The following is a 125000-nucleotide window of genomic DNA, read 5'->3' as shown; positions in this document are numbered from 1 at the left end:
GCACGTGTGTGCGCGCGTGCCTGTTGTTGAACTCTTTTCTCCGGGTGAGGCTGCACTAATAACTTTGAGGCGGTAGGCCGTCTAGAGTTTCAATGGACAGGTATCAGTCAAATGGGAGAAATCACAATTTGCGTCATGTCATCATGGCATAAAAATAGACATTATGACATAATAACATTCATTAGTCAATGGGAATTTAACGTTTGTGTAGAGGACGTTTGTCCACATACACCAAAAGCTGGACAACAGAGGGCCCTCGTTAAACAATCAAGTTAAAACAAGTTTAAAAACAGGCTAACATTACATAACACAATACTGTCCCGCGTTGCCAGTATAGTGGGGAATTCTGCACCAAACTTGGGCGCAGAGTTCCCACCTATACATGGCAACAGGAGTTGGTTGGGCTTGACGTGCCGGGGCAGCTTGTACACAACCTCCATCCTGATGTCTGGTCTCATGTGGTGTGAGTCTGTAATCCATTGCCTGGAAGACTATAGGATGGAGGGAGAGGACTAACAAACCAACTCCACCTAACCTAACCCCCCCAAGGGAAGACTATAGGATGGAGGGAGAGGACTAACAAACCAACTCCACCTAACATAACCCCCCCAAGGGCCAGCAATGACCTGAGGGTTGAGCGCAGGGCCAGCTACCCTGCTGCAACATAAAAAAACATTTTGCTACAGAAATCTAAAGCCCACCACACACCGGCTGCGTCCACCGCGCAGCACCGTGCGGCGGACACGGCCGCCTCCATTTTTTTCAATGAACCTATCGCACACCGGCTCCGTCCGCCGCGTCGCGCCGCGTCGCCTGGCGCGCCGATAGAACACAGTTCTATTTTCCAGGCGGCGCCGCGCGGCAGACGGTCGCAGACGGTGTGTGATGGGCTTTAGCCAACGAACCAAATGCTGGGAGGGGATTATAGATGTTGGGTCAAGGAAACTGACTTTATGACAACATAACACAACAGTGCAGTTGGTTTTCAACCAGTGGTCCTTGAGGGTGGTCCCCAGCTAAATGATGGAGAGTTGCTAACCAAATGGACCCTCATAGATCTTTAACCCATTCTGGGCGGGAACCCCTTTTGGTGTCTTACCCCCTCAGGCCGGGACCCATATTTGGGTTCTGTACAGTATGTACAGTATTCAAAAATGTATTTTTTTTGATGCTGCTATATAAATATTTGAAGTTTTTCAGAAACCTTAGGTCAAGCTTTAGAAGGCGTTTTTAGAATCGGCCTTGGGCCTAAATGGGTTAACTATTGAGAGTGTACTCTTCTTATTATTCTTCTTATTACATTTTAGTCCACTTGCCAGAATGTGAACCCAGGCATGTTGAGTACACCAACGTTTTACGTTAGAAATGTTGAGTATGGGTCCCCAGCATGGGCTGAAAGCAGCCATTTTTAGCCCAATGAGTGTGTGGCAGGGGAGAAATGTAGACATAGGACTGTGTATAGACTATACACAGTCCTATGTCTACATTTTTCAAAAAATAAATAATAGTAAAAAGTCTACTTGCCAGCCCATAGAGCCCATACATCTATAGGATCATATTAAGTAAGCTAACCACCTGTACATCTAACAGTAGAATATCTGTATACACTATACAGATATTCTATCAAATTGTATTGATAAAGCACCCTTTGAAACAATGTCAAACGGTGCTGTACAATGTCCATATACTGTAAATCACTATAGCATGACTGAAGTAGCTTAAATGTGCTTAAATTAATATTTAGAAAATGTTTCAGAGATGATGGATGGTGATGATGGAAGGGGAACCTTGTGAAAGCTTTCATGGGCTCAAAGATAATTAACCCATTCTGACCTGAGATCAGATTCTAAAAATGTCTTCTACATCAGTGGTTCCCAAAGTGGGGTCCGGGGACCCCCAGGGGTACCTGAGGGAGTTCCGGGGGGGACCCATCTATTTTGTTCATGTTCATAAAGTGCTAAAGTGTTTAAAGCAGTGGTTCCCAAACTTTTTCATGTCAAGGACCCCCAAATTGACACTACTTAGCCCGTGGACCCCCATTTGAAAAGATATGCCAGGGACCCCCATAAGAGAAGACGTACACATTTAGACGTCTACACTTAGACGTACACATTTAGACGTCTACATTTAGACGTCTACATTTAGACGTCTGTATACATTTAGACGTCTACATTTAGACGTCTACATTTAGACGTCTACATTTAGACGGCTGTATACATTTAGACGGCTGTATACATTTAGACGTCTGTATACATTTAGACGCCTACATTTAGACGTCTACATTTAGACGTCTACATTTAGACGCCTACATTTAGACGTCTACATTTAGACGTCTGTATATGTGATACAGGGGTACCTGGAAAAATATCTACCCCAAAAGGGGTACCTGGTCCAAAAAAGTTTGGGAACACCTGTTCTACATCCTGACAGTTTTCCATTCTGACCTGAGATCAGATTTTATAAAAATGTCTTCTACATCCTGACAGCTTTCATTCTGACCTGAGATCAGATTCTAAAAATGTCTTCTATGTCAGTCGCTCTTCGATTTTTCAAAAATAGCAGACCTACAAGCTCGTAGCGCGCCAGCTAAAGCACGACATGATGCTATAACACCAAAAGGGGTTCCCGCCTAAAATGGGTTAACATGGGTTAAGAAAATGACCTCTCATTCATGCTAGATAAACAATCAAGTTAAAACAAGTAAAAAAAAAAAAAAGGCTTGACCTTGAAACGATAGTGGTTTTCAACCGGTGGCCTGAGGACCACCGGTGGCCTGAGGACCACCGGTGGTCCTTGATCACGTTCCAGGTGGTCCCCTGCAGTATAATGACGGAGAGTTGGTAACCAAAAATAGATCTTTATGTGTAAAATGAGTTGGGTTGACTTTTCTGTATGTATGTGTTTCTGTATGTATGTGTTTGTGTGTGTGTGTGTGTGTGTGTGTGTGTGTGTGTGTGTGTGTGTGTGTGTGTGTGTGTGTGTGTATATATATATATATATATATATATATATATATATATAGGCCATTATGATGGTGCTATATTATTAGGTGTTAGGTTTGGCATATTATTTTGGAACACTTGGTGGCGGGCTTTAGATTTGACAGCACAGGGTGTGTATTTTAGAGAGGGTCACTCAGGTGCACTAATCAGATCTGATAGGACACAATAATAATAATAATAATAAAACTTTATTTGTATAGCACCTTTCATTCACAAGGAGGGGATGGTGGGATCTGAGCAGCAGCAGCAGCAGGACAGAGACAGACACACTTCTACGATAACATCACTGGTATGTTCCTTCATTTCAACTGCTCAACAAACTTGTTCAACAAATACACCAAAGACTGGACATCCATCTGTTATGTTTCTGTTAGTACTCTGCGTATATTCAATTCAATTTTATTATAGTGTCAAATCACAACAAGTTTACAACCAACCGACACTTTACAACCAACAAAGATCCACCCAGAGCAGCAATATTGCGACAATGGTAACGAAAAACTCCCCTTTAGGAAGGAACGTCAGGCAGAACCCGACTCTAGGGTGGGCGGCCATCTGCCTCGACCGTGTCGGGGGGGTAGAGGGAGAGAGAGAGAGAGATAGACAGAGAGAGAAAAAGACAGAGAATAGGCAGGTGGGCTCCGTGGAGGGGTCTGGTCCACATCTGGTCCAGGTCGAGCTCTGTGAGGCCGGGTCCAGGTCACACTTCTGGTGGGCTCCATGAAGAGGCCTGATCCACGGTCACACTCGGCAGTCAGTTGGGGGTTAATATTAGAGGTCCACAGAACTGCGACGGGGAGGACGAAAAGAGACTCCGGGGAGAGATTCCCCGGATGCTGGATTAGTGGCAGGCCTTACTGGAGCCTATATAGTGTATATTACAAGTACTGCTGGGAGACAAACCCACACAACAATGTACGACCATGGTATCCAGCTAGACCCGGAGACAAGTCTGGCCATAGGCTTTGTCGTAGAGAAAGGTTTTCAACCTAGTCTTGAATGTGCAGAGCGTGTCAGCCCCACGGACCGAAGCCGGGAGAAGGTTCCACAGCTGCGGTGCCTGGGACCTAAACGCCCTGCCTCCTATTGTAACTTTTGATATTTTTGGAACATTAAGCATGTTTGCATACTGTAGACGCACTGCTGTTCTATTCGGTTTGTAGGGATCAATGAGATCCTTGAGATATTGTGGTGCCTGACCATTGAGAGCTTTGTAAGTGAGAAGAAGAACTTTGAACTCTATTCTGTATTTGACCGGGAGCCAGTGTAGGGAGGCCAGTGAAGGAGTGATATGGTCTCTTCTTCTGGAACCTGTCAACACACACGCCGCAGCATTTTGAACTAACTGTAGGCTTTTCAGAGACTTGCCTGGGCAGCCTGATAATAGCGAGTTGCAGTAGTCCAGCCTTGAGGTAACAAAGGCGTGGACAAGTTTTTCTGCGTCATTTTTGGACAGGATGTGCCTGACCTTTGCAATATTTCGCAGGTGAAAAAAGGCATTCTTTGAGATTTGTTTGATCACTCCCAGCACCTGTGAAGTAACCGTTACTTCACATATATTGTAACGGCAATCTTTCACCTTCCAATTGCACGTTACTGTAACGTGCAATTGGAAGGTGGAAGATTGCCGTTACAATATATAATGTGTGTGTGTGTGACTGTGTGTGTGTGTGTGTGTGTAGGGCGGGTCATACTTTTTTTTCTAAATAATGAAGATTGGGTGTCTTTTGTGTGTTTTTCGATGGATAATTCAAATATGGCATTGTTCTATATATATATATATATAGATGTGTGTGTGTGTGTGTGTGTGTGTGTGTGTGTGTGTGTGTTGGCGACCCACAAATGTGTTCCGACCCAGTGTTTTGTGGAACCAGTGACCATATAAGGCTTATTTCTCCCTGACGCATATGCCATAATGTTTGATTCATCATGGTTTAGATTTAGATCATGCCATGTCAGTGATGTCACCGCGTCTGTCTCATCCTGTCACGATATCAAAGAGTCGAAGCCTGCAATCACCGAGTCCGTTCGACTGTGAATGGCTGAATTATTGATGGGTGGGCCGCTCGCTTTCTGCTGACCCACCCATCCGACTGTCCCTCGTGAAGCCCCCTCACCCTCCCTCCCCCCCCTAAGATCTGCTATCTTTGAATAGTATGGCTAAAGTGGTCCCACAGATGCCTTTCCTGGTTTTAATAGGGTTAACCCATTTTAGGCGTGAACCCCGTTTTGGTGTTTTAAACATTATGTTGGAATTTAGGCGCTATTGAAAAATAGCAGATCTACAAGCTCATAGCTTGTAGATCTGCTATTTTTTTTTTTTAATCATGGAAATGTGGCACTAATCTTTGAATTATATATTTCAGAGCGAACGTTTTTAACTAAAATATTGGCTTCTGGGAGGGGGGGTAGTCCCTGGAACTACATATTTTGAGATGGGGGTCCGTGGCCCAATAGAGATAATTCTTAGGGGTCCTTGACATGAAAAAGGTTGAGCACCACTGACATATAGAAACATGGGTTTTTCAGAAAAAGGTTAGGATTTTAGAAGACATTTTCTGAATCGACTTCAGGCCTAGACGGGTTAAAGCATCAGTTATGGTTGAAAGCACACACTGTACTATGCAATATTAGCAGCCATGCAGTGATCCATTAGCAGTATACAGTAGGATTCATTCCCTGAAGAAGCTATAGGCCTCATGGCCCAAACGTCTTTGGATATCGGTGTGTACCGTGCGGCCACTTTCTGGTTCTTTCAAGATTTATATCCATTAGCAATAGCATTAGTAAACCTTGAATGAAAGCGGAACGAACTGTATGTGCTGTTAAATACTGTACATTATTGGAGCATACGTAGTGCAGTGAATCAAGACATTTTCAACATGATAAAACGAGGCAGACTATGCAATGTGCACCAGTTTAGAGGGAGGTTTGGGGGTTCGATACACGGCCCAGTGGTACCAGGGGGTCCTAGATGGACTCAGTTGGTTGAGCTCTCGCCTTCAGACCACAAGGGTATACGGACAACTCAGCCCATGAGTCTTATTGTGCATATTGTTCTTTTTTGCGTATTGTCTTCTTTCTGCTTACCAGCTATATTCTTTTGTTTAGTACTGGCCGTAAGTGATGTGTTTGTTTTGGTTTTCGTTTTGTCTATGTTTTATTTTTTTATCGGGGGGAATATTTGAGTTGCCTTTTTTGTCTGTCGTCGATCTGTCCTCTGCAGTGTTGCCTTGCCAATGTTTAAAATGAAAAAGCAAAATAGAAATGTATAAATCAGGAAATCTAACATTTATAGACTTATTTCCAAAGTCATATTATAGGTGGGTGCTCGGCTCCAACGTGGCCTTTAACCCATTCTGACCTGAGATCAGATTCATACGAGGTTTCCACATGGACACACACTGGTCTGATTAACCCATTCTGACCTGAGATCAGATTCATACGAGGTTTCCACTGGACACACACTGGTCTGATTAACCCCATTCTGACCTGAGATCAGATTCTAAAAATGTCAGTCGTTCTTCGATTTTTCAAAAATAGCAGACCTACAAGCTCGTAGCGCGCCACTCGGTGGCGCGCTATGAGCTTGTAGATCTGCTATTTTTCAATAGCTAAAGCATAACATGATGCTATAACACCAAAATGGGTTCCCGTTCAGAATGGGTTAAAATGTCTGAAGGAGCTTTGGCCAAGGAGACCAGGAGGAGATCTAGTATTCTCCATCTCTACCTTCATTCCGTCAGAATCAAGGCCATCTGTTTAACCCATTCTGAACGGGAACCCATTTTGGTGTTAGCATCTTTCTATGCTTTAGTTATTGAAAAATAGCAGATCTACAAGCTCGTAGCGCGCCACCGAGTGGCGCGCTACGAGCTTGTAGGTCTGCTATTTTTGAAAAATCGAAGAACGACTTGACATTTTTTAGAATCTGATCTCAGGTCAGAACGGGTTAAACAATAATGCAATTACCAACATTTAAACAGCTAAAGTCATTAGCCAGTGTTTACCATAAGCAACATTTTGTACACAAGATAACGGCGCTCATTTGCATATGCTAATGCCTGGTAATTAGCTATGCTCCGCCGGGTAATCAGTCCCAGTTTTTGCCAGATTAAAAACAGCAAAAATAATGAATTAATTCAATCAATCATGTAAAAGGCTAATATATGCGACGACGCAAATGGCATTGGGGGGCAATTTTAACCGATTCTGACCTGAGATCAGATTAAAAAAAAACAGCATTAACCCAAAATGGGTTAATGTCAGAGATGAGCAGCAGTGGATACTCCAAGGCATGAGAGGGGAGGACTCAGGTACGAACTTATCACAAACACTTTGGTTTTGATGCGTCTAGGGATGGAGGCCGAGTGACGCACGCGTACAAAGACAGAATTATTTGATATTTATTGTTATTTCTCATGTCACATTTATATGAATTGATTGCATATATAGGGCCTAAATTATGTTTTTGTGTGCTATCCCTTTTAGAATTTAGACCAAGGGCTATATCTTATCCATTTATCCCTAAACTAATTTGCCATTTTTTTACTATTTAAAAAAAAAAAAAAACCTTTTAAAGTAGTTTCAAAAAGCCGATCTACAAGCTCACAATCGGGGGGACACTGGGGAGGCACTGGAGGGGACACTGGGGAGGCACTGGAGGGGACACTGGGGAGGCACTGGAGGGGACACTGGGGAGGCACTGGAGGAGACACTGGGGAGGCACTGGGGGACAATGAGGAGGCACTGGGGGGACAATGAGGAGGCACTGGGGGACAATGAGGAGGCACTGGGGAGGCACTGGAGGAGACACTGGGGGACAATGAGGAGGCACTGGGGAGGCACTGGAGGAGACACTGGGGGACAATGAGGAGGCACTGGGGAGGCACTGGAGGAGACACTGGGGGACAATGAGGAGGCACTGGGGGACAATGAGGAGGCACTGGGGGGACACTGGGGGACAATGAGGAGGCACTGGGGGGACACTGGGGGACAATGAGGAGGCACTGGGGGGACACTGGGGGACAATGAGGAGGCACTGGGGGGACACTGGGGGACAATGAGGAGGCACTGGGGGGACAATGAGGAGGCACTGGGGGGACACTGGGTCTGTAAATGACAACAAAACTAAAACGAAGGCACTGGTGTTGGCACCCTTGATTTACCGGAACGGGGTTCAACTCCCTGCAGTGCTCAATGTGTTGTATTTACCGGAAAAATTGTGTTGCGGAGGATGAGAAACATTAGCATTTATCCTCGTTTCTCATCATTTTGGACCGTGGGCTATAGCCCATATCGTACGGCATACTATAGCGCGCCGTTTTTCATCATTTTTGAGGATATGAAAAAAATGACGAAATGACAAAAACGATGGGTTATAGCCCATGCTTTTTGAAATTTGGAAAAAAAAAGTTAGCCTCGTTTCTCATCATTTTGGACCGTGGGCTATAGCCCATATCGTACGGCATACTATGGCACGCCGTTTTTCCTCATTTTTGAGGATTAAAAAAAAAAAAAAAACGATGGGTTATAGCCCATGTTAAAAAAATAAATAAAAAAAAAGTTAGCCTCGTTTCTCATCATTTTGGACCATGGGCTATAGCCCATATCGTACGGCATACTATAGCGCACCGTTTTTCATCAGTTTTGAGGATTTGAAAAAAATGACGAAATGACAAAAACGATGGGTTATAGCCCATGTTTTTTTTAATTTTGAAAAAAAAGTTATCCTCGTTTCTCATCATTTTGGAACATGGGCTATAGCCCATATCGTACGGCATACTATAGCGCGCCGTTTTTCATCATTTTTGAGGATTTGAAAAAAATGACGAAATGACAAAAACGATGGGTTATAGCCCATGTTTTTTTAAATTTTGAAAAAAAAGTTATCCTCGTTTCTCATCATTTTGGAACATGGGCTATAGCCCATATCGTACGGCATACTATAGCGCGCCGTTTTTCATCATTTTTGAGGATTTGAAAAAAATGACGAAATGACAAAAACGATGGGTTATAGCCCATGTTTTTTGAAATTTGGAAAAAAAAAATAGCCTCGTTTCTCATCATTTTGGACCGTGGGCTATAGCCCATATCGTACGGTATACTATGGCACGCCGTTTTTCCTCATTTTTGAGGATTAAAAAAAAACAAAAAACGATGGGTTATATCCCATGTTAAAAAAAAAAAAAAAAAAAAGTTAGCCTCGTTTCTCATCATTTTGGACCATGGGCTATAGCCCATATCGTACGGCATACTATAGCGCACCGTTTTTCATCAGTTTTGAGGATTTGAAAAAAATGACGAAATGACAAAAACGATGGGTTATAGCCCATGTTTTTTTAAATTTTGAAAAAAAAGTTATCCTCGTTTCTCATCATTTTGGAACATGGGCTATAGCCCATATCGTACGGCATACTATAGCGCGCCGTTTTTCATCATTTTTGAGGATTTGAAAAAAATGACAAAATGACAAAAACGATGGGTTATAGCCCATGTTTTTTGAAATTTGGAAAAAAAAAGTTAGCCTCGTTTCTCATCATTTTGGACCGTGGGCTATAGCCCATATCGTACGGCATACTATAGCGCGCCGTTTTTCATCATTTTTGAGGTTTTGAAAAAAATGACGAAATGACAAAAACGATGGGTTATAGCCCATGTTTTTTTAAATTTTGAAAAAAAAGTTATCCTCGTTTCTCATCATTTTGGAACATGGGCTATAGCCCATATCGTACGGCATACTATAGCGCGCCGTTTTTCATCATTTTTGAGGATTTGAAAAAAATGACGAAATGACAAAAACGATGGGTTATAGCCCATGTTTTTTTTTATTTTGAAAAAAAAGTTATCCTCGTTTCTCATCATTTTGGAACATGGGCTATAGCCCATATCGTACGGCATACTATAGCGCGCCGTTTTTCATCATTTTTGAGGATTTGAAAAAAATGACGAAATGACAAAAACGATGGGTTATAGCCCATGTTTTTTGAAATTTGGAAAAAAAAAGTTAGCCTCGTTTCTCATCATTTTGGACCGTGGGCTATAGCCCATATCGTACGGCATACTATAGCGCGCCGTTTTTCATCATTTTTGAGGATATGAAAAAAATGACGAAATGACAAAAACGATGGGTTATAGCCCATGTTTTTTGAAATTTGGAAAAAAAAAGTTAGCCTCGTTTCTCATCATTTTGGACCGTGGGCTATAGCCCATATCGTACGGCATACTATGGCACGCCGTTTTTCCTCATTTTTGAGGATTAAAAAAAAAAAAAAAACGATGGGTTATAGCCCATGTTAAAAAAATAAATAAATAAAAAGTTAGCCTCGTTTCTCATCATTTTGGACCATGGGCTATAGCCCATATCGTACGGCATACTATAGCGCACCGTTTTTCATCAGTTTTGAGGATTTGAAAAAAATGACGAAATAACAAAAACGATGGGTTATAGCCCATGTTTTTTTTAATTTTGAAAAAAAAGTTATCCTCGTTTCTCATCATTTTGGAACATGGGCTATAGCCCATATCGTACGGCATACTATAGCGCGCCGTTTTTCATCATTTTTGAGGATTTGAAAAAAATGACGAAATGACAAAAACGATGGGTTATAGCCCATGTTTTTTTAAATTTTGAAAAAAAAGTTATCCTCGTTTCTCATCATTTTGGAACATGGGCTATAGCCCATATCGTACGGCATACTATAGCGCGCCGTTTTTCATCATTTTTGAGGATTTGAAAAAAATGACGAAATGACAAAAACGATGGGTTATAGCCCATGTTTTTTGAAATTTGGAAAAAAAAAGTTAGCCTCGTTTCTCATCATTTTGGACCGTGGGCTATAGCCCATATCGTACGGCATACTATGGCACGCCGTTTTTCCTCATTTTTGAGGATTAAAAAAAAAAAAAAAACGATGGGTTATAGCCCATGTTAAAAAAAAAATAAAATAAAAGTTAGCCTCGTTTCTCATCATTTTGGAACATGGGCTATAGCCCATATCGTACGGCATACTATAGCGCGCCGTTTTTCATCATTTTTGAGGATTTGAAAAAAATGACGAAATGACAAAAACGATGGGTTATAGCCCATGTTTTTTGAAATTTGGAAAAAAAAAGTTAGCCTCGTTTCTCATCATTTTGGACCGTGGGCTATAGCCCATATCGTACGGCATACTATGGCACGCCGTTTTTCCTCATTTTTGAGGATTAAAAAAAAAAAAAAAACGATGGGTTATAGCCCATGTTAAAAAAATAAAAAAAAAAAAAGTTAGCCTCGTTTCTCATCATTTTGGACCATGGGCTATAGCCCATATCGTACGGCATACTATAGCGCACCGTTTTTCATCAGTTTTGAGGATTTGAAAAAAATGACGAAATGACAAAAACGATGGGTTATAGCCCATGTTTTTTTTAATTTTGAAAAAAAAGTTATCCTCGTTTCTCATCATTTTGGAACATGGGCTATAGCCCATATCGTACGGCATACTATAGCGCGCCGTTTTTCATCATTTTTGAGGATTTGAAAAAAATGACGAAATGACAAAAACGATGGGTTATAGCCCATGTTTTTTTAAATTTTGAAAAAAAAGTTATCCTCGTTTCTCATCATTTTGGAACATGGGCTATAGCCCATATCGTACGGCATACTATAGCGCGCCGTTTTTCATCATTTTTGAGGATTTGAAAAAAATGACGAAATGACAAAAACGATGGGTTATAGCCCATGTTTTTTGAAATTTGGAAAAAAAAAGTTAGCCTCGTTTCTCATCATTTTGGACCGTGGGCTATAGCCCATATCGTACGGCATACTATGGCACGCCGTTTTTCCTCATTTTTGAGGATTAAAAAAAAAAAAAAAACGATGGGTTATAGCCCATGTTAAAAAAAAAAAAAAAAAAAAGTTAGCCTCGTTTCTCATCATTTTGGACCATGGGCTATAGCCCATATCGTACGGCATACTATAGCGCACGCCGTTTTTCCTCATTTTTGAGGATTAAAAAAAAACAAAAAACGATGGGTTATAGCCCATGTTTTTTTAAATTAAAAAAAAAAAAAGTTATCCTCGTTTCTCATCATTTTGGACCATGGGCTATAGCCCATATCGTACAGCATACTATAGCGCGCCGTTTTTCATCATTTTTGAGGATTTGAAAAAAATGACAAAATGACAAAAACGATGGGTTATAGCCCATGTTTTTTTAAATTTTGAAAAAAAAGTTATCCTCGTTTCTCAGCATTTTGGAACATGGGCTATAGCCCATATCGTACGGCATACTATAGCGCGCCGTTTTTCATCATTTTTGAGGATTTGAAAAAAATGACGAAATGACAAAAACGATGGGTTATAGCCCATGTTTTTTGAAATTTGGAAAAAAAAAGTTAGCCTCGTTTCTCATCATTTTGGACCGTGGGCTATAGCCCATATCGTACGGCATACTATGGCACGCCGTTTTTCCTCATTTTTGAGGATTAAAAAAAAAAAAAAAACGATGGGTTATAGCCCATGTTAAAAAAAAATAAAAATAAAAGTTAGCCTCGTTTCTCATCATTTTGGACCATGGGCTATAGCCCATATCGTACGGCATACTATAGCGCACGCCGTTTTTCCTCATTTTTGAGGATTAAAAAAAAACAAAAAACGATGGGTTATAGCCCATGTTTTTTTAAATTAAAAAAAAAAAAAGTTATCCTCGTTTCTCATCATTTTGGACCATGGGCTATAGCCCATATCGTACAGCATACTATAGCGCGCCGTTTTTCATCATTTTTGAGGATTTGAAAAAAATGACAAAATGACAAAAACGATGGGTTATAGCCCATGTTTTTTTAAATTTTGAAAAAAAAGTTATCCTCGTTTCTCAGCATTTTGGAACATGGGCTATAGCCCATATCGTACGGCATACTATAGCGCGCCGTTTTTCATCATTTTTGAGGATTTGAAAAAAATGACGAAATGACAAAAACGATAGGTTATAGCCCATGTTTTTTGAAATTTGGAAAAAAAAAGTTAGCCTCGTTTCTCATCATTTTGGACCGTGGGCTATAGCCCATATCGTACGGCATACTATGGCACGCCGTTTTTCCTCATTTTTGAGGATTAAAAAAAAACAAAAAACGATGGGTTATAGCCCATGTTAAAAATAAAATAAAAAAAAAAGTTAGCCTCGTTTCTCATCATTTTGGACCATGGGCTATAGCCCATATCGTACGGCATACTATAGCGCACCGTTTTTCATCAGTTTTGAGGATTTTAAAAAAATGACGAAATGACAAAAACGATGGGTTATAGCCCATGTTTTTTTAAATTTGGAAAAAAAAAGTTATCCTCGTTTCTCATCATTTTGGACCATGGGCTATAGCCCATATCGTACGGCATACTATAGCGCGCCGTTTTTCATCATTTTTGAGGATTTGAAAAAAATGACGAAATGACAAAAACGATGGGTTATAGCCCATGTTTTTTGAAATTTGGGAAAAAAAAGTTAGCCTCGTTTCTCATCATTTTGGACCGTGGGCTATAGCCCATATCGTACGGCATACTATGGCACGCCGTTTTTCCTCATTTTTGAGGATATGAAAAAAATGACGAAATGACAAAAACGATGGGTTATAGCCCATGTTTTTTGAAATTTGGAAAAAAAAAGTTAGCCTCGTTTCTCATCATTTTGGACCGTGGGCTATAGCCCATATCGTACGGCATACTATGGCACGCCGTTTTTCCTCATTTTTGAGGATTAAAAAAAAACAAAAAACGATGGGTTATAGCCCATGTTTTTTTAAATAAAAAAAAAAAAAGTTAGCCTTGTTTCTCATCATTTTGGACCATGGGCTATAGCCCATATCGTACGGCATACTATAGCGCGCCGTTTTTCATCATTTTTGAGGATTTGAAAAAAATGACGAAATGACAAAAACGATGGGTTATAGCCCATGTTTTTTGAAATTTGGAAAAAAAAAGTTAGCCTCGTTTCTCATCATTTTGGACCGTGGGCTATAGCCCATATCGTACGGCATACTATGGCACGCCGTTTTTCCTCATTTTTGAGGATTAAAAAAAAACAAAAAACGATGGGTTATAGCCCATGTTAAAAAAAAAAAAAAAAAAAGTTAGCCTCGTTTCTCATCATTTTGGACCATGGGCTATAGCCCATATCGTACGGCATACTATAGCGCACGCCGTTTTTCCTCATTTTTGAGGATTAAAAAAAAAAAAAAAACGATGGGTTATAGCCCATGTTTTTTTAAATTAAAAAAAAAAAAGTTAGCCTCGTTTCTCATCATTTTGGACCATGGGCTAAGCCCATATCGTACAGCATACTATAGCGCGCCGTTTTTCATCATTTTTGAGGATTTGAAAAAAATGACAAAATGACAAAAACAATGGGTTATAGCCCATGTTTTTTTTAATTTTGAAAAAAAAGTTATCCTCGTTTCTCATCATTTTGGAACATGGGCTATAGCCCATATCGTACGGCATACTATAGCGCGCCGTTTTTCATCATTTTTGAGGATTTGAAAAAAATGACGAAATGACAAAAACGATAGGTTATAGCCCATGTTTTTTGAAATTTGGAAAAAAAAAGTTAGCCTCGTTTCTCATCATTTTGGACCGTGGGCTATAGCCCATATCGTACGGCATACTATATAGCGCGCCGTTTTTCATCATTTTTGAGGATATGAAAAAAATGACGAAATGACAAAAACGATGGGTTATAGCCCATATTTTTTGAAATTTGGAAAAAAAAAGTTAGCCTCGTTTCTCATCATTTTGGACCGTGGGCTATAGCCCATATCGTACGGCATACTATGGCACGCCGTTTTTCCTCATTTTTGAGGATTAAAAAAAAAAAAAAACGATGGGTTATAGCCCATGTTTTTTGAAAAAAAAAAAAAAAAAAGTTATCCTCGTTTCTCATCATTTTGGACCATGGGCTCCTGGTTATTTTCGGAGGTTTTCTTTTTCTTCTTTTCCCCATGTTGAAAGTGATCTATGAAAAATGATCTCCATGTAACCATGGGGATGCGTGGTATGAGAGAGAGACGGTGGCGCGGCTTCCATGACAACTTCAAGGCAAACTCAAACTTAATTGGAAATATTGTCCAGGTAACAATAATCCCATTCTTTCTGGCACAAACGTTAAACGCAGTTTGTCACTCTGTTTGACAGTTTTCCCTGGACCCTTATTAGATCGAGAGCATACAATGAAACCAAATGGACCTGTGAGGGGCTGAGGGCCCATTTGGTTTCATATACGCTTTCAAGAATTACATTATTGCTATTGTTAAACATCTGCATTTACAAGAAGTCTCCACACTCTCCACAGAAGTCTCCCACTGTACCTTCGCCAGGCAGCCTCTGTAGACCTTCTTAAAGCACAGCTCAAGAAAAGACCCACTTCTACACTCTTGCTTTTACATTTTTTGTTGTTCATGTCCTCACTGTATTGCATTACCATTACTGCTATTATTTTTAATGTTTTATTCCTTGCTTTTCTTTTATTTCTTTCTCCATTAATGCTCTGTACAGCATTTCATGTCATACTTTACTTTACATGTCATAAATACTTTGAATAGGAGAGACGGAGTTTAATTGCCAGTCAAAGCAAAGACTGGATGATCATGGCACGTCTTCGCAGGACATGCTTGTGTGAGGGTGGAAATGTAGATGTTTTGGTTTTGTTTTGTGATTTGCTGTGTTTTATAATTTTACATGCTGTAGAGTGAGATTATTGCAGAGATTTTGTATAACTTTATTTTTCCACTGACTGGCTAAGTGGCTAGTATACACTATAAGGCCAAATTCCAATACCCCAAATCTCGGCCACTCCCTCACTCACACTCCAGCATGGCGGTGTTACAGTGAAATTGGTGACCTGCCCAGATATGTGACCATTTTATGGACTTCACACAACTTACATGGAGGTCTTTATATACGTGGCCTAAAGCTAAATACCGCTAAATTGAACCTATGCTACCATGGACCATGGGCTATAGCCCATATCGTACGGCATACTATAGCATAGAAATGTAAAATTTACATTTCAACGGAAGGACCTGTAAATGACAACACAAAAACTAAGGCACTGGTGTCGTACTTCTGGTTTACCGGAACGGGGTGCAACTCCCTGCAGTGCCCTCAATTTGTTGTATTTACATGGTTCATTGGTCTCAGAGGTCATCGCTATAGTCTTCATCATTGAGTGTTGCGGAGGATTTCAGCAATTTCCGCAATTTCCATTTCCGCAATTCCGGAAATTGCGGAAAGCGTAATTGCGGAAATTGCGGAAAGCGTAATTGCGGAAAGCGTAATTGCGGAAAACACCTGAAATTGCGGAAATTGCGGAAATCGTAATTGCGGAAAACACGTGAAATTGCGGAAATTGCGGAAATCGTAATTGCGGAAAACACGTGAAATTGCGGAAATCACGTGAAATTGCGGAAATCGTAATTGCGGAAAACACGTGGAATTGCGGAAATCGTAATTGCGGAAATCGTAATTGCGGAAAACACGTGAAATTGCGTTTGCGTATGCACACCTGGACCTGTAAATTAACAACACAAAAACTAAGGCACTGGTGTCGGACTTCTGGTTTACCGGAACGGGGTTCAACTCCCTGCAGTGCCCTGCTCAATGTGTTGTATTTACCGGAAAGGATGGGAAACATTAGCAATTTGCGAGTGTTAGAAAAAAAAGGATGGGTTATAGCCCATGTTTTTTCATAGCTATCTGCCTGCCTGTCCAATTCTCCATGAGTAGCTGTCTGTCTGCCTGTCTATGAGTAGCTGTCTGACTGCCTGCCTGTCCAATTCTCCATGAGTAGCTGTCTGTCTGTCTGTCTGCCTGTCTATGAGTAGCTGTCTGCCTGCCTGCCAGCCAGCAAGTTGGTTAACAGAAAATAAATTGTTATGGCTGAGTAAAATAAAATACAATATCCATTTCCACCATTTCCACCATTTCCGCAATTACCATTTCCACAATTTCCGCAATTTCCGCAATTTCCGGATAACTTTTTTTTTCAAAATTTCAAAAATTGCGGAAATTGCGGAATTTTGAATTTTGAAAAAAAAAGTTATCCGGAAATTGCGGAAATTGCGGAAAATGAAAAAAACATGGGCTATAAGCCATCCTTTTTTTTCTAACACTCCGCAATTTGCTAATGTTTCCCATCCTTTCCGGTAAATACAACACATTGAGCAGGGCACTGCAGGGAGTTGAACCCCGTTCCGGTAAACCAGAAGTCCGACACCAGTGCCTTAGTTTTTGTGTTGTTCATTTACAGGTCCAGGTGTGCATATACATGTGCGCCTGTGCGTGTGTAGGTGCACGCTTCAATATAACCCATTTCATTTTTTCAATATTGTCCAATTCTCCATGAGTAGCTGTCTGTCTGTCTGCCTGTCTATGAGTAGCTGTCTGCCTGCCTGCCAGCCAGCAAGTTGGTTAACAGAAAATAAATTGTTATGGCTGAGTAAAATAAAATACAATATCCATTTCCACCATTTCCGCAATTACCATTTCCACAATTTCCGCAATTTCCGCAATTTCCGGATAACTTTTTTTTTCAAAATTTCAAAAATTGCGGAAATTGCGGAATTTTGAATTTTGAAAAAAAAAGTTATCCGGAAATTGCGGAAATTGCGGAAAATGAAAAAAACATGGGCTATAAGCCATCCTTTTTTTTCTAACACTCCGCAATTTGCTAATGTTTCCCATCCTTTCCGGTAAATACAACACATTGAGCAGGGCACTGCAGGGAGTTGAACCCCGTTCCGGTAAACCAGAAGTCCGACACCAGTGCCTTAGTTTTTGTGTTGTTCATTTACAGGTCCAGGTGTGCATATACATGTGCGCCTGTGCGTGTGTAGGTGCACGCTTCAATATAACCCATCGTTTTTTTCATTTTTTCAATATTGTCCAATTCTCCATGAGTAGCTGTCTGTCTGTCTGCCTGTCTATGAGTAGCTGTCTGCCTGCCTGCCAGCCAGCAAGTTGGTTAACAGAAAATAAATTGTTATGGCTGAGTAAAATAAAATACAATATCCATTTCCACCATTTCCACCATTTCCGCAATTACCATTTCCACAATTTCCGCAATTTCCGCAATTTCCGGATAACTTTTTTTTTCAAAATTTCAAAAATTGCGGAAATTGCGGAATTTTGAATTTTGAAAATAAAAGTTATCCGGAAATTGCGGAAATTGCGGAAAATGAAAAAAACATGGGATATAACCCATCCTTTTTTTTCTAACACTCCGCAATTTGCTAATGTTTCCCATCCTTTCCGGTAAATACAACACATTGAGCAGGGCACTGCAGGGAGTTGAACCCCGTTCCGGTAAACCAGAAGTCCGACACCAGTGCCTTAGTTTTTGTGTTGTTCATTTACAGGTCCAGGTGTGCATATACATGTGCGCCTGTGCGTGTGTAGGTGCACGCTTCAATATAACCCATTTCATTTTTTCAATATTGTCCAATTCTCCATGAGTAGCTGTCTGTCTGTCTGCCTGTCTATGAGTAGCTGTCTGCCTGCCTGCCAGCCAGCAAGTTGGTTAACAGAAAATAAATTGTTATGGCTGAGTAAAATAAAATACAATATCCATTTCCACCATTTCCACCATTTCCGCAATTACCATTTCCACAATTTCCGCAATTTCCGCAATTTCCGGATAACTTTTTTTTTCAAAATTTCAAAAATTGCGGAAATTGCGGAATTTTGAAAAAAAAAGTTATCCGGAAATTGCGGAAATTGCGGAAAATGAAAAAAACATGGGCTATAAGCCATCCTTTTTTTTCTAACACTCCGCAATTTGCTAATGTTTCCCATCCTTTCCGGTAAATACAACACATTGAGCAGGGCACTGCAGGGAGTTGAACCCCGTTCCGGTAAACCAGAAGTCCGACACCAGTGCCTTAGTTTTTGTGTTGTTCATTTACAGGTCCAGGTGTGCATACGCATGTGCACGCTTCAATATAACCCATCGTTTTTTTAATTTTTTCAATATTGTCAAATCCTCAAAAATGATGAAAAACGGCGTGCTATAGTATGCCGTACGGTAGGGGCTATAGCCCATGTTCAAAAATGATGAAAAATGAGGATAACATTTTTTTCAAAAATTCAAAAAACGATGGGCTATAACCCATGTTTTTTGAAATTTTGAATTTGCTTCAAATCCTCAAAAATGATGAAAAACGGCGTGCTATAGTATGCCGTACGGTAGGGGCTATAGCCCATGTTCAAAAATGATGAAAAATGAGGATAACATTTTTTTCAAAAATTCAAAAAACGATGGGCTATAACCCATGTTTTTTGAAATTTTGAATTTTCTTCAAATCCTCAAAAATTATGAAAAACGGCGTGCTATAGTATGCCGTACGGTAGGGGCTATAGCCCATGTTCAAAAATGATGAAAAAGGAGGATAACATTTTTTTCAAAAATTCAAAAAACGATGGGCTATAACCCATGTTTTTTGAAATTTTGAATTTTCTTCAAATCCTCAAAAATGATGAAAAACGGCGTGCTATAGTATGCCGTACGGTAGGGGCTATAGCCCATGTTCAAAAATGATGAAAAATGATGAAAAATGAGGATAACATTTTTTTCAAAAATTCAAAAAACGATAGGCTATAACCCATGTTTTTTGAAATTTTGAATTTCCTTCAAATCCTCAAAAATGATGAAAAACGGCGTGCTATAGTATGCCGTACGGTAGGGGCTATAGCCCATGTTCAAAAATGATGAAAAATGAGGATAACATTTTTTTCAAAAATTCAAAAAACGATGGGCTATAACCCATGTTTTTTGAAATTTTGAATTTGCTTCAAATCCTCAAAAATGATGAAAAACGGCGTGCTATAGTATGCCGTACGGTAGGGGCTATAGCCCATGTTCAAAAATGATGAAAAATGAGGATAAATCTTTTTTCAAAAATTCAAAAAACGATGGGCTATAACCCATGTTTTTTGAAATTTTGAATTTTCTTCAAATCCTCAAAAATTATGAAAAACGGCGTGCTATAGTATGCCGTACGGTAGGGGCTATAGCCCATGTTCAAAAATGATGAAAAAGGAGGATAACATTTTTTTCAAAAATTCAAAAAACGATGGGCTATAACCCATGTTTTTTGAAATTTTGAATTTTCTTCAAATCCTCAAAAATGATGAAAAACGGCGTGCTATAGTATGCCGTACGGTAGGGGCTATAGCCCATGTTCAAAAATGATGAAAAATGAGGATAACATTTTTTTCAAAAATTCAAAAAACGATGGGCTATAACCCATGTTTTTTGAAATTTTGAATTTTCTTCAAATCCTCAAAAATGATGAAAAACGGCGTGCTATAGTATGCCGTACGGTAGGGGCTATAGCCCATGTTCAAAAATGATGAAAAAGGAGGATAACATTTTTTTTTTAAATTCAAAAAACGATGGGCTATAACCCATGTTTTTTGAAATTTTGAATTTTCTTCAAATCCTCAAAAATGATGAAAAACGGCGTGCTATAGTATGCCGTACGGTAGGGGCTATAGCCCATGTTCAAAAATGATGAAAAATGAGGATAACATTTTTTTCAAAAATTCAAAAAACAATGGGCTATAACCCATGTTTTTTGAAATTTTGAATTTTCTTCAAATCCTCAAAAATGATGAAAAACGGCGTACTATAGTATGCCGTACGGTAGGGGCTATAGCCCATGTTCAAAAATGATGAAAAATGAGGATAACATTTTTTTCAAAAATTCAAAAAACGATGGGCTATAACCCATGTTTTTTGAAATTTTGAATTTTCTTCAAATCCTCAAAAATGATGAAAAACGGCGTGCTATAGTATGCCGTACGGTAGGGGCTATAGCCCATGTTCAAAAATGAAAAATGAGGATAACATTTTTTTCAAAAATTCAAAAAACGATGGGCTATAACCCATGTTTTTTGAAATTTTGAATTTTCTTCAAATCCTCAAAAATGATGAAAAACGGCGTGCTATAGTATGCCGTACGGTAGGGGCTATAGCCCATGTTCAAAAATGATGAAAAATGAGGATAACATTTTTTTCAAAAATTCAAAAAACGATAGGCTATAACCCATGTTTTTTGAAATTTTGAATTTCCTTCAAATCCTCAAAAATGATGAAAAACGGCGTGCTATAGTATGCCGTACGGTAGGGGCTATAGCCCATGTTCAAAAATGATGAAAAATGAGGATAACATTTTTTTCAAAAATTCAAAAAACAATGGGCTATAACCCATGTTTTTTGAAATTTTGAATTTTCTTCAAATCCTCAAAAATGATGAAAAACGGCGTGCTATAGTATGCCGTACGGTAGGGGCTATAGCCCATGTTCAAAAATGATGAAAAATGAGGATAAATCTTTTTTCAAAAATTCAAAAAACGATGGGCTATAACCCATGTTTTTTGAAATTTTGAATTTTCTTCAAATCCTCAAAAATTATGAAAAACGGCGTGCTATAGTATGCCGTACGGTAGGGGCTATAGCCCATGTTCAAAAATGATGAAAAAGGAGGATAACATTTTTTTCAAAAATTCAAAAAACGATGGGCTATAACCCATGTTTTTTGAAATTTTGAATTTTCTTCAAATCCTCAAAAATGATGAAAAACGGCGTGCTATAGTATGCCGTACGGTAGGGGCTATAGCCCATGTTCAAAAATGATGAAAAATGAGGATAACATTTTTTTCAAAAATTCAAAAAACGATGGGCTATAACCCATGTTTTTTGAAATTTTGAATTTTCTTCAAATCCTCAAAAATGATGAAAAACGGCGTGCTATAGTATGCCGTACGGTAGGGGCTATAGCCCATGTTCAAAAAGGAGGATAACATTTTTTTTTTAAATTCAAAAAACGATGGGCTATAACCCATGTTTTTTGAAATTTTGAATTTTCTTCAAATCCTCAAAAATGATGAAAAACGGCGTGCTATAGTATGCCGTACGGTAGGGGCTATAGCCCATGTTCAAAAATGATGAAAAATGAGGATAACATTTTTTTCAAAAATTCAAAAAACAATGGGCTATAACCCATGTTTTTTGAAATTTTGAATTTTCTTCAAATCCTCAAAAATGATGAAAAACGGCGTACTATAGTATGCCGTACGGTAGGGGCTATAGCCCATGTTCAAAAATGATGAAAAATGAGGATAACATTTTTTTCAAAAATTCAAAAAACGATGGGCTATAACCCATGTTTTTTGAAATTTTGAATTTTCTTCAAATCCTCAAAAATGATGAAAAACGGCGTGCTATAGTATGCCGTACGGTAGGCGCTATAGCCCATGTTCAAAAATGATGAAAAATGAGGATAAATCTTTTTTCAAAAATTCAAAAAACGATGGGCTATAACCCATGTTTTTTGAAATTTTGAATTTTCTTCAAATCCTCAAAAATGATGAAAAACGGCGTGCTATAGTATGCCGTACGGTAGGGGCTATAGCCCATGTTCAAAAATGATGAAAAATGAGGATAATTTTTTTTTCAAAAATTCAAAAAACGATGGGCTATAACCCATGTTTTTTGAAATTTTGAATTTTCTTCAAATCCTCAAAAATGATGAAAAACGGCGTGCTATAGTATGCCGTACGGTAGGGGCTATAGCCCATGTTCAAAAATGATGAAAAAGGAGGATAACATTTTTTTCAAAAATTCAAAAAACGATGGGCTATAACCCATGTTTTTTGAAATTTTGAATTTTCTTCAAATCCTCAAAAATTCAAAAAACGATGGGCTATAACCCATGTTTCTCATCATTTTGGACCATGGGGCGTGCTATACGATATGGGCTAGAGCCCATGCAGAGGAGCAAACTTTTCTGTTTAAATGTGTAATTATATTTTTGCGCAAGGCTTGTATGTCTGTTTGTGGGCGGTAATAATATGACATAACTCAGGATAACAGACCTGTGCCGTGGGAGGAGGTTGCCGCCTTGAAGAAGTACCTTAGTGTTACCCATAGCAACAGATGAATTGACAGAATGGCTATTTTTATGTAAATCTGAAACGGGTTGAAACGGGTGCGGTGTGACTGGCACTGACTGAACACCATGACAACGGAGCCTTGTTGCTATGGAATGAAAATTAAAAAGGGGCATCACGTCTTCTGGAATTTCAAAAACACACTCTTTAAGTATTAAAAGTTTTGAAAAACAGTTTTAGCAGACTTTTGACAAAACAATTTAGAAATAAATCATGGCAACCCATGACACATCAGCGCTGGGTTTAGGCAACTAGGCCATGGCAGGGATCTGACTTTTCTATACACGTTGAACCATTGTTGCCATACCTGCTTTACTGCTTATTATAAGCATCATTTGGGCCCGTAAAGTTGCTTGTACATATTGGTAGTTGCGACTCATGGGTTTCTGGGCTTTATTTCTAAAGTGCAGTTGCTTATTTGGGCTTGTTTCCTATCAGTTTTTCTAGAATTGTGTAGAAAATATACAAAATTATGTTAAAAAGTTGTCAAACTGTCCCGTACATGCAAATTAGTGCATCCATTTTATGGAAACATCTATTCACTATAAATCAGCGAATATTGCAAAACAATCAGTAACTCAGGTTCTAGACCTGGTAGCTTATTTCTCTCACACATCTTATGAATTATGGGCAGGTACCTAGCAGTTTCAATCTTTTAAATATATAACTTGAGTTCCCTTATTAACGAATTACCATGAAATCACTTGTTTTCAACCTTTTTAGCTTAAACATTTTTTAATGCAAACCGTTCGGCCACCGCTGCCCCAATATACAAGATACCGTTGTGCAGGGATGAAGAAATTGGTACAAGTCGAGGGCTGGACTGTGTTTCAACACACGGGCCATTTTTGGGGAGAGGGGTATAGCTGAAAGTTGACCCACAAGTGATATACTTTCACTGCTGATCAATAGTGAAGAGGAGACGCATGCTTGCGCTTGCGGGCCCTCGATACGTGACAATGCACTCGCAGTGCATTGTGGGACTTGCAGTATTATGGTGGTCCGTGCAATATACCAGAGGGCCAGTTCTAATACTAATTAAATATCATCCCGCGGGCCAAAGATAATTCATTCACGGGCCTGATTTGCCCCCCGGGCCTTGAGTTTGACATATTTGTGTATTCACGATTATAAATCTTTAACACATGAACTAAGCCGGCATGTAAAAACAATTAAACCAAAATAAAATGTGTACTCAAAAAACAAACCCCGTTGCGGGCCTGTGTCTTCACTCTTGTGATCAAAGGGCAACTTACAGTTCAGGAGAGTGGTGGTGGTGGTGTTGTTAACTTGTTGTGAGAGCACTGTGTCTTCGATGCACGTGCGGCCTACACACGCAGGTAGACTGTGAACAATGAGGGGCAGCAGGTCCCACGTCGCCAGAGGAAGGTTAGAGCGTTGCCCGGTAGCTCAACCCGCTATCTGGGATGTCTTCAGGAAGGTTTTTAGTAGCTTTAGGAGCTGACTGCTTTAGCTAAACAAGGCTACCTCCTCCTCCTCCCACTAGCATGATACACTGTCCATCAACCAGTCCCAACACTTGTGACTCAAACCAACAGATTACTTTTTCCACTAATCTGGTCATTTTATCAAACAACGTGTGTTACATTAATCATTTCTCTTCACAAACATTTATCCTCTCTTCACTCTCTCTCTCTCTCTCCACTCCTAATTACTCAATGCCCCACACATGTGCCCAATCCCCCCCCCCCACACACACACACACACACACACACACACAGAGTACAGAGAAACTATCCAGATACTCTGTGGAAGCAGTTTGAAAACATGAGCATTAACGTCAATGTGCACACGCACGCACTCTCGCGCACACACACACACACACACACACACACACACACACACACACACACACACACACACACACACACACACACACACACACACACACACACACACACACACCTTCAAGTATAAGTAAAATAAAACCCTTTACAATAACAGGGACGTTCTTCACAGCCCGCGGGCGGCCCCTCCCCCCTGCCTTGGGACTGGCGAGGCCGCGCACCAGCTCAGAGCACTGGCACAGCATATGGCACGGGTGGAACGTGTGTGTGTGTGTGTGAGAGAGAGAGAGGGGGGGGGGTAATGATGGTACTCCGGGTCAAGGGAACAGTGTGTGTGTGTGTGTGTGTGTGTGTGTGTGTGTGTGTGTGTGTGTGTGTGCGCGTGCGTGCCTGAGTGTGCGTGCACACACACACACACTCACACACACACACACTCTGTTGCCAGTAACATGAAAGCTGGAGGGGTGAAGGAGGGGGGAGCACATGTCCATGCGTGTTCACCAGCATGTCGTGTGTGTGTGTGTGTGTGTGTGTGTGTGTGTGTGTGTGTGTGTGTGCCAGCATACATGTGTGCAGTCTGGCTTGGGGCTTGGCATGACATGGCATGGAATGGCACGGAAGTGAACCACTGAGAGGGCTTCAGGGCAGAGAAGAGGCATTGAGGTTAACCCCCCCCCTCCCTCCCTCCCCCCTGTGTGTGTGTGTGTGTGTGTGTGTGTGTGTGTGTGTGTGTGTGTGTGTGTGGATGGGGCACATGTGTGGGACATTGAGTAATTAGGAGTGGAGAGAGAGAGAGTGAAGAGAGGAGAACTGTTTGTGAAGAGAAATGATTAATGTAACACACGTTGTTTGATAGAATGACCCGATTAGTGAAAAAAGTAATCTGTTGGTTTGAGTCACAAGTGTTGGGACTGGTTGATGGACAGTGTATCATGACAGTGGGAGGAGGAGGAGGAGGTAGCCTTGTTTAGCTAAAGCAGTCAGCTCCTAAAGCTACTAAAAACCTTCCCGAAGACGTTCTCCTGAAGCAATAAGACATCCCAGATAGCGGGTTGAGCTACCGGACTAAAACAGAAAGTTGGGGGGTCAAGTAATAAATAAAAAAGTGAGGGGCGCTCTCATCGTACATCATCACATTCCGTGCTCAGCCAATCAAATCACCACAAATGGGCTTGGGCACATGTGGGTTTAAATTAGATTCTACCGACCCAGGCCCAAGTCAGCCGGAACCTGCTCATTTCTGTGTGGCTGACATTGCAGAATTTCGTGGAAAAACGATGGCACAGAAACTGCCCAAAACTGCTAAAAATGGTGGCATTTTCATGGAAACAAATTATAGCCCTATAATATTCATGATATAGTAATCATTGCTATAGAGCAGGGGTAGGCAACCTTTGGCACCGGTGCCAACATTGGCACTAAGGAGGGTGATCACTGGCACACTGGCATAAGTGTGAGAGAGAGAGAGGACTTTTGGTTTAAAATAAACTATTTAAACTTAAGTCAAATAAGTCCCTCACATTTGTATGTACCGTAAATTACATCCTGCACATACTGTAATTATACATTCATTAAAACTCTGAACTCTGACTGGGGAGGGAGTCTGGGAGATACGTGGGTCATTGCTCTGAGACTAATGATCATTATAACAATGTGAAAGAAAATATTAAAAAATAAGGATATTTCCGTGGACAATCAAAATGTGTTGGAAATGTTGATGTGGTGTCATTCAAATTAATGTTGACATGGCACACTGACAGACAATAAAAACATGGCACTTAATTCCAAAAAGGTTGCAGACCCCTGCTATAGAGCACCGTTTCCCAAACTGTGGGTCGGGATCCATTTGTGGGTCACGGAAAAAATTGTATTAAAAAAATAAAAATCCCAAAAAAGCTTTTTTTTTGTTTCATGAATTAAAAAAAACAAATGTTATTATTATTATTATTTTTTAGTTATTTCATGAAGAAATAAAAATAAAAATCTAAGAAACTCCATAAATTAGAAAACAAATTTATATATACTGTTTAAGAAGTATAGGGAAATTAGCCGATCTACAAGCTCACAACGCGGCACGAAGCGTCGCGTTGTGAGCTAGTATAGATCTGCTATTTTCACTGGTTTGGGTCCCGTTTGGGCGAATGTCTCATTTTTCTCTTTTGGGTCACTTTTGGGATGAAGCGTTTGGGAACCACTCTGCTATAGTGTGTGTGTTCAGTATAGAAGGGCTCTCACTGGGATACCAATTGAATCCAATCAGGAGAAAGAAGTCATACAAGGATATACAGTACATATACAGTAATAAACAAGTAAAACCGGGAAGTGATGAAACAAAGACATTAGCCGACACAATTGGAACTGGAACACCAGAATGCATTAAAGATGGAGTGCCACAATCTTTGTATTTTTCCAGTTTTCCATGTGTCTATGAGGTGACAGTACTTCATTAGACACCCTGGAGTCTACTGTATGTGTCTATGAGGTGACAGTACTTCATTAGACACCCTGGAGTCTACTGTATGTGTCTATGAGGTGACAGTACTTCATTAGACACCCTGGAGTCTACTGTATGTGTCTATGAGGTGACAGTACTTCATTAGACACCCTGGAGTCTACTGTATGTGTCTATGAGGTGACAGTACTTCATTAGACACCCTGGAGTCTACTGTATGTGTCTATGAGGTGACAGTACTTCATTAGACACCCTGGAGTCTACTGTATGTGTCTATGAGGTGACAGTACTTCATTAGACACCCTGGAGTCTACTGTATGTGTCTATGAGGTGACAGTACTTCATTAGACACCCTGGAGTCTACTGTATGTGTCTATGAGGTGACAGTACTTCATTAGACACCCTGGAGTTGTTTTTATGTGCAATGGTGTATTAACTTTGTATTTAGGGTTTCTTCCTGGAGGCTGAACCCTTGACAGTCAAACGGGCCAATGAAGTAAACAGTAATGTAGTGACATCACACTATCAGCCCCTCCCCTAACGCCTCCCCCTTTATCATACAACTACAGCTGTGGGTGTGGCTTCAGTTCAGGTGGATCACCACCCATCACCACCACCCACCAGGCAAACCAGGCATACTTAATGAACTGGTGGGCGTGTCCACGTAAAAGCATGATTTTAACAAATACTGTTACACTTTTTGGAAAAAGTTCTTCCCCCTTATATTGTAATAATACCTGATGATCAAATGGTGGCACTCCATCTTTAAGGCACATAGTACGTCGTCGTGAGCATTATTTGGTCCGGAGTCTCGGCCCTCACGGAAGCTCATGAAATATTTACTATATTCACTAATATTTACCTACTGTAGCGTATTAATATACATATATAATATTTACCTACTGCAGCGTATTAATATACATATATAATATTTACCTACTGCAGCGTATTAATATACATATATAATATTCACCTATTGCAGCGTCACACCAAAGCATCAAAGGTAGAAGATCTGCAAGCGATGCATTTTGAGCTTCTTCTTGTGGATCTGCTACTTTTTCAGCTGTTTTTCACTTTGAATCCTGAAAAGTAACAGTTTTATGGACATAATGATGAGGTTTCCACCCCCGACAGAGACGATATTAACTTCCCAAAATAGTATTATGATCTAATCATATCATTCACAAGACTTTTACAGGCTACGACTTCAATATCGGATGCAATATCATTGTCATCATGACGGATGGACCAATAGCAGAGATGAAAAACGGCTAATTCCTTTGCCACGCACACACGCACGCACGCACGCACAGTATACTCCCATTAGTGAGCAGTGCCTTCTTGTATGTGTGCAAGCTTGCAATGGTGTTGAAACACACACACACACACACACACACACACACACACAGTCAGCAGAGGTTGAAAAGGCATCTTAAATCGGCACCCACTACATTAACGCTGGTAGTTACAGCGGAGTAGTTTAACGTCATGCCCAGGACACACAAACAAACAAACACACACACACACACACCCCTTAGGCTCACCGAGGTCATGGACCTCGTGTTTGTTGTTGTTGTGCATGCCCGCACGAAATGCTAATTCGTGCAAATGAGAAGTGGACCCGTGGGCAGAGTGTGTGCCGAATTCAACCTTTTGTGCTGGGCGGAGGGCACACAGGACCCCCCCCCTAGAGGGCAAGTGACAGGACCCCCTGCTGTTGTCTGTTGCTTACTGCTCAAGAATGTGTGACATTTTGACACGTTCCATTGTTGGAATGTACACAGTATGAGAACACATTCTTCTGTCCTGGTTAAGAAAGAAAGAAAGGAAAGGTACTATGTTTACCCTGCAGGGTAACTGAACTAAGGAAAGGAAAGGTACTATGTTTACCCAGGGTAACTGGACTAAGGAAAGGAAAGGTACTATGTTTACCCAGGGTAACTGGACTAAGGAAAGGAAAGGTACTATGTTTACCCTGCAGGGTAACTGAACTAAGCTCAAGAACTTGTTTACAGCCAGGCCCTGCTCATAGAACATTTCATGGTAGGGTTCAATGCCTTGCTCAAGGGCACTTCAGCGGTGGTTAGAATGTATATATGAGAGAGCACATTCTTCTGTCCTGGATAGAATGACTCCGTTGGTCAAGGACAAAATACAGTATGAAGAGATGCCAGTTGAAAACGTTCATTATACAATATACTGAAAATCTTTGTGGATAACATTTCATGTCAAGAATCCTCAAACGCATTGTAAATGTATTTAGCCGTGGAGAACTACTGTATATACCATCCATCCAGCCATCTTCAACCACTTATCCGTAGTCGGGTCCCGGGGGCAACAGCTCCACCAGAGTGCTCCAGACTTCCCTCTCCTCCAGAGCAACATTGGGGGGATTCCGAGACGTTCCAAGGCCAGTGAGTCGATGTGTTTCCTCCAGATGCGCCTCGGTCTCCTCCCAGTGGGACGTGGTCCTTGGTCCGCCCGGGGTCTCCTCCCAGTGGGACGTGGTCCTTGGTCCGCCCGGGGTCTCCTCCCAGTGGGACGTGGTCCTTGGTCCGCCCGGGGTCTCCTCCCAGTGGGACGTGGTCCTTGGTCTGCCCCGGGGTCTACTCCCTGCAGTGGGACGTGGTCCTTGGTCTGCCCCGGGGTCTCCTCCCAGTGGGACGTGATCCTTGGTCTGGATTGGGGGGTTATATCAACTACCAGTGATTCCCAAGCACACGCAGAGAACACATCTTTGCATACTATACAGCAATGTGACAAATAGGACTATAACTTTAACTGAACTTTAATTTGTGTAAAAAAAATAGCCAATGTTCAAGCTCACAATGTGCCGTGTGCTATGAGCTTTGTGGGGACATATTGGGCTGGTTGTTCCATATGGATACAGGGCAGCAGGAAGAAAGAATAAACAACAACAGGTAACGTTCTAATAACATTCAGAAGTGTCTCCGTTACCGGAGGCAGAGTAAAGTCCAAGGGTTTGGAAACTGGAGCGACGAGTCCCGAGCGAGCAGGTGTTTTATTGACAGGTCTGTTAGCACGCGCACACACACACACACAACACACACACACACACAACACACAAACACAACACACACATGCCCGCAAATCACGTTGCAGGGTATACTGCAGCAGTTGCACAATATTGTATTATAGTTCACAAACCTGTTTATTTTGGTTTTGGTGAATTATTGAGTTGGTTGCTTTCATTTTCTCCTCCCAACAAACAACACCTCAGTTGGAGAAAACACGCTGTAGGCTCATAAAGAAAAAGGAGAAAAATCCTCTCCTTTTTTTTTGTTTTTTTTATCTTTTGGAAAAACAGTCAATTAATTCTTTCTCAGTTTTGTCGACACTTGGGGGAATAAATAAGCTAGTGTTGTGTTTCTCTCTCAACCACTTAAACACTTCAGTATACACACTCTGAATACTAAGTTGGCTGAGGGTCCACCAAGAGTGTTGACTTCTTGGGACACCTCCCTTTTTTTCCCTCTCTACACCAAATCTCTTCAGCAGAAATAGCTTATCTACGATCTTACAATTTTACAATTTAGGCATTTAGCTGCAGACGCTCTTGATTCCAGAGCGACTTACATTAAGCAAAAACAAAAGCATGGCATACATAAATAACATCACATATATAAAAAGTAGTTATCATGAATCGTGTATAAATTAAGAACGTAACAGTGGAGTATCTATGTCAACTATACATACTATACTATATTATATAATATACAATATACATGTGTACTATAAAGTGCTATGACTTCATATAAAATGCAATTCTAGTGCCGTCTACGTAACGAGCTATAAGTCTGTCTAAAATACTATCCAAGTCTACAGTATGTCGGCACTCTGCAGTCGGTTTTGTGAGCATTTGTATATTAGGTCTTTTATCTGAGAGACTTTACTAGATGCATTACATTCACCCAGTCACACAGACCACACACCACAGGAAACCATGACTTTACCAATGAAATGCATTACATTCACCCAGTCACAGAGACCAAACACCACAGGAAACCATGAAACCATTACTATACCAATGAAATGCATTACATTCACCCAGTCACACAGAACACTCACCAGAGGAAACCATGGAACCAGCGGGTTCATTGTCTTGCTCAAGGACACTTTGACAGTAGAAGCGCCGTAGCCAGGCAACTATTCCACAGTCTCTGAATATATGAGAGAGGGAGAGAGAGAGAGAAAGAGAGAAAGACAGAAAAGCTGCAGACAAGACAATTTAAGGTTCTGATCGTGAAGGACAAAATGCATCTTCCTCAGTTGCTCAATCTTCCAATCACACTTACAGCTCGGTGTCACATGGCCTCCTCAGCCGCGGGTAATGGACTCGTAGAATCTGGTCTCAGGTCCGAATGGGTCGACGAAGAACCACCGAGTGGCGCGCTACGAGCTTGTAGATCTGCTATTCTTTGAAAAATCGAAGACCGACTGACATAGAAACATAGCTTTTTCAGAAAAACTCTCAGGATGTAGAAGAACATTTTTTTAGAATCTGATGTCAGGTCAAAATTGGTCTAATAATAAAAAAAAAACGGCAACATAACTTCCGATTTGCTTATTTTAATTCAGATTTAATACAATGACAAGGTCCATTATAATAAGGAAACAAATTGAAACAACCGTTTTTCTGCTGTGGCACACACAGAGAGAGAGAGAGAGAGAGAGAGAGAGAGAGAGAGACTATAGACTGCCTAGAACGAGATCAGAACCATTATTAATAAGAATGTAAACATTACAGAAAGAAGAAGAGAGAGATGAATAAACATAATTTTATCTGTCCCCGTTAATAAAGAAGTGATACAGTAGAGTAATAAAAACATACAGAACACTCCCTAAACAGAGAAACATTATCATCATCACACAGATATACATCCAAGACAAAAATAAATGCATCCATTTGTCTGTTTGTCTGTCTGTTTGTTTTCTGCCTTTTCAACTCCTGTGTGTTTGTTTAAAATAAACTCCATTTACACGTTTTAAACATATCCTCACATTTACATGTCATGTCATCATTCAATAGGGAAGCAGGTGTTATAGCAAAAAAAATAAAAAAATAAACCTCCCTCCCCCCCCTCCTCCCCTCCCAAGAAAAAAAAGAGAAAAAATAAAATAAAATAAAGAAGAAAATCCCTTTGAAGTACAAAGGCAAGCAGGGGATTGGCTGTGGGGTGGGGGTGGTATCAATCAGATAGCAAAAACCGAGCATGATGATTGGTTGATAGATCTATCAGTCAGACGGCTGTGGTCCAATGATTAGATACAACATGGCAATTAATTAACAACAGATTGGCAATAATATTAGTGCAGGTTTTTTTTCATGATTAATATATAAGAACTGGCAGTGGGGCCTGTAGGTAGGAGGAGAATAATGAATAAAACACATACCATGATTTTTTGGGGGGACGAGTCACTGTTCTTTATAAAGCATGGTTATCGCATGCTCCAGGAGTCAGTAAGAGGTCAGGGGTCAGAGGTCAGGGGTCAGGGGAGGAAGGGGTTGAAATGTCGAATGAAAAGATAAAGAGAGTGTCTCGATCTGTCAATGCTTTCGTTGTCGTTATTATAGCCCAGCGTTCGTTCGTTCGTTCATTCGGTCGTTCTTCTTTCGTCTTCCGTCTCTCGTGTTTCCGCGTTGGTCTTTGGAATGGCGTTGGTCGGTCGGGTGGGTGTGTGGGGTGGGTGGGGGTGTGTGGCCCGCGGCCCCCCCCTCCCCCCTCCACACACACTTTTTAGCGGCTGTAGCCAAACTCGTCGGCGTCGTCTGCGCGGAAGTCGCCGTAGCGCCAGATGTTCAGCTGAACAAAAACAACAAACAAAATAGGTTGAGAAGACAATAGAGCCCAACAGGACAATATAGAGTCCAACAGGACAATATAGAGTCCAACAGGACTTTCTCTATGTTTCTTTAGGTCACATTCTCACCAGAGAGCTTTGCTGCGATTAAAAAGAATCCTGCTGCGCATTTTCAGAAAGTGCACTTCGTTTGGCAGGTGTGAAGGCTCATTCGAATCCTAATGCGTATGAAAGAACCGCATTTTACTCCGCCCTAAAAACGGGGGTTTCGCTTCGCTTCCAACCGCACTCGACTACGATTCGGTGCAGGTGTGATGAATGCAATCCGCAGTAAATAAAGGAAATGAAGCTATACAATGTGGCGGGTGAGGAGCTGAACACCGTTGGAGACGGAGAAGGCATATTTTACGCAGCGCAAAGATGTCCCGTTACCGTGGATAACGTTAATCCAACAGACAGACTGGAAGTGAGACGTTAAAGTGGAGCACAGAGCCATTAGGATGGGGGGGTGGGGGGGCAAAGCGCCGTTAGGATGGGGGGGTTGGAGGGGCGGGGGGCAAAAACACATCCCAACGACGCCTCTAAATGGGACTTGAATAACCTCTAAAGCACATTACGTGTTCAATGGTCGAGAGAGAGAGAGAGAGAGAGAGATAATAAAGCACCATCATCACTTTTTAATGAGCGGCTTTATGTTTAGACTCAGATAGGCCCCCCAAGACCCCCCCACACCCCCCTGTTCCATTAAGACCCTAATTCTGGGGACACACACCTCATAAAGCAGGACACGCATTCTCCATGGTTCCCCCATGTCGCAAAGGGTGTGTGTGTGTGTGTGTGTGTGACGTATGTGTGTGTGTGTGTGTGTGTGTGTGTATATTACTATACCTGTGAGGGTCAAGCGTCCCCACAAGTGTAGTAAAATTTGACAAATTGCGACGACTGACTTCCTGCTTCCACACAGAATGGCGCCTGATTCAATACTTTTAGCATTTTGGGCTTCAAGGGTAAAGGTTGAAAATGGCAAAACTTTTTTTTTTTTATGCCATTCATAAAATCATCCCCATCCTGAAGCCCTTATCCCACACCAAAGGGTCACCATGGTAACTCCTTGGGGTCCAAACGGTTGCAAGGAGTCGACGCTAAAACCGTCTCAACCCTTTGGTGTGGTCAACAAGACATATCACACCACTAACCTCGCCTCACCAGGCTTTCCACCACCTCGGAGGAAAGCCTGGTCTCTGTTTCAAAAGTCCGGATGATATGGTTACGTCATGTTGTAGTCATTGTTTTGTAGTCGACAGGCAGGAACAACAGGCGGCAACTTCCTTTTCCCTTTCACAATAAAAGCTCTCGTAGCCTGTAGCTTTTATTGAGAAAAAAGGAAGGAACCTTCCTTTTCCCTCAATAAAGTTGCCGCCTGTTGTTCCTGCCTGTCGACTACAAAACAATACTACAACATGACGTAACGATATCATCCTGATGACTACACAACAATACTACAACATGACGTAACGATATCATCCTGATGACTACAAAACAATACTACAACATGACGTAACGATATCATCCTGATGACTACAAAACAATACTACAACATGACGTAGCGATATCATCCTGATGACTACAAAACAATACTACAACATGACGTAACGATATCATCCTGATGACTACAAAACAATACTACAACATGACGTAACGATATCATCCTGATGACTACAAAACAATACTACAACATGACGCAACGATATCATCCTGATGACTACAAAACAATACTACAACATGACGTAACGATATCATCCTGATGACTACAAAACAATACTACAACATGACGTAACGATATCATCCTGATGACTACAAAACAATACTACAACATGACGTAACGATATCATCCTGATGACTACAAAACATTGACTACAACATGACGTAACTATATCATCCTGATGACTACAAAACAATACTACAACATGACGTAACGATATCATCCTGATGACTACAAAACAATACTACAACATGACGTAACGATATCATCCTGATGACTACAAAACATTGACTACAACATGACGTAACGATATCATCCTGATGACTACAAAACAATACTACAACATGACGTAACGATATCATCCTGATGACTACAAAACAATGACTACAACATGACGTAACAATATCATCCTGATGACTATACAAAACAATACTACAACATGACGTAACGATATCATCCTGATGACTACAAAACAATGACTACAACATGACGTAACGATATCATCCTGATGACTACAAAACAATGCTACAACATGACGTAACGATATCATCCTGATGACTACAAAACAATACTACAACATGACGTAACGATATCATCCTGATGACTACAAAACAATTCTACAACATGACGTAACGATATCATCCTGATGACTACAAAACAATACTACAACATGACGTAACGATATCATCCTGATGACTATAAAACAATACTACAACATGACGTAACGATATCATCCTGATGACTACAAAACAATACTACAACATGACGTAACGATATCATCCTGATGACCACAAAACAATACTACAACATGACGTAACTATATCATCCTGATGACTACAAAACAATACTACAACATGACGTAACGATATCATCCTGATGACTACAAAACAATACTACAACATGACGTAACGATATCATCCTGATGACTACAAAACAATACTACAACATGACGTAACGATATCATCCTGATGACTACAAAACAATACTACAACATGACGTAACGATATCATCCTGATGACTATAAAACAATACTACAACATGACGTAACGATATCATCCTGATGACTATAAAACAATGCTACAACATGACGTAACGATATCATCCTGATGACTACAAAACAATACTACAACATGACGTAACGATATCATCCTGATGACTACAAAACAATACTACAACATGACGTAACTATATCATCCTGATGACTACAAAACAATTCTACAACATGACGTAACGATATCATCCTGATGACTACAAAACAATACTACAACATGACGTAACCATATCATCCTGATGACTACAAAACAATGACTACAACATGACGTAACGATATCATCCTGATGACTACAAAACAATGACTACAACATGACGTAACGATATCATCCTGATGACTACAAAACAATGACTACAACATGACGTAACGATATCATCCGCTCCCGACAGGATCATATACCCTAAATGAAATGGTGCCCAGGCTACCACACCGCAGGGACAACACTAAAACAGTCTCGACCCTTTGGTGTGGTTTGGGATTTAAACGGCGACGTCTTCACAAGTATAGCAATGCACACACAAGTGTGTGTGTGTGTGTGTGTGTGTGTGTGGTTTGGAGGAGTGTTGTTCAGTGCGGAATTGGCTCTTGTTTAAGTGTGATTGCAATACATGTGTGTGTGTGTGTGTGTGTGCGTGTGCGTGTGCGTGTGCGTGTGCGTGCGTGCGTGCGTGCGTGTGTGTGTGTGTGTGTGTGTGTGTGTACGGTATTAGAGTCTCATCAGCCTGTGCGCTCAGCCGTTAACGCCGTGATTCACAGCTAATTAGCGGGCGTGCTAATTAGCGTTGCTTAGATGTCGTGGATGAGCGGCGCTGCAGAGGACTCTTCTCGCTTTGTCGCGTTTCTTGGCCGACCGTTCTCGGGGAAAGCGGCGGGTGCACTTTTCAGAAGGGCTCATTAAAAGCCCCCGCGATTGGCTGGTTCTCAGTGCGCCCTGTGAAGCTATTGGACGGTTTCTGTCAGTGGCTCGCTGCCTGTGAAGCCATTGGCTGATTCGCAGGGCGCCCTGTGAAGCCATTGGACGGTTTTCAGGGAGCCCTGTGAAGCCATTGGACGGTTCAGGGCGATGCAAGTTGGAAATGCATGCACGCACCCCTCACCAGCCTTAATCCGGTCTTCTTAACGAATGCCATGTCTAACCGATGCTACTGTCTGTCTAACCAATGCTACTGTATGGCTACTGTATGTCTAACCAATGTTACTGTATGTCTAACCAATGTTACTGTCTGTCTAACCAATGCTACTGTATTGTCTAACCAAAGGGTGCCTCCCCCTAGAGGCCAGAACAGTGAACTCACCCTGGCACTCTTGGCAGACTCCTGGCCGTTCAGATACTCCGTCACCTGCAGGGGAAGAGTTAAGAGATCATTAGCACTTTGTCACCGTTTGTGGGAAAAAAAAGCCTTATTTGTCCATTTTGACCTTTCAGGGCATGAGAAAATAAACATCACCCCCCCCCCCCCCCCGTCCCCTTAAACACAATGCAGTAGTTACCGTGTAGTCACATGATGCTCTCGCTAACACTTTTCATTGGTTCAAAATGTATATAAATCCACACAGACACTCTTAACCACTTTCACATTGGCGAGTCATCCATCATGGATGTTGGCGTACAGCGTAATATAAGACATGAGTCAATAGCACAGGCATACTCTTCACATACTAGAGCATGTCTGAAATAAGTGTCAGAGCTGAATGTAAATATGAAATAAATGTAGCTAGGTGTAATGTTAGAGACCACAGAAGTGAACCTTTCAAGCCTGTTTCTCTGCAAGACATTACTCTATAAGCCATTATCTCCAAAACCGGTGGGTCAAACTGAACAACCAATGTCAATTTGAAGCTGTGATTCCCTGCTTTCACATGACATGAAAAATCTGCTTAAATTTCGGCTGGATGAATGGATGGATGGACGGACGAACGGAGCAGTACAGAGAAACTATCCAGATACTCTGTGGAAGCAGTTTGAAAACATGAGCATTATCGTCAATATGCACACACACACACAAAGTAATGAGCCAGATGTGAGAAATGTGGGTGTTTAATTGCTTAGTGTACACGCAGATTCATTTGATAGCTACACACAGTGCCAGAAAAATAATAACTGCAGCTGGATTATTGTTACAATTGTGCTGTGAGCATGTGTGTGGAGAGTGTGTGTGTGTGTGTGTGTGTGTGTGTGTGTGTGTGTGTGGAGAGTGTGTGTGTGTGTGTGTGTGTGTGTGTGTGTGTGTGTGTGTGTGGTTAAACGCAGCGTTGACAAGTGCTCAATAGCTGCTATCCTGTGTTCCTGAGTGCTCCTTTCAGCGTGTGCTCCTATTGGCTCCCGTGGCGTTATGGAGCATGAGTGAATGACTCCTATTGGCTCCCGTGGTGTTGGAGCATGAGTGAATGCCTCCTATTGGCTCCCGTGGCGTTGGAGCATGAGTGAATGCGTCCTATTGGCTCCCGTGGCGTGTGGAGCATGAGTGAATGCCTCATTCACGACGCCCACAAAAGGAGGCTCAGAATGTGTGACTGTGTTCCAGCGGATGGTTTTGTTAGGAACCAGCAGACGGTGAAGGGAAGGTTTTGTGTCATTTTTATGTATTTTGTAAGGGATGGTTTTGTGCCTTTCATTCCTATTGAAAGGCACAATTCTATTGAATGGATGGGAAGACTGTGCGAATGATGACATATTAAAAACAGAAGAGATACTGGTATGGTATACTAGGTATGGTGAGGACGGATGCTCTTTTTTCAGCAATGCCACGCACGCACGCACGCACGCACACGTTTCTATAAAGGCCTGGTTATGCGCAACAAGGCTCTTGCGAATAAAATCCTGAATGGAAAAAAGACCTCAAAAAAGTCTTAGTTTTTCCTGCAAAAACACTTGCGCTGGAAGAGGGTGGATTTTGGTCTATATCGACCAAATGGAGTATGGAAACCCTTGCGGGAAAAGGTTTTTAAATGGAAAGAATTGATCTCGCATTATATATCATTATATTATATGGCTTTTGAACAGTTGTAAATGAAAAGAAATAAATATATGGGGAGGCAGGCAGTGGAGTCATCGGTGGATGGGTGGCTTTGGGTAGTAAGGAGTGATGTGGAAACATAAGGTCCCAATTCACTAAGCGATAAATAATCGTCTAGTGTTCAAAGCGTTCAAAGATCCAATCTGAATTCTGAATCCTCCCGAGGGGGGGGGGGGGGGGGGGGGGGGGGGTGGTGCTCGGATAATTTTGATATTTATCTGGATTTCTACTGTACAAATCAGACACACACACACACACACACACACACACACACACAATCTCTGCCAGTAACATGAAAGCTGGAGGGGTGAAGGAGGGGGGAGAGAGAGGCTGTTTCACCCACACAAAAATGCAGGTTAACAAATCCTGGAACATGCCAATCACACACACACACACATGCACACGCACACACACGCATGCACACACACACACACACACGCACACACACACACATACACACACACACAGACACACACACACACACACACACACACACAGTGTATGTGTGTGCGTGCCGTGCATGCTTGCACTACGACTTCAGTGGCAGGTGGTGTAGCTCTGCTGTTTTGGCATTAATATGTATGTCTTCATGACTGTGTGTCGTGTGTGCTGTGTGTGTGTGTGTGTGTGTGTGTGTGTGTGTGTGTGTGTGTGTGTGTGTGTGTGTGTGTGTGTGTGTGTGTGTGTCGGTGTGTGTGTGTGTGTGTGTCTGTGTTTCTGTGTGTGTGTGTGTCTGTGTTTCTGTGTGTGTGTGTGTGTGTGTGTGTTTCTGTGTGTGTGTGTGTGTGTGTGTGGTGTGTGTGGTGTGTGTGGTGTGTGTGGTGTGTGTGTGTGTGTGTGTGGGCAACATGCTGTGCCCAGGTGGTGTCCCTCCTGGCTCCAAGTGCAGAGTGAAAGTGGTGGATGTGAGAGAGAGAGAGAGACCAGACAGACAGACAGACAGACAGACAGACAGACAGACAGCGTGTTGAGGGTCTGGTGCGTAGGACGGTGCTCTCCTCTCTTATTTGAATATCGCATCCAAGAGAGAGAAGCGAGCGATGCCACGAAAAAAAACAAGAATCTGAGCGCGGAACACGGTGCGACGGAGACATAGAGAGTAACAAACAGCCCCTCCCCCTCGCCCCCCCCCACCCCCCCCCCCCCACCTCTTGTTACCCGCACTGCCAAGATTGGATGTCAGCCTCCGTAAGGGGCCATTAACCCGTTCAGGCCTCATGACGTCGAAATTAAAAAGAAATGTCTTCTATATAAATCATGACAATTTTCTGAACGATTTGAGGCACATTTTCATGATTTCTTTCCAAAAAAAACAGCAGACCTACAAGCTCGTAGCGCGCCACTCGGTGGCGCGCTATGAGCTTGTAGATCTGCTGTTTTTCCAATAGCTAAATTATAACATAATTGTTTAAAAAAACACCAAAAGGAGGTTCCCGGCCGAAATGGGTTAGAGTCGATGGGGAACAACGACTCTCACGCTCCGCAACAAGGCCTTCGTCATTAACGGCAATGAGGATTACACGCACACACACACACACACACACACACACACACACACACACACACACACACACAGTCACACACAGTCACACACACACACACACACACACACCTCTAGATGCTAACTGCCTTCCTCGACCGCCCTGCCCCATTCATCTGTGCTCATCTCGCTGTCTGCCTGCCGACACTCCCATCTTTCACTGTCCCTTTCCCCTCCTATCTCGTTTGCTGCTGCCTTGTTGTATAAGAAACCAAAAACAACTAAAACAAAGTCGAACCACGCCGTGTGAATCCCTGTGTGGTCCCCCCGTCGGTTCTACTGGGTTTCTGTGGTCTCCCCGTCGGTTCTACTGGGTTTCTGTGGTCTCCCCGTCGGTTCTACTGGGTTTCTGGCATTTATTATTATTCTGGGTTGAAGACCCCCTTGGTTTGATTCATAGATTGAAATATTTATTAACAGTTTGCAGAATTACAGTACATTTCAAGCACAAACTCAATACAAAGACTGTGTTAACTGTGAGTGGAGGACTACCCAATTAAGCATTACACTTGTTTACAACAGGGTCCACCTTGTTCAATTCATCAAAACATTTAGAGACGTACAAATAGACACTTCTATATAGTTAAAGGAGGTAAAAAGGGAAAAGAAACATATACAGTGAGGGGTAAAAGGGGGGGCAGTGGGGGGATTCAGATTTTACAGGGGGCCAGTTTCTAATTGCAGCCTTCCGTATAGGTGCCCTTTGAAAGCGGTTTTGAAGGAGTCAAGGGATTCGCATGTCTTAATGACTGTTGGTAGGGCGTTCCACATTTTGGTGGCATAGGAGCAACAATAATTTAGTCCCTTGTCCACTGTGTTGTGGCATATTTTATTATTCCGGGTTGAATAACCCGGAATAATAATAAAACCGGTATTTCTTTTGGGTCAAAATGTTGTCCCCAGAATAGGAACACATCCGACCCTGACGGGAGGATAAACACGTCAGCTTTGCTCGTTTCTCTAAAAAAAAAAATGACAAGTTTGACAACCCTGGCCTCCCACACGACACCCATCCGTAAAACTTACTTAAATCCATAGCGACATTTTGCACGGGTGTTTTGGATCTCACATGCTTTTGCATAGTAGTAGTTAGAGGGGGTTATGGATTCCCCCGGCAGGGGAGCAAGACAAGTCTACCCACCACTTGTCAAAGGGTTGATGAAGACTTGTCACAGAAGCAAAGCACAGCAGAGTGTGTGTGTGTGTGTGTGTGTGTGTGTGTGTGTGTGTGTGTGTGTGTGAGAGAGAGAGAGAGAGAGAGAGAGAGAGATAAACTCAATGTTTGCGTGAAGGTTGAAGGAACAGACTTGAATGGAATTTCTCATGGATAGAAAAAAGCAAAGACAAGTAAGTGCCTGTTGACACCTCAAACTGTGGCTCTGGACTTCTGACGGAAGCCTTTCTTTAATACAGTCACAGAAAAAAGGCTATTAAAAAAAATGATGGGTTCACATCGCTCACAGCCTCCTCTCTCTGGAGTGGCTTTCAACTGGAATGAAGACATTTGGAATTCCATTCCAAAAAGCTGCTAAATCTGAGACTAAAACAACCCACGAAAGTCTCAATTTAACGCTACAACAAAGCTACTGCTCTCCCCAAATCTGTCTGTCTGACAGGCTGTCTGCCCCTCACTGAATACTGTCTGTCTGACAGGCTGTCTGCCCCTCACTGGATACTGTCTGTCTGACAGGCCATCTGCCCAAATACTGTCTGTCTGACAGGCCATCTGCCCCAGATACTGTCTGTCTGACAGGCCGTCTGCCCCACATACTGGCTGTCTGACAGGCTGTCTGCCCTCACTGAATACTGTCTGTCTGACAGGCTGTCTGCCCCTCACTGGATACTGTCTGTCTGACAGGCCATCTGCCCCAAATACTGTCTGTCTGACAGGCCATCTGCCCCAGATACTGTCTGTCTGACAGGCTGTCTGCCCCTCACTGGATACTGTCTGTCTGACAGGCTGTCTGCCTGTCTGTCTGTAAGGCCGTCTGCCTGTCTGTCTGACAGACTGTCTGCCCGTCTGTCTGACAGGCTGTCTGCCTGTCTGTCTGTAAGGCCGTATGCCTGTCTGTCTGACAGACTGTCTGCCCCACACTGAATACTGTCGCCATTATATTTCATTGTGTCTACTAACTAAATCCTCCATTAGAGATCGTATTAATGCAAACGAGATTCAACATACTCAGCCCTCCACACGTTCTAAATGTGCCCCCGGAATATTGCACTGAGCAAATGGACTGTTCAATAAGCACCTTCAATAACAACGATGATAATAAATGGTCTTTATCGTCTCCACGTCGTATATTTCCTTTGTCACGGACACTTAAACGAGCTGTCCGACCGTCCTCCAATCACCTGGTGGAGCCAGTGACTGTCTGAGTGTGTGTGTGTGTGTGTGTGTGTGTGTGTGTGTGTGTGTGTGCGTGCGCTCTGTGTGTGTGTATGCATGTGTTTCTGCGCGCGTGCGTGCGTGCGTGAGCAGTCAATAACAGAAGCAGAAAATATCCATCAGAATGCTCCAACTCTTTAACCCATTCTGAACGGGAACCCGTTTTGGGTGTTAGCATCATGTTATGCTTTAGCTATTGAAAAATAGCAGATCTACAAGTTCATAGCGCGCCACCGAGTGGCGCGCTACGAGCTTGTAGGTCTGCTATTTTTTTTTTAATCGAAGAACGACTGACATTTTTAGAATCTGATCTCAGGTCAGAATGGGTTAATCAGACCAGTGTGTGTCCAGTGGGAAACCTCGTATATGAATCTGATCTCAGGTCAGAATGGGTTATATGAGGTATTGAACCATCAGCGGAAGGCAGTCATGCTTTCATAGAGCCGGGAAGCACAAAGGGAGTGTGTGGGTTTGTGTGTGTGTGTGTGTGTGTGTGTGCGTGCGTGTGCGTGCGTGAGCGTGTGTGTGTGTGTGTGTGTGGGGGGGGGGGGGGTGGTGGGGGGGGGGCTGTGATGGGTCATGACAGACAGGCGAGGAGGAAGAGGGTAGACAGTAAAGGAAGGTGGTAAGATGTCACCCAGTCGACTGATCTTCCAGAACACGCTCAAGGCCATGAAACCGTTGGCGCTGCAGTGAATAACTTTATCAGAAGGCCTCGCTCTCACACATCTTGTGTTATACTGTACTTGTGAGGACTACTGTACTGTACATGTCGCCACACAAGTACAGTATAGCATTGTCACAAGTTTTTTTGTGATTTGAAATACAATATTTCAGATTTAGGCTTGATGTATACTTGGGTCTCCACATGACATGAATACATTCCCATTAGCTTGCGTCTGTCTGTGAGCTACTGTATACGATGCGATGAAAGTCTCAATGAACTCCACTTCCCATGAGGCCTCACGCCGCCGAGAAAACTGTCAAAAAAGTGTGACAGAATGAACCCTGTGCCGCATACACCCCCCCGCACACCCCCCCCCCCACGAGGCCCACAGCCTCAAACCAACCAGCAAGCAGCAAGCAGCGCCAATAACAGTACGCCGGCAGCAACAAACTACATCTCCCAGGAGGCACCTCACCTGTACACTCTGTAGCACAATTACACGGTGATAAATGGAGCTATACGCCTCCCCGGAGGCTTCATCAGTGTGTGAGCCGCGCTCCGCTCCCCGCTCAACTTCAACCAACCAGGAGCTCTCAGTCTCACAACAACACACGGCAACGAAGAACGGCACCACTGGAACCAATAAGCTAATTGGCTCTTTGATCAGGAAAAAGGGGTAACACAACGAACTGCACGTCCCGTCTCCCGTCTCCCATGGGCCACATCATCATCGTCTTGAGAGAAAGCGCTCATATTTATCCCATTCTGACCTGAGATCAGATTCATACGAGGTTTCCACTGGACACACACACTGGTCTGATGAACCCATTCTGACCTGAGATCAGATTCTAAAAATGTCAGTCGCTCTTCGATTTTTCAAAAATAGCAGACCTACAAGCTCGTAGCGCGCCACTCGGTGGCGCGCTATGAGCTTGTAGATCTGCTATTTTTCAATAGCGAAAGCATAACATGATGCTAACACCGAAATGGGTTCCCGTTCAGAATGGGTTATAGACGGTTGTGTTCAAGAAGCTATCATGTTGCTAGGAGATGAGCTAAGGCTTATCTACAGAACAAAGTGAGCGTGCACAGGCCTGCTCGTTTAAACCATTTCGAACCGAGACCAGATTCTAACAAATATCTTCTAAAAATCATGTTTCTATATCAGCGTTTCTCAAACTATTTCATGTCAAGGACCCCCAGGATTATCTGTATTTGGCTGCGGACCCCCCATCTGAAAATATGTTGTTCCAGGGACCCCCCCAGTAGCAAAGATTTGAGTTAAAAACTTGCTCTGTAACAATATATATTCAAAGGTTTCAGGCACATTTTCACGATTTTTCAAAAATAGTAAACCTATAAGTTCATAGCACGGCACTCTGTGCCGCGCTATGAGCTTGTAGATCTGCTATTTTTCAACAGCTAAAGTACAAAATAACGCTTAAAACACCAAAAGGGGTTCCGCGACCAAAATGGGTTAAAAGAAGATATGTGGTGTGAAGAGGGAAGACAGGAGGGGACCGAGTACCGAGCCATGGGGGACCTCAGTCAGTCAACAACGTTGATATGGTTTATTTAACCCATTCTGACCTGAGATCAGATTCTAAAAATGTCTTCTACATCCTGACAGTTTTCTGGAAAAGCTATGTTTCTATGTCAGTCGTTCTTCGATTTTTCAATAGCAGACCTACAAGCTCATAGCGCGCCACTCGGTGGCACGCTATGAGCTTGTAGATCTGCTATTTTTAAATAGCTAAAGCATAACGTAATGCTAACACCAAAAAGGGGTTCTCGCCCAAAATGGGTGAAGAGGTTAATAATCTTGTACTGTTCATTAGCCTGTACACTGTATAGTACAATATTGTCTGGGTAGCTCAGTCGGTTAAATAAAAATGTGAGAACTTCTTCCGTCACTGCTGAGTTGAGTATTTGTATTTTGGGATAATTGACAGTGACAAAACCACTACACTGCATTTCAAAGACAAGAGCTCTACAATATAATATATGAATAATATGATATATAATAGAGGAGTACAGTTACAATAAATGAGATTTGGAAATATCCAGGAAAGTAAGAAATACCACCACACTGATATACTCAACTAATTAAATGACAGATAATCAAATGATGTACTTGTTAGAAGTACAGTGCTCAAATGTTACTCATACAACAACAACCATGAAGAGTGATAATGTCAAACTCAAGACATTCTGTAGATTAATAATATATATATGAAAAAAAACACTTTCTTCTTCAGTGTCTCGAAGGCTGTGTGAAAATAACCCAGCAGCCCTTTGGCTACACAGCAAGAGAAGAACATTTGAATTTAACATGAGAGTTCTGTTAAATTAGGATATTATTCTTGTAATAATGGCTCATTTCCATCCATGCTGCTTAGGCAAAAAATAGGATTTGTTAATTAATATCAATCTATAATGGCAAAAAACCCAAACAACCTAAAGGCCTCTTGAACTTGATACGATCAGTAATACTTGGTATGTTTCTTCGCTATTTAAATGCCACAGAATCACATTCCTGACAACATTGCCAGGGTGCTATTACTATGGTTTGGAACACAAATGTGTGACACGATAGAATTCCAATTGAAACCAAACTGTGCGACCCAGAGGGGTAGTGGGAGTGACGCCAGGACTCCCACTCAATTACAGGGTTATTATTGCGACCATCATCACCTGGATCTCCATATATGGAGCTGCCTATCATCACCTGGATCTCCATAAGGGCCTACAGTATATATGAAGATCACAACACTGACCTCATCAAACCCTGGATACCCATAATACATGGTTTGACATACTGGATCTCCATATATGGAGCCGGCAAGCAACTCTACATCTGACCTCATTATCACCGACACCAGATTAATGAATACTTTTAACTCCTGCTTTTCAATTGTGCCGCGTTAAGACGCTCTGTACGGGCGAGGTCGCTTCTCACCCTTACGGCGGGGCTCCACCGGGCGCGTTGCGTCTCCGTCGCGTGCGTCAAAAAATACGAAACGGGGGCAATTTGAATGCAGTCACGCAACGCAACGCAACGCTGACGCGGGCTGTGGGAGCCACCCTTCATTGATTCAAAAGGGAACATTCCCTGACGGTGACGGAGACTAAGGCGTCTTACTGGTAGTTCTACAGCTGTTGGAGGTCCAGGCTACTGTTGACCTGATGCTCAGTATCGTGTCTCTGTTGACCTGATGCTCAGTATCTTGTCTCTGTTGACCTGATGCTCAGTATCTTGTCTCTGTTGACCTGACACTCAGCATCGTGTCCGGGAGAGGCTCAGTGTTTGTGACCGGCGACCAAAAGAGCAGCATGACATGCATTATGGCAGTGAGTAGGTGACCAGAATGCTGGTACTGCACCTTGTTACATGCTGGTTGAACCCCCCCCCCCTCCTCCTCCTCCCCCCCCCACGCACACACACACACACACTAGGTTGTCGGGGGCGACAGATTGTTGATGTGAACATGTCATGACAGGACCAGCTTCCACTAGCTCAACGCTCACACACGTGCACGCACACACAAATGCACGCACGGACAGACACAATCACTCTTCCATCCCAAGGGCATTATATGAAGGACACAGTTCTTCTTATGTAAACAAAGAAATAGCATTATTTACCGTGGAGCTTATTCGGTGTTCTATTATGAGAGTTCAGTTCACATTGTTTGCGACCGTGATTACCTACGGGTTCACATGCATGCCATTAGCGTGCCGTTAGCGTGCACGGTTGAAGCGCATTGTGAACATGTCAGTGGTATGTTTTACTTAAGTACAAGTATAAATACTACAATGTAGAAATACTCTGGACATTTTTACTGGAGTAAAAGTACAAAAGTATTGGCATACAAATGTACTTAGAGAGTGCCCAAAAGTAAAAGTATATTCATTGTGCAGAATGTTCCATTTCAAGTTTTCAAATCTTTTGAAAGTAGCAGATCTACTTTTCATACTTTTTCTGTGCCACTGTAGTATGATCACTAGTATGATCAAGCAGGTTGTATGGGAGAAAAAAAAAACTAAAAACTAAATAAAAATATGGAAATAGGAGGCTTCTGCCCGACAGTAAAACGATATACAGTAAAAACAACAAGTTCAGATATTTTGCGAAGCAAAGTCTGGGTATTTGTTTTCAGGTTTATGACTAATTGATCACAAAAATAAAAATAAAATACAAGTCTAGACTTTTGTTTTGTTTTCTTAACCCATTCTGGGCGGGAACCCCTTTTGGGTGTTTTAAAGCATTATGTGTTATACTTTAGCTATTGAAAAATAGCAGATCTACAAACTCATAGCTCATAATCGTGAAAAATGTGGCTCAAATCTTTGAATATATATTATTACTACTATTAACATTTTAACTAAAATCTTTGCTTCTGGGGAGGGTCCCTGGAACAACATATTTTCAGATGGGGGGGGGGGAAGCATATTACATATATTTTCTGGGGTCCTTGACATGAAATATTGAGCACCACTGATATAGAAACATACGTTTTTTTCAGAAAACTGTCATGATTTAGAATACATTTTTTAAATGTTGACGTCAGGGCTTAAACGGGTTAAGGAGTTCTCCTGGGCTTTGGAACATCGACTGTTTGTTATCGTCAGTTTGAAGTGAACGCTCTCACGCTGACAAATGACAAACCGAGTCTCCATTAGTCATTCTTTACAAGCTATTCTTCAACAAATACAGCCGACTATACGATATATACACAGACTAGACTAGGCCGTTCAACCACAGGAGAACATTAAAGATCCAAGTCAGTAGACAAACAATAACACAACCACGTTTATCATTTATCAGGGGATTTGGGAGTCAAACTCTTTTTTGTCTGCTTCCCCCCCCCCCCCCCCCCCCGCCGAATTTTGAGAACCGAACGGATGATCTTCTAAAAGATTATGAAATTATATCGGCCTACAGAAAAAATAAAAACCTTTAAAGATTATCTAGTACACAGCAAGCTAAAAGAAATCAACACACCAGCACGCCAGGGACCAGAATACTTCAAACCCAAACAATTAGTAAAAAATAGAACCACAAAACGCGTTTTAGAGATTAAACAACAAATAACAGCCAGAACCAGCAACTGCATTTACTTAATCACATGTGAAAAATGTGGCTTACAATATGTTGGAGAAACGGGTAAAACAATAGGTACTAGGCTGGGACAACACAGATACAATATTAACTCATAGAATGCTGAAAGCGTTTTTAAACGTTTTATTATAGCCAAGCGCAAGAAGCGCATAACGTTTTTATACGTTTTATGGTCCAAAAAACGTTTTTTTATTGATTACTATAGTTCAACTATATTTGCGCCCGGACAACTCATAATGTAACACCGATCGGCTCTAAAAAGAGTTAAACCCCCCCCCTGCTGAAAAGAGGTGTTGGTCTGAGAAGCGTCTGGCACCGCCTATTGGTTGGTCTATGCGAGGACGTACGACGTATTGGAGACGGCCGTCCGGCATAGACCAACGCAGATGTCAGGGGACCTAAAATGGATGGGACAATGCTCTTGTTTGTGTGAATACACTCGATTCCCCCTCCCCTCCTGTTTCTACATGGTTTCTCCCGAGGGAGAATGGTGGGGGGGGGGGTCTCTTCCTCTTGGATCGCATTGGCAGTTCCCCCCCCACTCCCGAGTCCCCACTGCTTTCAACTGCAAGGCTTGCACTCTGATTCTCGGAACAAGATACAACGCGATTTGCTCTCTGCCCGTATATAAACCTGCAACGATCGGCATTTGATTTCATAACGTAACGTTTGCCAGACACATGTGGAGTTAGTCATGGACAGATTGCACATCATTATCGAGGGCCCGCCATGATACGTTGGTCGCTGATCGCAAGCCGTACTGCTGCTGCGCTGCTCGCATCCAACCATCCAATCCATCCCCCTTTCTCGTTACAACAGGCTATTATAAACTCACCGTCGAGCAGCCTGCCCTGCACCTAATGTGATAAAATGAACGGCAGGACAAAATCGGATCGATTATTATCTGTCTATCAGCAACATACGGGTGTTTGTCTTGCAACGACAGGTGGTGCTTTCTCGTTTTTTTTCTTCCAAATACGTTGACGTGCTGCTTCTGCTGCTGCCGCATCCATCTCGTTGTTTTTCTTGTTTTTTTCCCCAAACATGTCCAGACACAATCCGATCCAGTCTCGCGTCTCACCTTATAGATACGCGAGACTGGATCGATGAGGTTAGTGGTATGTCTGGACATGTTTGGAGCGGCACACGACAATCGACAATAATGTTGATTATGCAAGATCATTTCCTCAAAGCCTAGTTGCCCCCCCCCCCCCCCCCCCCGTTACTGCGATTGTTTGTAGCTCGAATCACAGAATGAGTTCAATGAGCGTAGGGAGAGGGCACATATGGGGCTACGATTGAAGAAAGTTTCCAAGTCCGTTTTATGATCAGATAATGTGCATCAAGACTCTCTGCTTTCATAAGAAAAAAACTAATACTGTAATTGCGAATGCAATGAGCACTTACTATGAGACCTAGCAGATCACGTCTGTCTGTCTGTCTGTCTGTCTGTCTGTCTGTCTGTCTGTGTGTGTGTGTGTGTGTGTGTGTGTGTGTGTCTGTCTGTCCCGCTTACTGTATATGTGGACCTGGCCCTTTTGTGCCCATATATGGAGCTGAGTGATTTGTGAGTCATGGTGACATGAGTGTGATGGCGTGGTCCTGCTTTGGGGACTCCTTATATGGTTATGGCTGAGTCATGGTGACATGAGTGTGATGGCGTCTTTTGTGACCATATATGGAGCTGGCGTGGTCCAAGCACTAACTATGACACCCTGCAGATCATGTCTGTAATTTATTCTAATTGTTATTGCAATTTACGATCTGCGTTCGCGCGTCTTACTCGTAATAATAAAAATCACACCCCTGTGAAGTGAGCAGTGCAATGTTGTGAAGTGAGCAGTGCAACATTGCACTGCTCACTTCACTGGGGTGTGATTTCTATTATTATTACAGTATTAGTATTTTTCTTATGAAAGCAGAGAGTATTCTGTTTCATACGGTATATAGTATGTACATGTCGCTATAGGCCTTATTTTGTGAATATTTAGTTGTTAGGTCCATGCTCTCTAAAATTATCTTTTTCAGAGAACTTTAGAGATGGCATGGGCCTGAATAACTATTATTCACAAAATAAGGCCTATAGCGACATGTACATACTATATACCGTATGAAACAGTCGACTCTCTGCTTTCATAAGAAAAATACTAATACTGTAATAATAATAAAAATCACACCCCTGTGAAGTGAGCAGTGCAATTGCACTGCTCACTTCACAGGGGTGTGATTTTTCTGGGTGGTATTTTTCTTATGAAAGCAGAGAGTCTACTGTTTCATACGGTATATAGTATGTACATGTCGCTATAGGCCTTATTTTGTGAATAATAGTTCTTCGGGTCCATGCCTTCTCTAAAGTTCTCTGGTGGGCGCAAGCTGCATTCAATAGCCAATTAGTGACAAACTGTATATGTGTACAATGTGTACTGTTTTCCTCCTAAAAGTAGACATTCAGGGCTTTCATTCGGTATATGGTTTGTATAGGATATTATTTGTGCTCAATTTTATATCGGTCTTTTGAACTAAAAAAACTGAACTGAAATGTCTGTCAACTTCAGGCCTCCATATCTCTGTTGTTTTTTTTCACAAGCAGCGTGCAGGCAAAAGCAGGTGTTAGAAAAAGGTCAATATCTCCAGAATGGAAGATGGTAGAATCATAATTTTTTTTTTAAATTGAAGTGGACAAGTTGGGCTTTCTTTTTATTTATGCGATTGTGATTCTCGCTATAAGAGACCCCTCGCTGTGGGCCCCCCAAAAAGTTCAAAAAGCCCATGTTAAGCCTTCAGCACCAGTAAGCCAGGGTCCGCTAGAACCTGTAGCAGTCTATGTGTTAACAATGCCAAAAAGACAACCACAAGATTTTGTGCAACATTTCATGGCTCACGGCATTGAAGCTCTAAAATGCGCTGGACTTCAACACGATCCTAACTGGACAGTTTTAGGACAAAGACGTTTTAATGAAAAACAGTGGAACCTCAACACGGATTTTCCTGGAGGCTTAAACATGACTAAAATCAGATCTTGAACACTACAAAACTTAAACTCACGATTAAACTGGAGAAATCTAAAAGTGATTGGATCAGACTTCCTTCGGATAATGCATTTATTCCTTGCATTGTGCCTCTACACATGTTGCGACCTTCGGTCTACATGTGTAGAGGCACAATGCACTGAAGTTTTTTAATTCCGTCCCAAAACAGTAGTCAGAGGCTCTTCTAAACAACCATGTATATATTATTACAAAAGGAGACCAAATATTGGAAATCCCTTAAAGAGCGGGTCAATATCGGAGGTTCAAGCCATGCTGGTGATTGATAATAATTAGCCGTGTGAAAACGATTTCCGTATTTGTTAATTGACTGGTAATTAGCAAACTGGGGGATTATTAGCTTGTAGCACTAAATTAACTTTGGGGTGGGAGGGGGGGGGGGGTCCGTTAACCTTGATTTATACTTGGATCCTCATCGTGTCTCACAAACAAAAAAAAATGCGGATCTACAAGCTCACAACAGCGACCTTGTAGATACACAATTTATCGGTTGTGCGTATGAATAAGCCGTTTGCAACTATACGACAACGCAGTGTCATCCTCCTGCCAAGGCAGGGAGGAGGGAGGGAGGGAGGGAGGGGGAGAGTCGGTGGCCATGTTTGTGCCACCGTGGGTGAACTGCACTGTGCCAGGGCACTGTACAAGGATGGAATGTTTATCCACTGCGTCTAGCACACACACACACACACACACACACACGAGTACTGGAAGTTTGACTCTGTGTGTGTGCGTGCGCGTTCTCAGGGGGAGGGCAAGCAGTCTGGCCTTGCCAAGCTTGCGACTGACCACAACAGAGACCAGCAGAGGACAGAATACAAGCGGAGGGGAAGAGACCAGCAGAGAGAAGAGTTTAGGCATATGCGCGCAACGATAATGTCCCTCGATGTCAAAACACGTCGGCTTATAATATCCAGTCAGGCGAGCGTTCACACATCTGCATTAATATGCAGTATATATGCACAATATAACGATGAAATAAACATCCAAACAGCCCTGTGTGTCTGCTTATGGCTCTCCTCTCCTCTCCTCTCTCTGCTCTGTGAAGCCATCATCTGGTCTCTCCCTCCTGGCTACCAGCCCAGCGCGCCACCCAGAACATCCCATCATCCTGTCCTCAGACAAATCGATGGCCCCGAAGGTACCACCAGTCAAGCCTCCGTTTCTAATCTAAGGACACCACTCTCTCTCGCTCTGTGTGTGTGTGTGTGTGTGTGTGTGTGTGTGTGTGTGTGTGTGTGTGTGTGTGTGTGTGTGTGTGTGTGTGTGTGTGTGTGTGTGTGTGTGTGTGTGTGTGTGTGTGTGTTCACGCGTGAACTTGTATTAGTATACTTTTGAGGGCCAAATGTCCCCACATGTGTAGTAGAGTTTGAGAGAGATAGACATTATAGGGGAAACAATCCTGGGCTTTTTAGACTGTGTGTGTGTGTGTGTGTGTGTGTGTGTGTGTGTGTGTGTGTGTGTGTGTGATGGAAACCACTCGCAGAGAGAGCACAGCAGAGGAGTAAAGGGTAAATACAAAGGAGACAATTATGCATTACCAAATGGCAGCGAAAGCACTTAAAAAAGAGACCGTTTCAATTGTCCTCAGTTCACAGAATTGGAGCTGTGAAACGCAATAACACCATCTGGTCTCTCCACCAACACAGCCACCGCCGCAGAGAACTTTATTTTTTTTTCGTCATTTTTATTCTCTCTCCGGCGGTATCATTAAGAGATCGTCCCAACACCTCCGTGCTGCGTGCCGCTCCCGCCCCCCAAATGGGCCTCTCTTCGCCGCAGAGATTACGTGACTGAGAGATTAGGTTTTGCCGCATGAGTCTGCCGAGTTCACTTAACCTTCCATATTGCCCTAAATGCACAACAAAGCCACACAATAAGAGGCACAGTAAAGCCCTCGACAATGACAACACTATAGTATCACTCACAGGGGAAAATAATCCCACTATATATTCAAGCCTCATGACTGTAAGCATGTCTACAGAAACCTCCTATCTCCATATTCAAACTTTGTGTGTTTTTTTCACCCCCTGTAAATGAACACTCTACTTACTGCTACTCTACAGCGTCACGCAGAAGCATCGTGAGTAGCAGATCCACGTGGCTTCGCACCGCGCTTTGAGCTTGTCGATGTGCTGCTTTTGTTCAAAGATTGTTGGACAACAACTTCAGAAACTTTATACATCCACGTATGATAACAGCATCCTAAGGTTAGCAAGGAATATCACCTCTAATACTAAGCATGTGTTGTATGGAGAATATAGGTTGCTGCTACCTTCAGGAAGGAGATATGGTGTACCAGCATACAATAAGGTCAGACTAAAGAGGTCCTTTGTCGACCTTGAGGCTTATAATCAGGAGTTGTAGTAGCCACAGGATAATCTAAGCGGTGGATATTGCTCTTGTCTTCATGTCTTTATGTATATGTAAATTGTCTTGTTCTTTGTGTTATGTCAAATGTGTGTATGTGTGTTCTGCATACTTGGCTGCTGTGTCGCAAGACACATTTCAGTGTGAACTGACAATAAAGTACTATATCATATCATATCTTTTGACACTTTTTCGAATTAATTTGAATCGTGTAAAAGTGAGCGGTTTTTGGACTATATGAGCTTTCCACCCGACGAGACGATATAATATGCGGTCTACGCCAGATGTGCAGCGGATTAAGTCTCGCCCTGTGACATTCAATCTGCGTCAACGTGCGTTGGCCGCTTCGCTAAATGTGCCCGTGCATTATGCATGCATGTACAGTATATGCATTACGCCAGCACCAGGCATACAGTATGCCTACAGTATGCATATGGACTTAGTCTAAGTGACCTATTGTAGTCTCTTGATTTTAACCCATTCTGGGCGGGAACCCCTTTTTGGTGTTTTTAAAAGCATTATGTTATACTTTTGCTATTGAAAAATAGCAGATCTACAAGCTCAGACCTACAAGTTAACAAGTGAACTTGTAGGTCTGCAATTTTTTCATAAATCGTGAAAATGTGCCTCAAATCTTTGAATATATATTATTACAGAGTGAACCTTTTAACTCAAATCTTTGCTTCTGGGGGGGAGGTCCCTGGAACAACATATTTTCAGATGGGGGGGGGGGGGGGGGCATATTAAATATAGTTTTTGGGGTCCTTGACGTGAAATATTGAGCACCACTGATACAGAAACAAAAGGTTTTTTTCAGAAATCTGTCAGGATTTTGAAGATATATTTTTTTAAATTTCGACGTCAGGCCTAAATGGGTTAATGTACGTTTTTGGGGCATCTGCTCCTTAAGGGATAAAGTGTAATGCTATACCCTCTAACCGCATAATCTCCATTCTCTCTCTCTCGGCTCCGTACCGTACTGTACTCTACTGTACTCCGTACTGTATAGCACACCTCCGGGGTCATTATGTCACTGACACACTGGTGGCTGGATTATATTATACTCACAATAGATCCGGACAGATCAGCATTATTATCATCTCACGATATCCCACACAGTGTGGCGCGCTACGAGCTTGTAGTTCTGCTATTTAAAAAAAATCAAAGAAAATGTCTGACGAGCTGAAATCATTTCGGCACTACAGCGCCGAAACAGCAGTAAAATAGGAGTAAGAATGTGGGACAACGGTTCCCAGTTGGTTTCAAGGGGCTGTCAAACGAGACGACATCACAGTGTCTTTCTGTGCAGATCGAGTCGTGTGTTTCTGGAACGCTGAGGCGTCTGGAAACACAGTCGGTCTCCATTCAGAGCAGCAGCAGCTGTGCGGAAGGAAGTAATCAATCGGCGGCGGGCGGCGGTGGCGGCTCCCGGCAGTGAAGCCGCCGGGCCGTTCGTTTGTTGACGGGGATTGAACGGTCGTCTCCATGGCGATAAAGGAAGCGTCACCGCGTGTCCCCCCCGTGGGAGGGCTGTGTGAAGTGTGAACGACGCAAAGAGGAGAAGAGCACGGACGCTTTTCATCCATTTATTACATTTCATATCGTCACTGTCGGGGAGAGGGGGGGAGGGGGGGGGTGTTGGAGGCAGAAACCTCTTATATTTCAACTGTGTGTCATTTTGTGAATCAACGCCTTTCTTGATCATAACCACAGCGTCACGCAAAAAGTAGCAGCTGCTACTTTTTGCCATTTTTGAATTTGAATCAAAGTGAACAGTTTTGTATACGTGAGGTTTTTCTTTTCACCCGACTGAGAAGTTAATGAAACCCAATTGGTGAGAAATATAGCAGGTCTATACAAACACTTTGACACTAGATCTGCTAATTTCACCCACTTTCGTGTCCTCAGCATGATGAAGGCCGGGCATTAACGTACAAGGACTAAAACCACACACACGACGTACAGATGTGAGGCTTATCTTTACCTCCATCATGATGAATTCCTGTTCTGTTCTTTGACTATAATTGAAGTGTCTATTTGTATACGTCTCTAAATGTTTTGATGAATTGAACATTAAGGTGGACCCTGTTGTACACAAGTGTAATGCTTAATTGGGGTCGTCCTCCACTCACACCAGTTATAACAGTCTTTGTATTGAGTTTGTGTTTTGTGAAATGTATACTGTAATTCTGCAAACTGTTAATAAATATTTCAATCAATCAATCAATCAATTCTGCCCGACTGCATACATCCAGTATATCTAGACGACGTCACTAACTCGCCTCTCTGTCCTATGTCGTTCAAATCCCTCTCTCTCTCTCTCTCTCTCTCTCCCTGTCAGTCAGTCACAGAGCCAAGCAGCTGGCGTGAACGCAATCATCTCTTCACCTGCGCTCTCTCTCTCTCTCTCTCTCTCTCTCTCTCTCTCTCAGGTTGACAGTCAACCATGCTGTCCTTTAGTGGCGCGGTGGGGGGGAGGGGGGTGTGGGAGGGGCGGGGGGATGCTATCCATATGGTGCATACTCGCCGAGGCATCGGCGTTACGGAATAAAGCATGATTATCCCTCTCCTCTCTCTCCTGTCCCACTCCGGGGGACAATGGCACCCTTAAAGCCTGCTTTTAACCTTGGACGCACTCACACAGCGGTCTGCCTGATATTATGGCTCTGAGGTGCCAGCATGCATTACACCCCATCTGTTATGCAATGCCTTAACCCATTTTGGGCTGGAAAACCCCTTTTGGTGTTATAGCATCATGTTATGCTTTAGCTATTGAAAAATAGCAGATCTACAAGCTCATAGCGCGCCACCGAGTGGCGCGCTATGAGCTTGTAGGTCTGCTATTTTTTGAACAATCGAAGAACGACTGACATAGAAACATAGCTTTTTCAGAACACAGTCAGGATGTAGAAGATGTTTAGAATCTGATCTAAGGTCAGAAGGCCTTAACGGCGCGGTATGGATAACCCGGTGTCTGCGTTGTGTCCCCCAAACCTCCAGGGAAATAATGAATGGAGCATAAATGGAATAGATATGGGGAGGACGGGGGGGACAAAGGCCACTTTGGAACCGCCGCTTGATAGCCCTCCATGGGTGGAAGAGAAGGGGAACGGGGCCAGCATAGAGAGGCTTCATGGCGTGCTCCCGGGGAACTGCTAGGGATAGAGAGAGAATCAAAAAGCCCCCTCTCACCTTCAGTTGCGCGCCACCGGTCGCTCCGCGACAAAGATTTGGCAATTTGGTGACCCCCCCACTCTGAAGAGTGAAGACCACCTGTTGGAGACCCTTGACCTATAGGGCGTTTGAAATGTGATGAACCCATTTAGGCCTGACGTCGACGTTTAAAAATAATATTGTCTTTTTTTTCTGAAAAAAACTCATGTTTCTCAGTCAGTGGTTCTCAATGTCATGTCAAGGACCCCCAAAAATATATGAAATTGACAGCCGACCCCCCTCCCCCCCCCCCCCATCTGAAAATGTGTTGTTTCAGGGACCACCTCCTCCCAGAAGCAAAGATTTGAGTTAAAAACGTTCAGCTCTGAAAGAATACACAGTATATTCAAAGCTTTGCACCACATGATAGCGCGCCACTCGGTGGCTATGAGCTTGTAGATCTGCTATTTTTCAATAGCTAAAGCATAACATAACGCTATAACACCAAAAGGGGTTCCCACCCCCAAAATGGGTTAAAGTCTGATTTCTAAAAGATACCACGATTTATACTTCATCGCATATAAGCGATAAACGGCAGTTTAACGACACCATCGTACGGTTTATATACACAATAACCGTGTGGACAGTCAGTCAGTCATAAAAGACTCAAGAAGAAACAATTCAGATTCGCACTGTGAACAACAACAAAGCCAAGAGAGACACTTGTATGCAGTCGCATCTTTGAATACAAATTTGCCCTTTTTGCCAAACAATACTCATCAACCTTTTGGAGAGAGAACATTTTGATTCACTGTCTCTCTGAAGTCTTTATATGAAATTATATGTACAATGCCGCCGACCCCCCATCTGAAAATATGTTGTTCCAGGGAAAGATTTGAGTTAAAAACTGAAACACTGAAATAATATATATTCAAAGATTTAAGGCACATTTTCACGATTTTTCAAAAATAGCAGACCTACAAGATCTTGTAGATCTGCTATTTTTTATCCCACGATTTTGTAACCCATTTTTCACCCCTGTGCCAATCATCTACTGTGATCCTGGGCTCTACACACCCTCCGCCAACCTGGGGAGAGCAACGGACTTGAACTCATGCTTCCTTCATGCCTGAGTGTCCAAGTTGCTCCTTTACACCTGACAGGGGGGAGTTTCCCTGGTTGGACGTAGCGCGTGGAAGGAACACGTTATTCTAAAGCACAACATAATGCTAACAACCAAAAGGGGTTCCCGTTCAGAATGAGTTAATGCTCGCCTAAATACACAAGACAACACAAGCCCAGAAAAACCCTCACACTGTAGCTCGCTCACAAGCCCATGCATGCCTTTTGCTTGCTCGGGGTTTGGAAAAACCATGCCATGAAAATATGATGTGTGGGGGCTTTGTGCTTGTATAATTATCAGGAAGGGGGGGAAATAAATAAATAAATGAAATGAGTGCAGCTTGGCAAAGGGTTTCGCGGGGAGCTTTTTGGAACGGCATTTGATGAGTTGGAACTGTCACTGTGGCACTGTGCTGCAGAGCTTTACTTTTGAGGGGTGCTAGCCCCTACCAATGTCCAGCTTTGAGTGTTTGTGTGAACACAAACATTGACAAAAGTACCATGTGGTACCCAGCTAAATGATGGAGAGTTGGTAACTAAATGTGATCAAATTTGACTGAGGGACTGCCATTTAATTTTTTTTGAATTTTCGTTTTTTTCATGTCATATGGAAGCAGGGAATCATATAGCTTCAAATTGAAATATTGGTTGTTCAGTTTGACCCACGGGTTTTGGAGATATGGCTTATAGAGTAGTGTCTGGCAGAGAAACAGAGTTGAGAAAAGAGGCTTGAAAGGTTCACTTCTGTGGTCTCTAACATTACACCTATAGCTACATGTTTAAGCATTCATTTCATATTTACATGTCTTCTGTGGACTCTAACATTACACTTAGCTACAAGTTTAAGCATTTATTCCATATGTACATGTCTTCTGTGGTCTCTAACATTACACCTATAGCTACATGTTTAAGCATTTATTTCATATTTACATGTCGATTTCAGCTCTGACACTTGTTTCAGACATGCTCTAGTATGTGAAGAGTCTGCCTGTGCTATTAACTCATTTTGAAAACCAAACAAAAAACAACTCCCCTGGTGAAAAGCTGGAATTTGCGCGATGGCAGGCAGTCAAATCTGGTCACAAATGGACCGCACGGATGCACGGTGACCCGTGGCTCAAAGGCCTATTGGCCACATTGTGCGACGGAGGGTTTATAAATCAGTGCCATTGTGTGGACGGAGGGTTTATAAATCAGTGCTCGCAGTCCGCTATAAGCTCCATTAGCCAGAGCTGCTTTTTAGTCCAGGACTACTGGCTGCTGGCAGGTCAAAGGTCAGAATACTCTCCGGAGCCACAGAGACGCGCGGCGATGCGTGTGCTGCCTTATCGACTGCCTTTGGGCGGTTAGAAGGAAGGAAGGAAGCCGTGTTATTGGTTATTCCGTCAGCGTGCACGCGTGTGTGTTTGTTTATCACATTTTGGGCCGGAACCGCTTTTGGTGTTTTAAGCATTATGTTATGCTTTAGCTATTGAAAAATAGCAGATCTACAAGCTCGTAGCGCGCCACCGAGTGGCGCGCTACGAGCTTGTAGGTCTGCTATTTTTGAAAAATCGAAGAACGACTGACATAGAAACATAGCTTTATCAGAAAACTGTCAAGATGTAGGAGACATTTTTAGAATCTGATCTCAGGACAAAATGGGTTATGAGAGAGTGAATAAGCAGGCTAATGTTTGTTTGTAGGCCTGCGTGTGTGTGTGTGTGTGTGTGTGTGTGTGTGTGTGTGTGTGTGTGTGTGTGTGTGTGGCTTGTATACTATGTAAATGTGTTGTGTACACTTGGGACATGTATATATATAATATTCGCCGTCATATATTGCCGTTGTCTCTGCCCCGAAACCTTGTATCTCCAGATTTCAACTTTTTGCCATAATTTATACAAGTCAGTGTTGTTCTCCTCGACTAAAACTATAAGACAAAAAATGTTCGTCGACTACCTTTTTCCACTGATGAAAACTAAATGGAAACTAAATTAAAACTAAGCTATGATGACTAAAACTAAGACTAAATGTAATGACAATTTTGTCAACAAATAAAAACTAGGCTAAAATGTTAGGAAGGGACTAGTGGACAAGAGATCCAGTATAAGTCATTTTACACGTGGTCGCATGCTGAAAATAGCAGATCTACAAGTGTAAAAACAGTCATTACGACGGCATCAAAACACTTTAGTGGACTAAATCAACTGTAGATTTAGTCCACTAAAATCCTATGATATGTAGTCGACTAAAACTAGACTAACACTAAGACATTCCGCAGGTGACTAAAATGTGACAAAAACTAAAATGAAAACTATTCAAGAGACTATGACTAAAACTAAAATAAAAAAATTGCTGCCAAAAACAACACTGACACCCATTTTGACCTGAGATCAGATTCTATAAATGTCTTCTACATCCTGACAGTTTTCTGAAAAAGCTATGTTTCTATGTCAGTCGTTCTTCGATTTTTCAATAGCTAAAGCATAACGTAATGCTAACACGAAAAGGGGTTCCCGCCCCAACATGGGTCAATGTAAATCGCTCTGGATTAAGCTAAATGCCTAAACAAGAGCTTGTGATTAATAAAACAACGTACTACATTGTATCCATTGGAACATGGAGGGTTTCCACCCGACAACAGACGATATCCGCAACGTGTGAGACAAACAAATGTACATAAACGTGCGTACTGTATAGCACGCTTGTACTAGACTCAACTATTCATCAACAACTCCATTTCCCGTAGGCCACACTAGTCTCCATTCCGTCGCGGGTATCAATTTGTTCAATACGAGACCGCGAGAGTAATGTGTGTGAGGGGCTCATGTGTTGTGTACTGAGAGAAGTTAATTGTTGCAGAAATAAATATTCAACCATTTTTACTTTATCTTCCTCGTTACAGAGTGGCTTTTCATAATATACCGCCGGGCCGATTAGCATAATGAGGGGAAACAAACGAGGCACGCAACTTGCTGTTTCTCTGCAAGACATTATACTCTATAAGCCATATCTCCAAAACTGGTGGGTCAAACTGAACAACCAATATGTCCATTTGAAGCTACTATTCCCTGCTTTCATACGACACGAGTCAAAGTTAGTCACATATCTGCTCTGCTGCCTTACATGCACGCGTTATGTAAATGAAACGCTGTGTTTGTATTCTGCTTCCATTACAAGCCTCAAGGGTCAACGGAACAAATGTTGCAGTGAAAGCGATGATGACAAATACTCTCTCTCTCTCTCTCTGTGCGCACGCACACACACACACACACACACACACACACACACACACCCCCCTCTATGTGGGGCTGAGTGGAGTGGGTGCGCTTGTTACCGTAACGACCGAAACGCTAACGATCACATGATATAACGGCGTCACGATCACTGACGGCTCTGATGACAAACCATAACCGTCCGCAGAGTTAACGGAGATAATGACGGCGATTAGACTACGATGGCTAAAGATGAGGCTCATCACCATTACGTTATGCGGGTGAATGATGGCGATCGACGGCGATGACACGCCGGGCTCCGACCATCCAAACTTCAGTGATGCTTGCGGAACTCGACTACGTCTCGTTCCTGACCGCATCACTGTCGTGGCAATAATCACGTTAACCCACACCCTCTCGTAATATTGCTTAAATGGACACTTACCATCTTCTGCAGGTGCCTCTCCTTGCGGACGTCCACCATCACCATGCCCTCCTTCACCAGGTTGAGGCCGACGTCGTCCTTGGTGTCGTTGAACTGCAGCGTGATCTGAGGGCACGCCGACACCGTGAACTCCACGTTGAGCTGACACTGTGTGTTCTGGATGTCTCGCACCACGCTGTCCACCACGTCCGCCCGCGCGTCCTCCTAAAGGAACCACGGTAAAGACACAGTTACACCCCGTTTAAAGACACAGTGACACCCCGTTTAAAGACACAGTAACTCCACGTTGAGCTGACACTGTGTGTTCTGGATGTCTCGCACCACGCTGTCCACCACGTCCGCCCGCGCGTCCTCCTGAGGGAAACCACCATATATATATATAAACGTTGTTACAGGCTCGTGGCCCACAAGGTAAGACAGTATACGAGAATACAAATAAATGAAAATTAAAAAAAATACAGTACATTTACCCAGCCCCACAGGTTACTATTCTAGGCGAGGCACTCATGCCAGTGTCCTCTGATGGTAGAAGTGTACCTTACAGAACTACGGCCTGGGTCTGTCATCTATCCAATGAGTCCATTCAGTGAGCGATCCAGCCTGCTCTGCATGAACTTGAATATCAGGTTCCTCAACAGAGCCCCAATGAACGAAAAGCCCACTGGCTCTCTAGTGCTCCTGGGTTTTTTTAACAGGATTCTATAAGACAGTCATTATAGGCTACTTGCAGTTTGCGTAAGCTCTCCTTCTTATACTAGTAGCAGTGGGTTCCAACAGCTACTACAATGTATGCACAAATTATGGTATTGATTTTGATATTCACTATAATACCAAGAAGAGCATGATACTTATATGTAGAACTAAAGAAGATATGGAACTTAAGTCTCCTGCCTTTGATCTGTCTGGTCAAATTATGGGTGTGTCCAAAATTACAAAATATCTTGGGCATATCATAACAGATACCTTAGAGGATGACGAGGACATGTTTAGACAGAGGAGAATGCTTTATGTACAAGCCAACATGTTGGTCCGTAAATGTCATCATTGTACTACGGATGTTAACTTTAGAGCTTATTGCACCCCTCTCTACACAGCTCCACTGTGGGTGAAGTATCCAAGGTGCTTTTCATTGATTGTGCATCAATTCATCCACACACATCGGAGCTAGACTATAAGAAAGAGTTGACTAAGAAAAAGTTGAAATGTGAAGATATGCAGTTTCAATATTGCACATTATGCTACTTCTACAGTCCCTAAAGTGATCATGCAATTACAAACTCTTTATTTGATAATATCTTCTGGTGATCAACTTAGTGTATTCATGGCTTCAGCTCTACTCTCTCTCTCTGGTCGTGTCTCCATAGCAACGCCCCTTCAGCTAGCCGCCCTTGGGTGTGTGTGTGTGTGTGTGTGTGTGTGTGTGTGTGTGCGTGTGTGTGTGTGTGTGTGTGTGTGCGTGTGTGTGCGTGTGCGTGTGCGTGTGTGTGTGTGTGTGTGTGTGTACACACTGCATACGTATGTGCGTCTTCTAAGATACACTTTGTATGATATAGCGTGCGTGGGCAGAAAGACAACTTGTTCAAGACACAGAACTCTTTAGGGCCGTTTTTGTCTTTGTCTCTCTCTCTCTCTCTCTCTGTGTCTTTGTCTCTCGCCCCCTGGTGAACTTGTCACAGTTGTGCTGTGGGGGAGCTCAGGGCGAGAGAGAGAGAGAGAGAGAGAGGCAGACTGAGTGGGTGAGAGAAAGACAGAGAGAGCGAGAGAGAGACAGAGAGAGCTAAAGAGAGAGAGCGGGACAGACAGACAGACAGACAGACAGACAGACAGACAGACAGACAGACAGACAGACAGACAGACAGACAGACAGAGGGGGGGGTAGCGAAGCAGAAAGCTGACAGACAGACAGACAGACAGACAGACAGACAGACAGACAGACAGACAGACAGACAGACAGACAGACAGACAGACAGGGGGGGGGGGGTAGTGAAGCAGAAAGCTGCCAGGAGGAAGTATTAATATGAATGAAGACCTTCTGCTGAGCAGCACGAGGCCTCGTTTGTGCTTCGCTCGCACCCAAAACCATCGCCCGTTCGCACACGAACGGGCGGGGGGGGATGGGGGGGTCTCAGAGGCGTGACCACATCGCGTGGGGGGTCAAGGGTCAGACTGAATTTAGGAAGATATAGTCCATCACTGGAGGCATCATACACACATCCTACAAACGGTGTCATATGCAGCCGCAAATGGGGGGGGCGGGGGCACGAGGCATGGCCAAAGCATTTCCGGGGGTCAAGCTAGCTTGTAGATCTGCTATTTTTGAAACAATCGTGAACATGAGGCACCGATCTTTGAATATATATTCTTTCAGAAGACTTTTTATCACGACGTCAGAGCTAAACGGGATAAGGTGTAGGTGATTTATATCTGTGTCCTTTTTCTGCAACAGAACTGTTGGCCATCTGTTGTTGCAGAAAGGACACAGATATATATCACCTTATCCCGTTTAGGTCTGACCTTCGTGGAAAAAAATAAGTCTTCTGAAAGAATATATATTCAAAGATTGGTGCCGCATGTTCACTGATGACACACACTCTGTACACAGTGACAGTACTGTACAGCTCCATAGACGTCAGAGCACTAGTGACGCGACCACATACACGATAGATGGAACATGACCCACATGAATATAAAGAGTATGTGTCATCAGGCCCCGAGACACACACACACACACACACACACACACACACACACACACACACACACACACACACACACACACACACACACACACACACACACACACACACACACACACACACACACACACACACACACACACACACACACACACACACACACACACACACACACACACACACACACACACACACACACACACACACACACACACACTTAAAGGCTTAGCGCTACACCAGACAGCAGTTGTAAACCACCTCAAGCATTTACGGCATAGCCAGATTAATTTAAAAATATATATATATTCAGAGTATTGTGGGGTACTCTACTCTAGTGAGATTCACAGTATTAAGGGGGAGTTTTCTATTTACTCAGACCTCAACGTGGCTTGGTTTCACACGCGTGCACGCACACACGCACGCAGATCTACAAGCTTGCTGACGTGCTACTGTTGATGCTGTCGCGTGGCGATGTAGCATGATCTGTAGTATGATCTGTAGTATGATCTGTAGTATGATGTAGTATGATGTAGTATGATCAAATAGGTTGTAAAAGTTCACGGAAAAACACTATAAAGCTGAAAGGTTTCTGAAATGGCAAAAAATACTACTCTCAGTCTCAAGTTTGAAAACAAAAATCTTTGAAAAAGCCGTGTGTGTGTGTGTGGGTGCAGTCCATATTTGGAAGCCTCTGTAATATCCATAAATCAGACCTGCCTGCAGATTGCAGCCATGCCCAATAAGCCGAGAGCTGATCAGGCATCGGTTAAATTCTGTTCAGTGTCTGTGCAATAATTGGCAGTCGACCATATATGGAGAAGGAGATGCTTTCTGTACCCGTGATCTGTATCCTGAAGCACTTGTTGTAGAGTTTATTTCAAGCTTGCACATCCACTATTGTCTGTGTTCCAAGAAATTCCTTGTAAAATGTGAATGCAAATGAAGATGTTAAATGTGTGTGTGTGTGTGTGTGTGTGTGTCTGTCAGAAGACAGCAACAGAGACACAGGAGGAACACACCCATGACTGCCATTACCACTACCACCACTACAACCTACCCATGCCCGGGTGCAGGTCTTTTTTCCGACAGCATATTGATCCGAAACCTCAATCCTAACCTAACCCTAACCGCAAGCGCGGGAGCAGCGCATGTCGGACCATCGCTTTTTTGCATCGCAGCGAATGAACGCTGCGGATCGGACCGTTGCCCCGTCGGCTAGAATGCTGTCGGAAAAAAGGCCGCCTCCCCCCCATGCCCCACCTGCAATAAAACATGTCATTCCAGGATTGGACTCAAAGAACTCACCGTTAAGGACATAAGTGGACGTCATCATCGGATTTGATGGACAACCATAAGCAAGTAAGTGTGTGTGTGTGTGTGTGTGTGTGTGTGTGTGTGTGTGTGTAGGTGTGTGTAGGTCCACTTACGTCCTGTGGAACCTGGATGTATGCCAGGGCGTACTCGGTGGCCTGGGCAGCCAGGGCCCGGGTACTGAAGGCTGGGGGCATGGCCGCCAGACGGGTGGTCGACACGATCTCTCTCTGGAGGAAGACAAATAAAATACAAAACACATGAATGGAGAGAAGGGAAGAAGACTTGGTTCTGTTGCTGGAGAACCCAAACTGTTGGACCACATTAACACATTCTGACCTGAGATCGGATTCTAAAAATGTTGACCCCCATCTGAAAATGTGTTGTTTCAGGGACCCCCTCCTCCCAGAAGCAATGATTTGAGTTAAAAACGTTCGCTCTGAAAGAGTATATATTCAATGTTTTGCACCACAGCTAAAGTATAGCATAATGCTAACACCAAAAGGGGGGTTCCCCGCCCAAAATGGGTTAAGACAATCCCAAATCCTCAAAGTGACAGGCAGCGGCCACAGGGGGCGCCGCGCCTCGCCTCGCAGAGAGAACCTTCAGATTTAAGTGAACGTGACAGCGAACCGAGAGAGAGAGAGAGAGAGAGAGAGAGAGAGAGAGAGAGAGAGCTGAAAACCCCCAGATCAATTTCACACCAGAGTCCGGCCGTTCCTTCTAGTGATAATGCACACACACACACACACACACACACACACACACACACACACACACACACACACACACACACACACACACACACACACACACACACACACACACACACACACACACACACACACACACACACACACACACACACACACACACACACACACACACACACACACACACACACACACACACAGCCAGCGGGAGGATTATTTGGGGGTGGTGGTGGGTTTGGGGGTGGTGGTGGGGGTGGGGGTGGGACGACTTCTTTACGTGCACCAGTGATGAAGAACGACCGAGGATTGCTTTGTGAAGATGAGAACGGACGGATGGATAAAGAAAGAAAAAAAAAGGACTTTAGGTACTTAAAAAACATTCCGTGCAAAGCAGGGAGATAGTTTAATCTTCTCCACGTCCTTGATGTGCTCGACGCTAGTGGGGCTATTTTACATTCAACGTGGCGCTTTCACTCACACTGTTGTCTTACTCTTTTTAACGTATTCTGGTCGGGAACCCCCTGTTGGTGTTAGCATTATGCTATGCTTTAGCCATTGACAAATAGCAGACCTACAAGCTCATAGCGCGCCACCGAGTGGCGCGCTATGAGCTTGCAGGTCTGCTATTTTTGGAAAAATCAAAGACATAGAAACATGGCTTTTTCAGAAAACTGTCAGGATGTAGAAGACATTTTTAGAATCTGATCTCAGGTCAGAATGGGTTAAGTCAGTGTAGCCAATTATTGTTACCCCTTTATTATTGTGTGTGTGTGTGTGTGTGTGTGTGTGTGTGTGTGTGTGTGTGTGTGTGTGTGTGTGTGTGTGTGTGTGTGTGTGTGTGTGGGCGGCCAATTAAGCGCCCCCTCCACACATCTCTGCCCTTTATTGGAGCCTCCACTGTTTACTCTTTATTATTATCCTTATATTTTCTTTACACCTCGCTGCACCTTTTCTTTTCTCCGTACAGTATCTGTGATTTTTTATTATTATTTTATTAACTGCCGTTAAAACGTAACGGCCGGTGGGCTTTTCCCTCCTCACGATCGCGGCCAAACTGTGGTATTTTTTTATATTAGTGCTCAAAGTTCCCAAACCTTTTCAAAATAATCATTATTATTTGAGCTGTGGGTAAATAAACCCACAGCCTCGTATAAAGCACTTGGAATGTAGAGGAGTTGAGGCGTTACGTTTTGTTTGACTCTGTTCCTGCAGGTAACTATTGTGAATGTGGTGGACATTTAGAATGCCACAGTAGAGACAATTATCCAAGTGACTGACAGCTGTCAATCTGACAGCTGCCACCATGTTTTGTATAGATCACTGTAAATGGTAAATGGTAAATGGTGCATTTATATAGCGCCTTTATCCAAGGCGCTTTACATAGATTGTGCATTACATTCACACATTCATACACCGATGGCAGCGGAAACCATGCAAGGCACCAACTAGCACATCGGGAGCAATTAGGGGTTCAGTGTCTTGCTCAAGGACACTTCGACAGTAACTCTGGGGGAGCCCGGGTTTGAACTGGCAACCTTGCGGTTCCCATCCAGGCACTCTACCCCTGAGCCACCGCCGCCCCTGTAGCCGTGTACCTATTCTAGAAATAGGAACAAGCACGTATAGGTTATTTAGAATAGAGTCATTCCCTCTCTCTAGGGGGGTAGCTCATGGAAGCTATCTCATTTAGAATCGGACCAGCTGATGCTACGTAGTAGGACCACATACAGTATACCTTTGCCATCTGCTCCCACAACCCTGGTGCTATCCTTTTCCCGACCAAGAAAGGACGTGTTGGCAGGACCACCTGTTACTGACTGTCTATGTTATTATTATTATGAGTGTGTTTGGGAGGGAATAAAGGGGAAGGGTTTTCATTGATTGGGGAGAGGGAAGGATGCTGTTGCTCTGCTGTAAACCGGAAAAACATGAAAATAAAGAAACATGCGATGAACAATTGAGATGAGTCCTGTGTCCTGATATACTTCATTCTGCCTGAGATCTTGAGACCATTTGCTCCTTTAACATGAATAAATGTAACTTGAGAAATGTGACAGACCCCAGACCCAGTTTCTATTTGGTTTCTATTCAAACCACCCTCCTAGGGGCATTTATTTTTGACAGCTGCTGAAAGTTGGGTCAACAACCAATATATAATTGGCAAAATGTTCTAAATTTCATTATACTTGAAGTAAGCACGTTGGCATGTCAAATTCTGAACCCATTACAAGCATTCGTTTTGCACACCTTGGGCTGAATTCGGGCCATAATAGCCACTTTCCCCAAAATGTGCCCAAATGTACCGACCTCATCATATTTGTGTTGAAGACGGCTATGGCCATAATTAGCCCAAGGAGTACAGTATGCACTTGGGCTGTATTGCACTGGGCTGTCACACTCCCAGAAAGCTGAAGCCATTATACAGTCTTAAAAAAATATATATACATTCTTGAAACAAAACAATATAATAATAAATAAAGGAAAAGTATATTGTACCATCACTCAAAATGATAAATTATTGACTTTTGACAGTGTTCTTTTGTTTTGCAAATACGAGCCTGGTTGAAAACTGCAGCTTTTTGACGACAATCAGCACTTTCAGTCAGAGCAGCATTTTATGGAATTCAATTTCCACCCATATCAAAGCAATGTACAGTACAGCCTTCAGTGCACTTTAAACAACATGGCTCAAGACGACAAGCCAATCATGTTTTCCACTCGTCTAAAGCCTGGTATGGAATTATGGAACGGACTGCTTTCATCTAAAGCCTGGTATGGAATAACGGAACGGACCGCTTTCATCTAAAGCCTGGTATGGAATATGGAACGGACTGCTTTACAAAACAAGGACAGCATGGAGTCTGTTTTGTATGATTCATGTTTCATAGTGTATAACTGCAGGTCAGCAGGTCTCAAAGTGGGGTCTGGGGACTATAAATCTGCGGAAATGGGGGAGGGAGAGGGGGGGGGGTGACATGCAGTAACGGCCGTCGGGATCGGGAGTCGAACCTGCGGCAGTGGGTTCGACTCCCGATCCCGACGGCCGTTACTGCATGTCACCCCCCCCCCTCTCCCTCCCCCATTTCCGGTCAGCCTACTGTCTGTCCTAACCTGACTCTGCCAGCTGGGGGCGGTATTGGGTAACCATGTTCCCCAACACAGCATCCATCTGGGATCTCTCAGGGAGTTGAGCTAACACCGAACCGCTCCGTGGTTCGAACCAATCAGCGTGAGCTAAGGGCGGGATATGTGCGAAACCGGATGTGAAGCTATATAGACACGTCAATATGATTGGTTGTGTTTGCACGCCCACACGGTGATAGACAGACGGTCCCATCCAATCATCTACCAAGTATCTTGAAAAAAAGGAACAGCCCCGTCATCGAATTGCCTCCCGAGATCCCAGATCCCAATAAGCTGTGAAACAAACTTGTGTAGCAAGCTTCTTGGATCTGGCAGCGTCAGGTTATGTCTGTCCCTCTAAAAAAAAAATATATATATATATATAATAATAATAAAGGCTAAAGCCAAAAATAAATTAAAAAAAGACGTCATGTTCATCGGAGAAACGTCAAGGATAAACAACACAAGAAAGTCGTACACAACTTAATTCCATCATGGTTTTTAAACCACATCGAATAATAAACTAATTGTTTATGTGTCTGCTCAGTGAGCTGAATATTAGTAATTGAGCACATTTGCTCATGTACTAAAAAAAACAAGCTGTACATAAACACAGGTCCCCCAGGAGACTCCGTTTAATTTATGTATAGCGAGACTAGGATAACACTTAAGTTTAATGACCCGTGGTCAGGGGTTAATGTGCTCTTTGAATTAGCTCGATAGACCTAAAGAATTTATTAGGGACCAAAGAAAATAAGATTTATTTAAGCCCATAATACAGTTTGATGACAACCACAAACGTAGGCCCTTTTTAAGTGAAGTAACACTTTGCTCTGTTTTTCTTCAAAGTATAGCCTGGTGTTTGGAGATATCTTTACACCATTTCTTTCTTTAGTTATGGAAGCATGAAAGCATTACGTTATACTTTAGCTATTGAAAAAATAATCGTGAAAATGTGCCTCAAATCTTTGAATATATATATATTATTACAGAGACAACATTTTAACTAAAATCTTTGATTCTGGGAAGGGAGGTCCCTGGAACAACATATTTTCAGATGGGGGGGTGTGGAGGCAAATTACATTATCATGTCCTTGACATGAAATAATGAGCACCACTGATACAGAAACATGAGGTTTTTCAGAAAACTGTCAGGATTTAGAAGACATTTTTTTTAATTTCGACATCAGGATTAATGGGTTTTAAAGACCCGGAGAGGAATCCATGATCGTACACCAGTGTTGTCAGTTGGAATCAGCTTGGCATAAAGTGGCAGCAGATGGCTTGCCTTGCGGTACGCTATGCTAACGCTACGCATGGATTTCATAGCTCAACTTTCTTTGCACAAACAAGCGTTGTGAGCATGTATGTGTATGTATAGCTCTGCCCAATCCCCTCCAGAATAGCGTCGCCAGGTTTTCAAAGTGGTTTTAATCCCACATTAACCCGTTCTGACCTGAGATCAGATTCAAAAAATGTTCTTCTACATCCTGACAGTTTTCTGAAAAATCTATGTTTCTATGTCAGTCGTTCTTGGATAGCAATCCCCCTTCTAGCAGCCTGCCAGGACGCGTCCCGCCTACTAGCTGAACCCCCCCCCCCCAACGTGCGCACGCCCAAGGGTGCACGTGGGCACACACACACACACACACGTATATACGTAATGAGGTCAGTCATATTGTAGGTCACACATAATGCACGCAAGCTACCGCACATTGCATCATGGGTAATCTCCCACGGGCTGACGGACCGGCAGGACGGGCCACTTTGTGGTGCCTGGTTGTGGGGGGGGAGGGGGAGGTGGGAGGGTGAGACGGGTGGGTGGGAGGGAGGGAGGGTGAGACGTGTGGGTGTGTGTGCACGGGTGAATGGACAAGCACAGGCATGTGCACACACATGAGTGCACACGCAAATGCTCTCGTCAAAAGGATCTTTCACACAAAAAAATAAGAATAATCAGAATGGTTTAATGTGGGAATTACAGGATACTCACGTTGCCGTAGTCGATGTAGAACACGTAGACCCTGGAAGGTGACTCCACTTTCTCCACTCTGGCTCTGTACCTGAGAGAGAGAGAGAGAGAGAGAGAGAGAGAGAGAGGGAGGGGGAGAGGGAGAGGGAGAGGGAGAGGGAGAGGGAGAGAGAGAGAGAGAGAGAGAGGGAGGGGGAGGGGGAGAGGGAGAGGGAGAGGGAGAGGGAGAGGGAGAGGGAGAGGGAGAGGGAGAGGGAGAGGGAGAGGGAGAGGGAGAGGGAGAGGGAGAGGGAGAGGGAGAGGGAGGGGAGGGGGAGAGGGAGAGGGAGAGGGAGAGGGAGAGGGAGAGGGAGAGGGAGAGGGAGAGGGAGAGGGAGAGGGAGAGGGAGAGGGAGAGGGAGAGGGAGAGGGAGAGGGAGAGGGAGAGGGAGAGGGAGAGAGAGAGAGGGAGAGGGAGAGGGAGAGGGAGAGAGAGAGAGAGAGAGAGAGAGAGAGAGAGAGGGGGGGGGGGGGGGGGGGGAAGAGGAGCACAATAAAGTAAATTATTCTGTACTTATTTCCCAGCAGAGACTAACTGGAACATGAACCTGATATGAGGACAGAGGAGGTACAGGGACTAGGGAGCAGAGGAGAGGAGAGAACAGAGGAGAGGAAAGGAGAGAGGGAGTGATGGGCGAGTCTGCCGCACGTCTGTGGGTTGTCATCATTTTCACGTCAACAACAACGGAGACTAATTGACTCCTTCACGAGTCCTTCTCACTGAGACATGGAGGACCGAGGGGGGTCCTTCACGAGTCCTTCTCACTGAGATACGACTCGGCAAAATGACAACAGAAGTCCTTCATAAAGTATCTCCTTTATCTGCCCATCGTTCTCTGACCTCTCTGAGGAGAACGGGACTGACGTTGGCCACTGGAAGAATACTACCTAATACTCTATACTAATATACTATCTAGTATTAGAATACTACCTAATGCTCTATACTAATATACTATATACTAATACTACCTGATACTCTATACTAATACTACCTAATACTTTAGATTAGAATACTACCTAATACTCTCCCTGTCAGGGAGAGTAATAGAATACTACCTAATGCTCTCCCTGACAGGGAGAGGGAGGCGGTGGGTGGGGGGTTGACTAGAGAACCACAGGAGGGAGGAAGATGTGAGTGGGTGAGTGCACACACACACACACACACACACACACACACACACACACACACACACACACACACACACACACACACACACACACACAGAAGAAAGAGATGCCGCTAATTAAAAAAACCTGGCAATTTAACACACACACACACACACACACACACACACACACACACACAGAAAGACATGCTGCTAATTATGCCGCTGATAAAAAAATACAACTGGCAATTAAACGCGCACACTTGTACGCACACACACAGAAAGAGATGGCGCTAATTTAAAAAACCCGTCAATTTAGCGAGCGCACGCACACACACACACACACACACACACACACACACACTCTAAACATAGTTTATACACCCCTCAAATGTCCAAGGAGAGAAAAGACGAACGAGGAAGGAATGAAGGACATTAAGGAGAGGAGGCAGAAAGTAGATGAGGAGACAGCGGAGTGGATGAGAGGAAGGTAAGTAAGGACAGAGGAGAGAAGGAGGGAAGGAAGGAGGGAAGGAAAGGAAAGGAAAGGTACTATGTTTACCCAGGGTAACTGGACTAAAGGTACTATGTTTACCCAGGGTAACTGGACTAAAGGTACTATGTTTACCCAGGGTAACTGGACTTGTTTAAAGCCAGGCCCTGCTCATAGAACACTTCATGGTAGGGGTTCAATGCCTTGCTCAAAGGCACTTCAGCGGTGGTAATTTTAACGTACGAACTAGCGACCTTCCGGTATCAAGACCGCTCCACAAACCGTTCGGCCACCGCTGCCTCAAAGGAAGGAAGGAAGGAATGAAGGAGGGAAGGAAGGAGCGATGCAGGGTTGAGAGGAGGCCATCGGTGTTTGAAGAGAACATTATTTAGATTTTTAATCAGTTTGTTATTTATCTCTCTCTCTCTCTCTCTCTCTCTCGGGTCACCTTCTTGACGTACGAGACCCAAAGTCATCGGCGTCCACGTACCGTTTTTATCTGTCTCACTCGTAAGAATGCACGCGAGTGGACACACTTAACACAGAATGACAGGGAAGTATGCACGCACACGCACACAAGACGCGCACACACACACACACACACACACACACACACACACCTTATTTCCACTTTATCAGTGTGACTTCCATCTGTGCACGTGACCATCTGTAAATGTCCAATGGAGGGACTACGTGTAGGCGTGTGTGTGTGTGTGTGTGTGTGTGTGTGTGTGTGTGTGTGTGTGTAGGGGTGTGTGTGTGTGTGTAGGGGTGTGTGTGTGTGTGTGTGTGTGTGTGTGTGTGTGTGTGTGTGTACCTACATGCTCCTGGCTAACTCTAAATGGCTCTCTTGAAAGCAGTGAGCCAATTAAGAGAGTGCAGGCGTCTGTTCTTTTAACGCAGTGTGCAGGTTTAAATTAGGACACGCTAAAAATAATAAAGGAAAAGTCAGGCATTTTTTACTGTGAAAAGGAAGACGTTTATTTAAATAAATAAAAACACACACGAAGAACGCTGCGTAACACTTTTGTGTGTTTTATTAATGGCGGAGGTGGGTGTGACGACTCGACGGTTTTGGGCGTTATAAAAATAGCTATTTTAAAGTGCTGCTCATCTGGTTTTTTGGGGGGATAAAATGTGTCTCGGCTGAAATAGACGCTCACATTTTAGTCACCTGGAATGTTTTAGTGTTTAGTCTAGTTTTAGTCGACTAAATGTCATACGATTTTAGTCCACAGTACAGTTACGGACTAAAATGTATTTTGGCGGGCCTTGATGCCGTCGTAATGACTGATTTTACACTTGCTGAAAATAGCCAATCTACAAGGCTTGAAATGTTCACTTCTGTGGTCTAACATTACACCTAGCTACATGTTTGGGCATTTATTTCATATTTACATGTCGATTTCAGCTCTGACACTTATTTCAGACATGCTCTAGTATGTGAAGAGTCTGCCTGTGCTATTAACTCATTAAACAAAAAGTTTTTCACCTCTGGTGAAAAGCTGTACTTTGTGCGATGGCAGTCTCTCAGTCAAATCTGGTCACATATATAAATGATTGAAGGTGTAGGACTATCGTGCGATTTACAACGGGTGTACCAGCCAATCAGAATCAAGTATATATTGGGGACTAACCGTTTTAGAATGACTATTTGAGAATGATTTGAGCTAAATATTGGACAAAGTGTTGCGTGTGCGTCTGTGAACGTACCACTCCCCGTCAGCGAACTTGGCCAGGCAGTAATCTCCTCGGCGTGCGGCGTAGGAACCTTCTACTGGAGGCTGGGCGGCGATCTCTGCACGCATGGTCTCCATCAGGCTCTCCAGCTGGGCTCCTATTGGTCAGACATGAGGACATGGTCAGACATGGACAGACGGAATGTCAATGATATGATATGATAGTACTTTATTGTCAGTTCACACTGAAATGTGTCTTGCGACCCAGCAGCCAAGTATGCAGAACACATATACACACATTTGACAAACACAAAGAACAAGACAATAAAGACATGAAGACAAGGGTAATATCCACCACTTAGATTACCCCGTGGCTTCTACTACAACTCCTGATTAAGCCTCAAGGTCGACTGGTGGACAAAGGACCTCTTTAGTCTGACCTTATTGTATGCTGGTATACACCATATCTCCTTCCTGAAGGCAGCAATGGATGGAGGAGAGAGGAACTACGCGTCAATAATATGGTTAATTTCTTCTATTTTTTTTCCTCACCAATGAGTCGTTTTCCAATTATTATTATTACCGTTGTATCCTATACTGACTCACCGGCCAATGAGGAGCCCCTCCAAAATTCAGAAGGCAAGGAAACTTCATTTCCATTATACAAGAGCTTATGCAATCAGAATACAATTCAAAAATAAAACGGATAACAAATATGTGTGAATAATGTTCCAACGTGGTTCAGGGAATTAATCAAAAGCCTCTCAGGCTGAGAGTGGCAGCAGCCCTGCAGAACTCCGGGAGTTTGTTTCAGATTATGTGGTGCATGAGAGAAAGAACACTGGCTTCTCCACGCTTATTTGAAATCTGCACGTCAGTTCTTGTAGAATTCTATTACAACTAAGGGCCGATTCATACGAAATGATTTCGGCTCGTCAGAAATTTTCAGTAGCACCGAAGAGACGACTTTAGGACGGTACCCGCCCCCCCCAAACCTCAAATGACGTCACATTGTAGGCTCTACAGAGCCGAACCCACTTTTATTCGGCTCTAAAATAGGAGTATGAATCGGCCCTGAGCCTTACCTGGGTGGTATGCAATAAGGTCTAACAGTCACCGTGCCTCAGTGAGAGAACAGAGAAGTATACACTAAGGTCTAACAGTCTAACAGCCACCGTGCCTCAGTGAGAGCACAGAGAAGTATACACTAAGGTCTAACAGTCTAACAGCCACCGTGCCTCAGTGAGAGCACAGAGAAGTATACACTAAGGTCTAACAGTCTAACAGCCTCCTTGCCTCAGTAAGGGAACAGAGAAGTATACACTAAGGTCTAACAGTCTAACAGCCTCCTTGCCTCAGTAAGGGAACAGAGAAGTATACACTAAGGTCTAACAGTCTAACAGCCACCGTGCCTCAGTGAGAGCACAGAGAAGTATACACTAAGTTCTAACAGTCTAACAGCCTCCTTGCCTCAGTAAGGGAACAGAGAAGTATACACTAAGGTCTAACAGTCTAACAGCCACCGTGCCTCAGTGAGAGCACAGAGAAGTATACACTAAGTTCTAACAGTCTAACAGCCTCCTTGCCTCAGTGAGAGCACAGAGAAGTCAACACGACACAAGGCGATACACACACAGACAAAGACAAACAACCCACGTCCACCACGGACCGCGCTAGAACAAAACCACTCCGAAGCAATTCAAAGTCCATTTTAAAAGTTCTAGTTTAAGAGAAAGGGAAGACAGGTCTAAAAAGCAGCCAATCCGGAGAGGCTCCAAGGCTATACTCTGCTTACATCACAGGTGCCACTCTCACTTGGCTGATCCGTGCCTTACACACGCCTGGTTTATTCTCCGTCGTACACACAGTGTCACAGCGGGGGGGGGAAACTAATAAATAAAATACAATAAAATAAAATAAAATGTTGGGTTATTTTCGGCGCACAGGGCGTACGGTACCGCAAACAACGTCGTACAGACACACAGAACAATCAGAGAAGTCACTCTGTGGACTCGGTGGACTCGGGCGCCGCAAATAAGTGGCAGCCCTGATTTGCACCCATCACTAACAATTGGGGTGGCTGTTTGTGGATGTAAGGTGTGTGTGTGTGTGTGTGTGTGTGTGTGTGTGTGTGTGTGTGTGTGTGTGTGACTGTGTGTGTGTGCGCGTGCATGTGTTTGTGTGTGAGTGTTTGTGTGCGCGAGAGTCTATCCCTACGTCATTGTGTGTGTGTGTGTGTGTATCTTACAATGTGCCCACTCGCGTGCACGTGTGAGAGAGATCATGTGTGTATGTGCATGCATATCTTGCCCTCCATCCCCCCTCTCTCTCTCTCTTATTATCTATACGTGTGTCTGTTCATGTGTATGTGTGCACGTGAGTGAGTGAGTGAGTGTGCATGGCGAGTGAGAGTGAGCGCTCGCGCACGTGCGCGTGCATGCGTGTGTGTGTGTGCGTGCGTGGAAGTGCTTACAGCAGCTACTTTACTAAAGTGGCCCATGTGAACTTACATGGTGATTTGTTGACAGGCTCATTTCCATTGATTTCCCCCTGGGGTGGGGGAGGGAGGGGGGGGCTGCATGGTTCCACGGGTAACGTGCACGCTCTCTTAACAGACATGCACGTACGTGCACGCACACATGCACAAGCTGTGTGTTAACCCATTTTGACCTGAGATCAGATCCTAAAAATGTTCTTCTACATCCTGACAGTTTTCTGAAAAAGCTATGTTTCTATGGTCAGTCGTTCTTCGATTTTTCAAAAATTGCAGACCTACAAGCTCGTAGCGCGCCACTCGGTGGCGCGCTATGAGCTTGTAGATCTGCTATTTTTCAATAGCTAAAGCATAACATGATGCTAACACCAAAAGGGGTTCCCGCCCCAAAATGGGTTAAATAAAGCTTGAACGTTTAGCACTTTGTTCTTTTTCAAAACCAACGTTGCGATCAGGATTCACCACAGTTTGGCACGACTGGTCGACTATTGAGGGGAAATCACCATTATCTAGAGCCTTGTACAGTTTTTACAGAAATGCAACTACTGTTGAGGGGAAGCCAGATTTATTCAATGTGAGATCAATATGTTAATGTCATTTATAGAGCCACGCCAACCAACGGAACTCATTATCTGTAATTATTAAACAAACGAGAAGCAAGAAGCCTTTTTTTTGTGTACAAATTAAAAATTTATGAATTGTATGTAGTCATAGCACTTTATAGTACACATGCATATTGTATAATATATAATATAGCATAGTATGTATAGTTGACATAGATATGTTCTTAGTTTATACATGATTCATGATAACTACTTTTTATATATGTGATGTATGCCATGCTTTTGTTTTTGCTTAATGTAAGTCGCTCTGGATCAAGAGCGTCTGATAAATGGCTAAATTGTGAATTATGTGTGTGTGTGTGTGTGTGTGTGTGTGTGTGTGTGTGTGTGTATATATATATATATATATATATATCTGGTACAGCAGAAGGCAAAGAAAAGCCTCACATGGACAAACATCAGCTCATGTAACGCAATTATTCACACATCACTTCACAGAGCATGCAGAGTGAGGCTGTGTTGTGGGTGGAGGTGTGACCTGGATTTACAGACTGGCCGTTTCAGCTAGTGGGGCCCCCGAGGGCCAAACCCACACCACAACAACAACAACAGGGTTTCAGTCAGCTAGTGGCCCCCCAAGGGCTGAACCCACACCTAGTGGCCCCTGAGGGCCCCTGAACCCACAACACCACAACGTCAACAGCAGCAGAACAAGCAAAGTGCATATTACAAACATGTCTTACAATACAATAAAATGTAGGATTTCACAATATAGTAGGTCGTTTTGCTTCACGGGCAATCCATTGTTGTACCGTACAGTAACACTATACAGTAACAGTCAGCGATGTGGATTTATGGTTAACGAGTGACGAGACTTTGACCCGGTGGTAATTGGAGTGAATCGGCGGGTCGGTCGCAGCGGGCCATAAATCTTTGGCCGGGGCGGGTCAGCTGACCCATATGACCCTGTGTGTGCCGCCTGCCCTGCCAGACAACAAGCGTGCCGGGCCCCCCACCGGAGCTTATGTAAACCCTAAACCATATGTCCCGTCTATACTGCACTGTGTTATCCGTCTTTACTCACACTCACGGTTATGTGCTGTGCTGTGCTGGCCCGCGGGAAGCATGCACGGCAACATAAGACGGAGGTCAAGGGTCAGGCCCGTGAGTGGCGTTTCGCTGACTGCTCACGGAACCACCGAGGGTATTGTAGAGAGAAGTGCTCAGATGTTGTTTCTTACAGCGTTATACTTACAGTGTGGCGTTTTACTTTACAGCGTGTCTCAAACTGTGGGTCGAGACCAGATTCTATAAATGTCTTCTACATCCTGACAGTTTTCTGAAAAAGCTATGTTTACTATGTCAGTCGTTCTTCGATTTTTCAAAAATAGCAGACCTACAAGCTCGTAGCGCGCCACCGAGTGGCGCGCTACGAGCTTGTAGATCTGCTATTTTTCAATAGCTAAAGCATAACATAATGCTATAACACCAAAAGGGGTTCCCACCCAGAATGGGTTAATCCACTTTGATCATTGAGCTCTGGGCGTGTGCATTTAGCAACGCCAGAGTCCATAGAACGCACAAGGCATGATTGTCTACGTTATGTTTTGCATTAAGTTCTATAATGGACCGGGGCCACTTTCTGGAATAGACCGTATAAATGTACCGTATATCACATTTACATACGCCAGGTCCCTCGCCAATGCGGGCCGTTTACATGAATAAGACATTGTTAATTAGGTTAGATTAAGTAGCTCTTTCCATTACGGCTTGGTGTGTGTGTGTGTGTACGTCTAGGAACTGTGCGTGTGTGTGTGTGTGTGTGTGTGTGTGTGTGTGTGCGTGTGCGTGTGCGTGTGTGCGTCTAGGAACTGTGCGTGTGTGTGTGCGTGTGTGCGTGTGCGTGCGTGCGTGCACATGGAAAGACCCCCCTAAAGCTTAAATGCGTTATTTATTGAGATCTCTGAGGACCTAAAGTAGAGCATGGCCCAGGATGGGAACCAACTAAATAAATATATAAGTGTGTGTGTGTGTGTGTGTGTGTGTGTGTGTGTGTGTGTACTGTTGTAAACAGACACACACACACACACACGGATGCGTGTGTGTGTGTATGTACTGTTGTAAACAGACAAACACACACACATGGATGTGTGTGTGCGTGCACAGGAAGGAAGGCTCACTCCAACTTTTTTTAATTAGATGAATAAATCAAGGACGAGGCTGGAATCAGACAGCCCCCCCGCTTCCCCCCCAATCTACTGACTACACTATAGCACGCACACACACACACACACACACACACACACACACACACACACACAAGTGGCCGGATGGTAACCGCAGGGTTGCCAGTTGCATGTGTGCGAGTGTGCATGTCTGTGCGCCTGTGTGTGCATGTGCGTGTGTGTGTGAGAGGGGTAAGTGGTTTGGGAAGTAATTCATCCAACGGTGTTTTCCAAAAACTGCTACTGCTGCTACAAAACACTGGTGTGGATGTTTGGTGTGTGCGTGTGTGTGTGTGTGTGTGTATGTGTGTGTGTGGTGCGCATGTGTGTGCGTTTGTACCCCTGTGCTCCTTCTCTGCATGTATCAGCAGTCAGTGGGTGGCCAATGAGCTGTTTGGATACCCCCCCCCCCCCCCCCTCCTCCTCCTCTTCCTCCTCCATCCCTCCATCCCTCTCCTCTCCTCTCAGTTGTAGTTTGACGCGGTGCTAATATAATAAAAGGTATCTTTTTTTCCTCCCTTGCCGTTTGGCTGCCGGCTGCCTGGCCGTTGTTACTGCTCCGATAAACTCGTGAAACACAACTGTCGTTTTTATCCAGCTAGTAAATGTTGTTGTGGGGAATGGAAACAATACTATACAACAACCGAGGACAACAAAATGCTGGCATTTACCGTTACGGTGCTGCCTCCGAGCTATTGGTCTGACTCAGTCTAACTTAGGTCACATTCACACCAGAGAGCTTTGCTGCGATTAAAACGAATCCTGCTGCGCATTTTCAGAAAGTGCACTTCGTTTGGCAGGTGTGAAGGCTCATTCGAATCCTAATGCGTATCAAAGAACCGTTAAAACTAATTGAACCGAGCCACTCTAGAATTGTAACTGTATCGAACACAATTACAAAAACTAACGAACAATGAAACACTGTATGACTATATAGTAAAAATCAGTCATATTATAGTATATCGCTCCCACGTACACACACACCTCTTAGCGCCCGCATCTTTCTCCCTCTCGTGTTCTCTGCTTTATTAAACGCACCCAGACACTGTCACGCACATTAATGCACCTCTGAATAATATCCACAGGTGCATTTCCTATCGTTTCTGAACGTTATGTGAAAGGTGTCACGTACGCGTCTTGTGTTTGAGTGCAGATTCTCGTGCATATTAATGGCAGCGACTGTACCCAGGGTTACTGTACCAGGGTTCAACGGTCATCTGGGGGTCACCAATTAATTCAAGGGCCCAAAAGAAAGGACACATATATACTGTACCGAGGATACACAAACAATGGTGTCTCTGTCGGGTGGAAACCTCAGACATCAAGAAAACTGTTACTTTACGGGATTAAAATCCCCGAATATCCAAAGTACAGTAGATCTACAAGCTGGTGGATCTGATACTTTTGTGTGAAGCTAGAAGGACATTCATAAAAAAAAAAAAAAAAAAAGACGTTTACTAGGAACAGAATATGTCCTCTCTCTCTCTCTCTCTCTCTCATTAGCAGGCAACAGTGCAGCACTAATATTATCTCTCTCTCTCTGTTTCTGGCAGAACAGCGCCCCTACTGGTACTCATAGTCATATACTGGTGCTCATAGTCACATAGGTAGGTGAACACATAGGTATAGGTGAACCAACACAGACATTGATGTTCCTTGGAGTGGTCGCACCGCTCAAAAACAATATTGTGTGTACAACAACACAATACACACACACACACACACACACACACACACACACACACACACACACACACGAGCGAATATCATGACCGAGCACATTTTAAGATCACCCTGAACCACACAAAGATGCGTACACTACTACGCTGTACGCTCACGTGCACTTAACCCATTCAGGCCTGACATCGAAATAAAATAAAAAAAGTTTTTCTAAATCACGACAATTCTCGGAAAGATTTGAGGCACATTTTAAACGATTTTTTCAAAAATAGCAGACCTACAAGCTCATAGCGCGCCACTCGGTGGCGCGCTATGAACTTGTAGATCTGCTATTTTTCAATAGCTAAATAACAATGTGTGTAACCACCAAAAGGGGTTCCCGCTCGCTCAAAATGGGTTAACATTTTGACAGTTCAAAACCAAAGCGATCTCTCGTGGCAGAAGAAGAGGCTTTTTGGAGAGACTACAGTTGTAGAGATATGCCCTGCGGGGTCAATACGCTCATATAACGCCCACGCCATCACCACCACCACCGCTCCACTCCGCCGCCGGGCAGCGATCCAGTGACGAAGCAGGCGTGACGGAGTTGGCGTTCAACTGCACAGAGTCGACTTCAATGGGCAACGCATCACAGGGAAAACGAAACCCCGGTGCCATGGGGGGTATAAATCCGTGCTCCATGCTTTTGATATTGCCCTCTGGGTATGTATATTCTTTTTGTGCTTTTTGGCCGGCGGGTACGTGAGTTTCATCTCATCACTGCTTCTAGTCGGAATAAATTTCGTACTCTAGCCTTTTTCCTTTTGTGTGGTTTAACCCTGTCGTCTCCCCTTGGAGCACATTTATTATATTCTTATATATATATTCTTTTTTTTTTTAATATATATTTTTTATCCCACGATCTTGTAACCCATTTTTCACCCCTGTGTCAATCATCTAATGTGATCCTGGGCTCTCTATTTCTGCTTTGGCAATGTAAACGTATGTTTTCTCATGCCAATAAAGCCCTTTGAATTGAATTGAATGCTAGCACTATGTGGCTCTCAAAGTGAAGTGCGGTCCAGGAACGCTCAGAGTTACAGTACAGGAGGTCCTTGAATTTACAAAAAGCCAAAGTTCTGTAAATACATTAATGGACTCATTTGTGTATCCCCAAAGGTCTAATTAGCCTTCGTGATTCTGCGATAAACAATTATCTCAAGAACAGATATACGATTAGTGTAATATCACTCGTATTCGCCGATATCTCATTCGCCTGACCCCGTTGAAACACTTTTAACCCATTCTGGGCGGGAACCCCTTTTGATGTTAGCATTACGTAAAAATAGCAGATCTACAAGCTCATAGCGCGCCACCGAGTGGCGCGCTATGAGCTTGTAGATCTGCTATTTTAGAAAAATCGAACGACTGACATAGAAACATGGCTTTTTCAGAAAACTGTCAGGATGTAGAAGAACATTTTTAGAATCTGATCTCAGGTCAGAATGAAAACTGTCAGGATGTAGAAGACATTTATATAATCTGATCTCAGGTCAGAATGGATTAAACCCATTTATCAGTGGGGAGGGGAGGGTGGGGGGCATGCACCAAAGGTTTAGATGGTTTTTACGAGGAGATATTTCCCTCGTCTTTGAAGGGGAACGAAAGGTGGGCCGTCTGGCCTGGAGGGAGCCCACCATAAAATACCGTAACTAACCCATTCTGACCTGAGATCAGATTCATACGAGGTTTCCACTGGACACACACTGGTCTGATTAACCCATTCTGACCTGAGATCAGATTCTAAAAAATGTCAGTCGTTCTTCGATTTTTCAAAAATAGCAGACCTACAAGCTCGTAGCGCGCCACTCGGTGGCGCGCTACGAGCTTGTAGGTCTGCTATTTTTCAATAGCTAAAGCATAACATGGTGCCAACACCAAAATGCGTTCCCGTTCAGAATGGGCTAATGGCGTATTCACGACTCTGCAGAAGTAGTGAAACCCCCCCACCCACCACCACCTCCACTCCTCCTCTCCCTATATTCCCATTCCCACCAAATCACCAATTTCCTCTCTCTCTCTCTCTCTCTCGGTCCAATCGAGCCCAATCGAGTGCAGCTAATGCCCCTCTCTTTTGATTGCGAGAAATACCTAAATTCATCGCCTCTCCCTGTGTCCCATATATCGTCACCGTCGGGCATAGAGATCCCCTAAATCTATCCATCTATTTTAACTTTGTGTTTTGTTCTGAACGGGAACCCCTTTTTGGTGTTTTAGCATCATGTTATGCTTTAGCCTATATTGACAAATAGCAGATCTACAAGCAGTGGATCTGCTATTTTCCAAGAACGACTGACATAGAAACATAGCTTTTTCAGAAAACTGTCAGGATATAGAAGATGTACAATGTTTCATTTTAATTTATATAGGTAGAGGCCTCGTATAAGCCCCTTGGGCTTTTTTGCCTCAGCCTAGCACCTTACCCTTCTCATATTTATATGTTCACTGTGTTGTTTTTATACTGTGCTAAATAAATAAATACAAATACAAAAATACAAGATATTTTTAGAATCTGATCTCAGGTCAGAACGGGTTAAACGAACGCCCAACTTGATCATCCTACAGCCTCAGAAGTATCTGATCTACAAGTTTGTTTAGGTTCTAGTAACTGATCTACAAGCATGTCTACTGGTGTTCGCCGTACGGGGTTTCCAACCCGACAGAGACGATACATACAAGCACGTCGTGCGTTACGACCACCCGAGTCAAAGTGTCACTCAGGGCAGCGTGAGGTATATAACGCCCAATCACACTGTTGGCAGCTATAGCTGAGGTGTGCTCAAACGGAGCACGTCGGCACCGTGACCGACAGAACGCCACGACGGGCGAAGGAAGCCGCCGGCGTTGGAGGTGGAGAGGGGAGGGGAGGGGGCTCGATCTAACCCGCCAGGAGAATCAACTCAACAGAGACAAGGTGAGCTGACCTTTTAGCGGCGGCGGAGTTGTGTGCCTTGGCGGAGATGTGCCGTGTGTATCTAATGTAATAACGCACGCCTGGGTGGAGGAGGGGGAGGGGATGGGGGGGGGGGGGGTGCCGACGTCGCGGCGGGCGCCAAAACACTCATTACTTTCCCTGGGAGGGAACGCACGGAGGAAGGAGGGGAGATGGTGGGAGGGGGGGTCGCCACTGGAGGCCTGGGTCTTTGTCGATGACCTAGATCGAGTGGTTCTTCAATTACAAGGACCCCCCCCCCCATCCCCAACACCCCCCTCAGCTCGATATGCACTATAGGGCCCAGGGGGTCCTAAACGTTTTTTCCAGGCTAAAGGACCACCTTAGCTGAGAGAGATGATGAACCAGGAACCCCCGACCATGAAGTAAACATTGCATTTACATTTTGTAGTTTCAGATAAAACCTCTACATAGATTTCATAGATAACGTCATAGACGTGTTTGACATCACCGTCACACAAGTGTATGTTCGATTCTGAAGACCCCTAGCTGCACTAGGGGACCGCTGTCACCCATTTGATATGATTCTTATCTCCCAAGATGCCACTGCCGCGCGCCCCACGCACGCGCCACACACACACACACACACACACACAAGTAAGACACAGTAATAAGACTATTTCTGTCAGGAAGTAACTCAGACCACTTCCCTTTCCACATGCCAAGTGGTCTTCCTTGCGCCCAGAAGACCACCCCCCGGCCCCCCCTGACGTCTGCCGGATCAATAGGATACACAGTGGAGTCTCATTCAGATCGATATAGCGTTGGATTCCAGCACTCTGCTAGATGTTCACACCAGAACACAGCGAGAAGGATAATATAAAATATAAGAACGTTATACCAAACGTGCTCTTTTACACAGGTTTGTTTGGTCTAAGTATAAGAGGTGTTTAAGTGGTACTGAATAAATATGCAGCTCAACAAAAGCATTAAGCACATTTTAAAACAACTGTGTTGTTGAACCAAAGTGCTGTTCAGACTCAGTATACCAAAGAGAAAAATAACCCCATCTGAAAATATGTTGTTTCAGCCAGGGGACCTCCCCGTAATCAAAGGTATGAGTTAAAAATGTTGGCTCTGAAAGAATATATATATATTCAAAGATTTGCACTACATTTTCACGATTTTCCATAGCTCCCCTATTGGTACTCAGTCATATACTGGTGCTCATGACCACATAGGTACATACAGTAGGTGAACACGGACATTGCTGTTCCTTGGAGTGGTTGCACCACTCAAAATCACGAGTGAGACAGCGAGCGTGGGGACTGACGGACTAAGTGGAGAACAGGCAATTGAAAGTAGAACGACAAACAAACCAAATACTCTCCCAGAGAACAGCAGCAAAGCAAAACGATGTGTTAGGGTACACAGACAGAGAGAGGAACAGCTGCTGAGGGTAAAAGGTAGACTGTGAATAATGTAGACAGAATGGCACCTGGTTTGGGGAGGGGGAGAGGAGAGGAGGAGAGGGGAGGGGAGCTCTGTCGTCCTGCCCAGTGGGCCAGTGAGAGACGGGACGTTACCCTGGAACGGCCCTGCAGCTGAGCCTCGGGGTGACAGAGAGGACATGTTGGTAGCTAATCCCCTCCACCGCCACCCCCCCCTTTCCCCTCACTGTATATGTTTCTTTTCCCTTTTTGCTTCCTTTATGATGAATTCCTGTTCTGTTCTTTAACTATATAGAAGTGTCTATTTGTACGTCTCTAGATGTTTTGATGAATTGAACAATGTGGACCCTGTTGTAAACAAGTGTAATGCTTAATTGGGTCGTCCACTCACAGTTAACAGTCTTTGTATTGAGTTTGTGCTTGAAATGTACTGTAATTCTGCAAACTGTTAATAAATATTTCAATCAATCAATCGGTTCTGAACGCAGCGGTCCGACCGACCCGGAGATGACGGAGGGTTCTGAGCCCTCCGGGTTGGCAGCGGGCGGCGCCACTAACACTAACACTAACACGAGGGACGACATGAACGTTACAATGTCACCAAATGAGTGATTAACAATATTATAGCTGTAATAAAAAATATGCTTAATTAAAAACGTAAAATTTGCAGGCACTTGTGTGTCAGCCATTTGAAACCCCAGCAGATCTACGGTTATTATGGGGAGGGAAGGAAGTGGAAGGTTGTGAACTTGTAGATCTGCTATATTTATGCGTTTATGTGTTAATTGTTTCCTACAAAGTTATTTCTATGCCAAGAGCATTTCCAATCGGGTCAAACACATAAAACACGCTGACATGTTATTCATGGTGGCGGTCGTCTTAGAGTATATATGAATAGAGAAGACACCCGAGTTCTCCTTCCATCCACTTGCATCAAGTTGCTCAGAAGCACATGAGGCGATTTCACTCCTCCTCCCGTGTAGGAACAGAGTGCATTCTGGGATGGATTTGCCCCAAACACATGAACGCGCTGCCGTTGAACGTGCACGAACGCGCACGAACGTGCTGCCGTCGTGAACGTGCACAATGATAGTCAACGGACCAGCGCGTTCATGTGTTTGGGGCCACGCTGCAATAACAAATTCGGCCACTATGGCCTCCGGATGCCGTCTCTATTCATATATATACTCTAAGGGCGGTCATCTTAGGGCCTGTACTGGTATTTACTAAATGAGCCACATGCACAATTATTGCGCTGGTTTTGTGCATATAACTGCTCTGGACAGTGGTTCTCATAGTGAGGTCTGCGGTTCCAGACGGTCCCCAGCTAAATGGGTTAACTTATTCAGGACGGGAACCTTTTTTTGGTATTTTAAGCAATATGTGACCGAGTCCAGTGCTTTGATAAACAAGGGGGCCATGGTCATTTTTCAGTTTTTTACATATTATAAAACTACATAATGTAAGCTTTCATAATGAAGTGTTTTTCATTGAAATTGGGAGAAGATATGACCATCTGAAACTTGTTACTTTAGTTATTAATAAAATAGCAGATCTACAAGCTCATAGTGTGTCATATACTGGACACACACTATCCATCGGATGTATAGGATGGGAGGACAATGTCACGATAAATTAAAATCTCCATTATGATGAGATTATTGGGAGCGTTTAATCACGATAAAAACGACTATTGTCCCATCGCTGCTACTACTACACTACACTACTACACGTCTTATCATTTTGGCTAATAACTTGGAGGGGGAAACACGGCGAGCTGTGTTCAACCGCCACGCACCAAAGCGTCTCACTCGTTTACAGACGGTACGTTCTCTCAAATTAAATCCGTATATTTAGCACGGCTGAAAATACAACCAGGGGTCTCTAAACATCGGCAGCAAAACGCAAGCTGTGCGAGGACGTCGAGGTCGACTTCGAGGACGACGATGAGGACGTCGAGGACACAGTGCGGCTCGGAGCGGCCTCAGCCTTTCAGAGTGTCCCACAAGGTCAAGGTCACGCACAGCTGGGAAGGTCCCCCCTCTGACAGTAATTACACACTGCCTCGGGAGATAGGGAGAGAGAGAGAGAGAGAGAGAGAGAGAGAGAGAGAGAGAGAGAGAGAGAGAGAGAGAGAGAGAGAGAGAGAGAGAGAGAGAGACAGAGAGACAGAGAGAGAGAGAAAGCAGCTAGGAGAAAGCCTGTGGGAGGAGAGAGAGAGAGAGAGAGAGAGAGAGAGAGAGAGAGAGACAATGTGATGAACAGAACGAGGTAGATAAAGAGCCCTGGAGGAAGAAAGAGAATTGAAAGAGAAGGAAACCTACAATCCTACAAACACTTCCTGCTGACTGGGGACAAAATATCAATTTAACCCCTTCTGACCTGAGATCAGATTCTAAAAACAAAAGTTCTTCTACATCCTGACATTTTTCTGAAAATGTTTCTATGTCAGTCGTTCTTCGATTTTTCAAAAAAATAGTAGACCTACAAGCTCGTAGCGCGCCACTCGGTGGCGCTCTATGAGCTTGTAGATCTGCTATTTTTCAATAGCTATAAAGCATAACATAATGCTATAACACCAAATGGGGGTTCCCGCACACAATGGGTTAATCACAAACGCAAGCTCACATACCCACAACGAACGCACATCCATAAGGACCAAACCCCCCCCCCCCCCCCTCCACCCACCCCCCCCCACTCACATTTAAGAGTAATTAAATGTGAATAATTAAAACACGGAGGAAAAAAGGCTGTGAATTAGAGCACCAGAGAAAAGACAACCCCTGGAGAATAAAACCATATTACCAACCATGCATTTCTCCCCACAGTGTTGAGAGAATCATTTAGGAGATAACACAGGCCCGAGATAGTCACATAGTATAGGCCCTCTGTGTGTGTGTGTGTATGTGTATGTGTGTGTGTGTGTGTGTGTGTGTGTGTGTGTGTGTGTGTGTGTGTGTGTGTGTGTGTGTGTGTGTGCATGCGCGCATGTGTTAGCGATTGAGTGAGTGATTAAGTGAGTGAGCGAGCGAGACATACAGACAGAGCGTGCGTGGATGGAACCAAATGAGAGATCCAGGATTCATTTCTAAGCACTTTTGGTGTTAGCATTATGTTATGCTTTAGCTATTGAAAAATAGCAGATCTACAAGCTCATAGCGCGCCACCGAGTGGCGCGCTACGAGCTTGTAGGTCTGCTATTTTTGAAAAAATCGAAGAACGACTGACATAATAGAAACATAGCTTTTTCAGAAAACTGTCAGGATGTAGAAGAACATTTATAGAGTCTGATCTCAGGTCAGAATGGGTTAAGGGCCACAGCCAGCGGTGCATTTCAGATTAACGTAACCTGGGGCTCCAGTCCAGCTATAGTCAGAACTCAGCTGGTTCTCGGGCCAAAAGGAACAAAAGAAAAGCTGTATTCCACCTCATCATCTGAACCACGTTTAAAACAGTGATCGTTTCACGTACAGTATACCAGCAGTTGGGGGGAATATCTACAAAGTATTAAAGCTCCAAAGTGCCTCGCACGATTACACACCTGTCAAAGTACAGTAATGCTGCCCTCACAACAATAATAATACACTTCTTCTATTGCTGCAAAACCCCCAAGTCCCTTTCTAAGAACTCTTGTTGTATTTCGCCTTGGCTCTGGTCCCAGAACGGAGTCACGTGTGTGTGTGTGTGTTTTCTGTATAATTAGCTAGACTGTACGCGGGCCAGGGAAGGTCAGCGTAGAAAGCTAGTTAGCCTCGCTCTCTGCGACCGCGCGCCAAGGTCGGCCAAGGAGCTTCCCTGTAAATGGAGTGTCGAGAGTGGCTGCCAAAAAGAAGATAAAAGCCCTTTGATCCCTAGATCTTAACCCATTTTAGTCGGGAGAACCCCTTTTGGTGTTAGCATTATGCTGTGCTTTAGCTATTGGAAAATAGCAGATCTACAAGCTCGTAGCGCGCCACCGAGTGGCGCGCTACGAGCTTGTAGGTCTGCTATTTTTAGAAAAATCGACTGACATATAGAAACATAGCTTTTTCAGAGAACTGTCAGGATGTAGAAGAACATTTTTAGAATCTGATCTCAGGTCAGAACGGGTTAAAGCCCGATTCTTTACTTCATTGCGTGACAGTGTCACGCACGGAAATCAGGCCCCGATCTACAAGCTCTCCACGTGGCACAGGGCGCCACGTGGCAGAGCTTGTAGATCGGCTGATTTCGGTGATCGAAAAAACCGGCGTGGAACTAAGTTGTGTGATATCGTGCAGGCTTTAGAAGGAATAGACAGGTATTACAGGTGGGAACGGTCCAACTTCTCCCACGGTATAATGTTGTATAATCTATGCTGCATCTTTAAGTGTGTGTGTGTGTGTGTGTGTGTGTGTGTGTGTGTGTGTGTGTGTGTGTGTGTGTGTGTGTGTGTGTGTGTGTGTGTGTGTGCGTGCGCCGTGTCCTTGCAGAGTTTTTCGTGCGGGCGGGTTAAACGCTGGCACCTAATCTGGAGGATGTTATTGAGTAAATAGGATTTGACAGCGATATCCCCGATCGGACTGATAAGAGAGAGAGAGAGAAGACAGACAGTTAGAGGACATGGATTCTCCGGTGGGTGAAGAGAGAGAGAGAGAGAGAGAGGGAGAGACAGACACTAGAGTTCTCAAATTCTGCACAAACCCGACCAGGCCCGACATTTTAGGGCCGTGTCGGGCCTAAAATCTATGCTAATAGAGCACCAAAGTCCTGACGTAACTCGCTCACCCCTTCCATTCCCCTGGTTCACGGAAGTAATTTCTCTATGGAGAATAACATGGGGTGATCTTAATATCGTCTACTATAAGCGTTGTGGTCCAAACATAAACAAGCTGTCTCTGCGTTATTGTTAGGGAGGTGTCTCTGTATCGTTTGCAACAGTCAGTCACTCATATATGATACAGTCTGCTTCTAGCGAAAATCGAACTAATTCAGCAGCAGTAACATTAGCGTTTTCTCTCAGTCAGTTGATTCTTCATATCCATATGAGTGAAGCGGCCGGGGTGACATGTTTATTTTTCAAACACAGTTGTTATATGAGGCGATCTAAAATCGTCTCAATGGAGATTTCAATGCAACTAAACAGATACATGAACCTGGGGACTGACGCCCTCTACTGAAAGTGACGTCAGACTTCGGTGCTCTATTAGTCGGGCCGGGCCTAGGGCCTGATCAGTTAGGGCCCGGGCCTTAATTTTCGGGCCCGATGGGAACTCTAACACACACACACTATTTCCCAACCAAAAGACTCTGTTCCATCCTCATACAAATTGGATCTAGATTGGACCGTTAGGGAATGTCACAAACTGTTGCAGCAAAACATTACCACTAATTTGCTGGTTGCATAATATAAGACTTGTGGGAAAAAGAAAGGGGAGAATTACAAGCAAGCATGTCCTCAAACTGGATCTGCAAAATACTTCTAAGAAATCTCTCTCTCTCTCTCTCTCTCTCTATCTCCCTCTATCTCCCTCTATCTCCCTCTATCTCCCTCTATCTCCCTCTCCCTCTCTCTCTCTCTCTCTCTCTCTCCATGTACAAACTCCTACACTTGAGAAATTGGGGCGAAAGGGGGTGGGGCGGGCGGGGGGGGGAAGACAGGATGTTTTAATGATACTGCAAAGCACAGCTTGTATGATTTTTACACCGGCTTTGAAGTGCTCTTCAAGGACCCTGTACCATAATATGGAGAGAGAGAGAGAGAGAGAGAGAGAGACCCTGTACCATAATATGGAGAGAGAGAGAGAGAGAGAGAGAGAGAGAGAGAGAGACCCTGTACCATAATATGGAGAGAGAGAGAGACCCTGTACCATAATATGCATCTCTGAGAGAGAGTGAGTGAGTGAGTGAGTGAGTGAGTGAGTGAGTGAGTGAGTGAGTGAGTGAGTGAGTGTGTGAGAGAGAGAGAGAGAGAGAGAGAGAGAGAGGTCTGAGAGTAGTGAAAGTAAGCATAATTTAAAGTACTATAATGCAATATACAATGATATATTTTTTTGCTTTACTTAATTAATTTCCAATTAAAAACACTACAACTCGGAGGCAATGAATAGCTTGCTTATAGTGATTGTTATGAAACACATTAACCTTAGATTATTGTTATGAAATACATTGACCTTAGATTAATATTATATGAAACACATATGATAGAATTAGGTGAGGACAAAATAGACCCGCCTGAACAGAGTGGTGCTGTAATGTACTCACACTGCACTCGTACCACACTGTACTGCACTAGCCTACTTGTACTGTACTCCTCATACTGCACTGTACTAGCCTACTCGTACTGTACTGTCTCTCTACTGTGAAAGAATGCTCAACAGTACCATCCAGCGGTATTGTCATGGTGCACGCACGCACGCACACACACACACACACACACACACACACACACACACACACACACACACACACACACACACACACACACACACACACACACACACACACACACACACACACACACACACACACACACACACACACACACACACACACACACACACACACACACACACACACACACACACACACACACACACACACACACACACACACACACACACACACACACACACACAGGCTAGCACCACTCAAAGAAAGACTTCAACAAACCCGCCCAAAAAACAACTGTAAAAAAGAAAGTCTCCTGCTGGAAGAACAACAGGCCAATTAAAAACGTTGCTGGTTCGTCCAAAACCCTCAGCTTTGTAAAAGAGGAGACTAACCCATTCTGACCTGAGATCAGATTAAAATGTCTTCTACATCCTGACAGTTTTCCATTCTGACCTGAGATCAGATTAAAATGTCTTCTACATCCTGACAGTTTTCCATTCTGACCTGAGATCAGATTCTAAAAATGTTCTTCTACATCCTGACAGATTTCTGAAAAAGCTATGTTTCTGTGTCAGTCGTTCTTCGATTTTTCAAAAACGAGTGGCGCGCTACGAGCTTGTAGATCTGCTATTTTTCAGTAGCAAAAGCATAACATGATGATATAACACCAAAAGGGGTTCTCGCCCAAAATGGGCTAAACAACTCACAGCTTCTCCCTGTCAGAACACACAGAGCACAGCGATATATGTTCCATAAATAAAGACGGAAAAATGGTACAGTTACTATTTTTCTTTTAATACAACATTTATGCTGCTCTCTGGAAGAGTAAGCATGCACTTACATCTTTGTCCCTTGATGTCCCCTCTGCTCTCTCTCTCCACGACAAGATACTTAACCCATTTAGGCCGGACGATTTTTTAAATGTATTTTTTTCTGAAAAACCTAATGTTTCTATATCAGTGGTTCTCAATATTTCATGTCAAGGACCCCCAAAAATATATGAAATTAGCCGCTGACCCCCCATCTGAAAATATGTTGTTTCAGGGACCACCTCCTCCCAGAAGCAAAGATTTGATTTAAAAAACGTTCGCTCTGAAAGAGTATATATTCAAAGCTTTGCACCACATGTTCATGATTTTTTTTTTTTATTAGCAGATCTACAAGCTCGTAGCGCGCCACTCGGTGGCGCGCTACGAGCTTGTAGATCTGCTATTTTTCCAATCGCTTAAATTATAACGTAATGTTTAAAACACCCAAAAAGGGGTTCGCGCTCAGAATGGGTTAAATGGGGACATTCTTCGGGAAATAATGTATGGTAAACAAAAACACAGCGACCGTTTCATCCCGTCTCTCTCGCGTGCATCGACAAACATAACAAAACCAAACGCTCCCACCGCGTCCTTCACGTGTTCTTGTAAAGCGGCGGGTTTATACCGCATTAATCCCATAGCCCAGAAGGGGTTAATCCCATAGGGGGAGCCGGCATGTGGCACACGGGGAACACGTGGTCGCCCAGGCGGTGACGGGCGACGTTTGACGGGCGATACAAAGTGGCACCACGTCCTCGTTACATCACTCCATGCATCCTCAGAGTAGAGGAGAGGAGAGGAGGGGAGTAATGCATTTAGAATGGAGGGGAGAGGAGGGGAGGGGAGGTATACCTTAGAGTATACAGTATATGAATAGAGAAGACATCCGAGTTCTCCTCCCATCCACTTGCATTAAGTTGCTCAAAAGCGCATGAGGCGATTTCACTCCTCCTTCCTGGTAGGAACAGAGAGCATTCTGGGAAGGATTTTCCCCCAAACACATGAACGTGCTGCCGTTGACTATCATTGTGCCGTTTGTGCGCGTTCTGCACGTATGAAACATTCGTTCACGTGTCATGGCCTCAATCACATGAACGTACACAATGATAGTCAACGGACCAGCGCTGGCTCGAGCTGCAATGACACATTCGGCCACTATGTCCATTTCGCCTCAGGGTTTCCTCTGGGTGCCTTCTCTATTCATATATACTCTAAGAGGTATACAGAGGAGAGGAGAGGAGAGGAGAGGAGAGGAGAGGAGAGGAGAGGAGAGGAGAGGAGAGGAGAGGAGAGGAGAGGAGAGGAGAGGAGAGGAGAGGAGAGGAGAGGAGAGGAGAGGAGAGGAGAGGAGAGGAGCTGAGGGCTGCAGATTTCGATCTAACAGATTGTTGGGGAGAAGATTGCTTCCGCTGCGACTCTGCCTTCACCTAAAGGCCTCCTGGAATAATGGAGGCGGGGGTGCGTGTGCATGCACACAGTATACGTATTTACTGTACTGTATTAAAAAAGACAGAAAAAGCTACCAGTCATCATCACCTTGCATTACATGTTATGCAACGAACGGAGATGTGGGGCCTCATGGCTTTGTTCAGAAGTGGTATACTTGTGGGGACAAACAATATGGAAGCCCTTAGGCTGTGACTAAGGTACTGTAGTGTGTACTGTACCGTCACATCCACGGTAGAAGATGCTTTAGCTTTCCCCTTCCCCGAGTACCCGGGTCTCATACATACTCTCAAGTCGGACTATTTTTCAATTCCCCACTCTCTCTCTGTGTGTCTGTGTGTGTGTGTCTGTGTGTGTGTGTGTGTGTGTGTGTGTGTGTGTGTGTGTGTGTGTGTGTGTGTGTGTGTGTGTGTGTGTGTGTGTGTGTGTGTGTGTGTGTGTACACTGCATATATGCCCGTTTCTCCACAGGGAGTGAGCAAGGGTCAAATGCTTTGCGACGCTTGGAAAGTGATTAGATTGTCACACTGCTGGCTAATTCCCAGCCTCAGACTGGTGGTAAGCAGGACGCGAGGGCCAACATTAATTAATTATGTCATTAAGGCAAATAAATAAAAAAGAGGCCAGTAGTAAATTCAATTTCATGGGTGATGCCAGAGTGGACTTTGCACCGGGAGGTCGAAACACGTATTTGATTAATCCATTCTGAACGGGAACCCCTTTTGCTGTTAGCATTATGTTATGCTTTAGCTATTGAAAAAAAGCAGATCTACAAGCTCATAGCGCGCCACCAAGTGGCGCGCTATGAGCTTGTAGGTCTGCTATTTTTGAAAAATCGAAGAACGAACGACTGACATAGAAACATGGCTTTTTCAGAAAACTGTCAGGATGTAGAAGAACATTTTTAGAATCTGATCTCAGGTCAGAACGGGTTAAACAAGCACTCAATCAATCATCTCGTATAGGCAGCCATGTTTTTTTCCCACCCTGCATAATATGTCGTCTCTGTCGGGTGGAAACGTCATTATGTCTAAAATATGTTGCTTTTCAGGATTCAATTTAAAAATAAAAATAGCAGATGGTCAATAAGCTCAAAACTAAACCTGTTTGGAGTGCATGGATCATCTCCCAGTCCCCACACCTTCAGAACCGCACTGAAAACCCACCGGTTCAGAACCCGAGCTGATGTGTTTTTATAACCTGTTACACATGTTCTGTTCTTATTAGTTTTTACTCTTATTTTTAGTGATGCACCGAATATTCGGCCGCAGAAAATATTCGGCAGAAAATGGCTAAAAATGCATTTTCGGCCTATTCGGTTTCGGCCCAAATAGGCATAAAATATATCACCGAATAGTGTATGCAATTAATGCATTCAAAAGAGCTGAATAAATGTTTTCTGGACCCATAACAGTGATTATTCTTTAAGTTAAGTTTTGCCATAACCATTTATTTTGCCATAAATCAGGTAGCTTTAAGGTACGGCCATGACAGAAATGGTAGGAAAAAAGATATATAATATTAATCATATTCGGTCTTCGGTTTTCGGCCAACTGTTTCCTATATTCGGTATTCGGTTTCGGCCAATCATTTCCCTTTAAAATAATATCTGGGACTTATATAGCGCTTTTCTAATACCCAAAGACGCTTTACATTATGTGGGCATCCCTAGAATTAAAGAGTTTTCCTTGTTTTTCTAATAAAGTTGTCATTTCCTCATGTTCTCCCCCCTGGCCCCCACATAATGTAAAGCGTCTTTGGGTACTAGAAAAGCGCTATATAAGTCCCAGATATTATTTTTATCTTCTTTTGATTTTGCATGGTGCTGTAGTTAGTATATAATCAAGTAGGGTGATGATTTACAAGATAATAAAGAAAAAATGAAATATAGCACTCAGCGGCGAGAATGGTTTAGTATATAATCTAAAAGCGATAACAGTGTTGAGCATCTGGGCTGTTTATTATTTATTATTGAGCATCTGTGGCTTCGTGTAATGTTTATTATTTAAAAAAATCGAAGAACGAACGACTGACACAGAAACGTAGCTTTTTCAGAAAACTGTCATTATGTCATGCTTTAGCTATTGAAAAATAGCAGATCTACAAGCTCATAGGGCGCCACCGAGTGGCGCGCTACGAGCTTGTAGGTCTGCTATTTTTGAAAAATCTTAGAACGACTGACATAGAAACATAGCTTTTTCAGAAAACTGTCAGGATGTAGAAGACATTTTTTTTTAAATCTGATCTCAGGTCAGAATGGGTTAAACATGTGGGGCCACCTGGCTCGGGAACCGTCTTAGAATCTGATCTCAGGTCAGAATGGGTTAAACATGTGGGGGCCACCTGGCTCGGGAACCGTCTTAGAATCTGATCTCAGGTCAGAACGGGTAAAACATGTGTGGCCACCTGGCTCGGGAACCGTCTTAGAATCTGATCTCAGGTCAGAATGGGTTAAACATGTGGGGCCACCTGGCTCGGGAACAGTCTTAGAATCTGATCTCAGGTCAGAACGGGTTAAACATGTGTGGCCACCTGGCTCGGGAACCGTCTTAGAATCTGATCTCAGGTCAGAACGGGTAAAACATGTGGGGCCACCTGGCTCAGGAAACCTCGTCTTATAAGGCCCTACTTCCTCTGCGTTCAATAACACCAGGGAATAAAGCATATCAGTGTCATTTTAGATTTAGTTTTTTTTGCGTTGGCTATTCAAAAAAATGTTGCTGTGACCTTGTAGAGATCTGCTTATTTCATTCACTATTGCGTTGTGCGTGACACATTCATGCAATGAATGAAAAACTGTGCTTTATTTTGTGTGTGGGAGAAACTTTCAATAGAAATAATTTAATAATTTTTCTCCCACACACAAAATAAAGCACAATTTTTCATTCATTGAATGAGATACAAGGTTTTCTGCCCGACAGTGCACGTACGTGCACACGGGTGGGAGGGGTGGGAGGGGGGGGGGGGGGGGGGAGGAGGAGCAGCAGCCATGCAAAGACAGCTGGAATTGTTGGTTTTTCGAGGTGAGAACTTGTCAGTGACAGGCTGGGACGACATTGATTTATTCCTGTCATTCACTAGTAAAAACGAGCGGAACATTGTTCTCGTTGGCGGGGTGGGGGGGGGGGGGGGGTAGTGGTGGTGGGGGGCGCAGGGTACAGGGGTAGGGTAGTCTGTCTGCACCGCCGAGATAACGCATTCTGACCTGAGATCAGATTTAAAAAAAAATGTTCTTCTACATCCTGACAGTTTTCTGAAAAAGCTGTGTTTAGGTCAGTCCTACAAGCAGTCCTACAAGCAGACCTACAAGCTCGTAGCGTGCCACTCGGTGGCGCGCTATGAGCTTGTAGATCTGCTATTTTTCAATAGCTAAATAAAGCATAGCATAATGCTATAACACCAAAAGGGGTTCCCTCCCGCCCAGAATGGGATAATTGACATTCATAAAGTCAGCCTGGTGTTGTAGAGAGAAGAGAAAAGGAGACGTTTCCAGCAGCCTCTGTACCTCTTTGTGCCGGAGCGCCTTAGCGTGAGGGTGTTACTGCACAATAGGATGTAAAACAAGAACACCAGAGAAGGAAAAAAATGAATAAAATCCACGATCCCCCAACCTAGGGGCCGGGCCCCGACCGGTGGGCCCTCTGGGGAAGTGAGGCCTCTCAGAAATGACTAGCAAAACACTACGATTTGAATGAGAATCGAACATTTTAAACTGGGAGAATGTTAGTGTCGGCTATTCAATAATACTGTAGCACACATACTGTACAAATACAAGCTCTTCTTGTACACCTGCTATTTGAAATAGACAAACAAATGACAAATAATTCTACAACAGGTCGTTTCGAGGAAGCAATCTGATTGGTTGAAACAGCCTTCTAGCCGTGGGTTAAACCAGCACCGTTCACCACCTAATCAAAACAAAGAATTCAGCGGCTCGGTTTTCCCAGAGCGCTAGCAAACTCGGTGGCTAGGCTATAGCTATAGTTTCTTGGGACTTTTGTGGTCGTAGTGTCTACATCTGTCATTAAATTATTATTTTTTTCAGCGATTTTCTTTTTACTGATGCTTGCGGAACTCGACTTCGTCTCGTTCCTGACCGCATCACTGTCGTGGCAATAATCACGTTAAACAACACCCTCTCGTGTAATATTGCCCAAGTATATAAACAAATAGACAGTCCGCGGCCAAAACATAGTTGTGGGCGCAATAACGTTTGAGAACTACTGATTTAAAGAAGGCATTTTGCAGAATTATAGCCTCATGTCTCAATGGGTTAAAAACGAGAACATTTGGTTTTCATTTTGCGATGCTGATAAATACATGGAAGTGTACCAAGTGTTAGGTCCACTGATCCAAGACGGAACACGACACATTGATTGATCACATGGCAAACAAATGTCATGTCAAAATGTCAAAACAAGAAAATGCACGCGGCTCCTATAAAACAAGAGGTCAAGCCACTGTGTTGTCGATGTCAACATTAAAACATCTCTTTAATGTTTTCAGATGTTTTTTTTTTCATTTGACTGACATGGGGGTCAAAATGCTTCTGGCGTCTTTCATGTGCAGCCAAAAAGGTTGCACTGTGCCCTCTCTGTCCCATAGCCGGTATAGCACTGTGCCCTCTCTGTCCCATAGCCCGTAGCACCGTGCCCTCTCTGTCCCATAGCCGGTATAGCACCGTGCCCTCTCTGTCCCATAGCCGGTAGCACCGTGGCCTCTCTGTCATTTGATCATTCTGCATTAGAGTCCGGGCGCTGCCCTTTTGGAATCATTCCCGTAGATTTAATTGAATACAGCTGGCAGCCTTCACTTAACATACATTTTTATCCACACTCCCCCCCTCCCTCTTTTTTATATTTTTATCATAAGTAAAGTAGCCTTGCCAAGCCATGGGGCCCAGAGGGGCATGATCCTATCTCCTGTTTCTGTAGCGTGAGGCAGCTTGATGTACAAGTACACCCCCTGGACATGACGCTAGTATGTCACAGGGACTTAACCCCCTAATCCAACCCTTGATGCTGAGTGTCAAGCAGGGAGGCACTGGGTCCCATTTTTAGAGACATCCCAGTCTCAGGGCGAACACTCTAACCACAAGGCCACTGAGCTGGTGGCTTTTTATCATAGCCATTATAGTATTTTATCCAACATAACAAAGACTCTCTCTCCTCTGTAATAATAAACCTTCTATTCTGTGCAGTTTGCATACAGTACAGTACATTGTACAATAACAACAACAGCAGAACTGTACACATCTGTTTGTGTTTACCTGTGAGAAGGGGACGTAAACAAACCAAAAGGCCACTGACACACACACACTCCTGTACACACGCAAACACCTGGGGCTGTACTGGGACATAACGTCAATATAATAATGAATTGCATTTTTATAGCGCTTTTCCAAGTGCTCAAAGCGCCTTACAAACGGTCCATTCATTCATACATTGGGAGGTGAAGCGGCGAACAGTCGACGCCAGCGTCCTCACTTCCCCCACATTCACACAACGACGGTGGCGAGCACACAGCGACCGACTCACTGGAGGCAACGTAGGGTTCAGTGCCTTTGCTCAAGGACACTTCCACATGTGGGACAGGAGGAGGAGGAGCCGGGATTCGAACCGCACCGACCCACGGATCATTGGACGACCTGCTCTACCTCCTGAGCCACAGCCGCCCACGATATCTTGTCAGACTATAGATATGGTCCAGGATATCTGCAAACTTTTGATGATTCTGAGTGAACGCTGTAGTATGAACTTATTATGAAGTAATAAGGCAATAACTACGTTTAGAATAATTATGGATATAAGAGGTCTCTGCTTGTTTTCCAGGGCAGGTTGAAACCATGGTGGGCTGCCTATAGGTCTGACCTTACAGTGCACTGTGCATACTGTAAGTCTGCAAAGCAGTACACAGCTGCAGCTAATCAAATGAATAACGGGTCTGTTATGAATTAGCTGTGCGTCAACGGCTCTCACACACCAACGGCTCACACCAATGGCTCTGTCTGGGCACACCTACGTCAAACACAGCCATTATTAAATGTATTAGCACTAGCTGAGTCACTTACTAGTCAGCCATTTTTTTAATTTATGTTTTAACAAACTAAATAAATCAATCTATATATGGTTTCATGATATTGTCCGCCAATATATATGAGAATTTGCCCACTTTTTTGGCATCCATGATGACCACGTACTGTATGTGGTCTAAAAGTGTGAAAATCATATTTTTCATTTCACTGCGCCTTTACAATCAAGTATAAAACGTTTGGGGACCACTGGGCTAGACGACACTCGTACCACATGCTATTGTCCTCCCCATAGACACACACAGAGTCCATGGTACCCGTCTGTCCCCCCATAGACACACACAGAGTCCATAGAACCTGTCTGTCCCCCCATAGAACACACAGAGTCCATGGTACCTGTCTCTGTACCCATAGACACACACAGAGTCCATAGTACCCGTCTGTTTCCCCCATAAACACACAGAGTCCATAGAACCTGTCTGTCCCCCCATAGAACACACAGAGTCCATGGTACCTGTCTGTCCCCCCATAGACACAAACATGGTACGGTACCTGTCTCTACGTCCTGGGCGTAGATGTGCAGCATGTCTGTGATCTCGGTGACGTAGACGGATTTGTAGTTTGCCACTCGCTCCTTGTCCTCTGGGATGTGTACCGTCCCCTCCACTGGCTTCTCCTCGTAGTTGGCCCAGATCTACAGTAAACACACACACACACACACAGGTCAGTGGACAGTGGAACAACAGGAGAGTACAGTATGTGAGCTCTAAGTTTCCATACATGATGGAACAAAACACAGAGACAACTCTGGACTTGATACAACACAGTGGGGACAAACACCAGCTGATGACACGGCACACCAAATCATCACCGACAATGACAGCGGCGGTGGTTCAGCGGTAGAGTGGCTGGATGGTAACCGCAAGGTTGCCAGTTCGAACCCTGTGGGCTCCCACAGAGTTAGTGTCGAAGTGTCCTTGAGCAAGACACTGAACCCCAAATTGCTCCCGGTGTGCTGGTTGGTACCTTGCATGGTTTCCGCCGCAATCGGTGTGTGAATGTGTGTGTGAATGGGTGAATGTAATGCACCATCTCTGTAAAGCACCTTGGATAAAGGCTGCTATATAAATGCACCATTTACCATTTACAACTTCACACTGGAGTCAAGATAAAATACTGAATCAAGAATGTATGAAAGTTTCACTTTTCTAATCATATTACGGAAGAAAAATGTGCACAATACACTTTTCTTTATTTTAGAAGGAGCTGTATAATATACAGTAATTAACTTTTCAATTATTCGATTAATAGGGTAAAAAAAAGCTAAATGATATAATAATTGCCAGGTAAATAATCAATAGGTTGAAGCGTTGCACCTTCAGCCCTGCTGGGCGAACACGAGGCGTGCAATCAGCGTTACATCCATACCACTGTATCGCCCTTTTAACACATTCTGACCTGAGATCAGATCCTATGAATGTCTCCTACATCCTGACAGTTTACCATTCTGACATGAGATCAGATTCTATGAAAGTCTTCTACATCCTGACAGTTTTCATTCTGACCTGAGATCAGATTCTAAAAATGTCTTCTACATCCTGACAGTTTAAAAAAAAAGCTATGTTTACTATGTCAGTCGTTCCGTATAGCCAGACCTACAAGCTCGTAGCGCGCCACTCAGTGGCACGCTATGAGCTTGTAGATCTGCTATTTGTCAATAGCTAAAGCATAGCATAATGCTATAACACCAAAAGGGGGTTCCCGCCCAGAAGGGGTTAATCCACCCACATGACCCGAGCCAAATGTCAGCACGCCGGGAAAATTAAAAGGTCAAGCCCCGCATTCGATTCCCATCAAGTGGCGCAATTAAAAAAAGGAAGCCCGACGCAACCACGAAAGGTCAAGGCTAGCACCGGCGTGAACATCATCTCAGCGTGAACAGCAGCATCACACGGCGAAAAACCCCAAGAGGGAGACGATGGACTGACAGCAGAGCTTCAGAATGCACCTAATATACTGAAAACACTAGGTTCAGTATGATGCACCTAATATACTGAAAACACTAGGTTCAGTATGATGCACCTAATATACTGAAAACACTAGGTTCAGTACACTAATAACCACCGTGTCTTGGGGATCGGGGAACAATCCTTATGCTTTCTTTCTATTCTTCCAGCTCAGTGGCCTTGTTGTGGTCAGAGTGTCCGCCCTGAGACTGGGAGGTCGGGGTTCAATCCCCGGCCGGGGTCATACCAAAGACTGTACAAATGGGACCCAGTGCCTCCCTGCTTGACACTCAGCATCAAGGGTTGGATTGGGGGTATAAGTCCCTGCGACATACTAGCGTCATGTCCAGGGGGTGTACTTGTACATCAAGCTGCCTCACGCTACAGAAACAGAGATAGGCTCCTCATGGCTCGGCAAGGCTACTTACTACTTACTTTCTTTCTATGCTGTAAAGGAAAAGGAGTAGGTGTTGCAGAACTGGTGATTTAATTGACTGACTGACTGGCTGGCTGGCTGGCTGGCTGACTGGCTGGCTGACTGACTGGCTGGCTGACTGACTGGCTGGAAATACTGGCTGACTGGCTGGCTGGAAATACTGGCTGACTGGCTGGCTGGCCGGCTGACTGACTGGCTGGAAATACTGCACTAATGCATACAACCAAAGGTGGAGAAAAAAAGCACTCAAATAAGAAATAAAAGGAAAGAGAAAGTCTGTTATTAAAACGTGTGCTTGAGTAAAAGCACAAAAGTGAAATTATTATGCAAAAAGGACCAACAGTAAAAAGTACTCTCAATTTGCTGGATGGGCCGTTTCACACGTTTGCAAATATCTAAAATGCACGAGTTTAAAAATAATCACAGTGCCTCCGAGATGTTTGAGAGAATTGAAAATACTCCAGTGAAGTAAAAAAGCTAAATGAAAATTGTACGGTACTTGAGTAAATGCACTTAGTTACTTTCCTTTCCATCACTGAATACAACAACCGTTCAATTATCTGTAGGAGTCAACTGGATGTCAGGCATAACATGAGAGAGAACACACACACACACACACACACACACACACACACACACACACACACACACACACACACACACACACACACAGTCACACACACACACACACACACACAGTCACACACACACAGTCACACACACACAGTCACACACACGCTAAACCTCCTATTATAAATACACATTCAGAAACATCCACATGCTTCGACCAGCCAACAGACATTTCCCCAGCAGCAGCTGTGTGTGTGTGTGTGTGTGTGTGTGTGTGTGTGTGTGTGTGTGTGTGTGTGTGTGTGTGTGTGTGTAAGCAGGTCATATCCTGCATCAAGGTTGGCTTCTCCGAGCGAGGGCAGGAGACTCATTAGGGAGGAGTGGTTTGCCTCGGGCCACATATCAAACAGTACACAGTGTGTGTGTGTGTGTGTGTGTGTGTGTGTGTGTGTGTGTGTGCCTGTGTGTGTGTGTGTGTGTGTGCCTGTGTGTGTGTGTGTGTGTGTGTGCCTGTGTGTGTGTGTGTTTACTTGTATTACTGTAAGTTCTCTGCTTCACCTCTAGTTCAACGCGGCGGTGCAAATGGGAAGAAGGAAATTTAGCGGGATTTCAACAGCCTCCACTTCATGTTTCAGCTGTGTTTCTAAAACCTTTGTTGCCCGCACCACCACCTCAGCTGGCTCCTTTCCAGGCGAAGGAGCAGCGGTTCTACTCCCAGTCTCTCTCGTGTGACTGAACTTCTCACCCTATCTCTAAGGGAGATGCCAGCCACCCGTCGAAGAAAACTCATTTTGGCCGCTTGTATTGTATTTCCATCGCTTTTTTGACAAAAAAACTCCCAAATCTGTACAACAATGTGCAAACACAGCAGCAAGATTTGTGTGCTGCTGTGATAGGAGAAGGATATCAAATGGAACACAACCACCCTAAAGACTAATCATTGTGTATATTCCTGCACTATACCTGCGTCGAGTGACCTTGGTACATATAATTTGATCTATTGAAGATTCTGACCTTCAAATGTACATCATTTTTGTTTTGATTGCATTGCTGTATTGCTCTTTATGCTTTGGCAATGTAAACGTATGTTTTCTCATGCCAATAAAGCCCTTTGAATTGAATTGGTAGGGGAAATAGCCAATGAGGACTTTTTGCACAACAACACCTGGACCTCTTTGCTGGGGACGTAACAACTACAAAGAAAGGTAAGAACGCCTTAATTCTAACATTGAATTCTCCTTTAAGTTCGGTCAGCACGCGTGCAAATTAGCAAAAATATCTAGTATAAGCTTGTAGATATGCCATTGTTCGTAATAGGGCTTAAGTGTTTAATTTGTAAAGACAGAATCATCCCTGTTATTTATTCCTTTAAAAGTATAGCGTATAGTGATAATACTATTGGGCCAATTAGTAGTTTGAGCTAATTATTTAACTGCATGATATCACAGAGCTAATTAGGTTATAGAATGTAGTTTCAATAACACCCTGCAACCACCCAGCCACACACACACACACGCCTCTGCATGTATAGCGCTATGGCGTCAGCGCTACGCTAATTATATCTTTTCTATTTTTTGTTTTAAACGTTGGCTCAGTGCATGCAGTGCTAACATTTCAATTACCTCTCGGAGGTGGTGTGCGAGTGTGCGAGACGTTCAGAGCAGCTATTTGACTACGGGAGGTGTGCACGTGTGCATGTTAGCATGGCGTTTAAGCCATTCTGGGCGGCGGGAACCCCATTTTGGTGTTATAGCGTTATGTTATGATTTAGCTATTGAAAAATAGCAGACCTACAAGCTCGTAGCGCGCCACCGAGTGGCGCGCTATGAGCTTGTAGGTCTGCTATTTTTGATAAAATCGAAGGACGACTGACATAGAAACATAGCTTTTTCAAGAAAACTGTCAGGATGTAGAAGACATTTATAGAATTTGATCTCGGGTCAGAATGAAAACTGTCAGGATGTAGAATAACATTTATAGAATCTGATCTCAGGTCAGAATGGGTTAAGCCTCATTTAGAAGTATAGTGGTGCGACACCCGTGCGCAACTAATGACTCTTTTTCAGACTAAAAGAAGGTGAGTGTAGCATGGCACCGTGCCGTGTGACGCAGCATTCATTCTTTCATTAATTCGCCCGTATACTGCCAGCATTTTGTGTAACGTGTGTAACAATTACAATTCAATTCAACAGTAGTCCAAACAAAACCAAATCAAATAAATCTTCCTCTCACCGATGGTGGTTGTATTCCTTAAGGCTCATACATAGTCTGGATTTACGGTGGTGAGGTGACCACCGAACTACAACATAACGTCACTGAGGTGACTACTGAACTACAACATAACGTCACTGAGGTGACCACCGAACTACAACATGACGTCACTGAGGGTGACCACCGAACTACAACATGACGTCACTGAGGTGACCACCGAACTACAACATGACGTCACTGAGGTGACCACCGCAACTACAACATGACGTCACTGAGGGTGACCACCGAACTACAACATGACGTCACTGAGGTGACCACCGAACTACAACATGTTGTCACTGAGGTGACCATCGAACTACAACATGACGTCACTGAGGTGACCACCGAACTACAACATGACGTCACTGAGGTGACCACCGAACTACAACATGTTGTCACTGAGGTGACCATCGAACTACAACATGACGTCACTGAGGTGACCACCGAGCTACAACATGACGTCACTGAGGGTGACCACCGAACTACAACATGACGTCACTGAGGGTGACCACCGAACTACAACATGACGTCACTGAGGGTGACCACCGAACTACAACATGACGTCACTGAGGGTGACCACCGAACTACAACATGACGTCACTGAGGTGACCATCGCAACTACAACATGACGTCACTGAGGGTGACCACCGAACTACAACATGACGTCACTGAGCCGTGGTGAAGAGCAAACCACCGCCACCGCTCCAGCCCTTCTCTCTGTTTTTACTCACCACCGCTCAACGTTATTTCAGCTCCGGTGGTCAGCTCACCACCGGAGCGGTGGTCACCTCACCACCGAAAATCCAGACTAGTATGAATAGGCTTTAACACTCAAAGTTAGTAACTGCAGGGTCCAGCAATTGTGAGTGAGACACTACAAATAAAAATGAATGACACCGAGTACACATTATTTTTACCAAAATAAATTACCAGTAAGACGCGCAAATATTTATTTTTAAGTTATTATTTTTTTAAGTTAAGTTATTTTTAAGTTAAGTTTTTAACTTAGCCATACCAATATAAGGAGTCCCCAAAGCAGCTATACGTCCAAATATGGAGTGTGTTGCATCAATCACAAACAAATCACTCAGCTTCATATCAAAGGGGACACACACACACAGACACACAGACAGACAGACATGATCTGCTAGGTCTCATAGTAAGTGCTCACTGCGTTCGCAATAATACACTTTAGTGTAAAAACGTGTTTAGCTGAACACCAAACAAACTTTACAAAATTACAGTTGTATTAATTACTTAATTCTTCATTGAAAACAAACAAACTAACTAGTCACCAGCAGTAGTGCTGGGGCTTCCCTCATGTTAGCCACCCTAGCAGCTAACGCATCAAACACTGTTAGTTATCACTCACCAGGGTTTGCAAATGAAATCAGCACATCAGTAGCTGCTTTAGATGACTCAAAGTTGCTCCTCAGTCCTCACAACAACCCAATGTCATTAATGCTGTGTTTTGTTCCACACAACTGATTATTATTATTCTATATTTTCTTAAAACAGAAGTTTAGCTTTTCACTCTGTCTGCTCTCTCTCTCTCTCTCTCTCTCTCTCTCATATTGATTAGGGCTCGTTTCACCTGCTGTCAATTGAGCCTGTTGCCTGTGTGCAGGGACAGCAGTTGAAGCTAACCTAGGTTAGGTTCACTAGCCACCTAGCAGCTAATGCATCAAACACTGTTTATTATCACTCACCAGGGTTTGCAGATGAAATCAGCACATCAGTAGCTGCTTTAGATGACTCAATGTTGCTCCTCAGTCCTCACAACAACCTAATGTCATTAATACTGTGTTTTGTTCCACACAACTGACATTATTATTCTATGTTTTCTTAAAACAGAAGTTTAGCTTTTCACTGTCTGCACTCTCTCTCTCTCTCTCTCTGTCTCTCTCTCACTGATTAGGACTCATTTCTTTCACCTGCTGTCCCTGCACACAATTCAATTCAATGGGCTTTATTGGCATGAGAAAACATTACGTTTTACATTGCCAAAGCAGAAAGAGCAATACAACAATACAGCAATACAATCAAAACAAAAATGATGTACATTTGAAGGTCAGAATCTTCAATAGATCAAATTCTATGTACCATTCTATGCACACAGGCAACAGGCTCAATTGACACTCGTTCAGACCAGTTTTTTGGGCAATGTCTCTCATCTAAATAAGGATGAACTGATCTGAGGGGTTTTTCTGTGTACATTTCAGTGTAGTGAGGAGGGGATATGACTGAATTAATTAATTGTCACTTGTTGAGGACTTTTTAACGGTTATTTATTTATTCATATTGAAGGATGAGTTAGGCGCCCATTTTAATCCATTGCATTTATATATTTATTGTAAAAGGGTGCTTTAGTCCATTTTAAGCTATATTCTGGACCTGGGTTACACGTGCAACCCTTATTTTGAAGGATCCACGGGACACCCTCCAAAAAACAGAACCGGATGTTACTTACTTACGGATCAGATATTTTACTTTCGCTTACCGAGGACACAGTCTTTCTTTTTGTGTCTTTAGCCTTTATTTTATATATTTTATGGAGGGCCAGACAGTAGGCTGACAGGAAATGGGGAGAGAGATGGGGGGGGGGGGAAGACATGCAGTGAAGGCCGTCGGGAGTCGAACCCGCGGCACACTGCCAGATTGGGTTACCAGCCAAGGTATCTAAAAACAGTGTTTTTAGCAGATGGCCGCCCACCCTAGAGTCGGGTTCTGCCTGAAGGGGAGTTTTTCGTTACCATTGTCGCAATATTGCTTGCTCTGGGTGGATCTTTGTTGGTTGTAAAGTGTCTTGAGACAACTTGTTGTGATTTGACACTTTAATAAAATTGAATTGAATTGAAGGTGCCTGGACCGCTCTGAGCCACGGGCCAGGCCCGAACACACTGAGCACACAGGGACCACTGAGCCATACCAGGCCCGAACACACTGAGCACACAGGGACCACTGAGCCACGGGCCAGGCCCGAACACACTGAGCACACAGGGACCACTGAGCCATACCAGGCCCGAACACACTGAGCACACAGGGACCACTGAGCCATACCAGGCCCGAACACACTGAGCACACAGGGACCACTGAGCCATACCAGGCCCGAACACACTGAGCACACAGGGACCACTGAGCCATACCAGGCCCGAACACACTGAGCACACAGGGACCACTGAGCCATACCAGGCCCGAACACACTGAGCACACAGGGACCACTGAGCCATACCAGGCCCGAACACACTGAGCACACAGGGACCACTGAGCCATACCAGGCCCGAACACACTGAGCACACAGGGACCACTGAGCCATACCAGGCCCGAACACACTGAGCACACAGGGACCACTGAGCCATACCAGGTCCTAACACACTGAGCACACAGGGACCACTGAGCCATACCAGGCCCGAACACACTGAGCACACAGGGACCACTGAGCCATACCAGGTCCTAACACACTGAGCACACAGGGACCACTGAGCCACGGCACACAGTCTTACCACAAACCATTACTTTATTTTACCAGGGACGCAAAATCTGGGACAAGAAATGCGAGATGAAGGCATTCTAAAAGGAACATAAACCGTGTGAGTGGATGATGCGTGCAACGATCAAGATGGACGTTTAACTTACATCGTTTACATCATAAGAATTAGCAACCCAGTGCTCATGTGAGTAGCATGACAACGCAAGCCATCATAACCCACCATTAAAAAAAGGACCCTTTGGCGTACAGTAGATCTACAACAATGGCACATTAACTGCAGTTTCTATTAGCTTTGATTCCCCATCGATGACGTCACTGGAGGACGGGTTCTGAACTGCCCACGGGCCTCATATGAGACGCAGACTGAGTAGGAAAGAAATGGTGCCAGTTAAAGGACCACTTCACCACTTTTCAACCTATCTTCATTATAATAGGTCCTCACTAATAATCATGAAAAAAAAAAATTCTACTGGGTCTGTGTCTCATAGGAGGGCTGTGGGCAGTTCAGAAACCGTCTTCCAGTGACATCATCGATGGGGAATATACAAGCTAATCGAAAATGCAGGCTTTCTAGTCCTGAAAAGTTGCAATGTGAAAATGGAAGCCATCGTTCTCACGATAATGAAAATCTAAAAATCTTTGTAAAAATATCTTGTTTTAAAAAAAAATCTGCCTAATGATGTCACTGGAAGACGGTTTCTGAACTGCCCACAGCCCTCCTATGAGACACAGTGAGTAGGAAAGTATCGTGCCATTTTTCATGACTATTAGTGAGGACCAATTATAACTCAGGCTATACAGAAGCCCGTTGACTTGAGGAGGTGCATGGGTGCTATAGCGAGGTAGGCTAACCGCTATAGTGCTGCCGAGATAGGGACCTTTATTTGACGAGGAAACGAGTGACACCTTGGCGCAGCCTTGGTCGCCCTGCGCTGCCCGTCAGACAGCCCGACAGAGGTCAAGGGTCACGTCCAACAATTACATTCAATTATTCATCCCACCGACGCCAAATAAAGAAACGCGGGCGGGGTTAGGGAAGAGGGCACGCAGCGGAGAGAAGGCAAAGGGAGAAAAAGAGAATTGTTGGCAACGGATGTGAGGGCGACTCGGAGGTTAATGGAGACCCAGAAAAAAACCCAGTGAGAGACACACACACACACACACACACACACACACACACACACAGTCACACACACACAGAGCCTCAGGTAATATACATTCTACTCACAAAGCAGCTCACCGGGGCGTTTAACCCATTCTGACCTGAGATCAGATTCTTACGAGGTTTCCACTGGGACACACACTGGTCTGATGAACCCATTCTGACCTGAGATCAGATTCTAAAAATGTCAAGTCGTTCTTCGATTAAAAAAAAAATAGCAGACCTACAAGCTCGTAGCGCGCCACTCGGTGGCGCGCTATGAGCTTGTAGATCTGCTATTATTAAATAGCTAAAGCATAACATGATGCCAACACCGAAATGGGGCTCCCGTTCAGAATGGTTTAATCAAACCTGCAGCACCAATCAGGGCTGACACAGATTAGCGTGTCACCATTCATTACCATGGCAGGCATCACCGCGGGGGAGGGAGGGGGAGGGGGGGGTCTCTGGGTAATGGGGGGGGGGGGGGGGGAGACAAGGCTGACCCGCCGGGCCGTCTGACCTTTGACCTCCAGCGGTGTGTGCTGTTGTGTTGCCCATGGGCACGCGGTGACACATGCATGTGCGCACATGTCATGCACACACACATAACCCTCTTCACATGTATGTTATATACTGTATGTGGGCCATAGGCAGAGTCACACTGCTGGCTGTGACAAGAGAGACACACACACACACACACACACAGTCACACACACACACACACACACACACACACACACACACACAATGACCTTCCTTGGGCATCCAACCATCCCTGTTTGTTCCACTTGAGTGCAGGTATGAGAGAGAGAGAGAGCGAGAGAGTGTGTTTGTGTGCGCGTGTGTGTGTGTGTGTGTGTGTGCGTGCGTGTGCGTGTGTGTGTGTGTGTGTGTGAAAGAGTGAGTGAGTCAGACAGACAGACAACTGCCAGGACACTTTGCCCTGACCTTCACTACTTGAATGAATGACCACAGATGTCATCATGGTCTCCACCAGCCAGAAGGCATGATGGGGAGAGTATGTTCTGCACTCTGTGTCCATGTGTCTGTGTGTGTACAGCTAATCTCCTCCACAACAGCCTGTTATAGCGCCACCATGAGGCCGACATTTTGTTTATATTAGGCATAGACATTTTTATCTATCCATACACTATCTCTATAGAGCAGTCCCGCAGTCCCGCCCCTTCGAGAGACCCGTGAAATAAATCCCCGTTCATTTTCCCTCATAAGACTTTTCAGAAAGTATTTATTTAAAGACGTTTATACGCCGCGGGCAAAGACAACTGTTGCCGTGACAAATCATGACAACAAACACACATTTTTCAAACACTTTTTTTGTTGTTTTTCTTCTTTGTAATTATTTGTTTGGTCCAAAATACTGTGTGTGATTTGTCACGACAAGAGTTGGCTTCGTACGACGCTTAAAAGGTCTTTAAATAAATGCGTTTGGAAAAGCCTAAAAAAGAATAATGGAGAATAATTTCCTGGGCCACTCGTCGTTCTGAAAGGGGGAGGGACTGCAACGCTCTGTAGTCATCTGATCAACACGCACCTGTCACACTTTACCATATTATTCCATCCTCATTGGCTATAAGATTGCGTTCCACAGTTTGCAGGATTGGTCTGTTTTGAACAAAAATGCCTCAAATTATAAATGGCGTGCAATTTCCGTCAAATTATGCACACACATTCCCACTAAATAAAATTCAAAATCAGCGTAATGGTGGCGCAAAAACATGCCAATTCATGTTTTCATCTATAACTGAACCAGTCAACATTGTACGCACACTCCCTAGATTTCTAAGTGTCTTCTACATCATTTTGATAACAATTAATTCTTAGCTAAAAGTCTCTAAGGGTGTCCTTCCTGAGGGTGTCTACCTTATGGCGGTAGGAAGGTTTGTGTGTCACAATGACCCTGAAGGCTATGCCGGCTGGACTCTCAAAGCTCCTGGCCGGTCCAACCATGGAGGACAGGTGGATGGATAGTGGACAGACGAAAAGATGCCAGAAAACCCCCTTCTTAGAGTCAGGCGTTGGGATAACAACCCCACGCTGTAAAAAAATAAAAGGTTACGGAAACTACGAATACCAACTACTATACCATCACCTGGAGCAGAACGGTAGAGGCTGAAATGCTGGAGATGGGTGTCTCATGGGGCACACGGTGTAACTGGTTGCCAAAGACCGTAATAGGTGGAGGAACATTATCGATGCCTTTTTGCCCCATCGGGGGCGAAGAGCAAGTAATGAAGAGTAAGTAAGAAAAGTAATAGTGTCTGAACAAAACAAAGGAAACGTTGCGCTGCAGCCAAAATGTTCTTGAGGAATTCCTAACAAAATCCCCCCCCCCAGCAGTCACTTCTTCTCCCCGTGTTCTGTATAAAACAAAGCAGTGTTTGGCGGGGGTAAAGAAAAGCCCAGGAAGATGAATGTACCGGAGCTAAGCGCTTGTTTCTTGGCTAAAGGGCTGGTTGGAGTTATAATTCCCCAGCCTGGCAGAGACTGGGAGGAGCTCAGTGGAGCCACGGAGACCATGCTAGGCTAGCCCGCCGCTGGCTGTGTTGGCTGCCTAGCTTTAGCTCCCACCGCAGGATTTAGGGAAAAACTCAGGGGGGACCTTTCCCTACTTCACCGATTAGACTAATGGAGGCTCTGTTCCATTCTGGTCAAACAGACAGTGGGCATGTTGGCTCACTGGAGACTCTCTCTCTGCTACACGACTAAACACCGGTCCTTGAGTGGGTTCCAAATGTCCCTGTAAGCGGGGTCTGTCCCCGTACGCGGGGTCCGCTTGCTTCCAGGTATTATTTAGAACACATTTTGTATAATCGAGCTCAGGACTAAAAATTGCTTAATTATCAGCGGTAACACCTGTGATGAAAGTAGGGAAGGGGTCCAAGTACTTTTCTAAATGGAGTGTGTGCATTTATAGAGTGGGGAGGCCTACAGTGGGGAGGCCTACAGTGGGGAGGCCTACAGTGGGGAGGCCTACAGTGGGGAGGCCTACAGTGAGTGGGGAGGCCTACAGTGGGGAGGCCTACAGTGGGGAGGCCTACAGTGAGTGGGGAGGCCTACAGTGGGGAGGCCTACAGTGGGGAGGCCTACAGTGGGGAGGCCTACAGTGGGGAGGCCTACAGTGGGGAGGCCTACAGTGAGTGGGGAGGCCTACAGTGGGGAGGCCTACAGTGGGGAGGCCTACAGTGGGGAGGCCTACAGTGAGTGGGGAGGCCTACAGTGGGGAGGCCTACAGTGAGTGGGGAGGCCTACAGTGGGGAGGCCTACAGTGGGGAGGCCTACAGTGGGGAGGCCTACAGTGAGTGGGGAGGCCTACAGTGGGGAGGCCTACAGTGGGGAGGCCTACAGTGAGTGGGGAGGCCTACAGTGGGGAGGCCTACAGTGGGGAGGCCTACAGTGAGTGGGGAGGCCTACAGTGGGGAGGCCTACAGTGGGGAGGCCTACAGTGAGTGGGGAGGCCTACAGTGGGGAGGCCTACAGTGGGGAGGCCTACAGTGGGGAGGCCTACAGTGGGGAGGCCTACAGTGAGTGGGGAGGCCTACAGTGGGGAGGCCTACAGTGGGGAGGCCTACAGTGGGGAGGCCTACAGTGAGTGGGGAGGCCTACAGTGGGGAGGCCTACAGTGGGGAGGCCTACAGTGGGGAGGCCTACAGTGGGGAGGCCTACAGTGAGTGGGGAGGCCTACAGTGGGGAGGCCTACAGTGGGGAGGCCTACAGTGAGTGGGGAGGCCTACAGTGGGGAGGCCTACAGTGGGGAGGCCTACAGTGAGTGGGGAGGCCTACAGTGGGGAGGCCTACAGTGGGGAGGCCTACAGTGAGTGGGGAGGCCTACAGTGGGGAGGCCTACAGTGGGGAGGCCTACAGTGAGTGGGGAGGCCTACAGTGGGGAGGCCTACAGTGGGGAGGCCTACAGTGAGTGGGGAGGCCTACAGTGGGGAGGCCTACAGTGGGGAGGCCTACAGTGAGTGGGGAGGCCTACAGTGGGGAGGCCTACAGTGGGGAGGCCTACAGTGAGTGGGGAGGCCTACAGTGGGGAGGCCTACAGTGGGGAGGCCTACAGTGAGTGGGGAGGCCTACAGTGGGGAGGCCTACAGTGGGGAGGCCTACAGTGAGTGGGGAGGCCTACAGTGGGGAGGCCTACAGTGGGGAGGCCTACAGTGAGTGGGGAGGCCTACAGTGGGGAGGCCTACAGTGGGGAGGCCTACAGTGAGTGGGGAGGCCTACAGTGGGGAGGCCTACAGTGAGTGGGGAGGCCTACAGTGGGGAGGCCTACAGTGGGGAGGCCTACAGTGAGTGGGGAGGCCTACAGTGGGGAGGCCTACAGTGGGGAGGCCTACAGTGGGGAGGCCTACAGTGAGTGGGGAGGCCTACAGTGGGGAGGCCTACAGTGAGTGGGGAGGCCTACAGTGGGGAGGCCTACAGTGGGGAGGCCTACAGTGAGTGGGGAGGCCTACAGTGGGGAGGCCTACAGTGGGGAGGCCTACAGTGGGGAGGCCTACAGTGAGTGGGGAGGCCTACAGTGGGGAGGCCTACAGTGGGGAGGCCTACAGTGAGTGGGGAGGCCTACAGTGGGCCGTAGAGTTCGAGGAGCGCAGTGGGGCCATGGGGATGCTAGCCGCTGGCTGTGCCTATACCTCCCACCAATGGGATGCAAATGCTCCACCAATGACACAATCACAAATGTCACCCTAATACACACGCACGCACGCGCGCACACACAGGTGTGTGAATAAACACGCCCCATCTGACAGACGCACGCACAGTCACACACACCAACCCCTCCCCCGGGGACAAAGGAGGACGAGACATATTCTGAGTGCTGATAAAAGGTGACAGCATGTCAATTCTAATGATGTGAGCTTGATCCACTAGGACGAAACACACAACACTGCACGCGCTCACACACACACACTGACAGACATACACCCCCCCCCCCTTCCCCCCGTTGAATTTGCATGCAGCCAATTGGACAGACATCTGCAGCAAGTGAGATATTTCTATCAGTTTGGTTCCGGACAGACCAATGAGGACAGGCCAATGAGGACAGACCAATGAGGACAGACCAATGAGGACAGACCAATGAGATCATGTCTCTTTATTAACTCACATGAGAACTTGCACCGTGGCTTCATCATTAATTAATTACTGCCCCCCCCCCCCCCCCCTCCCCCCCCCCCCACATAAATGGGTGCTTGTTATTCATAAATGTTCTCTTTGGAAATCAATTTAGCCCCCTATTATATTCCTGATGTACAGTAGCCCCTTTGGGGAGAACAGTTCATTAATTAATGGTGTGTGCGTGTGCGTGTGTGTGTGTGTGTGTGTGTGTGTGTGTGTGTGTGTGTGTGTGTGTGTGTGTGTGTGTGTGTGTGTGTGTGTGTGTGTGTGTGTGTGTGTGTGTGCGTGTGTGGGTGTGTGTGTGCGTGTGTGTGGGTGTGTGTGGGTGTGTGTGTGTGTGTGTGTGTGTGTGTGTGTGTGTGTGTGTGTGTGGGGGGGGTATACATTTATTTCATTGCTGTCGGGTGAAAACCATGTATGTCCATAAAAACATTCCATTTCTGTCATTACTTCAGAGACGTTTCAAAGTGGTGAAAATAGCCGATCTACAAAGTGCACAACGAGTCTTAGACTTATAGGGTATTATCCCCTACCTCGAGTGTAACACTTTTATACGTCAGAGTAGGGCACTGTTCTGAAAAAAACTAAACTAAAACTAAAGCACAGAATAGACTGTATGTAGTCTGTGGGATCTAAAGCAAATCCAAAATGAAATGCATTTTGTTTTTTTACTGTCCATTCTACAACTCCATCAGGGAGAGACTTTTTAATAAGATAGACCCCAAACCATGAATTTGTAATATGGTTGGAGGACTTCGAGAGACTGAAGCGCCTGTTTCAAAAAGTACACTTTTTCATTTGCCTCATTCCTTGAGGAGAGGGCCATTTACATGTAAAATGTTTTCATTTAGTTTACTTTTTTGTTGTTCGAATAATGTACAAATATGTATGAACAGGAAGGACTGTAGTAGTGCCAGTTGTATTCAGTGTATACTCTGTGAAATGTGTCATATATAATCCCATATGGGATAATGGGCCAAAGTGGCATGACACGGAAATACAAAATGTCATTCATTCATACGGAAGTTGGAGAAAAATGGAGATATTAGGTTTTCCGGCTGACAGCGATGGTCTCTGACTGTGTTCCTGTCTCTCCCTCTCTCTCTCTCTGGGTGTGTGTCAGTGTCTCTCTCTCTCTCTCTCTCTCTCTCTCTGTGATTCTCCTCCCAGCCCTTCATCTCAGGAGCTTACTGTAACATCTGACGTCCTCCTAAATCTAAAACCCCTCCTTCCTGCCCACGCTGTGACAGCTGCAGCTCACTTTCACTTAACCCATTTTGTACGGGAACCCCTTTTGGTGTTAGCATCATGTTGTGCTTTAGCTATTGAAAAATAGCAGATCTACAAGCTACGCTACGAGCTTGTAGGTCTGCTATTTTTTGAGAAATCGAAGAACGACTGACATTTTTAGAATCTGATCTCAGGTCAGAATGGGTTCATCAGACCAGTGTGTGTCCAGTGGAAACCTCGTATGAATCTGATCTCAGGTCAGAATGGGTTAACTACTGTAGACAACGACGCTGAACAATTCTTACTGTGCAAGAAGACACCGGCTGGTGCATTATGCAAAGACACACGAACGCCGAAAACACAACAACGTGCATGCACGGACTGATCAAAAATCTAAGTAGAGTAATTTCTACTGCTATTAGTGACGGTTATTTGATTGTTCAATTAGCCGTGCTCTGTCTACAGTACATCACCCACGCCTACAACCCCCCCGCCCCCCCCGGCCCTGACTGACCACATCAAAGCCCCTCTCGAAGCAACGGCGTTATCCATCGAATGCCAAAACACAGTCCTGGCGTTGCATGCAGAGTGGAGAACGGAGAGCCCCTCATTGAGAATCTGTGTCAAACTCTGGTATTAACCCATTCTGAACGGGAACCCATTTTGGTGCTTAGCATCATGTTATGCTTTTAGCTATTGAAAAATAGCAGATCTACAAGCTCATAGCGCGCCACCGAGTGGCGCGCTACGAGCTTGTAGGTCTGCTATTTTTGAAAAATCGAAGAACGACTGACATACAGTAGAAACATAGCTTTTAGAATCTGATCTCAGGTCAAAATGGGTTAATGAGTTGTGGGAGATCGGGGGTTGGGAGACCCTGGGTTTCCTGGATGGTTCGATGACGCCGTCCATATTGACGAAGCCATTATAGGTTGAGGCGTGATTAGCAGGGAATGACGATTGCCGGACACTGGATAGACCCCCCTTTCCCCCTCACTGTATATGTTTCTTTTCCCTTTTTGCTTCCTTTATGATGAAATCCTGTTCTGTTCTTTAACTATATAGAAAGTGTATATTTGTACGTCTCTAAATGTTTTGATGAATTGAACATGGTGGACCCTGTTGTAAACAAGTGTATAATGCTTAATTGGGTCGTCCTCCACTCACAGTTAACAGTCTTTGCATTGGGTTTGTACTCGAAATGTACTGTAATTCTGCAAACTGTTAATACATATTTCAATCAATCAATCAATTCCCTACAACACCTTAACCATGTGCACTAACTACAGCAGGGGTTCAAAACGTTTTTGGCCGGGGACCCCCGGAAATGCTTTGGCAATGTCTCGGGACCCCCACCCCTACAATAAGCTACAATAACCTTAATAATACACCATACAAAACACCATAAATAAATACTGAAACCAGATATAATCATTATAGGGAGGTGTATGAATGTACTATGTGTATGATGTAAACTCTTCATTTCCCTTTTTTTTGGAGTGTTGCAACCACTCCAAGGAACAGCAATGTCCGTGTTCACCTATGTGTTGGTTCACCTATGTGACGTTAATGAGCACCAGTAGGGGCGCTGTTTTGCCAGAAACAGAGAGAGCAAGACAGTGCTGCACTGTTGCCTGCTAATGAGAGAGAGAGAGAGAGAGAGAGAGAGAGAGAGCGAGAGAGAGAGAGAGGAGGGGAGTCGCACTACTCAGTTCACATGGGTGTGATTTTTCAGAAAAAAAAAAATATATATAATATGGGGACCCCCTTTACCCCCTTCAAACCCCTCTGTATCCGGATGTGACGTGTCGTCAGCTTGGAGATCTGCTGTGTTCTGCAGAAGCTTTTCCTCCGCAATAACAGAAAAGTGAAAAGAAACTATACTAGCATAGAGCCCTGAGGGACTCCGGCGCTCAACCATAATATGCTACACTTTTACCACCGCTGTTCAAAAGAGCTGCATCTGACCAGAGATCGTGTAATTCTCTTATATCTCTCTATCGTAATTCTCCATCGTTCATCTATATCGCTCCATCTCTCTCCATCAGAAGTCAGCTCATGAATCATACAATACATAACACATTCTGACCCGAGATCAGATTCTAAAAAATGTTCTTCTACATCCTGACAGTTTTCTGAAAAAGCCTATGTTTCTATGTCAGTAGCAGACCTACAAGCTCGTAGCGCGCCACTCGGTGGCGCGCTATGAGCTTGTAGATCTGCTATTTTTCAAAAGCTAAAGCATAACGTAATACACCAAAAGGGGTTCTCGCGCAAAATGGGATAACACAAGAGACTTTATATCGCTGGATCAATATGGTTCAAAGTACACCCCCGCACGGGTTTTCAACAATTTCATGGCAGGCACTTTATTTGATATTCCGAGGCTATAAATCAAAGAAACCGCAACGTTTGATAATATAATTCTGCCGTCCTTGAGAATGTTTGAGCTGTAAAGACCTTTAGAAAGTCCTTAACCCATTCTGAACGGGAACCCGTTTTGGTGTTAGCATCATGTCGTGCTTTAGCTATTGAAAAATAGCAGATCTACAAGCTCATAGCGCGCCACCGAGTGGCGCGCTACGAGCTTGTAGGTCTGCTATTTTTGAAAAATCGAAGAACGACTGACATTTTTTAGAATCTGATCTCAGGTCAGAATGGGTTAATCAGACCAGTGTGTGTCCAGTGGAAACCTTGTATGAATCTGATCTCAGGTCAGAATGGGTTAAGGTCTGACACCGTAATGCGTGACAGGGAATTCATGCTTTTTAATTTAGATATATAATCGATTTCTTTTTAAACTGTCCTTGGAGCCCCACCCACCCCACGCACCCCCAACCTAGCCAGCCGGAGGGCTTTTTTTTAAATTTATTTAGGACTTTGATTGCAGTGATATAAAAACTGCTGAATTATGCGCATTATGCGGTTTGGTTGCAAATTGATGAGCTTTTGAGATCTCCCTAAAGTCTGAGTTAAGACTTTTGTAGATGTTTTATTTCTCCCTCTCTCTCCCTGTGTGTGTGTGTGTGTGTGTGTGTGTGTGTGTGTGTGTGTGTGTGTGTGTGTGTGTGTGTGTGTGTGTGTGTGTGTGTGTCTTCTAAATCATGACAGTTTTAACCTTATGTTTCTGTATCAGCGGTGGTCCGAACGGTTTGCGGAGCGGTCTTGATCATTGGAAGGTCGCTAGTTCGTATATCCCCGGACCGGCACGTTAAAATTACCACCGCTGAAGTGCCCTTGGACAAGGCATTGAACCCCTACCATGAAATGTTCTATGAGCAGGCCTGGCTGTAAACAAGTTATTGAGCTTAGTCCAGTTACCCTGCTGGGTAAACATAGTACCTTTCCTTTCCTTAGTCCAGTTACCCTGGGTAAACATAGTACCTTTCCTTTCCTTAGTCCAGTTACCCTGGGTAAACATAGTACCTTTCCTTTCCTTAGTCAGTTACCCTGGGTAAACATAGTACCATTGCTTTATCTCCACTGCCCCATCTAAAAATATGTTGTTCCAGGGACCTCCACAAAAGCTTAAGTTAAAATGTTCACTCTGTAACAATATATATATTGAAAGATTTGAGGCCCATTTTCACGATTTTTCAAAAGCTAGTAAATATAACATAATGCTTAGAACACCGAAAGTGGTTCCCTTCCCAAAATGGGTTGAATCGATGAATAATTTATACTACTGAAATCCAACGAGGCATTATGCAAAAAAACTAAATAAAAAAAGAGTAAACGACATCATAAAAGCACTCCATTACACACGGCAATTTACACAAATCACAGCATTTCTGTTGCATATATTCTACAATACTGATTATGGAACATCTTTATACACAGTTATGAAATTATAATATTCTTGCTGATGATAGACGGTGGCATAATGCCGGTTCAGTGGTGGAACAAAGTACACAATTTTTCTTAAGTAACAGTATCGATACTGCAATATAGTATTGAGTATCGAAAGTAAAACTACTTATTATGCAGAATGCCCCACACACACACACAGTCACACAGTCACACGTCTCTCAGGAATCGAAGGCCTGCAGTTTTCCATTAGCTCGGATTCACAAGTTTGTAGATCTGCTATCTTCACTACTTCACTCTTTTGTGATTTATAGGCCAGTAGGGCATTGATAAAATAAAATAAAAAATTCAATATGGATGTACTATATGCAGATCTACAAGCTCATAGGGAGCTTGTAGGTCTGCTATTTTGGGGGAAATCGAAGAACGACTGACATAGAAACATAGCTTTTTCAGAAAACTGTCAGGATGTAGAAGAATTTTTTTTAGAATCTGATCTCAGGTCAGAACAACATGTTACATGGATGTACTTTATGCAGTATGCCATGCTGTTAAACAACATGTTTGCTTGAGGGCTAAAGCACTATAGCGCAAAGGGGATATGGATTAGGTATATGTGTGTGTGTGTGTGTGTGTGTGTGTGTGTGTGTGCGCGTCCGAGCACGATGTGACAGTGTGTGTGTGTGTGTCTGTGCACCTTCAAATGCCATTTTAATAAAACCATCCATCATGTTTGTAGTGGCGATGCTGAGGAATGCGCTCTCTCTCCCCCTCCCCCTCTCTCTCTCTCTCCCTCTCTCTCCCTCTCTCTCCCTCTCTCTCCCTCCCTCCCTCCCTCCCTCCCTCCCTCCCTCCCTCTCTCTCTCTCTCTCTCTCTCTCTCTCTCTCCCTCTCTCTCCCTCTCTCTCCCTCCCTCCCTCCCTCCCTCCCTCCCTCCCTCCCTCCCTCCCTCCCTCTCTCTCTCTCTCTCTCTCTCTCTCTCTCTCCTCTCTCTCCCTCTCTCTCCCTCCCTCCCTCCCTCCCTCCCTCCCTCCCTCCCTCTCTCTCTCTCTCTCTCTCTCTCTCCCTCTCTCTCCCTCTCTCTCCCTCTCTCTCTCTCCCTCCCTCCCTCCCTCCCTCCCTCCCTCCCTCCTAAGTGCAAAGGTCCATTTTTCAACACTGAGGAGCTTTTAGAACCAATGAGAAAATGAGTGATTTGATGAGAGGTTCATGTCAGGCGGCCAATTGGAGTACCGCGTGGGGTGGGTGGGCCGTGGGGGGTGGGTGGGCCATGGGGGGTGGGAACTCTGGATAGATTGACAGGCGGGACACCGGGGGGGGGTTGAGGGGGGGTTGTGCTCCATCGAATCGATCAGAGTTCATCTGAGGTAACGGCCGATGAGGATTGTTTTGGTGACCCGGGCTGACCCGGGGCCGAGCTGGGCCGACCCGGGGCCAACGCCGTCTCCCCTGACACCTCTCTTTTCCTCTCCCCGTGGTCTGATGGCACCACAAGCACGGAGAAATCGGTTTAATTAAAAAAGTTTAAATTATAAATAAAGCATATATATAGGCAATCTCCACAAGCTCACAATGTGTCGCCTCGCAAAACACGGACTAATCAATTCAACCAATTATTTAAAAAAAAAAAGAATACTCCAAAGAAAACGTGATTCTCGATAATTTGCTTAATCGTTAAAATGTAATCGACAATTCGGCGAGCATCTCATTGACAGACAATATTAGTGCTCTCCTCGGCTCTCTTGACTGACAGGTGTCGGGCTATCACCCCGTTCACTGAATGGTCTAGAAGTTGGGTAAACCACAGGGAGGCGGGGTCAATCCTTAAGGACATCACCGCCGCGAGTATGATGGCCTCGACTCTTATCACCGTTTTAGGTGATAAGCTATCACGTAAAACGGTGATAGCTTATATCTCCACAAACTATGAGAGTATGTATGAGGCCTTATATTAACCCATTCCACAATTCCAAGCAGAGCCTCCAAGGTTAAGAGGGGAGGGTGATGGTGCATTAGCCCTGGGTGGCTCGCCCCTGTGTCTGCCCGGGGGATGGGAGGGTGAGGGGTTAACCCATTCTGACCGGGAACCACATTTGGTGTTAGCATCATGTTATGCTTTAGCTATTGAAAAACAGCAGATCTACAAGCTCATAGCGCGCCACCGAGTGGCGCGCTACGAGCTTGTAGGTCTGCTATTTTTTTAAGAAATCGAAGAACGACTGAAATTTTTTTTAGAATCTGATCTCAGGTCAGAATGGGTTATAATCAGACCAGTGTGTGTCGTCCAGTGGAAACCTGGTATGTAATCTGATCTCAGGTCAGAACGGGTTAAGCGAGAGGGAAGCCGGTTGGACAGCTCCGAGGCGGATGATTGAGGGTCCGGTGGCGTGTTGGTATGCAGGGTGAGGCGCCGCGCGGCGCCCGGGCCCGGCCCGGCGTTTCCCTTTCCTTCAGCTTGCCCTCATATTCAGATGTAATGCATGGCTGCCTTGGTCACAACATAGCCATAAAACACACACACACACACACACACAGGCCGAGAGGAGTGCATGAGGACACAACGTTGCGCGCGCGTACAGACAAACGTGCAACAGCGTGGCCTTGAGGGAAGGGAGCGGGTGTCACACGGCGGCCTGAGCTACGACCAGCGGCGCCACCTGGCATCGTTACTGCCACGGAGGAGGGGAATGCGTCACTAAGAATACGACTATACCCTCGTAGTTGTTGTTGCATCAAGGCCACGCACGTTGTTGTCGCGGACACCCCCCCCCCACCCCCCCACACACCCCCCGCACGACAACATGTCAGCCACACACACACACACACACACACACACACGGGCCCCGTGCTTGACAACGCCATTAACCCATTCTGACCGGAGATCAGATTCTAAAAAAACAGTTTTCTTGAAAAAGCTATGTTTCTATGTCAGTCGTTCGTTCTTCGATTTTTGAATAGCAGACCTACAAGCTCGTAGCGCGCCACTCGGTGGCGCGCTACGAGCTTGTAGATCTGCTATTTTTCAATAGCTTATAAAGCATAACATAATGCTATAAAACACCAAAAAGGGGTTCTCGCCCAAAATGGGTTAAAAACTACGGATCACGCCACGGAAAGCAAAATGAAGCCGATCGACGGCTGCATCCGGCTAGCGGGACGACAGGGCAGATAAACGACCTAGCCGACCCCCCCCCCCCCCCCCCCGGCGACACCACACAGAGAGAGAGGTCGCCTTGTAAAAGTTTTATGTGAAACGCCCGACTTCAATTCACTCACTTCCCGATTGGAGAACATTACATTCACCACAGCAGAGCAGAGGAACGTAGAGAGGAGGCTGCACCAGCATTGTAATTAGCTAATTAGGTTCAGGTGTTTTCTCAGGTTCAAAGAGATAGGGCTTTTTTTTTCTTTTTAGACTTCGCCCCGGATTGCCAAACGAGCCTAATCTCCCTTAACCCATTTAGACCTAGCCTCGGACAGTTTTCTGAAATATACCGATGCATCAGTGGTGCTCAATATGTAATTGGCCACCCATCTGACCCCCGTCTGAAAATATGTTCTTCCAGGAACATCAGAAGCGAAGCGAAGGATCAGAAGCAAAGATTTGAGTTAAAAAATGTTTGCTCTGATAGAGAATATATATTGAAAGATTTGTGCCGCATTCATGATTTTAAAAAGAAATATCAGATCTACAAGCTCGTAGCGCACCACTCGGTCGGTGGCACACTATGATGAGCTTGTAGATCTGGTATTTTCCAATAGCTAAAGTAATATGCTTAAAAACACCAAAAGGGATTCCCGACCAAAATGGGTTAAATCAATAAATTAAGTGTCTCTGCACCTTCAATCCTTTATAGCCCCGAGGAGGAGAAAATG

General features: G+C 44.2%; 1 protein-coding gene across 1 annotated transcript; it reads right to left on the bottom strand.

Moving 5' to 3' along the window:
- Nucleotides 1-31832: 31832 nt before the first annotated feature.
- LOC308311024 (staphylococcal nuclease domain-containing protein 1-like) lies at nucleotides 31833-123857 on the bottom strand (the record flags this gene model as incomplete). Its single annotated transcript, XM_080757521.1, has 10 exons — nucleotides 31833-33068; nucleotides 37175-37219; nucleotides 61943-62146; nucleotides 66066-66179; nucleotides 71779-71848; nucleotides 75109-75232; nucleotides 101608-101749; nucleotides 122358-122410; nucleotides 122532-122603; nucleotides 123710-123857. The coding sequence occupies 10 exons, from the start codon at nucleotides 123855-123857 to the stop codon at nucleotides 33003-33005; spliced, it is 1038 nt and encodes a 345-aa protein (XP_080613647.1). The 3' UTR covers nucleotides 31833-33002.
- Nucleotides 123858-125000: the final 1143 nt, after the last annotated feature.

This window comes from Protomyctophum bolini, assembly GCF_963924005.1.
Source record: "Protomyctophum bolini genome assembly, chromosome: 23".
NCBI lineage: Eukaryota > Metazoa > Chordata > Actinopteri > Myctophiformes > Myctophidae > Protomyctophum > Protomyctophum bolini.
The sequence above is the reverse complement of the archived record's forward strand: the minus strand, read 5'-3'. Positions and strand labels throughout refer to the sequence as shown.